This window comes from Cornus florida, unplaced genomic scaffold (assembly GCF_030987335.1).
Source record: "Cornus florida cultivar Cherokee Brave unplaced genomic scaffold, ASM3098733v1 CherokeeBrave_3.0.0_Hap2_Chr09, whole genome shotgun sequence".
Lineage (NCBI taxonomy): Eukaryota > Viridiplantae > Streptophyta > Magnoliopsida > Cornales > Cornaceae > Cornus > Cornus florida.
This window is the reverse complement of record NW_026775579.1, coordinates 89093383-89237561: the sequence shown is the minus strand read 5'-3', so window position 1 is coordinate 89237561 and position 144179 is coordinate 89093383. Positions and strand designations below refer to the sequence as shown.

Genomic DNA, 144179 nt, shown 5'->3' with positions numbered 1-144179 from the left:
CGAGAGTGCAAACTGTGACTTTACCTCTAAAACAGTCGATCGTGGCATTAAAAGAAGCTAACCAATCCATCCCGAGAATGACATCAAAACTAGTCATCTCTAGGAGGATAATGTCAAATACGAAGGTCCGCCCGGCTATCATAATGGAACAATCCCGCACAACTCGGCTCAAAGACACTGAAACCCAACTGGCATATCAATATACAACGCCTGATCCATGAAACTAACCTCTAACCCCGATGCATGTGCAAATGATGATAAAATGAAGGAATGAGATGTACCAGAGTCAAACAAAACACGGGCCCAAGAACCAAACACTGGATATATACCTCGGAGAACTGACAATCTAGGAGACACATCAGTCGGTGCAAGTATAAAGACACGTCCCTGCAGTACCTGTGCCTGAGAACTACCGATCTGAACACTAGACTACTGTACCGATACAGTAGGAGTATCCCTCTTAGCTAGTCGTGAACCCTGAGAAGACATGGCAGGTTATGGTGGTGGCGGTGGTCTGAAACCTAACTGAACTGTAGTCGACTGTAACGGCCTTTGCCGTAACCCTCTGCCACTAGTGATGCCTGCTCTCTGACTCGAACAGTCTCTAATCAAATGGCCCTGCTGGCCACACCCATAACAAGCCCTCAGAGCTGAAGAAACTAAAGACGATCTCATAGGACAATTGGACTTGTAATGTCCAGGCTGCTAACACTGAAAGCAAATAACTCTAATCCTATCAGACAGCGCTGGCATAGAAGTGGTAGGAGTGGATCGTGCAAACTGCTACCCCTGGAATTAGGATGAACCACCCCTATTCCTTTTCCTTGAAGGTCCCTCTAAAAATGGTCCTACATTCCTCTTTTGCTTCCACTGCTCCCTTCTTGCATCTTTATCCTTGGCCTCCACCTCTAGCATCAATGCTCTTTCCACTGCCTTAGAATAAACCTTGATGCCCTGTGCTATTAACAACGGCCTCATCTTGTAGTCAAGTCCAGAGATAAACTTTCGAACCTTATCAACTTTATCTTTCACCATCTCTAGAGCAAAACAGGAAAGAGAAGTGAACTTGTTCTCATACTCCGTTACCAATATGTTACCTTGGATGAGACCAATAAACTGATCATTTAACTCCCATCTCTTGGAGGCAGGGAAATACTTCTCATAGAACAGCTCCTTGAACCTATCCCAACTCATCTCTTCAATCTTATACTGATTTGTGATCGACTTCCACCAAAACTTGGCATCATTTGAAAACTTGTAAGTGGCTAGGATGATTTTCAAGTGATCATCCGTCATATCTATAGAAGTCAATTGAGTTTCAACTTGATCCATGTAGTCATCCGCTACCATAGGATCTGCACCACCCTCGAACATTACCAGCATCAGCTGAGAAAACCCTTTTATAATCTTAAGACGTTTCTGTGCTGGCGTCTCTTCAACTTGGGCTACAGGTTGTGGTACTAGTTGAGGTACCAACTGCGGTTGTGAATCAATTGTAGCCCACAAGGCTTTCTGCAACAAACAATTCAATGCAAGTTCCGTCGAACTTTCACCCTCTTCAACGGGTGCTTCCACATTATCTCTCCTTATAGGAATAACTCTCGGGGCAATAAGATCCCTAAAAAGTGTGTCCTTATCAACTGGCTCCGCTGGGTTAGAGCTGGAACTTTTGCCAACATCACCCCTTGTTAGCCTAAGGCCAACTTCTCTTGGTTCCTCACACCGTGACATCGTACTAAAAAAAATGAGAAAACACTTCAATGACATGACACAATGGTCCACTGTGGATGACTCAACATGAAATGATGCTGCACTAATACTTAGCATGCAAAACTATGCAATAACACCTTAGCATAGACATGTAAGCACATAAACAAATAATCAGTTAAACATGTTTCTTCAAATAATAAAACACATAGCAATTAATCACATAAGCAATGCAAGCAACTTCCCATGCAACCCCATGCAGGCCTCTACTCGTCGTCCTAATGGTTTTCAAACCATCGCTCTGATACAAACTTTGTAACGACCCGAACCCGTGGGTCCGGACCGTTACCCGGGTCCTTATCCTGACCCGAGGTCACCTAGGTCACACCGTCAATTTCTTGAGTCCTTAACCATCACACAAGGCAATCCAAGGTTCAAAATGTCCCAAGTCCCAAGCTTAGAAGAAGATCCAAACATACAGGTTAAAGAGAGGCTATCAGCTGGCTGGTAGCCCATGGTCGGCCGGCTGACAAGGCAAGACCGGTCAACCGACAAGGTAAGATCGGTCGGCCGAAACAGTGAGGAAAAATGTGTGCTCTCGGGACTTTCACTGTAGGCGCTTCGGTCGGCTGACGATTAGGGTTCGGTCAGCCGAACCTGGGGTTTCGGTCGGCTGATGGTGAGGATCAGCCGGCCGAAACATGTCTCTGGGCCCTGTACCTCATTAGAATGATCACTGAATGTGTCCACTACCCCTTTAGCTCAAACCAAACCTGTCTTGTAATCCCTTCCCGAATTCACGACATCAATATATACTAATACACAGTTAAAGGACCTCAATAACAGATTAAAATATGATTATCCTTCCCATTCATTAACAAGTGTTTACATGTTATCGAATTTACATCCATAAATCATCAAGTATCTTAGTTATATTACATAACCAGGATTTACCAAAATAATGATACTTTTCAAAAACATGGGGCTTTACCAAAAAAAAAAAAAAAAAAATTAATAATAATGGGAAATATACAAAAGTTACAAAATAACTCCTAGTCATCCTCATGCTTGTAGAAGGTCGGCGTCCACTACTTTTTTTCCGAGTCCTGAAAAATGTTAAATAATGAGGTAAGCAAATTGCTCAATAGGTGGTGCCTAAGACACACCTCTTGAAGCCCCATGAATTCAAACAAAGAATAGGACAATAAGATTTGGGGATATACCATGCCGAGGAAAAATACAATTTATATTTCCAAATTCAAAACAAATGAATGTTGTGCCATGAATGCAATGTAATGCATGTCACTCTCCATTTTCAGGAAAATCCATCACTTTCACAAACTGTTAATATAACCCGCCCTTTGGTGACACCGCAGCGACAAGAGAGAAGGATTGGCTACTGTCCCTGACCTTTGGTACCCCCGCAGTGTCATTTTGGGCCCAGATAGCTCAACCACGTTAGAGCAATCTCCCTAGTTCCCTTTAGGCTATATTAACACACCGGCCCTTTGGTGACTCCGCGGCGACTGGGTTTTCTCAAAAACCATTTATCCAAAATTCTCCCCAAAATTTCCCTTTTGTCATTTCAAACTACATTAATCCCACTTCATGCCCAATACTAGTGCATGGATGCATTATGCCATGTCCGAGTTCATCATTCCATAACTAACTCAAACTTAATTAATATAGCATGACTCACAAAGATTTTCAAGTAAAACTACAACATGCTTCCACACAATTGAGATCTCGCATGATAGATATATGAAAATCAACATTTAAGCATGCTCTTCACATGGATCAATTAATACACATAACTACACATCAACATATATACAACAACCAAGTAATTTGCTAGATTTAACACAATTTAGTCATGCTAGACAACAATTCATAAAGGATAACTCACAAAAGAACAAGTTTGCATGGATTAGGAACCCCTACCTCAAAAGCAATGAAAAGCCCCAAATTTTTCTCAAACCCTAGAATTAGAGATCCTCCAAATGATGGCCAAAAAGAGATTGGCTCCGATCAATTCGAAGCCCTCGATGCGCTCTTTAATTTGCCGCAAACGACACTTGAAAATACTAAGAGATGAAGGAGAGATCTTGGATTGAAGATTGAACTCAAAAGAAAAAGAAAAAATCATGAAAGAGAGTGTACCAGCGGGAGAGAGATAGAGAGTTGGGAAATGATATCAAAAAAATGATCTCTAACCTCTTTTCATGATAATGGTGGGTCCCACCTTTTCTTTTTATTTTACCTTTTTCTTTAAACTTTTATTTTACACCACATAAATATACATATACACCACTATACAAATTTCACATACGGCACAACAAATAGAATGCATGGAGTGCAAATGGACCCAATCAAAATACCTGTATGCAACAGTCCCGGTAGCGGGTCCCACACGGGACTGTCCAGCCCGAAAAACTGAAAAATGCATAAATGATCACCCTTGCATTTCAAAGAGTCCTGAACTCAATGAAATGCCCCAAACCGCTCTCAGACACAACTGGCACACCTCGTAGTGTCCGGTACGGAAAATGGTAAAAGACATAAATGCCCCTGCAACGGCAAGATTCCCGAAAAATAAAAAATGCCGAAAATTAGAAGCATCACAGCTTTGACTTTGATAAATCTATAATCTAACTGTTAATTTCATAGTTTTGTATGAAATATTGAATCTAGAAAATTTTTGTGGGAGCTAATTACTAGATCTTGCTTGCTGGGGCAGGAATTGTGATTTTTAATTGTTCTTCTTTCTTTCTGGTCTCGCTATGTGTGCATGTGGGTATTCAGCAAGGGAATTATAAAGTTTACTCTTTCATGTTTCATTTGGATCTCAGCTTCATTCCTCGCCCGCCTTTTTCTCTGAGTATGGTGCTAAAGTTATTCAAGAGTAAAAGCTTCAACAGGGGCAACTACTTAATATACCTTTTTTCCCTTTAAATTTCTTAACATTTTTTTAGGATTGCTTAGCAGAGCTATTGTTTTAGATATAAAAAAGGAAGAAAAGAATGTCTACATGCCAGAAAGCTTAAGCAGTACCTCCAATTATGGTTTCAGTTCAATTTTTATTAAAATTCCAATCTCTGTTAATTTGATTTTCAGTTAAGCTTGCTTCATTGGTTGATGTGTGAGCTCCTCAGAGATGGAAACACAGAGATGAAGAGAGAGAGAGGGATGGGAAGATTAGAATGGGGGCGCGATTTAGGTATTGAGAGAAAAAGAGAGAAGAGAGTAAAAAACGGGTTTAACTCGGACAAAATGGGCATTGCCCATGTTTTATTATTATTTTTATTTTGGACACCTGTCGTCATGTCATTGGGCCACGTCAGCGCGGAGGATGAACCTCGTCCTCCGCCCGCAGGATGCAAGCATTGTTCTAAATTACAACAATACTCACTAGTAGTTAGTTATATTATTGTAGCACACCATAGTTTAAAACTACAGTAAGGACACGTGCGAATCTATCATTGGGATAATTACGTAAACATGGATCTTTGAAGGATTTTTTTTACATAGTCAATATTTTTCAGTCATGGATTTTGATAAATAATTGAGGTGGACATGCAATTCTTAATATTTTCATGTACCACTCTTTTGCATAAATGTACCACTTCACTCTTGTGCACGTATGTATTATTTTTGTGCAAACCAAGTCTATCAAAATGCCTACACAATAAGTGTTCATTTGTATACAAACGTGATACCTCTGTTCATAAGTGATACCTCTATGCACAAGAGTGATAGTACTTGTATGAATAAAAATTGTATATCTATACACGAAAATAATACTTATATGCACAAAAATAGTAGCTAAATTTTGACAAATGAACAGGGTTTTCCTTTGTCAACTAGCAAAATCCCTTATATTATTGTAGCACACCAATAATTTAAAGCCAAAAAAGGACACGTATAAAATAAATAATTATTTATATTATTGTGGCACACCAGTAGTTTGAAGAAAATTCCTCCGCACTGGTGTGTGTGTGTGTGTGAAGCCAACTATTGGTCATTTGGAGACAAATCTCTCAAGAGGCTATTAAGAATTCTTTTTAATCTTAAATTAATGTGATTATCACTGATCCATCATATATCATCTCAATGCTTACCTAAAAAAACATTATATGATAATTTTTTTATTATTATTAAATTATGACAGTACACAGTAGTAGTTAGTTATAAATTCATCAACTTCAAGCCATCTTCTCCATAGAACAAAAAATGAATATCACAAGTACTAAAGAATCCACTGAAACTGCAATGTGTTACCGAGCTGAAGGCTATTGATGATACGAAGGCCAGTGTCAAATGACTAGTAGATGCTGGAATGGTGCATAAAGCAACGTGGTGGATTTGTCGTCTCCTACAAACTATAGCAATTCTGGTTGTTTATTAATCATGAATTTGAGATTTTTTTTTTAGTGGTTGGGTGGGGATTCTTGTTATGGTTTGAGGTTTAGAAGATCAGTTTGTGGAAGTGACCCTTTTGACCATCTTTACATAAATTTCTGCTGTTCAATAATTGGATTGTCTTATTTTTTTGGGATAATAACTATAGCTTATGTAACAGAGCCGAAATTTCGACAAAAATAAAAAATAAAATAAAGGGTCACAGAGAGCCAAAACTTATGTACAATGATTGTAAAAATGTCTGGGCCTTGTGGTCGATAGTATTTGTTTTTATCTTTTAAAATGGATTCCAGACAAAGTTGGTGTGTGAGTGAAGGGTGTGTTTTTTATTAAGGATGAAAATTTATCTAACTCCTATAATTTTGTATAAATTTAAATTAGTCCTTTAAAAATAAAATAAAAATAGAGATTAGTCTTATTTTTACATATTTTTGTTAAACAATATTACCGTTGAGAGATTTTTAAAAAATTCCAAAACTAATCCTAAATTGTTTCCGGACAAACTACCCTAGCGACTGCTATTAGAACGGATCAGAACCCTTCCTCTATTTTTTTATCTCTTTTAAATTATTTATTTGTCCTCCACGGTTGTTTATCAACCAGCAAACAATTATATATTTGGTGATTGTTTTTTCAATTAATTATGTAACTTTAGAATAGACAACATTATATAAACCATTTTTTTTTTTTCGCTAATTAACATTATATAAACTTGGTTTTTCTTCTCACGACTAAGTTCATAAGTATATAATTGATTACGTTTCAAATACTACATAATTGATTGATGCAATATTATCAATATTTTGTTAAACAATATTATCAAAGATTGTGAAGGAGAAATAAAAACACTGTTATGTGTTGTTGATTTGGATTTTGTGTGGAACAAATGTTTCAATTTATTTAACTTTCTTTCTTTTCTTTTTTTAAACTGAGAAGTTATTCCATTAATTTATTGAAATCTGAGAACAATATTCATAAAATAAACTTTTCATGGGAGGTTTCAATGTTTTTTTTTCTCACAATTATAAAGTTTTTAAATTGCCATAAAAGTTTTCATTAGTCAAAAGGTAAGTAACTAGGATAATTTAAGCAAGTGCATACTTTTGAAATTTTATAAATAAAAAAAAAAAAAATTATTCATTAACGGTTGTTTAGTGTTCTGATTGTTGGACTAACAAAAAGGTCTAAAAAAAAATCAGTTTCTAATATTTTTTTAAAAAAATAGATTAATGTCAAAATCTATATAAAATTATGGAACTTAAAGTTAAAAAAGCCCCAAAAAAAAAAAAAAATTTGTAAAAGTAAAAATAGTTTCATGCTTCAATATTTCAAGTCTCTTCCCACCCAATAAGTTGATAAAATCTTTAGATGCTTAGCAGAGGAAAGCGAAAAGATCAAATATTGGATTCTGACTCACAATCGAAACAGTAGCTAAATACTTTTGACATTTGGATCTAAATTTTGATAAAATAGCAAAAACATGGCACATCATAGTGTTTTTATTCTTTTTGGTAAACCAAGGCCTTATGGTTGAGTAGCACGGAGTGTATCTTTTATCACTTTAGATGAAAAGTGGGTGTGAGAGTAATGTGTGTAAATTTTTTACTAATAAATAATAATAATAATAATTTCTTTTTAATAACTAAGAGTCCTTAAGTCGCGGGAGTGAGAACAAATTCGAGAGCGTGAGAACAACAGAATTAAATCATAAATAGTGAGAATTTGAACGCGCTGCATGCGCAAAGAATAAGAGCGAGAACGCACTAGCAACATTTATTGAGAAGGTTTGTGTGACTTAGATATGCTGTAAGACTTTTATTTTATTTTTATTTTTTTTTGGAAAAAAAAGACTGCCCTTGTATAATTAACAAAATAGTTGGAGAAAGTTCATCATGTTGGAGTGGTAAATTTATATTATTTTATTTATTTTTCTCTTTTGTTGTTTTAAAATGAATTCATTTAATTACATAACACTTTGAAGGGTAATAAGGTCTTTTTGATGTGATGAGTAAATGATGATCTTAAATGATGTAATACAGTCTTTTTAGGTAACTCTGGGACTTCCAATCATTTCTCTAAATTAAAGTAAACAAAACTTATTCAACTTCAACAACTAATCCACAATTATTATCTCCTACCCTGAACAAAAAGTGGATATCACAGGTACCAGAGAGTCAAGTGAAGCTGCTGCAATGGATTATGACAGAGCAAAAGAGGTGAAGGCTTTCGATGATACAAAAGCCGGTGTCAAAGGACTAGTAGATGCCGGAACCATGAATATCCCTGGAATATTCATTCGATCACCTGAAGAGATTGCTCAAGACTTGAGTTGCTTGACCATCCCTCTTCAAGTTCCAGTCATAGATCTAAGTGGCACAGAAAAAGATGATCGTCGACGCAGAAAAATTGTGGATGAAATTCGGATTGCATCAGAGAAGTGGGGCTTTTTTCGAGTGGTTAATCATGGGATACCCTTAAGTGTGCTGAGTGAAATGATGAATGGGGTTCGGGCTTTTCATGAACAACCTTCTGAGGTGAAGCAAGAATTTTATTCGGGTGATCGAATGAAAAAAGTGAGGTTGGTAACCAATTCTGAGCTGTATCTTTCAAGATCTGTTAATTGGAGGGACACCATGAACATTTCTCTACTGTTTTCTGATCATCTTCACCCTGATGAACTGCCTTTGGCTTGCAGGTACTTAATTTGTTTTTCTCTATATATCTCTAATTCTTCAATCTTGATTTCTCATGTTGTTGACTTAATTTAGTGGGTGATTTTCTGCCGTTTGGATCCACCAAAATCCTATTAATAAACAATAAATTATTACCATAAATATAAATTTGTACCAAGTTAGTGCAAGTAACTAATCTCCACATGAAAGTAATGAAAAAAAAATGCCAGGAACTCGTGGTACCGTGTTCCTGTCATACAGTATTTGACTATGTTACTATTTTCAGATTTAAATGTGATAAAATGCATCATAGATTTTTATTCGATGATAATCAAAATCGACTATATAATTAGACATAAGTAAGCAGGGAACAGAACAGGGAAAAAGAAAAAAAATAAACACAAATAACAAATTTCAATCACATTCATTTTCTTATTCTACAGAGATTCGACGATTGAGTACATCAAGGATGTTTCAGAGTTGGGAGATACCATCTTCGAATTATTATCAGAGGCTCTCGGCCTCAAACCGAACCATCTAAGAGACATGGAATGTTCCAAAGGGCGTGGTTTTTCTTGCCACTACTATCCAGCATGCCCAGAGCCAGACCTAACTCTGGGAACTAACAAGCACTCTGATCCTACATTCATCACCATTCTTCTCCAAGACCAAACTGGAGGACTTCAAGTCGTGCATGATAACCGTTGGGTTGATGTTCAACCCATTGTTGGAAGTTTGGTAGTTAACATCGGGGACACTCTCCAGGTTCGTTAAAGGAATAATTATTATTAGAGTAATGCAAATGAAATCTTAATTTGATTTACCGAAAGTTAATGAAATCCTAATTTGGCACAACAGATTATATCAAACAACAAATTTAAAAGTGCGGTGCACAGAGTGCGGGCCAACAGCGACAGACCAAGAATTTCCGTGGCATGTTTTTTCACAGCCTTTGCTGCTTCCTCAAAGTTGTATGGACCAATTGAAGAGATAGCATCAGAAGAAAGTCCCCCAGTCTATAGAGAATTTCTAGTAAGTGAATATATTAGCAATTATTATAACTGCAGGGCACTTAATACGTCTGGCCTTGATCATTTTAAGCTTTGAAGCTGCGAATACCACAGGACTGAATTCCCACAAGTCATACACTGTACCAGATAAATAAAACTGTGGAGCACTTCTATGTGTGTGTCAGCAGTGTGTGTATTTGTTTCCCACAAACTATTACAAATTCTGTTGTTTATAGAACAGCTACAATATCTAAGAATTCTTAAATAATACCAGTTCTAGTAAGGATTTAATAATTTGAGATTTATTTATTATTATTTGGTTGGGTGGGTGGGTGGGTGGGTGGGTGCCTAAGGATTTGAAATGATTTAGTAGCTATATGCTTTGACTTATTATTTAGGACAGATCAGAGTAAACATACCAAGAACACCCTCATGGCAGGCCCCATATTTCTCAAAATCAGAGGATGCATGTTGAAAATTAACCCTTCTTGATTTATAATTCTGAGAACAATTTCTATATTTAAAGAACTGAAAATAAAAAATTATACAAAAAAAATATTATTTAGTTAAGTCTTTTGAAAAATATTTGTTTTCAGAAAATTGTCTTTTATAGTTATGTAAAAATAATTTTTTATTCTCTTAATTTTTTAAAACTATTTTCAGAATTACAAACTAAATTTATTAACCTGAATTTCCAATCAAAAGGAAGACAAGGAATGTCATGCAATTGGGAAACTTGTAGGTTGTGAGTAGCAATTGTCCATCCAAGCCTGTGAGCCTTCCCAAGGTAACATTAGTTTTTCCAAACACAACCTTTAGCTTCGAAATATATATATATATATTATAACTGTTCATAAAATAATTTATTCACGAATTAAATATTCACCATTATAATTAAATATAGAAATATAAACTGTTCTTTTAACAACTCAATAAGATTTGACCAGTAATACTTCCGTCATGCATATTAGTTTAATTCACCATTATAATTAAATATAGAAATATAAACTGTTCTTTTAACAACTCAATAAGATTTGACCAGTAATACTTCAATCGTGCATATAGAAGTCAATATTTTAATAGTTCATTACTCCTCTGGATCTACAATACGTTTTCAAAGCTATTTTCGCCCTCTCTCGCTGCACCGGAATTTTCTATTATTTGTATTTTTTATGCACAAAATTTAATAATTCTAAAAGTGCCCCCCAATGCACTTCTAAAAATTTCACACAAGCCTTTAAAAAAAATTCAGAATTGAAAAATGCTCTTCATTTTCTAACTCGTTAGCCCAACAAGAATTTCAAAAATTTAGAAAAGACCCATATTATTGTAACGGTTGTCCCCTCATAACTAAATTTGTCGCACTGCCACTGCTCTTTCGTTGATAAAAAATGACGAAAGGAGTAAGATGATGAACACTATCAAACACCCACTTTTGCGGGTTTATCATTATTATTTTATACTATTGGAGAAAGTTCATTATCATGTGCAGAGGAAGTTTTATATTGTATTGTTGATTTTTCATTTCTTTTGTTGTTTCAATATGAATTCATTTGATCAACCCATTTGGTCAACAGTGGTGGATAGAGGGAAGGAGTAGGTGGGGAGAGAGGGGGGTGGTCGGTGGTGTTTGGAGAGAGAGAGAGAGTGTGTGTGAGATAAGATGAGGGTATATTTGTTCTTGTAAACGAGTTTTTTTTCTAATTTTGTTGCACTTTGAAGGGTAATAAAGTTATTTCAATGTGTTAAAGGATAGTTTAGTCAATATGATGGATCTAACAAAAATTTTGAGGGAAGAGGATACTATTATCATTGTGTGACATTAGGTCACACATGAAAGTTCTTTTCCCAGCTTTGGAGGGCGTTCTTTTCTCTCTCTCTCTCTCATGAGAGTTCTCAGTTTTGCTGAGTCCTCTGTCTGATCAGAGTTCGATCTTTTCTGTTTTTGTTGTTGTTGGTCTTGATCTGCTGTGGGTTAGTGATGCTTGTTCTTGGTTTCTCACGTTTCCAGTTTCGTTTTGCTTGTGAGGTTTTCTTCTTATGGTCATGGTGGCTTTTTCTTGGGGTCTTGTTGCTTCGATTCATCTTTTATGAGTGGTTCGGTGTCCGGCGGCGCTGGCTGCTGTTTGGTTCATCTTCTGTTGGCTGTCGTTTTCTCATCGGTATTTGTCATCGGAGTGCTTGGTTCCGTTCCAGGTGGTGTTTCCTGTTGGTTTGCCTCGGGACCCGGTGGGTCTTGTCTGGTTGGGTCGGGTTGGGCTCGACCCTAGCCGGTCATTTTCATGTGGGGTTGCCATCACGTGGGTTTGAGACTGGATTGTCAGGTGGGTTGGCTGTCTCCACATTGCCTTTGTGATTTTGGTTTATTTTCTTACCACGTGTTCTTTTTTTCTTCCATCTGTTCTTTCCTCTGTCCAAGGATTCACATGGGTCTCTGTCCCGGTTTGTTTCAAAGTGTGGCTTCAATTTCTACGCGTTTATGTGTCAGTATACTTCTTTGCCTTATCATTTATCTTTGTGGCTGGGATCTGTTTCTTGCTTCCACGAGTTGATTACCTTCTTTAGATTTCTAGGATATTCTATTTGCAGGTTATATCTGTTGGGTTATCTCTGTTTCTTTTTAGGGTTCATGGTTTTTTACTTCAAGTGTCCGCGTCACTTTTGGGTGTTTTTCCATGTTCTTGTTTTATCCTATGTTTGTCTTGGTCTGATGGCTACTTCTTTGATTGCTCAAATGAATGGGTTGAATCTTACAAGTGTAAAGCAATTGCCTGTCCAACTCTCGGTTGAGGATACCGCTTAAGGGGTCTTGCTGTGTTGCAATAGCCTGTTTGGCAAAGTCTGGGCAACCAAAACTATTACACTTGCTGGTGCTAAGTATACGTTTGGGCGCTTGTTTCAGAAGTTGTGGCCGAAGGAGTGTCAATCTAATGCTTTGTCTTCCCATATGGTTGTTTATAAAATTGCAAGGAATTTGTTTCAACTTGTCATTCCAGATAGTTCGGTTCATCTCCGGATCTTAAATGGTTGCCCCTGGTTATTTGATGGCCATTTGTTGGTTCTTAAAGAGTGGGAGGATAGTCTTCTCCTTTTTGACAAGGCTTTTCAACTTTCTCCCTTTTGGATTCAGTTTTGTGATGTCCTGCTAATTATCTCTTTGAAATGGTTGGGCGGCGCATCGCTGACTCTTTTGGCCACTGTTTGAAGGTCGAGTTGCGTGACAAAGAGGTGATGGAGCATAAGGAGACGTTGTTGGTTGCTAGTCGCGTTCTATGTTTTAAAGTGGAGTTGGATATTTTTAAACCGCTTCGTCGGAGTGTACGGTTGTTGGGTCCTATGAATACGGAGTTTTGGATTTCAGTTCGCTATGAAAAACTCCCATCCCTGTGTTATGCTTGTGGTCTTATGGGATACCTTTGGCAGAATTGTTCAGTAGGCACCTCTCGACCCCAGGTGGCTTTGATGGAGTATGGTCCATGGTTAGGGGTAGAGGGGTACTTGGGGAAGGATCTGTGGAATCCTGGTAGTGATCTTGCTCTTTCGTTGCCTGTCAGTTCTGGTAAGCATTGGCTTTATGTGGAGGGGGATGATGCTGATGCGGCTGTGGGAGACCTTAATATGACTGCGTCTCGAGGCCTGGTTCTCTCTGCTACTGTTCAAAATAATAGAGTTCATTCCAATGTGGGGGTGGCGGTTTGTGGACGGGGCTGGTGATGTTCTAGGTGTTTGTTCCCCGTCTCCAGTTCCGGGTTCACTGTTGGTCGAATAATGATAATGCTTCTAGCTCCCCAACTTAGAGTTTTGTTGCTTCTGTCCAAGTGGAGGATCCTGTTCAATGTGTGCCGTCAGTTTCTCCTGAGCACAGGCGAGTGTTGCCTTTATCCCGTTGGGACCAACTCTCTAAAAGTGGTCGCAAAGGTAAAGGGCAGGCGGTGTCTCACCAACGTTGTTCCTCAGCTTCGTCGGATTCATCTCAAAGCCAGGAGTCCATTCCTGCCTGACCCGGTCGTAAGCGTCGCAATAATCTTCCTATTGTGCCGGGCTCCTCTGTGCTTGCTGGAAAGAAACCTAAGGTTTCGGTGGCTTCAATGACAGCTGGTTTAGTAACAAATCAGTTTTCTTTTGATGCTGCAGGTAATATTCCACTTGGTGTGCCGACTGGCGATTCCGTTGCCTCGGAATCATCTCCATCGTAGTCTTTTGCTAGACAACTGGCTCTTTTGGTTGGTGATGTCCACCCTCAGGTTGACACGTCACACTGATCTGTTTTCAGTGGGGTCTTTCTTTTGTGCTTTTGTTAGGTTTTGTGCTTGTGCTAAGTTGTGTTTGTGTATTTCTCTGTTTCTGTACTTATAGATGCCGTTTGGCTTACTTTTGCCAGGAAAGAAAGAATAAAAAATAAATAAATAAATAAAAATAAATAAATAAATAAACCAACATTAGGTCAAACATCATATTTTAACTTTTAATTCTTATAGTTTTTTCACTTATATTAAAAAGGGTTAAATGCCAAAAAAAAAAAAAAAAATCCTGAATTATTGGGGTTTTGCAATAAACCCCCCTGAACTACAAAAAAAAAAACCCATAAACTATTATTTTGTTGCAATTAGACCCATCAGATCACCGGAAAAGGCAAAAGACAATTTCGCCCTTACTATTAAACGACGCAGTTTCAAACTTATATATAGTAGTGTTCAATTACTCCTTGAGAGCAAGAAATTATATACTCACTTTAATTATAATCTTAGGATTTAATCCTACGGCAATTAGTTAACTAACTTTTATTTTCTTTATTTTAAAAAGCTTACTATTTCTTTCCATACTATTAAATATTATTAAAGGGAAATGACATAACTAGACAAGTTATTAAAGGAAACAAGAATAAAATAATTTGGTTACTTTTTGCTTGAGTTTCTTTGTCTAGTAAAAAAACCCTTCTCCATCACTACCAATTGTTTATTCAACAAATATGCAAGCAGCAACCAAAACCAAATAAAATTAATTAAAAGAGATATATAAAATGGCCATTAAATAAAGATTGTTTGAGAAGTATTGATTATAATCAAAACTCAAATTTCAAGATTGATAAAATATTTTGAATTTGTTCAGCAACTAATTTAGAATTAGGAGACTACTATTGGCTTCATAAATTTTTTAGAAAGTCTTACAAAACAACTCTTAATATATTATTATATATCTATCTAAATGTTCTCAATCTTTTTTTTTTTTTGGTAAATTAAATTTTCAAAGTGTTGATCCTATAAAAGCATGCCAAAATATATGTAATATCATTGCAAATCCTAAGTTTTTTCAAGGTCCTTATAGTATTCTAATGGAGAATTATGTTCTCTATTTATTTAAAATCATTTAGTATATGTTTTTATAATTTATTAATAGAATTGATAAAGTGTGGAAAGAAACTAAAATGATGACTTGTAATTTTAGATTAATTTTACCCCGTCTCAATGGCTACTTGCTAATTTTGCAAAAAATAACAAAATTATTTTATTTTTGTTTCCTTTAATAAATTGTTTAGTTCTGTCATTTCCCTTTAATGATATTTAATGAATGATGATATTTAATGAATGAAAAGAAAGAGTATGTTTCTTAAAATAAAGAAAAATAAAAAATAATTAACTAATTGCTGTACGATTAGATTGCGTGAGTATATGGACACTACTGTGTGTGTATATATATATATATATATATTATCATATATGTCTATGCAAACCCAGGGAAAGTACTGCTGCCACGGGACGGTGATGAGGATCGATCGGCGACGAAGGAACGGCGGTGGGCTCAGCTGGTTCGAATGATGGTGGCCCGTTATGGAGTGACGGTAGAGAAAAGAGTCCGACGAGGAACGGTGGTGGAGAGATGGGCTAACTTGCGGCGGCTCAGACATACATATATATATATACAAGGTATATATCTGAAATCTATTGGGAGAAATTCGTGTATGGAGGTGATGGTGATGTTGTGGCGGCAGCGGCGGGGATTGAAGTCTGTGATACCCCTCGGATCCAAGACACGGGTTGATCAGGCCCAGGCCCAAACCCGAGGGATATTAAACAATTAATATGTAACCGAACACAGAATACAAGATAAAATAAGAAATAAAAATAATAAGCTGAAAGAATGCTAATTGAAAATCCTTAAAATAATATAATTATTGAAATCTGTTAAATCCAAACTCCATAGGTTTACAACTTGGGAATCCATCCGTTGGACCCCTTATTAAAGATTCTCAAACCGAAACTGAAATAATAGAAATAAAGTCTAAAGCTAACATAAAGAAGATTCCTACATAGTCAAATTTATATAACCATGGAAGAAACACACAATTAAAATAACCAATTAAATAAAATAACATGCAATTAAACAATTAAATAAAGGATTAAACAATTGAATAAATGCCAGGACTATCCTTTTAAAATTAGGGGTATTACATTCTTCCCCCCTAACAAAAGGAATTCCGTTCTCGGAATTCGCTCTTACCTTCTTCCAATATTTCAGGAAACTGCGAGCGAATGACATTCTCCCATTCCCAAGTGGATTCAGCCTCGTTGTGATTACTCCACTGCACATGAACTAAAGGGATAACCTTGTTACAAAGGATTTGATCCCAACGGTTGACAATACGACATGGTGGCTCTAAATAAGTTGCATCTGGCTGCAACTCAATCTCCCCAACATCGATATGCTGATACTGATCCTCATCTCGTAAAATTTTTTCGCAACATAGAAACATAAAACACGTTGTGAACGCGATCCCAGTTATCCAGAAGTGCCAACCGATAAGCCACAGCTCTAACTCGATCCGTAATCATGAATGGACTGACAAACCGCGGTAACAACTTCCCGTTCTTCCCAAAGCGCATGACACCTTTCATAGGTGACACTTTGAGTAAAACCTGATCTCCAACCCTAAACTCCAATACCCGAGTACGACGATCAGTATAACTCTTCTACCGACTGTGGGCAGTACACATGCGATCTCTAATAAGAGCAATCTTTTCAGAGGTATCCTTGATGAACTCAGGACCCAAGAATCGATTCTCTCCAACCTCCATCCAACAAATAAGTGACCGACACAGTCGACCGTACAATGCCTCAAATGGTGCCATTCCAATAGTTTTCTGAAAACTATTATTGTACGGAAACTCCACAAGTGGCAAGTAATCCTCCTAGTGGCCCTTGGAATCAAGAACACATGATCGAAACATATCCTCCATAATTTAATTCACCCTCTCAGTCTGCCCGTCAGTTTAAGGATGATATGCAGTGCTAAGGTGCAATTCCGTACCCAAAGCCTGCTGAAAACTCTTCCAAAAGCCAGACACAAAGCTTGAATCCCTGTCCGATATAATAGATAATGGAATGTCGTGCAACTTCACAATCTCTGAGATGTAAAGCCTTGCCAACTGCTCCGAAGTGAAATCAGTGCAAATAGGCAAGAAATGAGCTGACTTGGTCAACCTATCCACAATGACCCATATGGAATTATGCCCCTAGAAAGAATTTGGCATTTCTTCCACAAAATCTATAGATATGCTCTCCCATTTTCACTCCGGAATTGGTAGTGGCTGTAAAGCTCCTAGCGGCCTTTGATGATCAATCTTAACCATCTGACAAGTACTATATCGTGAGACAAAAAGAGCAATGTCCCTCTTCATACCTGCCCACCAAAACTGCCACTTCATATCCTGATACATCTTATCGCCTCTTGGATGAACAAAGAACTCAGAGTGGTGAGTCTCAGTCATCACATCATTCCTCAAATCATCAGCAGAATGTACCACTAACCGTCCCTTGTACCTCAAACCTCCATCAGTCCTAACATAATAGAATGGAACCTCCCCAGAAGCTACCTCTACAACTTTGTCAATACACTGTTGATCGGTGAGTTGTGCTTGTAAAACCTTGCGAATGATGGAAGGTGTAACTACCATGCAAACCATAAAAGCATCCGACAACTTATCTACATTCTTCAAAGCATTCCACTCAGTAGTGAATAGAGCAGAAAGACTACCAACAGGTCGGCAACTGAGTGCATTCGCCACCACATTCGCTTTCCTGAGATGATACTGTATAAAAAAGTAATAGTCTTTCACAAACTCCAACCATCTGCACTGTCTCATATTTAGCTCCCGCTGAGTGAACAAGTACTGCAGACTCTTGTGATCACTAAATAATCTGAAGGATTCACCCAACAGATAATGCCTCTAAATACGTAAGGCAAAAACCACTGCTGCCAACTCTAAATCATGTGTTGGATAATTAAGCTCATGAGGCTTAAGCTTCTGAAATCCATAAGAAATCGGTCGCTCCTACTGTATCAAAACACATCTAAGACCCTGCAACGAAGCATCCGTGTAAACAAGATATTCGATCCCACTCTGAGGAATTGCCAGAACCGGTGCAGAAGTCAACTTCCTTTTGAGCTCATCAAAAGCTCGCTGACAGTGCTCACACTACAACAAACGGGGTCTTTTGAGACCAAATTATTTGCGACCAAACTGAAAAAGTCGCAAATACTATGTTATTTGCGACCAAAATGAGTTAGTCGCAAAAGTTAACATATTAGCGACTAAGGTAAATTTTGATCGCAATTAATAAGCACATTAGCGACCAAAATAAATTATGGTAGCAAAATGAATGATTTTTGACGACCAAACTTTCTGGTTGCAAAATGATCAAAGTTTGGTCGCAATTGGTCAGCGTATTAACGACTAAAATAAATTATGGTCGCGAAAGAATTGATCTTTTACGACCAAATTTTATGGTTGCAAAATGAATAAAGTTTGGTCGCAATTGGTGAAAGTATTAACGACCAAAATAAATTATGGTCGCGAAAGGATTGTTCTTTTACGACCAAATTTTATGGTTGGAAAATGATCAAAGTTTGGTCGCAATTGGTCAAAGTATTAATGACCAAAATAAATTATGGTCATGAAAGGATTAGTCTTTTACGACAAAATTTTATGGTTGGAAAATGATCAAAGTTTGGTCGCAATTGGTCAAAGTATTAACAACCAAAATAAATTATGGTCGCGAAAGGATTGGTCTTTTACGACCAAATTTTATGGTTGGAAAATGATCAAAGTTTGGTCGCAATTGGACAAGGTATTAATGACCAAAATAACTTATGGTCGCAAAAGGACAAATTTTGTTAAAAATACAAGATGAATTCTAATTTTTTTGTAAAATAATATGTCGACTAATTAATAACTCGGCAAAAATGTCATTAAATGCAAGATAGATAAATTAGTCATTTATTATTTCGAGTTTAATTAATTTGTAAAAATGTCAATATAAGAAAAATATAAAAAAAAGTATGAATATATAATTACTAAGTGTTTTATTAATTATCAATGTAAAATGACCTGTACCTTAAATTTTTTAATAAATAACTATTGTTAGTTAATAAAAGTATAAAAATATATATTATGGAGTATATTTTTAAGAGAATTGACTAAGATTTAAATATTAAAAATTTTAAAAGCGATATCAACATCGCAAACACTATTATTTTATTTTCTTTAAATATATTATTGTATAATTATATTTTATTTTATTAAAAAATTCATTTAAGAATTGTGATAGAGTTTTATAAAAAATAAAATAGTTAATTTGTGGTAGATTTTATAGAAATTATTTTATTTTTATATCAATTAAAAAATATTTTTTACATTAATAATTATTGTCGAATTAGATTTTCTTTTATTAAAAAACTCATAATAAATAGATAAATAGGTAATTTGTGTTAGAGTTTTATAGAAATTCTTTAAAAAAACTCTTTTTATATCAATTAATAATTATTTTTAATCATTCTTGTCTAATTAGATTTCCTTTTATTAAAAAAAAAACTTATAATAAATAGATAAATAGTTAATTTATATTAATTAATAAATATTTTTTATATTAATAAATAAATACTGAAACACCGAAACTCTTTATACTTTTAATAATTTTTATATTTTATTTATATGTATTATTATATATATTATATATATTCTTTAAATATATCTTTCTCTAATGTGATAGAGTTTTATAGAAAATAAAATAGGTAATTTGTGTTAGAATTTTATAGAAATTACCAACAAGCCAGTGACCTAGCGATATTAGGCCCCTATTTCTCAAAGAGAGGTCAGGATTCGAGCCTTAGCGGAGGCATGTGTGTGTGAGTACCCAACTAGGAAAAAAAAAAAAAAGAAAAAAAAAAGAAGAGTTTTATAAAAATTATTTTATTTTCTTTAAATATATCCTTGTCTAATTAGATTTTCTTTTATTAAATAACTCATAATAAATAGATAAATACACGATATATGTGATAAAGTTTTAAAGAAAATAAAATAGGTAATTTGTGGAAGAGTTTTATAGAAATTATTTTATTTTCTTTAAATATAATCATAATAAATAAATAAATACATGTTATATGTGATTGAGTTTTATAGAAAATAAAATAGCTGATTTGTGGAAGAATTTTATAGAAATTATTTTATTTTCTTTAAATATACTATTGTCTAACTAGATTTTATTTTATTAAAAAAGTCATCATAAATAGATATTGTGATATAGTTTTATAGAAAATAAAGTAGCTAATTTGTTGTATATTTTATAAAAATTATTTTATTATATTATTAAAATTTAAAGAGTTTCAGTATTTCAGTATTTCATTATTTATTAATTAATATAAAAAATATTTTTTAATTAATATAAATTACCTATTTATCTATTTATTATGAGTTTTTTAATAAAAGAAAATCTAATTATACAAGAATTATTAATATAAAAAAATAGAAAAGAATTTTTTAATATAAAAAATATTTATTAAATGATATAAAAAGAGTTTTTTAAAATAATTTTTATAAAATTCTAACACAAATTATATATTTATCTATTTATTATGAGTTTTTTTTATCAAAGAAAAGCTAATTAGACACGAATTATTAATATAAAAAATAAAGTAATTTCTCTACAATTATTAAAGTTTTATTAATTATTAAGTGCTTTGTTAATTCTCGATCTAAATTGACCTGTACCTTAAGTATTTTAATAAATAATTATTGTTATTTAATAAAAATATAAAAATATATATTATGGAGTATATTTTTAAGAGAATTGGCTAAGGTTTAAATATTGAAAATTTTAAGAGCGATATCAACATCGCAAACACTATATTTCTCTATTCTCAGCTATATTCTTCAAAAACTCTTATTACAACCTTCAACTTCTTCTTTATTTAGGGTAAGCCGATATCTCATTTTTGTTTGCAATTTCAGCGATATCTTATTTCTTAATTTATCTTGTCCTCAGCCACAATGATATCTCTTCTCTTAAAAAATGTATTATATATTTAAAAGAATTGACTAATTAAGTAATAGAGTTTATGTTACATACAACTTTTTGTTATTTATATATAAATAAATATAGATTCTTGTTTATTATTATTTTTTTAAGTACAAAAATTCTACGTACATTTAATAATAGTGTATATATATAGAGAGATATAAAAATATTTAACAGAATTGGTAAGAGGAATATTTATCCTTATATATAAATTTTTTTAATGAAATATAGAATTTTTTTTTGCAAGAGGAGTTAATGTTTAACACAACTCGTGAGCGTAATGGTCAAATGTTCAAATCTATGAAAAATAAATAAATAAATAAATTTGTATATATATATATCTTTTTTGACTTATTTTAAAAATAATATTTTTAATACCCCTTTATTAAGTTAAAATAAATACAATAGAATATCTACATGAACACGACCCCTCTACACTAAGGATTTGGATCCTCTAACTTAAATATTCTCTAAATTATCTTAAATTAAATTTGTTACAGATTGACACATAACATTTAAAATCTATTTACTTACGTCAACTAATTTAAAGAAAGTTTGAAAACTGCACCGTTTTGAGATAAGAAAAATTTATCAAATAAGGTGCAATCATGAAGCGACACGTGACTTTATCAAAGGAAGCCATTTGGTATAAGTAATTACATAGGAACACGTGTCAGCAAAAGAGGGTAGCAGTTACTGTTGGGAATATTTTAATAAAAACATAATTAAATTATATTAATTATGGTTTAATGAGATTTTATTCCACTAATTAAATTATACTTATAGTGTATATTATTTCAATTATAATTTATCTATTGATTAATTCTTGTTATGTCACCACAAGAAATATAGGCATTAGGAGTAATTATAAAAAAAAAAATTATTATTTTATTTTACAAATAGATGAATATTTTTTTATTAAATTAAGAAACAAATCTATTTAAATGAGAAAATTAGTTTTTTAATAAACATTTTGCAAGATATTCTTCATATTTTGTCCCAAAAACCAAAAAAAATTAAAATTCGGTCTTAATTAATTTATTAAATAAATAAAAAAAATATTATTTTATAAATAGATGAATATTTTTTATTAAATTAAGAAACAATTCTATTTATATGAGGAAATTAGTTTTTTAATAAACACTTTGCAAGGGGAGACCGACACCACCATCTTTGACAAAAATTAAATAAAAAATAATTTAAATTTGAGAGGTATCTCATTAACTTTGTCTGGTTAAAATTATCGCATGACAATTAATTAATATTGAAGTAGGTCTTAAAATAAAAGAAGATAATTTTGAAATGATAAATATAAAAAAATACAAATACAAATTTGCTATTTGCTATTTTATTTTATAAATAGATGAATTATTATTTTTATTAAATTAAGAAACAAATCTATTTTAGAACTTAAATGAAAAAAAAAAAAAAAAATTCAGATTTATTAGTACTATTGAAAAAATAAAACTTATTTTTACATTTATTTTAAAAATATTTACCACAAATCATTTTGTCATGTTAGTTTCTTGTACCGCTAAAATTTTCAGAATATTTTGAAATTTCGCGGTAAACATTTCTTATACCGCTAAAATTTTCAGCGCTACAAACAAAATTAAAACAGCCCCGTCACATGCTTCCCAAGCCCAACTCCGTACAATCAATATAAGCCACAAAGTTCTATCTTATCTCTACCATTATATTTTTTCTCAACCATTTTTTTTGAGTAACCAACCCTAGCCGCAGCTCCATTCTTCCATCATTTTCTTCATTCCAACGTGAATATGTTACTGGTCGAGTCGTAGTCACAACCCACAGCAATCCAAACCACACCCACGAGAACCTGAACAATCTGGACCCAAAAACTCATTTTCTTCAGTGGAGAAGATGTGTTTATTCGGTACCCAAAGCCCCAATTCGCGATCTGGGTTGAAACCCAAAACTTAGTGATCTCCTTCGGCCATTTTGTCGGTGTTATCGATTTCCGGCGTTGGCCGCGGAAAGACCACAAAACCAGTGGATTCGGTGGATTTCGGCGAGGATGTGAAGGAAAATGATGGAAGAATGGAGCCCGGCCAAGTCAGACTCTCTCTCACCCTCTCTCTCCACTGTGTTTGATTATCATTTTTTCTTTTAATGTCCTATTTGTATATGCTCTAATTTCTGAATATTTTTTAAAAAAAATTCAATTATTTATTCTTTTTGTTGAAAATATTGGCCTTTGGATAAATTTTTTGTTAATGACATAGCTTAAACTTTCTCTTCTTGTTCTTAGAGACTGAAACATTCATTTTTGGACCAAGGGCTGATTGAACAATTATTTTTTTGATGCCCATGTCCTAACCCGTGTTCGTCTAAACTGAGGATTAAATAAGCATATATAGTTGGTCATATATTTGAATTAATTTCATAGCTTTAATGTTTTTCCTAGCATTAACAGTCATACGGGTTTTTGACTTTGTTCTATTATGGATTAACCTCCATTTGGAGAGGGAAATATGTTTTTTTTTGGATCCCCCCACCCCGGTTAAATATGATTAAGAAATATGTTTGGTTATTGATTAATAAAAACTGATAAATAGTGTAGAAATTTCAAGCACTAAACTAGACAGTAGATAGTCACATGAACTAGATTTGTCAAAGAGTAGTATTGGACCAGATCATACTTTCTTGTTATGGGACAATAGTTTTTTTGTTTGCGTGTCCTGTCTTGGATTTACTGTCCACTATGATTGTATTGACAAATTGGAATCAATAACGCTGTAATTTTTATTCAATGTAGGACAGGGAGGGAGCCAGAAAATTTATTCAGGAGGGGCACAATAATGTAATATTGTACACTATTTAGTCCTAACTATTTTTCATGAATTCTGAATTTACATGAACTGCTATTATTTTTCAAATGCAATTAGACATGCGTTTTACTGATCTCATGTTAGAATATTTTGGGTCTGACATTGAATTTTTTATTTGAAGTTTAATTTATCTGAACTCCTTTGGGATATAAAAAAATGTGCAATAATTTTTGATTGAGAAGTCGGTATTTTTCTATAGATTTGGGAAAATTTTCATTTTTTCAACAATTTGAAAAAGGTTTCATCATTAAAAAATGTTGTGACATATGAGAGCATTTCCTTACTTAACCAGGCAGGATATGGACTTCACCATGAAATCTATTTATTAAGGAAAGAGAGAAAACTATTGGGATCCTTGCATGATACATGTATATATATGCTATAATGTGTCCTTGTACATATTTCAATCAGCTTTTCAATTCTAATGATTCTTACTTGACACTCAAAAATCTTTGGTTTGACAAAGAATAAATTTGACATATTAGGGAAATTAATTCCAACTTCAGCATTCCTCTATTGCATTTTTAAGTAGTCTTTAATTTTATTTCTGTACTCATTTTTGTTTTACTCTCCTACATGGGTTGAGTACTTGTGTTTTGAACAGCTTCAAGGAAGGATACTCTACTAATTTTATTTGGAAATTTCTTTTCTTTGTGCATTGTGTCATATCCATTTAATGGACATTTCAAGACAGCATGGAAATGAAATGATTGAATTTACCACAAACATCATGTATCCTCGCATATTTGTCAAGGGTAAAAGAATCATAGCAAGATGAACTCCCCCCAAAACACACACACGCGCACACAAAAAGAATGAATAGTTAAAACTCAAAAAGTAGAAGCAACAACATAGTGTTTATATGTTTAATTTTGCAGATGACCGTATCTTTTTCATCAAATTTGTAACTATCTATGCTGAATGCTTGAGAAGAATAATGGGTATTCTTTTCAGAAAGTACAATAAACATATGTAATAGATTTGTTATCAGTATTGTATGACTAATTGCTTCTTCTTTTCTGAAATTCTCTGCTTAAATAATTACTTCTTTTTTGTCTTACTAATTTATGATTTTTTTTTTTCTTTTTTGCTGCTTTTGAATGTTTATGTCATGGAAGGTGTTAGTATACTTTTTTGTCTCTTAGGGCCAATTAATGGTTTGTTTCTTAGTTTTATCTCAATCGATCTCGATTGGCTGTATTGCCATCATAAAAATGAGTTCGTCACAATCTGATTTAGATTACAAGACTATATCCTTTGTTTTTTAGTTGATGTATGATGTATCTGGTAACGAGGATTTAATGGAGAACAACATTTTTTAGGAAAGGGGAGACCTGTATTGGGTTTCCCACAAGATTAAGAATTGCTCTAGGGTCTGCAGAAGGACTAGCACATTTGCATGAGGACTGTAAGTTTTTTTCATGCATCTCTATCTCTCATAACTAGAAGAAATTCTTTTGCTAGTTACATTGGAAACATTCCATGTTTTAAATTGAAATAATTTTTTCTTCCATGTTATATGTTGCTTGGTATTTTAGCTTTGATGGTGATATAAATTGCTAGGATAATCAATTTTCAGCTAATTAAATATCCTTCAAATTCTCATAGCTAATTATATAATTTCAGAATTCATGTAAATTCAGAGTTCATGTATAATATCCATACATATAAGTTAATGTTTATGAGTGTATATATATAGAGAGAGAGAGTTATATTTTTGGAATTAAACTAATTATAGATATAGAATATAAGGATTATGGAAACGTTTTAAGAGGGAAAAAAGAAACATATATGGAATATTATAAGTAAAAGAGAAAATTCAGGAGGGGCACTTTCTATATTTTTATGAAAGTATATATATTTTAATAAAAGTATATATAAAATATAAGAGGGGGAGAAAGTCCAGGGGGGCACGTGCCCCTCCTGGCCTTAATTCCCTCCGTCCCTGATGTAGGATGATTAGAGTGATATCATCTTTTGATTCTTGATGATAAATTATCTTTCAACTTTTTTTTTTTTCCGTACTTGTTTGTATTTCTGATGGCTTCAAGGAACCTCAATTATAATGCTTATTCTCATATATATGATGACAAATTGAAAGTGGAAGAACCACAAACTTCTTTGTTTATACAAATATTGTCATGTATGCACTTTACTTGGAAATTTTTATTTTATTTTTTGTATTTTAGTCTATTTATTATCATGTATTGAAAGTTAAGGGAAGACATGTTTTCAATAAATTTGGTTGTTTGCTAAAACCATGTTCAAATTATGACACTGCCAGTTGCATTGGCACCTTCATTTCGTCTCCAAATGTGAAGTTGTGTTTGGGTGAACTTTAGTAAGAACCATAACAAAAATATATGCATTTATTAAACAAAAATCTAGTTTTTTCAAAGCTCCTGGGCCAAGCACCATAAAACATAGTCTTCTGCAAATTACAAAAAGTATATTTAATCAATCAAATATACAAATTTATAAGTCCTTCAGCCTCTTGCCTAGTTAGACTTCTCATTGAGTATGTAATTATATGGAATAGTTTTTGTTGGCATTTCTTATTAGATATTCCATGCCAATCAATATCTTCTGTATGCCTCCTCACTAAATGACCATGGGTTAACGCTTTAGTTCTGACGTTAAATTATCATGCATCATTTTTAGAAGTGATACTAAATAATCATGAATGCCTTTTGCATGTCTCAAGAGTGGAGAGGAAAAATGTAATATTTGGCTATTAGTTCTATTGTGATAAAGAAATATGTTTTTTTTTTTTTTTTTTTTTCAGTCTTGGATTTATTCTACACTATGATTGTATTGACAGATTGGAAGTCAATAAAGCGTAGTTTTATTCAATGTATAACGACTAAAGTGTTGCCATCTTTATTGGAGTAGAATTTCTTGCTAAGTAACTAAATACGCCTCTAGCATGGGTTTTTAATTGTAACAAGTTAATCATTTGTTTAATTATTTTATTTTTATAATTACTGGATACACCTCTATACATGTTTGACGAATACTGCATTGTACTAAATTGTAATGTGTTAAGAGCAAATATACATGATATAAATGTAAAGTACTATTGTAATTGTATAGTCATTGTTTTTTTGTTTTGACTATTCAATTTCACTTAATTTTTAGACTAAATAAAGTGATTCAAAAATGGGTTTAACCATCTCCTATTAGACAATAGATTATTGTTAAATTATTTTTTGCTGGTACAAGTTGAATTTAAACAATCTTTATTCATAGTTTTTGAAGTTCACACTATATTTGAAATGTTTATACTTTTGGTTTGAATGCTGGTATAAAGATTACTATGATTATGCTAAATCAAAAGGGCTTGATATAGGTAGATCAGTTTTTGACGTTTTTACAAAATCAATAAAGGTTACATTTTTACCAAAAGTTCTATGAATCAATATTTGACATAACCATTTTTTATATTTCTTGTTTTTCTTGACAGGCAATCTATATCATACGCAAAATGTTATCATAAAGACAAATTGCAACTAATAAATGAGATGCTGTGAAGAAAATTATTGTTATAGAGAGTCTACAAACACTTAAAGTAAGACTGAGTATGGAAAGTCGAAAAGAAAGAAAAGAAAGAATGTTAAGGATTTGAAGCAATATGAGTAAACTACACAAATGTATAAAACCATCACGGACAAGCTTGACATAGCTTAATACCCTGAACAAAGCGATATCTTTAGTAATTATCTTTAGTAATTTGTTCATATTTTGTTTTCTTATGGATATGTTAGTTTTTTTTATAATTTATTAGTTGGTTATTAATGGACAAGCCATTGATAGATGTAATGGAAATGTCATGCATAGATGTATTTAATAATTTTTCTTTTTTTATAGACAAACCATACGGATATATATATATAATGTGTAATGAATGTATTTTATTTGAAATAATTAATTGAATTATTTTTTAAGTTTTTACAATATGTGATTAATGGTATTTAATTATTAGTGTATTTTAAATTAAAAAAATTGAAAATGATAGATTTATTAATTATATTGCTGGTTTAAAATTGTTTTTTTTTTTTTTAACAAAAGAATTGGATATTTGAGACCAAATTTTATGGCCATAAAAGGATTATCTATTTGTGACCAAATGTTATGGTCGTAAAAGAATAACTTATTTGCGACTAAATTTAATGGTCACAAAAGGGCGGTTTATTTGCGACCAAAAATAAGAGTCGCAAAAGGGTAGCTTATGTGTGACCAAAAATAAGAGTCGCAAAATGGGTAGTTCATCTGCGACAAAAAAAAAAGGGTCGCAAAAGGGGTAGCTCATCTGCGACCAAAAACAAGGGTCGCAAAAAGGGTAGCTCATTTGCGACCAAAAACAAGGGTCGCAAAAAGGGTAACCCATTTGCGACCAAAAACAAGGGTCGCAAAAGGGTTCCTCATCTGCGACCAAAAATAATGGTCGCAAAAAGGGATATAATCTGCGACCAAACATGGTGGTCGCAAAAGAGTTCACTATTTGTGACCATATAATTTGGTTGTTAAAATGCATTTTGGTTGATAATGAATTGGTCGCAAACAAGGGCTTATTAGCGACCAATTCATTTTTTGGTCGCTAAAAACCATCCGCGTCGCAGGTATAGTCGACCACGGGGCGACCAAAACGTTTTGGTCGTTAAAGGCTATTTGTGACCAATTTTTGACCTTTTGCGACCAAAAATTTGGTCGCAAAAAGCCCAATTTGTTGTAATGTCATCCCACATGAACTGTACACCCTTCTTGGTCAAATAAGTGAGTGGTCCTGTTATCTTGGAGAACCCCCGGATGAACCAACGATAATATCCTGCCAAACCGAAAAAACTCCGAATCTCGGTAGGTGAAGTAAGCTTTCTCCACTCTACCACAGCTGAAACCTTGGCTGAATCAACCGCTATCCCCCCTTCTGACACCACGTGACCCAGAAACTTCACTTCCTGCTGCCAAAATTCACACTTCTCAAACTTGGCATACAACTAGTGCTCATGAAGCGTCTGCAACACTATCTGTAGATGCCTAGCATGATCGTCCTCCGATCGAAAATAGATCAAGATGTCATCAATAAAGACAATAACAAACTGATCCAAATAAGCCCGGAAGACTCTGTTCATTAAGTCCATGAACACTGCTGGTGCGTTAGTCGTCCCAAACGGCATAACACGAAACTCATAAGAACCATATCTCGTGAGAAATGCTGTCTTAGGAACATCCTACTCTCTAACCCTCAGTTGATGATACCCAAAACGCAGATCAATCTTGGAGAAGTATGTGACTCCTCTTAACTGATCAACCAAGTCATCAATCCTGGGCAAATGATACTTGTTACGAATCGTAACCTTGTTCAACTTCCTGTAATCTATACACAAGCGGAACGAATCATCCTTCTTCTTCACAAATAATACTGGTGCTCCCCAGGGTGAAGTACTCCTGCGAATGAAATCCTGGCTGAGTAGCTGCTGAATCTGATCTCTCAGCTCGCGCACCTCCACCGGTGCCATTTTATAAGGTGCCCTAGCAATAGGCGTAGTGTCCGGAGTTAAGTCTATCACAAAATCAATCTCGCGACTAGGTGGCAACCTTGGAATTTCCTGAAATACATCCGGGAAATCCTGTACAATCTGTATGTTATCCAATGATACAGTAGTCCCCTCCTCCGTTTCCTCTTTCACATGGAACAAATAGGTGCTAGTGACTCCGCTAGAACGCGGCATAGCGACAACATACATATCCTGATCAGGTATGGTAAACACAATAGACCTATCATAACAATTAACTTGGGCATGGTAGTAAGACAACCAATTCATCCCAAGTATCACATCATAAGTGTGCATGTCCAGGACCAATAGGTTGGCTAGAAATCTGAGTCTGCCAATATCTAGTGTCACAGGCCCATCACTCTCATGTATAATAGCTGTATCGCCCAATGGTGTAGAAATACCCTAAGGTCTAGTGCATACCCTCGTCCTCATCCCAGATAAAACAATAAAAATCCTAGCTACAAATGAGTGTATAGCACCCGTATAAAATAAAACACGTTTATGAAAACCATGTATAGGAAACTTACCCTCAACAACCTAAGGTGCCTGCTTATCTTGTGGCTTAGGGTTATACACCCTGCCATAATGTAACTGCTGCAGTGCTTATCCCTGAGACTGCGGCGAAGCTGGTAACGCCGAATAAGTTTGTCCCTGAATCCGAGGAACCTGTGGAGCTGGTAGAGGCACTGGCGCCCTCTGCCCCTGCTGCACATGCTGTCCCTGCCCGTCTCTGTCCCTGTCCCTGCCCGTCTCTGTCCCTGTCCCTGTCTAACTGTAGGACACTGCCTGGAAGTGTGACCATACTCTCCACAAGTATAGCAACTACCCTGGAAAGAACCAAATGGCCTCCTTTGTCGGTTAGCCTGTGGCTGACCCTGTCCTGCCTGCGGTCCCCCATTCTGTTGACGCTGAATAGGTGTCACATCCTTGGGAGCATCTGAACAACCCTTGTGCTTTTTCCAAGGCTGCTATCCCTGGAATCTGCCCTTGTCGTTCTGTCGGTGTCCGTTCCCATTCCCTTTCTCAGCTGACTGATTAGCAGAGTCTCTGTCACCCTGCTTCTCACCCTTAGCCTGTCTGATATCCACAGTCAACTGATACTGCTTTAGCGCGGCGTCTACCACTTGAGCATAGGTAGTATAGGTTGGACTACCTGTAATAGCTCTCTTGATAGACCACATCAGTCCTTTGACGAAACTGTTACGCTTCTTCTCCTCTGTATCCACCTCCTCTAGTGCAAAGAGAGACAAACGTGTAAACTGCTGCTCATACTCTGCCATTGTCATGTTTTCCTGTTGCAGATTGAGAAACTCAGTCTTCATGGCTACCCTGACTGCAGAAGGAAAATACTTTTCTTCAAAGCGTGCACTGAAATCATCATAAGTTAAGCTATCCTTTCTTTTATGGTGGTAACTGACTCCCACCACTGCAGTGCATCCCCCACTAGCTTAAATGTAGCAAGCATCTGCTTCTGAACCTCCATGCACTGAACTAAGCGAAGATGTCGCTCGATATCCTGTTTCCACTGGTGAGCTGCTCTCGCATCGGTGGAGCCTGTGAACTTAGGTGGGCTCCCCTTTGTGAAAGAACTCCTAGCCTTCTCCCAAGTATCAACCTGAACAATCGGTGTTGGTAACGGTGCCGGCTGTACTTGAGGCTGATTTCGAAGAGCAGTCGTTACCCCTGCTTCTATAACCTGAGCAATAAAGTCATCGAGGTGAGGAGGAAACTCTGGATCTCCTCCCTGATCCCGAATCTGCTGAACTTCCTCCTGCTCCTCATAGAACTGACCTTCATCCTCCTAACGCTGCCTACGGGCCGCTTCCCTTCGTTGCCGACTGTTCCGTCTGGTTCTTGCGTTAGCCATTCTGTCAACACAAAAAGACAGACATCAGCACGACTAAACCGAACCGTAAAGATTACAAAGAATCCTAAACTTAAGCTCTAAACAATGGAGAACGTTACGCGGAAGTCTTATACGATAGAATCCTAGAGACACTTGAACCTGGAGAGCTCTGATACTAATTGTGATACCCCTCGGATCCGAGACACGGGTTGATCAGGCTCAGGCCCAAACCCGATGGATATTAAACAATTAATATGTAACCGAATACAGAATACAAGATAAAATAAGAAATAAAAATAATAAGCTGAAAGAATGCTAATTGAAAATCTTTAAAAAAATATAATTATTGAAATCTGTTAAATCCAAACTCCATAGGTTTACAACTTGGGAATCCATCCATTGGACCCCTTATCAAAGATTCTCAAACCGAAACTGAAATAATAGAAATAAAGTCTAAAGCTAACATAAAGAAGATTCCTACATAGTCAAATTTATATAACCATGGAAGAAACACACAATTAAAATAACCAATTAAATAAAATAATACACAATTAAACAATTAAATAAATGTCAGGACTATCCTTTTAAAATTAGGGGTATTACAAAGTCGGAGGAGGAGATTGATCTAGTGGTAGTGGTGTTATGGCGGCAACATACGGATGGGGTCATGTGACCATGCTCTCGATTCGGGTTCACTAAAATAAGCAATTGGGTCTCAATCTGAACCATTAAATTTGATAGTGAGTGTAAAGATGAAAATGGGTGTGTACGTCGCCAGCGAAAGCAAGAAAAAACCATCAAGATGCAGGTATAGTTTTTGGGTTCAAAGAAATTCCTCCTTAAAGAACTCAAATTCATCAGCCCATTCTCTTCTCTCTCTATATAAGTATGTATATCCAGTTTTCTCTTCTTTTAGCTTTTTGTACGTTAAATTTTGTCTTTAAATTGTTTGACATTAATCCAACAATAGAACTAGTTATATTGGAAGAGAACATATCTAATTTAACTTCTGTATCTGGTACTTAACCTCAACCAAATAAAACTCAACCAGTTCTTAAGAAGAAGAGAAACCTTCCTGGCACTCTCAAATCCTTATCCAAATTCCAATTTTTGGTTTTCTTAATTATTTATCAAATTTCTTGTTTGGGTTTTAGTTTTTTCTTAGTGAAGAAGAGAAACTTTCCTGGCACTCTCAAATCCTTGTCTAAATTCCAAATTTTAATTTAATTTGATGGGTTTCTTAATTATTATCAAATTTCTGATTTGGGTTTTAATTTTTTCTAGGTTTTGACTTTGGAGTCAAATCTAGAGGCAAAATGATAGCTTTGTCACACAAGACTCTGATGGCAACCAACAGATTCATATGTGAGATTTGAAATAAAGAGTTTCAGAGAAATCAAAATCTACAGCTACACTGAAGAGGCCATATACACACAAATAGAAGGAGGGAGAGAGAAAGGTTTAGGTCTGCAATTTTTTTTTCTTGTAAAAAATGTGCGAAGAAGATGAACAGTGGTTCCAAGGATTATATTTGTGTCTATAACAGAAGGATAATGGCGTGATTGGGTGTAGCAGTGAGAAGAGAGTGTCTTTGTACTTAGGTGTCAAAATAAGGGGCAATATGGTATTTTCATGTTTATAAGGTTATTATGGTCTTTAAATTAAATATTATGGGTTTAACAGCGAGTTTTAACATGTGCCGTTAGGGGTGCACAAAAGAACCGGAACCGTAGAATCGAAACCGAAACTGAAACCGTGAGAACCGGAACTGTTTTTTCCGGTTCTCACGGTTCCGGTTCTGAATTTAGGAACCGTTGACATACGGTTCCGGTCCCGGTCCCGGTCCCGGTTCCGGTCCGTGGGAATCGGTAAGAACCGGAACCGTATATATATATATATATATATATATATATATATATATATATATGTATGTATATTATATTTAATTATATAAAGTAACTATACTAACTGAATAGGCTAAAGACGTAACCAAATAGTACTCTAAGTCTCTAAACACAGTAAACACTGATCAGGCAGCCACGTGGTCCTAAGCTAACCACAAAAGAAAAAGTGAAAAACCAACCTTGAAGTCAAATGTCTCTCGCCGGAGTTTTTGAAACTGAACTTGCAGGTGAAAGTGGGCTGTCGAATGCTACCATTGACCTGAAAAACTTGGGGACTACATTCGGGCTCGCCATTAAACTGAAACACAAATCTTAGATCGGGCTCTGCCCTCATATTCAAGTGCAATTGCGCTGGTGACCGATTCCGTTTATCGCCGACGAAAACATTACTTTTTCAGTTTTTGCCCTAAGCTTCATACTTGAGTCATAGCCTCCAGCCTCCTCTCATCACCTAAACCCTTGCCTTCTCTGAGTCCTCTCATCAGCCATCGCCGTCACCTCCTCTCATCGGCCCTCGCCCTCGCCATCACCGCCTCTTCAGATCTTCAGATTAAGTCTCATCTTAAGCTTCAGACTTCAGATCAAGCTTGATATATATGTTTTTTTATAAGTCTTTCTTGTACACCTAGATTAACTTTTGCGGCTAGCTACATATCACTGTTTGGTGTGTGTTTGTGTGTGTGTCTTCTTTTCAGATCTTCAGATCTTCATTAACAGTCGGTTCCATGGAACCGAACCGGTATTCACGGTTCGGTTCCGGTTCGGTTCCACCCTATACGGTTCCGGTTCCGGTTCCGTTTTTAAGGAATCGTTGTGAACGGTTCTGGTTCCAGTTCCGACCGGAACCGTGTGCACCCCTAGGTGCCGTTGCCAGATGGAGTCATCTGTAATAAAAATGTATAGTTGAGGGGGTTTTTGTAATTTTTGTAGTTCAGGGGGGTTTGTTGCTAATTAGCCAATAGTTTAGGGAGGTTTTTTGCATTTAACCCTATTTAAAATACAAAAAAGGACATGTGTCATTAGTTATATTATTGTAGCACACCATAGTTTAAAAATACAGAAAGGACATGTGCGAATCCATCATTATTGGATAATTACAAAAAACATGGATTTTTGGAGGCCTTTTTACAAAGTCAATATTTTTCTCAACTATGGATTTTGCTATATAACTGAGGTTGATATGGAAAAACATTGTTCATTTGTCCAAACAACTCTTATATTTTCATATACCACTCTTTTGCATAAAAGTACCACTCCATTCTTGTGCACGCATGTACCATTTTCGTGCAAACTAAGTCATCAAAATGTCTGGACAAAAAGTAATACATTTATGCACAAATATGGTACCTCTGTTCATAAGTGTGATACTTACCTACATAAAAGTGATACCTCTCTATGCACTAGAGTGATACTTCTGATCACAAGAGTGGTATTTCTATGTAAACAAGAAATATATCTATACATAAGAATAATACTAAATGTAAAAAAATCGGAGGGTGATTGTAAGCTGATGAGTGTATATTTAATACATATTTTATACCCAACTTTATAATTGTTAGTACTTTTATGTATTTTATTTTAATTAATAAATGATTTTTATGTCTTTTTAATTCTTTAGTAATTTTCACATCATTAAAGGCTATATCTGCCATTTTAAGCAAATACCAATTGAGAACATAAAGTATTTGAGTGCATTCAAGATCAAGTGTCAGAGTGCATTCAAGGGCTGAGATCGTTTATGGAGATTTTAGAGAATTTATGAGTGTATTTACCAAGAAAAGAAATCTTCTGACAATTATTTTTAAAAAATAAAATCTCTATATTCAAATATGGAAATTATTTTGATAGAAAATCTTGGACCAACTTAGTGTGAAGCCTGTCATTTTTGTGTCTAATAGAGATCTTATGATTCGCACTCTAATAGGACCAAATCGAGATTGAATTTGCTGCATTTATGGAAAGAAAATTTTGACAGATTTGATTATCCGCCAAATTTATTCTTCCTTCCTTTGAAAAAAACTCTTGAGAGACTATTATATATAGAAGAGATGACATCAGAGTTAAGGGAGTCGAGACAGAAGAAAAGAGGAAGGAGCTCCGTCGGACAGAGAGCTACACACTAGAAAAAATATTTTAATAAAGTTATAAGTTCAATAATTTATTTGATAATATAGTATTAAGAAATACTAATAATAATAATATAGTTTTAAGAAATATTGAAATTCAATAAAAGGAAATCTAATTACATAAAGAAATATATAATATTAAAAAAATTGAAATACTGAAATTCAATAAAAAGAAATATAATTAGATAAGGAAATATATAATACTAAAAAAATCTCATTTATTTAATTTAATAAAAAATAATTAGAGAAGGAAATATCAATAACAATAATAATATAGTAGTATGAAATATGAATGGAATTTGACTTAGAGAAGGAAATATATAATATTGAAAATTTTATTCAATACTATTGAAGTAGGACATAATACTACTATTAATAATAATATAGTTGTATGAAATCAAATTAGAGAATGAAATATATAATATTAAATAATAAAAAATTTGAAATTCAATCAAAGAAAATCTAATTAGAGAATGAAATATATAGATATAGACAAATCTAATTAAAGAAGGAAAGATATAAAATTGAAAAATTAAAGTACTGAAATTTAATAAAAGGGAATTTATACAAAATCATTTTTATATTTAGTTTTTTTATAATTTATTCTCAATTTTTATAATTTTATTTATTTCAATAAATAATAATCCTTTTTTTTTTGTGCTTTATATTTTTTAATTTTACTGTTAACTCACTTGTATTGCACATGTGTTTTACTAATATACTTTGTCCCAAGAGTCTTATGGCTCAATGGTATTCTCTCTGCCTTTTAAATAGTTCCAGTGTGAGTGGGATGTGTGTTTCTTGCTTGGAGATGATAAAAAAATAAAAAATAATAAAAATAAAAAATAATAATTATAAAAGTAAATATATTTGGTTTCTCTCCCACCCAATTATGTTGATAAAATCTTATATGCTTAGAGCATCTTCAGCAATATGTTAAAATATTCTTTTGTGTAAAATATACACGGCCACATATGATGTGTAATTTTTTTTTTTTTTTTTATCTCCAACAGTCTGTTAAGATATACTGACACATCACCAATGTGTAAAATTGTTATGTATTTTATACAACCTTTTTATAAAGCCACATTAACATATTTCCTTTCTCCTCCTTCTTTCTCATTCTATTAAAAAATCAACCCTATATTAAGTAGGTTTGTAAAAATTATGTGAGATCTTGACACGACACATGGTTGGTTGTTATTGGGAGATATATTTTTACACAAAAGGTATAAAATAACCGTTGGAGCTAAAATTAAATAATCTAAAATTTTTGCGTAAATTCATCATGACATATCAGATTTACACCAAAAAAATAGATATACACAACCGTTGAAGATGCTCCTAGTTAGGGGTGTACAAAAGAACCGGAACCGTGGAATCGGAACCGGAACCATGAGAACCGGAACCCTTTTTCAAGGTTCTCACAGTTCCAGTTCCGAATTTAGGAACCGTGTACATACGGTTCCGGTTTTGATTCCAGCTCGTTGGAACCGGTAAGAACCAGAACCATATATATATATATATATATATAATATGTATTATTTATTTAATTTTATAATAACAAAGAAGTAAAGATAAGGTTAGCTGGACCTTATGGCTTAGACAATAGACACGTAAAAAATATTTTGCCCTAAATCAGTAAATATCTTATTCTCTCAATCTCTCATCTATACAGACGAAGTGACGATTGACGAACCCCAAGCTAACCCTCGCCTCCGAAGTATGACCTCTTAGGCTCTCATCACCTTCGCCTGAGTCGCCTCCTCTCATCTCCTCAGTCCTCATCGCCCTCGCCTGAGTGACTGAGTCGCCTCCTCTCAAGTCTCATCTGAAGCTTTCTCGTCGATTCAGTCCTCATTGTCCTCTCCATCTCAGATTTTATCATTAATCGTATTCGATCTCAAATTACTCGGTAAGTCCTTGTTCGATCTGTCACTCCCATCTCAGATTTCTCATCACTCATTCATCCTCACTCCCATCTTAGATTTCTGAGTTAAATGAATCCTCCAAACTTCTCAGACAGCGACACGGTCACACGGCTTCTCCGATCTACACCCACGCACCATCTCAGTCAGCGACATAACTTCTCCAGCTTCATCATCTTCCTCGGTCAAGTCTGTGAAGGTAATTTTTCTTTATTTATTTTTTTTTTCTGGTAAATAACATAAAGTTATTTGGTTGTTATTTTTAAAAAATATATATATTTTATGAAAGTTCAGCTAAAACATTATTTTTATAGTTGGTTGTAAACAAATTTTTTTTTTTTTTTTTTTTTTTTTTTTTTTTTTTTTTTTTTTTCTGAATTCTTGAGAGTTAGATTTTAGAAAAGTAAACCATATGGATATTAAATTTTTCTGACACTTAAATTTTGGGATCATCCAATACATTTCTAATCAAACTTTTGCTTTATTTTTACCTTCTGCAGATGTTAGCAGTGTCTCTGTTAAGTGACTCCTCCAGTGACCATACTCATGATGATCCTCAACCCATTGGCACTTCTTCTAAAAAGGTCAAAAAAATCCTAAAAAAAAACTTCAGGAATCTTCTTTGTGGCAACGCTTTACTAAAGAATTTGATAAAAATGGGAATCCAGATGGTGTTTGATGCAAGTATTGTGAGGCAAAATTTAAGTGGGTGAGTAAGAATAGGACTAGTGCTTTAAAAAAGCATATTAATAAAGGTTGTCCCAAATACAACAAAGACAAGAAACAAAAGATTTTGTCATTTTATTCGAGGACACATAAAGATAGCAGTAGCCTTGGTGTTTGGAACTTTGACCAAGAAAAATGTAGGCTAGCTCTTGTTAAAATGATAATTATAGATGAGTTGCCTTTCAAATTTATAGAACATGAAGGTTTTCATTACTTTTGTAGCGTATTGCAACCTAATTTCAAAATTGTGTCACGCACTACCGTGGCAAGGGATTGTCTTGCATTGTATCTCAATGAGAAATAGAATTTGAAAAATTTGTTGTTGAAGCCAAACCAAAGGATTTGCAGCACTACAGATGCATGGACCTCACTGCAAAACCTATCTTATATGTGCATTACAGCTCACTTTATTGACTGTGATTGGAATTTGCATAAAAGAATAATAAAATTTTGTACATTTTCTAGTCACAAAGGTGAGGCGATTGGTCAAGCCGTGGAAGAATGTTTGATGGGATGGGGTATTGAGAAGTTAGGTACTATTACCGTTGATAATGCAAGTTCAAATGATGTTGCTGTTGGATATTTGAAGCACACAATTTCTAAGAATAATGAAACTTTCATGTAAGGTGGTGAGTTTTTTCATATTAGATGTTATGCTCATATTCTTAATTTAATTGTGAAAGATAGGTTAAATGAACTAAAAGGTTCAATAGTTTGAATTCATGGGGCTGTAAAATATGTTAGGAGTTCTCCATAAAGATAACAATGTTTTAAAACATGTGTAGAGAAGAAGAATATAACAAGTAAAAGTTTTTTGTGCCTAGATGTTACAACTAGGTGGAACTCCACATATCTAATGCTAGAGGCTGCAATCAAATTCCAAAAAACATTTGAAAGGCTAGGATATGTGTAATACCCTTAATTTTAAAAGGATAGTCTCGGTATTTATTTATTTGTTTTAATTGTATTTTTAATTATTTAATTGATTATTTGACTAATTGCTTATGTGTTTAATTGAATTAGGTATTACTTGATTATTTGATTATGTGTCTATGTATTATTTGTATTTATCTATGTGTTAATTGTTTAGTTAGATTATGTACTTAAATGGTGTTTTGATTAATTGTAAATTAAATATTTTCTTTTCTTTTATTATTATTATTATTATTATTTTTTATGGTTATGGTTAGTAATAATGGGCCAACCAATTGAGTCTCATGAACTACTTGGATATGAGGTTGGATGTGTATGGATTATTATCCATGGATAGTTGTGCATGTATATATATAGATATATATTATATACATATATAAAAGGGAAAGTAATTTATTAATTACTTTTATGGTAACTTGGGTAGTAATATTTAATCTGATGTATATGTTTTATATTTAAATAATAAAAATATACATAAATTTGATACGTGTTATGTTTTAAGTTACTTTATAAAATTATGGTAACTTAAATATTATTGGATAATCCATTAATAAATAATGGAATGTGTATAATTTATTTATTTAATAAAGATATACATAAATTATATACGTAACATATTTTACTTACCTTTTTTAATATTTTAATATATATATTTTTTTAAGTTGACTTGGATTGGTAAAAAAGGTTAGGGTTATTTTATTTAACCTATAAATATATAGTTATAGGTTGTAAAAGGGGGTTAGAAATATTCACGTGATATATTCTAGAGAGAGAGAGAGAGAGTTAGAGAAGGCAGGAGGAAAAAAACCCTGTAGAGAGAAGATCAAGGAAGAAGAAGTTTAACTTTTGATCCGAAAGTTTAAGACAAGTTCTTCTTCTATCTCTTTCCATTTGATTTTTGTTTCTATACATGCTTAGAAAATTTCAGGATTTATTAAACACATAAATTTAAATAATTATGCATGTTTAATTGGATTAGAACATTGGTTTTATGAAATTGGTTAATATCTGTTCTTGTGTTATGAATTGATAAATACATGATTTTGATTTGATTTCCGGTGTGAATTTTTATATGTTTAAATTATGTATTTTTCATATCTGTGGAATGATGGAACGTAGAAACATACCTAGGATTCCTGAACATTAAATAGGAACTAGGTTTGAGTTTAAATAAATTTAAATAGACTCAATCATAATGATACTTGCTATTTGAATGTTTTAAACAAACGAATGGATTTAATCTTTTAAAATGTTTTAGCAATTGAGATTAAATGTGTATGATGAATTGGATATGGAGAATGCTTATTTGATGGTACAATAAAATATCATCATATATAAGATTCAGTTTTTGTATGACATATGATATAAAAAGCTTAAATAAATAATAAATCATTCCTATTTTGTGATAACTTGATATCATATTATCATAGTTATTTCTGAATTGTTTGATGTATTTCCTTAATCGTTACATTAATTGTTAGATTGTGTGATTTAATGCACCGGTATGGGACGGTGGCATTCTAGGGACAGATTAACTTATCAGTTAAGTCCTACCTATTTTATATAAGGGAATGGATTAACTAAAATGTTAGGTCCTACTTATATTCAAGTCAGGTCAGCTTAACAAGTTGAATGACTTATGGAGGATTAATTTATTATATAAGGGAATGAATTAACTAAAATGTTAAATCCTACTTATATTTAAGTCAGGTCAGCTGAACAAGTTGAATGACTTATGGATGATTAATTTATACTGGATAGGATGGTTATTAAATTATATATATATAAGTATGATGCCATGATATGAACTTGATTCTCAGGATCGGTGGTTAGGGCTCGTCTTTTGCCAGGGATGTGTAGCTAGATATAGTGTAGTTGTGTACCCTGGTAGGACTAGGTACTCATGCCCACTATAGGTGCGTTTTGCATGTTGCTTACTATTCAGATTGAGACAACCCTATAATCTAGTGAGGTTCCTTTAGTGTGTGTATATATATATATATATACGGATTACTATTTACTGTTTGGATTGACTAGGATGTATATGTGTATCAGATCTCTGCTTGGATTGTAGTAGAGTAGAACTTATTTGTGGGCCTGACTCGCCATTATTTTTCAGGTGTTCGTCATGAGTAGAGGTTGTTCGTGCTGAGCGGGGATCAGTTTATTTCATTCTTCCAATGCTACATAGGAGTTCCTTTATGATTCAGTTTCCTGATTTAGGCAGTTATTGCTGTCATTTATTTAGTTTGGATTTTCTAGGGGTCCACACAGTATGGATTCCCGAGTTGTATTTTGGAGGATCAGTTGTATCAGAAGAGTTTATTAATTAATGGAAATATATTATGAGGTTTATTATTATATTATCATTTTAGTTTCTTATCAGCATTTTATTTATTTTTATTTATTCTTTTTGTACTCTGTGTTCGTTTATTGCCGATTTGTTTTGATATCCTCGGGAATTCAGGCGTGGGCTTGACCAACCCGCATTCAGAAATCCGGAGGTATCACAGTTGGTATCAGAGCACTCCAGGTTCAAGTGTCCTTAAGAGTGTCTTTCGTTATGTGACTTCCGCGTTGCGTCTCTTAAAACTTAGAGCCCGTATTATGATTCGTTGTACTCTATTTACGGTTTGTTAGGAGGAGTTTATATCAATTATATTCTGTAGTCATAGAATGGTTGGCACTAGGAAAATGATGGATTCAAGACGAAAGCGATAAAGACCCAAAGGAGTAAAGGGGTACGTTATCGATTTCGTTGCCAAAAGGCAGAGTTAGGGATCGATGATTTAGGTTCGTTTGGCGTTACTTTAAAAGTATAAGCCAAGGAAGGATTTAGGTGTACGTGATAGGTCACCGCATATCGGGGCCAACACGGCTTCAGTTGATCTTAAAAAGGAGACAAGCGAGGAGTAGGAGTCGAAGAGGATCCTAATGGAGGAGATTTATGTGTATCCAATAGAGAAGGTACTAAATCTTGAAGATAGATGATCGCGCGAGGTGATTTGAATTGCTAGTAGTATAGCGAATGTTATTAGTAGAATTGGGGTTAATCAAACTACAAATAATTAAACTTTCTTATCGTTTCTAAAATAAGTATATAAGAAATATTGTTCAGGAGTTTGGGGATCTGATGTGTTCTTATCAGAATGAAATACATAATTTTTAAATCACATACAAGAGAGTATTGGTATTATGCTGTGACGTTCTAATTCGCTTTAAAAAGCCAAGTTAGACAGTTTACATTCCGCATATAAGAAGGATGAGGGTTAAGCCCTTGGTATTTGCTTAGGCAAACATTTGTGTTTTTAAGCTATGTTTTAAAAGATATGTTTCGAGATTGGATGATTATTTACAAAACTATAAAAGGAAATTTTGAAACAATCTAGTAAGGTTGATTTCAAAGGAGACTTTATTTTCTAGAAAGAACGATGTCCTAAGTAGGAGTATATTTTGTTTTATTGTGTTTATCATACGTGTTTTATTTATTTTTATTTTTTTATTTTTTTTTGTTTATTACTCGGGATTTGGTATGTGGTTTAGTTGGGGACATAAGTTTGTGATCAGCCAATTATTGTTTTAATAACATGGTGTAATAGCGCTATTTAAGCTAGATTTGTGAGCATACGGTCGTAGGATTTGGTAGATACACATAAATCTAGCCAATCTATTGGACCTGGACATGTGTCATTATGGTGTGTTTTGGGATGGGATAATTAAACCATTACTGCGAGTTAAACAATCTAGAACGATTAGTTTGATATACTTTACGTTAGGTATGGATTCGTATCATATTACAACGCTATGATATTGGTGATTGTTAATGTTTCGGTATGCGTGATGCAGTGGTAAATAAAGATTACTGTAACGCCATGATGATATATCAGAGGTGCTGGATTTACTGAACATCTTCTTGAAAATTTCAGAAGTTGTTACCAAGTCGGAAGGAGGATTTAGTACTGGATTACGTACTTATTGGAATGACACTGAGTGAGGATAGGAGACTGAATAAATATTCATCAGTAAATTCTTAATCAATAATTTATTCAAGAGGGTGTGTCATTAGGAAGAATTTGCCGTTGTTGCACATGGAGGAGGAAATTAAGTTTCTTCATTTCCATAAATAATATAGAATTATTTTTTTGGTCACAATTTGCAACAATTAGCTGTTGCTAGGAAATTGATAACTTATGTAGAGGATGGAAAGATTTCATATTCTTTTGAAGTTGGATAAAGAAGTCGGATTGTCATTAACTTGTCTTAAAGAGGCAGTGTGTGTCAAAGACAAGATGGTGAGACCAAACACCTATATAAAGATGAGATACATGGTATGTATGAAAATGTCGTAGTTTGTTGACTTTTGTTGAGTTAAAGTCATAGTTGACTATTGATAAATGGAATTACCGATTGATTTTCAATATCGACAAGTTTATCACGGATCAGTGGTAAATAGATTTAGTTACAGAATTCTCTTTTGAAGATGCTCCAATTTAAACGTTGGGTACAGACGAAAGCTGATGGTACCAGACTAACGGTACTTTCTATATACAAATTGGATGGAGGATGCATGAACTGAGTTTCACAACTTTTAGTTCTTCATCCTGGTGGAAACATGATACTTCATGATAGGCAGGAGAAAGGACATAGTGATTTCTCTCCAAGTCTAATATTTATTAGATAGTAGAAATGGACCATCAAAGATCACTAGATCCTTTGCAGCCATTTCCTATACTAAAGTGGAAATGAGAGAGCATTTTACAGATTTAGTTGCGGGATTTCTGATTTTACACGAAGGTCAGGATTCTGGATGGGATATTGGTTGACTGATACATTAGGTCAACTTGATTCTTGTCTATTTCGAACTGGTAAGACTTCAGTTCATAGGAATAAAATGGATCACGAGACGGTTTAGATAGATTACAGTGGTGATTCACACTTTATATCAAGTTCCGTCTGGTGGAAGTAATGATGTAAATGGATGCTCTCAACAAACGATAGAATATTTAAATCTTTCGGTTAGTTGTTGAGTTATCAGATGCATTTATAGCAAGTGTAATAATAACACTTGTTATTACTACGGTAGTTGAGAAGGTCAACTTTGAATATTGGAGCTGACCTTGGAGACGGTGTTACCTTATTCAGATGGAGTTTAAGGTACTCGAGGAGGATTTAATAGTTTCCATAAATAGTGATATGACGGTTGGGCGACTGAGCTGGAAAGTTTATAATTTTTCTTGGTGTGCTCAGATGGTTAGAAGGTACATCATGACATCAAATGTCGGTTTTGGTAAACAGATACGGATAAGGATACATATATAATTGCCCTAAGTGTAAAACCTATTACAAAGGTGGAAAGTTGATCATCGGATATTATAGGAATCTTTAGCCACTTCCTATAACAAATATGGAAGTTGAATTAAATAGGAGTGACGATCGGTCGGAATGATCGACATTGATTTGGAATTTCAATTTTCTATATGGAATCCGAGTGGTGGATTGAGAAAGATCGCTTGAAGACATTAATTTGAGTGATACTTATTTTAGAACTTCATAGTAGTTCTATAGTTCAGTGATAGTGGTATTATAGCATGTGGATGTCCATATTAGTGGATGCAAAATGCTATTTTGAAGGAGCTTTATGAAGATTTTGGAGCAGCAGCTCTACTTCATATCTATAGACGGAAAAATTAATTGAGAGATTAAATTAGACCATAAAGGATATGTTTGAGGCGTATATCCTAGATTTTCATGGACAGTTGGAAGTGTTTACTTCACTTGTCAGAATTTTGTCTGTGATATTGTTGGCACAAGGAGGTTAGTGTGACAACTTTGGAGGTTTTGTATCTTTCACCTCTCATTTGTTGGTTAGAAATGAAAGTAAGGGTTGTACAATTAGACCTCGACTTCATTTAAAAATATGTCGGAAAGAGATACTTCCCCTTGTATTGAACTGGGCGCGGTTGGGAGGCGACAATGGGATGTTGTAAGTAGTTGAACTCGTATACTAGAGTTTTTCTATTAGGGAGTAGTTTGCTCGTTCTGTTTTCCATATAGGAAGAAAGGTGATTTTTGGAGAAAGATCAATTTTACTTATTACATTGACTTTTAGAGGATTGTGTTTCGCAATTGAGGCAGTCGCCTCTGAATTGGCGTTACCAAATTATTAGCGCTAGGTGTATAGGAATTTGTGCGTATATTCTATGCCACTTGGAGGTATGTAGATCATTCCCTTGTCGACATGGGACGATTACGTTGTTATTTGATACAACCTACGCATCGTATGATTATTATGTTTCTTAAAATATAGGAACCCTGTATACCACTTGGTATATTGGAGTTAAGTGGAGCCCTCATAGTGAGGTTGTGTCTACTTGGGAATAGGAGGATGTTTTTTGGCTCACAGTTTCCAAGCATAATGTAAAAAGTAAGGGCGAATTCCGATGACGGAATTCCTTTTGTTAGGAGGGAAGAATGTAATACCCCTAATTTTAAAAGGATAGTCTCGGTATTTATTTATTTGTTTTAATTGTATTTTTAATTATTTAATTGATTATTTGACTAATTGCTTATGTGTTTAATTGAATTAGGTATTACTTGATTATTTGATTATGTCTCTATGTATTATTTGTATTTATCTATGCGTTAATTGTTTAATTAGATTATGTGCGTAAATGGTGTTTTGATTAATGGTAAATTAAATATTTTCTTTTCTTTTATTATTTTATTTTATTTTTCTTTTATGGTTATGGTTAGTAATAATGAGCCAACCAATTGAATCCCCTGGACTACTTGGATATAAGGTTGGATGTGTATGGATTATTACCTATGGATAGTTGTGCATGTATATATATAGATATATATTATATACATATATAAAAGAGAAAGTAATTTATTAATTACTTTTATGGTAACTTGGGTAGTAATATTTAATCTGATGTATATGTTTTATATTTAAATAATAAAAATATACATAAATTTGATACGTGTTATGTTTTAAGTTACTTTATAATATTATGGTAACTTAAGTATTATTGGATAATCCATTAATAAATAATGGAATGTGTATAATTTATTTATTTAATAAAGATATACATAAATTATATACGTAACATATTTTACTTACCTTTTTAATATTTTAATATTTATTTTTTTTAAGTTGACTTGGATTTGGAAAAGGGTTAGGGTTATTTTATTTAGCCTATAAATAAATAGCTATAGGTTATAAAAGGGGGTTGGAAATATTCACGTGATATATTCTAGAGAGAGAGAGTTAGAAAGGGAAGGAGGAAAAAAACCTTGTAGAGAGAAGATCAAGGAAAAAGAAGTTTAACTTTCGATCCGAAAGTTTAAGGCAAGTTCTTCTTCTATCTCTTTCCATTTGATTCGTATTTCTATACATGCCTAGGAAATTTCAGGATTTATTAAACACATAAAATTAAATAATTATGCATGTTTAATTGGATTAGAACATAGGTTTTATGAAATTGGTTCATATCTGTTCTTGTATTATGAATTGATAAATACATGATTTTGATTTGATTTCCGGTGTGAATTTTTATATGTTTAAATTATGTATTTTTCATATCTGTGGAATGATGGAACGTAGAAACATACCTAGGATTTCTGAACATTAAATAGGAACTAGGTTTGGGTTTAAATAAATTTAAATAGACTCAATCACAATGATGCTTGCTATTTGAATGTTTTAAACAAACGAATGGATTTAATCTTTTAAAATGTTTTAGCAATTGAGATTAAATGTGTAGGATGAATTGGATATGGAGAATACTTATTTGACGGTATAATAAAATATCATCATATATAAGATTCAGTTTTTGTATGACATATGATATAGGAAGCTTAAATAAATAATAAATCATTCCTATTTTGTGATAACTTGATATCATATTATCATAGTTATTTTTGGATTGTTTGATGTATTTTCTTAATCGTTACATCAATTGTTAGATTGTGTGGTTTAATGCACCGGTATGGGACGGTGGCATTCTAGGGACGGATTAACTTATCAGTTAAGTCCTACCTATTTTATATAAGGAAATGAATTAACTAAAATGTTAAGTCCTACTTATATTCAAGTCAGGTCAGCTGAACAAGTTGAATGACTTATGGAGGATTAATTTATTATATAAGGGAATGGATTAACTAAAATGTTAAGTCCTACTTATATTTAAGTTAGGTCAGTTGAACAAGTTGAATGACTTATGGAGGATTAATTTATATTGGATAGGATGGTTGCTAAATTATATATATATAAGTATGGTGCCATGATATGAACTTGAGTTTCAGGATCAGTGGTTAGGGCGCGTATATCGCCAGGGATCTGTAGCTAGATATAGTGTAGTTGTGTACCTTGGTAGGTCTAGGTACTCATGCCCACTATAGGTGCGTTTTGCATGTTGCCTATTATTCAGGTTGAGACAACCTTATAGTCTAGTGAGGTTCCTTTAGTGTGTATACATATATATATATATACGGATTATTAGTTACTGTTTGGATTGCCTAGGACGTATACGTGTATCGGATCTCTGTTTGGACTGTAGTAGAGTAGAAGTTGTTTGTGGGCTTGACCCACCATTATTTTTCAGGTGTTCGTCAGGAGTAGAGGTTATTCGTGCTGAGCGGGGATCAGTCTATTTCATTCTTCCGATGCTATATAGGAGTTCCTTTATGATTCAGTTTCCTGATTTAGGCAGTTATTACTGTCATTTGTTTAGTTTGGATTTTCTAGGGGTCCATACAGTATGGATTCCCGAGTTGTATTTTGGAGGATCAGTTATATCAGAAGAGTTTATTAATTAATGGAAATATATTATGAGGTTTATTATTAGATTATCATTTTATTTTCTTGTCAGCATTTTATTTATTCTTCTTTATTCTTTTTGTACTCTTTGTTCGTTTATTGCCGATTTGTTCTGATATCCTCGGGTATTCGGGCGTGGGCCTGGCCAATCCGCATTCAGAAATCCGGGGGTATCACAATATGAAAATCAATTCAAATTAGAACTTTCTAGTAATGATAAAATTCCTACGCCTAAGGATTGGGATGATGCTCGTTTTTTTACTCAAATCTTGCAAAAGTTCTATGATGCCACAGTTCGTTTGTCTGGTTCATTGTATGTCACTTCTAATATGTTTTTCTTTGAAATTTATGGCATTAAAACTAGCTTGGTAGAATGGTCCAAAAGTTTGGATCCTTGTATATGTGAAATGGCAAGAAAAATGAAGATTAACTTTGATAAGTATTGGGGAAACATCGAGAAGTTGAATGTATTGGTATTCGTTGCAAATTTATTATACCCTCGTTGTAAATTGAAGTATTTGAGGTTTTGTTTATCCAAAATTCATGATCTAACTAAGGTAAATGTGCTGATGAGAAGGATTGTAGATACCCTGAATCGTCTTTTTGCTGAGTTTGAAAGGTTGAGTTAGTTGGTTCATCTTTATCTCAAATTGTAAATTTTGAGACTATGGAGATTGACCAATACAAACCAGGTGATGTGGTCTCACTATCAATGTTTGAAAAACATTTGGAACAAGAAGAAAATGTTAAAGGCAAAACTGAAGTGGACAAATATTTGAAGGAATCTTGTGAAAAGAATAGTTCAAACTTTGATATTTTGAATTGGTGGAAGGTGAATAGTGTGAAGTTACCAGTTCTTTCTCAAGTTACAAGGGTTGTTTTAGCCATTCCCGTCTCTACTGTTGCTTCCGAGTCCGCATCTAGTACGGGAGGTCCTGTTCTTGATCAATTTCGTAGTTTTCTTAGTCCCAAATTTGTGGAATGCTTAATTTGTGGACAAGATTGGTTGCGTTCTTCACCGGTCCCAATTCAAGTGGAAGAAACTATGGCTAAAATTGAAGCAATTGAATCTGGTATAATTCATTTTATATAAAATTTAGTTTTAAGTTTTTGCTTTTATTGAAATTATTATGAAAGTTGTGTAACTTATGTTATTTTGGTTTTTGTAGATGTGGCTTTTGTAGATGTGGCTACTGGAAGTTTGAACTTTTGAAGTTAGAAGCCAGCTCTCAGTAGCAGGCCAGCATTCAGCAGTATAATGTTTTTTTTTTTTTCAGTTTATGCAGAAGTGCACTAATAATCTATTTCTGTAATTCAGTATTTTATTTTAGTAATTTAGTATTTAGAATTTCAAACTATCAATTTTTGATTTTGAAAGGTTATTCAGATATCAGTATGGGATGTAATATTATATAATTAAGACTATCAGACTTAAGTAGTTAAGTATCATTTTTATTTTCTGTATTTGTATTTATTTATATTTATATTTTTGATATTGTATTTTGTTAAGTAATGGAAGTTCTGAAACACTATTGAGTTACAAGTTACAACTTACAACATTTCAGTGTTAAATTCAGGGAACATTTCAGTGTTACAACTTACAACACTGCAAAAAGGAAAAAAATCAAACAGTTAACGGTTCTCATGGAACCGAACGGTTCGGTTCCGGTTCTGGTTCCATACTTCACAGTTCCGGTTCCGGTTCCGGTTCTGTTTTTACGGAACCGTCGTGAATGGTTCTGATTCTGGTTCCGGTTCCAGCCGGAACCGTGTGCACCCCTACTCCTAGCAAGAGGAAAGCAAAAAGATCAATCTTAGATTCCGACTCAACCAAAGCAGTAGCTAAATACTTTTGACATTTTGATCTAAATTTTGATAAAATAGCAAAAATATGGCACACCATAATGTTATATATATATATATATATATATATATATATATATATATATATATTTTGTGTAAGTCACTTTCTTTTTTAAAAAAAATAGAAAAGAAAAAAAAAAGTCACCCATCTATAATTAACAAAATAGTTGGAGAAAGTTGATCATCATGATGGAGAGGTAATTTTATATTATTTTGTTGATTTTTCTTTTTTGTTGTTTTAATATGAATTCATTTAATTTCATAACACTTTGAATATGGTTGCAAATGAGCCGAGCCGTTCGCGAGTGGTTCGGGCTCGACTCGAGCTCGTTTATTAAATAAGTGAACCGAGTTCGAGTTGAATTATGATGCTCGATTTATAAACGAGCCGTGTCTGAACATCAGTATACTCGACTTATTTGTTCATGAACCATTCATGAACTGGGCCCAATAATGCGTTCACGAACATACTCGATTATAATATATATATATATACACACACACATATATATATACACACATACCCAATTATAATGTATATAAAAGTTGGGGTCAGATTGTAATTGTATGTAGCACATTTATATGTAGATATATATTTATGTTGGGGTCATATTGTAATTATATATAGAGTTTGTGGTTATTATGCAAATAGGCCTTTCTTGTCTTTATCTATAAACCTTTTTATGTTTAGGGTTGATGGAATTTGCGCCTCCATCTCAATCTGTTCTCTCTCACCATCATTGACCATTTGATCCCCAACCACCAACGATCCCCAACCATCAACGAAGAATGACAGTTTTAGAGATTCGCCGAGATCTCACTCCCTCATCTACCCTCTCTTTTACCTCTAGCATCCCTTCCATCTACCAGTGGTGGCTTCACTGCCTTCGTCCATCACCACTCAACCCTCCTCTCTCCTCTTCTCTCTCTCCTTATATATATATATACAAACACACACACCAACCTCCACCGGTGCCACCATAGGCCCTCTCTTTTCCGGCCGTTCTATCTCCCGCCATTTGCTCCCTCTCTCGCCGTCTCTGTCTTTTTCGGTGACCAAGGCAATTCCTTGCTAGTCGTCATCGTTGTGCCGATTTTTGGCACTGAGAGTTACGCTATGGGTCTTGCAGATTCTCTCCCGACATGTTTCTTGGTCCGATTACAGTTGGGGTCAATGTGTATCGTCGCTCACGAGCTATCAAGCTCCCAGCTCGAAACTCACCAAACATAGCCAAGTCGATCTCAAACTAAATTTTCTAGGCTCAACTTGAGCTCAAGCCAAGCTCGAGCACACCATTACCTAACCGAGCCGAGCTCGAGTACACTATTACTCGACTCGTTAACGGCCCCAACTTTGAAGGGTAATAAAGTCTTCTTCATGTGTTGAAAAAGGCATTTTAGTCCACACATTCAATTTTTACTGCTGTAAATTGAAAAGATATTTTTATCCATGCAACGTTTTTTAAAACTTACCATCCCGTGTATAATTAGGTTGAACTCGTGAGTCAGCAAAAAATTTCAACCTCCTCTTTTACATTTAAAAATTCAAAAACAGACATGACTTTAACGTGGGATTCTCTATCAATGTATGAAAAACAGACATGATATCAATGTGGGATTGTTATCTCCTCCACAGATTAAAAAGTGGATATCACAGAGTCAACTGAACCTGCTGCAATGGATTATGACAGAGTAAAAGAGGTGAAGGCTTTCGATGACACAAAAGCTGGTGTCAAAGGACTAGTAGATGCCGGAACCATGAATATCCCTAGAATATTCATTCGACCACCTGAAGAGATTGCTCAAGACTTGAATTGCTTGACCATCCCTCTTCAAGTTCCAGTTATAGATCTAAGTTACATAGAAAAAGATAATCATCGACGCAAAGGTATTGTGGATGAAATTCGGATTGCATCGGAGAAGTGGGGCTTTTTTCAAGTGGTTAATCATGGGATACCCTCAAGTGTGCTGAGTAAAATGATGAATGGTGTTCGGGCTTTTCATGAACAACCTTCTGAGGTGAAGCAACAATTTTATTCACGTGATCGAATGAAAAAAGTGAGGTTGGTAAGCAATTCTGATCTGTATCTTTCAAGATCTGCTAATTGGAGGGATACCATGAGCATTTCTCTGCTGCTTTCTGATCATCTTCACCCTGATGAACTGCCTTTGGCTTGCAGGTACTTTGTTTATCTCTCTGCCTCTAATTCTTCAATCTTAATTTCTCATGTGGTTGACTTAATTTAGTCAAACTGGTACATGGGTGATTTTCTGCTGCCAAGTATATATAGTTTGGATCACTGATCCACCAAAATCTTATTAATAAATAACTAATTAATGATTTCCAAAAATATAAATTTGTATCAAATTAGCGCCAGTAACTAATCACCACATGAAAGTACTGAAAAAGAAACTCATATAAGCAGAAGAAGATGCCAGGAACCCGTGGTACCGTGTTCCTAGTCATACAGTATTTGACTATGTTACTATTTTCAGATTTAAATGTCATAAAATGATGCATCAATAGATTTTTATTCGCTGATAATCAAATTCGACTAGACACTAGACATAATAAGTAAGCAGGGAACGGAACACAAATAACAAACTTCAATCACATTCATTTTCTTATTCTACAGAGATTCGACGATTGAGTACATCAAGGGTGTTTCAGAGTTGGGAGATACCATCTTCGAGTTACTATCAGAGGCTCTCGGCCTCAAACCGAACCATCTAAGAGACATGGAATGTTCTAAAGGGCGTGGTTTTGCTTGCCACTACTATCCAGCATGCCCAGAGCCAGACCTAACTCTGGGAACTAGCAAGCACTCTGATCCTGCGTTCCTCACCATTCTTCTCCAAGACCAAATTGGAGGGCTCCAAGTCTTGCATGAAAATCAATGGGTTGATGTTCAACCCATTGTAGGAAGTTTGGTAGTTAACATCGGGGACCTTCTCCAGGTTCGTTAAAGGAATAATTATTATTACAGTAATGCTAATGGAAATCTTAATTTGATTTACCGAAAGTTAATGAAGTCTTAATTTTGCACAACAGATTATATCAAACAACAAATTTGAAAGTGTGGAGCACAGAGTGCTGGCCAACCGCATCGGACCAAGAATTTCCGTGGCATGTTTTTTCAGAGCCTTTGCTGCTTCCTCAAAGTTGTATGGACCAATTGAAGAGATGATATCAGAAGAAATTCCCCCAGTCTATAGAGAATTTCTAGTAAGTGAATATATTACCAATTTTCACTCCAAGCCAATTGATACGTCTGGCCTTGATCATTTTAAGCTATGAAGCTGCCAATACCGCAGGACTGAATTCCCACAAGTCATACACTGTACTAGATAAATAAAACTTGTGGACCACATCTATGTGTGTGTATTTGTTTCCCACAAATTATTGCAAATTCTGTTGTTTATAGAACAGCTAAAATATCTCAGTATTCTTAAATCATACCAGTTGTGGTAAGGATTTTATAATTTGAGACTTTATTTATTTATTTATTTATTATTTGGGTGGGTGGGTGTGGTAAGGATTTGAAATGATTACAGGCATGGAAATAGTTTTCTATTCTCACAAAACTGAAAGCATAGAACTATAAAAAAAAAAAAAAAAAAAACTTTGTTTGATTCAGTTTTTTGAAAATTTCAGTTATAAAAATGTTTGTTTTCAGATAATAGTCTTTTAAAGTAAGCATAGTTTTTCCAAACACAACCTTTAGCTTCAAAATATATATATTAGACCTGTTCACGAAATAATTTATCCACGAATTAAATATTCACCATTATAATTAAATATAGAAACATAAACTGTCATTTAACAACCCAATAAGATCTGACCGATAACACTTGAGTTGTGCATACATTTTCTTGTACCATAAGAGAAAGTCGATATTTTAATAGTTCATTACTCCTCTAGATCTACAATATCCAAACCCTTCTTGCAGGGCTGGCCCTGAGATTGAAAAAATCTCGAGAGGCCCTAGGTGAACTTTAATGTGAGGCCATTTATACATAAAGTTTCACACGCACAAAAATAAATGCCTATTTTTTGAATCCTTAAGAAAATTTTCAAGTTTAGCATCTCTTGGAGGACCTCTTTCAACTAATAAATCTCTCATTTTTTTATCAATATTTTTCCAATTTCCTGGATCATTAATGTTCAAATGAAGATTAACATTCTCATTCATATATTCTTCATTTACCAAATCTTCAAGTTCATTCTTATTTTCTTCATTTTGATTCTCATTCCTATCTTCATTCATTAAATCTCCATGTTCATTAAGATTTTCTTCATTCCTATGTTCTTCGTTCACTAAATCTTCAACTAAACTCTCTGTTTGTATATTGTTCCTAAAAAGCTTATGAATAGCGTCTTTTTGAGATCGAATCAATTTTTCTTCTCTCTCTTTTTATTTTTTCATGCTTAGATTCAAATTTTCTTGTAGACATAAATGACAAAAAAAAAAAAAAAAAAAAAAAAAATAGAAGTTATAGAATTAAAATATATATATATATATATATATATATATATATATATATATATATATTTGTTTTGCTGAAATAAAATGTAGTTGACCTCAAAATGCAATGCAATGAATATGACATTACAATACCTTTTACTGTAATCAGCCCCTTCACACTAACACTCAAATCAGGCTCCTCCAAGTTGCTAAAAGCACAAAATTCTACAAAAAATGAAAATTTTGTTGTTTATATATTAATAAATTTTAATACTTTATATTGTACTTTGTATCATATACTGAGGATACCAAAAATAACTTGGCCCGGGTACGATCCAGATGGCTAAAGAGCGGGTCGGGTGTAACGACCCAAACCGGGGGTCCGGATCGCTAACCGGGTCCTTAATCAAACCCGAAGACACACTAAGGATAAAATGGTCATTTTACAATATGAGAGGATAATCCATCCTTAAACTAGTCAAATAAGGTTTAAAACAATCATTCTTAATCATTCCATGACACTCAGTGAGGTTCTATGGTCATCAGTTATGATTTCTCAAAAATACCCTTACCCGGTTCAAGGGAAAATTTGACATTGTCCCACTAAAATGACCATAACTCTCAACATGAATGGAATTTGAGGATGAAGTTGATCTAATTGGAAAGCTTACTAAAAATCCTTGAAAATAGACTCAAGAATGAACCTATTTGGGTTCGAAACGAAGAAGTTATGACCGTCCGAAGTCAACCGTTCCAAGCTGACAACTGAAGAAGGCAAAATAATGCACTGGGGGACTTGAACCGGTTTAGTGGGGCTGAACCAATTCAAGATGGGCAGTGTGCCCATTCTCGAACCAAAGATCCCCCCTTGAACTGGTTTAAGATGTCCAGAACCTCAAAAATGCCCCAAACAGCCTAAAATTGTGATATTGTGCACTTAGGTACTCATTTGGTCCCTTGGTAACCTTACGCAAAGCCCAAACCCGACCCAAATCTTTCATATAATGATAAAACTAACACGCTTGGGTAGTTAGAAAATCAAATAAGGCCATACATAAGTCCGATACATCATTAAAAATGAACAAGAACGTCATACATAAAAAATACAGCCTTACATGGATATTGAAATCATAGTGAAACCATAAATTACAAATGGATGGTCTCAAGACCATTTCCAACCATGTGAAACACACAAAATGATCCCTAACACTATTTACAACAAAAAGGGGTAAAATACATATCAAGCACAAAAGAGTCTAAGTCTGTCAACCTGACTAAACTAGTGGTGGATTGTCGTTCGTCACTTCTTTGTCGTGCCCTGTTAATAATATGGGGTGAGCAAAATTGCTCAGTAGGTGGTGCCTAAAACATACCACTTGAGATCCCGTGAATCCACATAATGAATAGAAAATAAAGAAGCGGGATCATGCCATACCGGGGTAAACATAGCAACAAAATCGACAGTCCAAGTCATAATTAAATTATGCCATGCAATGAGATGCAATGTCACTCCCCATTTTCTAAAACCATTTCTGTCCTCATTCCTAAAATGTTAATGCAACCCGTCCCATGGCAGCTCCATGGCGGCACGAGAGAAGGATTAGCTAACTATCCCTTACCACAAGGCAAGCTCCAGGGCGTCAATTGGGGCCCAGTTAACTCAACCACGTTAGGGTAGTCTTCCTAGTTCTCTCTAGGTCACATTAACACCACTGACCCATAGGCAATCTCCTAGGTGACCGGGTTTTCGCAAACTTTCCATCAAAATCTTTCCCAAAATATTTTCTTTTGTTTCTTTCAAAAATAATTTTCCATTTCCTTCCCAATGCCCATGCATTAATGCATCATTCCATTTCATGCTATGATAATACTCTTTGTCATACATTTAATTCAAGTTTAAATCACTTAGCATACTTACAAGAATTTCCAAGAATTTACAACATGCTTTCATTCAACAAGAATTTAGCATAACAAACATATGAACATGAAATTAAAGTCAAATAAGCATGTTATATCATGTAAAGTTAATTAAACACATAGCCACATATTTGATTACAACAATTTAATCATTTTAGAGGAAATTTAACATAACTTAGCATGCTAGACCACAAATCAAGAAGAGAAATTCACAAAGGAGTAAGAAATTTAGTGAATTAGGAACCCCTACCTCAATGGATTAAGCCAAACCCTAAACTTTGAAATCCTTCAAAACCCTAGCAATATAGGCCTCAATTTGAAGCTCATACTAAGCTCTCCAACCTTCCTTCTTCCTCTCCTTCAAAATCCCTCTTTAAACTCTCCAAATCAATGCATTTTTCTTTAGAAGACATAAATGTGTGCTTGTGTATGAATATAGAGAGAGAGATAGAGAAAAAGAAAATGGTGCCCGAAATGAGAAGGAGAAAGGGATAAAGTGGTGGTCTTGCATCTTCCATGGCTAAGGTTGTGCCAAATGTCAACTTTTGGTTGATTTCTAATTCAAGCCAAGTTACTATAATGCCCCTCCTTTTTCAATGAAATACCATTCTTACCCCACAAATAGCTACCTCTAATATATAGATACAGATGTATACATATATGCGAGAAAAGTCCATTATATCCCTTTCTTAAAATGACAAAATCGGGAGAAGTTCCAGAGTCTGGAAATCGTCTCGACTTCTGAAAAATTCTAGAAATAATACTGTCACTTCTAATTGACTTAAAATAATTAAAAATATACTTCTAAAACCCTTGGCTCAAAAAAATGACCAAAATGCCCCTCGGGCCCGCGTGGCATGCAAAACGAAGAAAGACGAAAATACCCTCGAGAAAATTAGAAAATTCCAGAAATTGAAAAACATTACATCGGGCAAGAGCAATCGTTCTGGACTAAGTCTTCACTAGTCAAGCCCAGGACTGGGAAATCATGTTGGAAGCCTGATTTTAGATAAAAGGAATTAAGCCCATAATTAAGAAGAGCCCAGAAGAACAGCCCAGTGCAGGGAGTTAGTTAGGAAGCTTCTAGAAGATCTGTAACAGTCTATAAATAGATTGAAAATAAAGGGAAAAGGGGTTAAAAAATCTTTGAAGTGTAGAATTACTCTTTCTAAATTGAGAGGGAAAATTTCTGTATCTTCAATGACGCCGTTCGTGGGAATCAATGAAGATTGATTCACGTTCGATCAAGATTGATTCGATCAAAACTAATTCGTGAAGAAGAAGCTTGATCTCTGGAAGCTGGATTCAGGTCGGCGAGATTATGTTATGTCTTGCGGGGACCTGGTTCTAGTTAATCTTTGGAGGTTGGAATCGGATCTAAAAAATCTCGATCTATTTATCGAGATTAGAGTTGACGAGTTCACGGCAAGCATAGAATTAACATATTGTAGATCAGATTCGGTGGAAAGAGATTGGAATTCAGCTAGTTTGAAGCCAGATCTAGTGTGTTTGCATTAGCAGCGGTCAGACCTGATTAGGAATTTACGGTTGATGAATTTGCTCCAATCAAGAACGATGATAGGAGGTGAGAGTTCTAATCTACTGGAGAATGGCCAGTAGACGAAGCTTGATGAGTTGATGAGTATGATCAAAGCTTTGAAAAGAGAGATTGCAATATTGTGAGCTGGAATAGAGCATCGGGAAGCTCCGGCAATTCCACGCCCACCTGAAGTAGAAGAGCGAGTTATGCAACCCGATGAGGCTCACCAAGAAAAGTAGGAAGGTAACGATCGAGTGGATCCTTACCGCGAGGAAATCAGGCCAGGCAATTTACCACCAAATGCTTGTCACGTGGAGGATTGAGAAAGATCTATTCATCTGGATCCGCATCGTGAGCGGATTAGGCAAGAGGAAGCCATGGCATTCGATCCATATCAATAAAGGCTGAGGCGAGAAGAAGCTATGGAGTATGGTCGCAACAAGGCTACACCGTTATAGCAAAAGGAGTTAACAGAGGAATAATCTTATGATCCTCCATATCGACCATCAATAGCCACATACATATATAAAGGTCCGGACAAGGGGTCTGTTGAACAGAAGACGTTTTTAAGTATCCAAGGGAGAATAAAGCCCTTCGTTCGTCAGCAAGAATGGCTGCTTCACCATTTACTGATGAGATCCTGAACACCCTAAATTCGAGGAAGTTTTCCATGTCAGTTTTCATTCTGTTTGATGGAACGAGTGACCCGATCGATCACATTTACCACATTCAGTTGAAAATGGCTCTAAATACGGAGAATGATCCTTTGATGTGTAAGTGTTTTCTTATAAGTTTGACAGGGCCAGTGCTCAATTGGTACAAGAATTTGGCCAATGGCTCAATCGCTAGCTTCCAAGACTTGTGTGACAAGTTCATAAGCCAATATTATAGGAATAAGCGCCAAGCTAAAAATGTCTCAAGCCTATGTATAATGAAGCAGCACGAAGAGGAGCGACTTCAAGCTTTCCTCACCAGGTTCAACCTCGTCAAGAGCATGGTAATGGAATATCATCCATCCACGGCGGTTCAAGCATTCAAGCTAGCAATGAACTGAGGGGCAACGTTCCACACAAGTCTGGTGGTAAATACGCCAAAGACCATGGATGAGCTGAATGAGAGAGCTGACGGTTTCGTGCATTTGGAAGAAGAAGAAGCAGTTAATGTAAGGAAAATGACAATTATATCAACAGAGGAGAAGTTCAAAACCAAGGTTCGACAAAAACAAGCTTTGCCACAGCGTTAGACCTCTTGGAAGGCAGACAAGAGGAGTTGGTTACTCCACTTAAAGTCACTCTCGCAAAGCTATATCAGGAGAACAAAGATAAGTTTTGCTCTCCCTTACCAAGTAGACAACCTCTCGAACATAGAGATTAATTTAAACATTGTGCTTTCCATAGTGATTTTGGTCATTAGACTAACGAATACAGAAACTTAAGAAGGCAAGGGGATAGTTCGCAGGATATATTTAAGGGCCGGTGGTGGAGCAGAACCGACCGGTAGAACAGGTGAAGAGGGATCAAAAGCTGAGCTACCATAGCGCACAGCCTGTTCGGATAATAAATGTAATTCACGACCAACCTGAGCCGACTGAGGAGTCAGAAGAACTACTCCGAACGCGCCTCCGCCAAGCATAGATGAAGAAAATGATTGGCAACGTAAATGTTCTACACCAGTAGAGCACATCAGTTCAGATAAAATTTGCCAGAATGGATCTGCTGCGTGTACAGGTCCCGCATAAAGATCCTCTAGTAGTCAGTTTAACAGTGGCAGAATGCTTGGTGCGAAGAGTTCTGATTGATCCAGGGAGCAATGCGAATGTCATGCTAAGAATAATGTTTGACCGGCTTGAGATCAAGACAGAAAAGCTCAAACCCATCGGAAATCCATTGTTTCGATGGGAAACGAGTAGAGTCCATTGGTATGGTAAAATTGCCAGTGCAAGCTGCTGAAAGAAATTTGATAGAGAGCTTTGTGGTTATTGAGATACATTCGTCTTACAATTTCTTGATGGGAAGAGGATGGATCCACAGGGTCTAGAGAGACCCATCAACTCTGTATCAGATGATGAGATGCTTGACCCCGGATGGGAGCAAGGTGATTGACATCCATATGGATCAGGTCGCAACCAAGGAATGCTACTCCGTGACAATGAAAGCTGCTAATAAGGGCAAAGCTCCAGCCCGATCTGACAATTCGAGATAGCAATTACAGGGACCTCCCTCTAAAGTGATAGGGGGGAGGATGAGCCTTTGGTCCTTACCGAAGAACCCCTCATTGATGTACAGATAGATCCTCATAAGCCAGACAGAACAACAAGGGTAGGGTTAGGGCTTGCAGAGGGGGAGAAACAACAGTTAATTGATTTCCTATCTCAGAACGCAGATGTGTTTGCTTGGAAGCATTCAGACATGCCAGGAATCAGTCCTTCCGTATCTTGTCATTCCCTCAATGTAGACCCGAAAGAAGGTTCGACCCAAAGCATAATCAAATCATAGCTGATGAGATTGACCGATTACTAGATGCAGGGTTCATCAGAAAAGTTCAGTACCTGGTTTGGCTCTCAAATGTAGTCGTTGTGCAGAAAAGAATGGGAAATGGAGAATATGTATTGACTTCACCAATTTGAACAAAGCATGCCCGAATGATAGCTTCTCGTTGCCAAAGATTGATCAAATGGTGGATGCCACTACTGGATACGAATGATTAACCTTCCTGAATGCTTACTCAGGTTACAACCAAATCCCTATGGACCCAAATGATGAAGAGAAAACTTCTTTTGTCACCGAACGAGGAATCTACTGCTACAAAGTCATGTTATTCGGACTAAAAAATGATGGAGCTACTTATCAAAGGTTGGTCAGCAAGATTTTCAAAAATCAAATGGGGAAGACTATAGAGGCCTATATTGATGACATGGTGGTAAAGAGTGAGAAGAAGGACAATCACCTGGAACACTTGCAAGATGTATTCGGGGTGTTGAGGAGGTATGAAATAAAGCTTAATCCAACCAAGTGCTCGTTCGGCGTGAGTTCTGGGCAGTTCTAGGGACACGTGGTCAATAACTAAGGAATTGAAGTTAGCCCAGCCTAAGCAGAAGCTTTGTTAAAAAATGCAGAACCAAGAATAGTCAAAGAAGTGCAAGCACTCACAGGTCGGAAAGCCGCACTGAGTCGATTCATTTCTAAGTTGTCAGATTGCTGTAAACTGTTTTTCGATACAATAAGAGGCCATGGAAGGCAGGCCTGGGGGGACAAGCAACCACAGGCACTGACCAGCTTTAAAGAATATATGCGAAACCCTCCAATCTTATCTACCCCCGAGCTAGGTGAAAAACTATTTATGTACCTTGGTGTGTCCAGCATCGCAACGAGTGTCGCTCTGGTGCGCTGTGAAGAAAGTAATTAAGTAGTTCCTAGTGTTCTATATTAGCAAAACAATGGCCGAGCCAGAGAGAAGGTATTCAAAAGCAGAACGACTGATCCTATCATTGGTAAATGCAAAAAGGAAACTCAGGCACTACTTTGAATCCCATCCTATAGTCGTTCTGACCGCCCTTCCTATAAGGATGATCCTGCATAAGCCAGATCTGTCAGGAAGAATAACAAAATGGGCCATAGAGTTGAGCTCATTTGACATAACATACGAACCCAGAACGGTCATCAAAGGACAAGTGGTGGCTGATTTCCTGCTGGAATGTGATATAGAAGACATAGAAGAAGATCTTGGAGGTATTTCATAGAAGTTCTTTGTGAATGGATCTTCAAATCAAATGGGGGCGGGAATTGGGATCAAACAGCAAATGCCAGAGGGTACCACGCAAAGTCAAGCGATCAGACTTGAGTTCAGCACAACCAATAATGAGGCTGAATATGAAGCATTGCTGGTTGAACTAAAGCTAGCTAAATAATTGAAGGTCAAAAGTCTAATTGCTTTTAGTGATTAACAGCTGATCATTTGGCAGGTGACTAGGGAATATGGAACAAAAGACGAGACAATAGAGGCATACTGCTCTGTCATTCTGTGCGAAGTAAAAGACTTTGATTAGATCAAATTCATCCAATTACCGAGGGAATACAATGAAGATGCTGATCAATTGGCTTGTAGTGCATCAAGTTCTGGAGAAACATTGGCTAGGGTTATACCAGTCGATGTGTTATGTCAGCCATCCATCTTTGATGAACCGTCCGGTTCAGAACTTCGGCAAGTTAATGTCATACCATACGAGTCGAGCTGGATTGACCCAATCATGACCTTCATACGAGATGGTGTGTTGCCCGAGTGGAACGAAGAGGCAAGGAAAATCATATCAAATGCTGCAAAGTATGCTACTGTGCACAATCAGTTGTAAAGACGGTCTTTCTCGGGTCTGTACTTGAAATGTGTTACCCTCACAGAAGCTTGACAGATCTTGCGAACTATCCATGAGGGTGTGTGTGACAATCATTGAGGAAGAAGATCTCTAGCGCATAAAGTGATGACACAAAGATATTTTTGGCCGAATATGTCGCGAGATGCTGAAGAATTCTCTAGAAGATGCGATAAATGCCAAAGGTTCGGACCATTAATTCACCAACCACCTGAATACTTGCACGTAATGGCCAAACCATGACCTTTCATGCAATGGCGGATGGATGTGGTTGGCCCTATGCCGACCGCGAGGTCATAGAACAAATACGTTCTACTAGTGACAGATTACTTTACCAAATGGGTGGAAGCAGAGCCATATCCTAGTGTGACCCAAACTCAAGTAAGATGCTTCATCTGGAGTAATATTATTTGTCACTTTGGTGTGCCAAGGTCAATTATTATGGACAATGGGACTAATGTCGACAGCAAGCAAGTGAGGGAGTTGTTAGAAGAATATGGAACCAATCAAAAGTTGGCAGAAGTCAGCCATCCGCAGGCAAATGGTCAAGCTGAGATCACGAACAGAATATTCTTTACTTGTATCAAAAAGAAGCTTGAAGATAAAAAAGGGAACTGGTTGGATGAGCTTCCGAACGTCTTGTGGGCTTATAGAACAACCCCGAGACGATCGACCGGGGAAAGCCCATTTGCTATAGCGTATGGCACCAAGACAGTAATATCGGTCGAGCACTTGGTTCTAACTGTTCAAAGTCTAGCGTGGAATCAAGAGCAAAACGATAACATGTTGAAGTTTAACCTTGATCTGCTGGAAGAGAAAAGAGATGCAACGGCAATAAGGCTCGCATCTTATCAGCAAACACTCGTGAATAGCCACAACAAAAGGGTGAAGCATAGAGATTTTGCACCTGGTGATCTGGTTCTGAAAAAGAAGGTAGGGATTATCAAAAAGATGATGTCACTAAGTGGCAGAAGCCATAGGAAAAGGGGCATATATGTTAAAGACTATGGCTGGAAGATTGGTCAATAAATCGTGGAATGCCACGTCTCTGAAAAGGTACTACCAGTAAAAGATTGAATTACATTTTAAGTAATATTCATTTAGAGTTACGCTCTTACAAATGTATAGACTTTACAAGGGTATATAAAAGGAATTCAGTTGGTTTCAAAAATTGAATTGAGCAAAGAACATTTTTCTTTAAATAAAAAGTAGCAAGTGGCATTCTAGCCGAGCGTCAAACACTTAGCCAAGTAAGTGGCAAATGGCATGAAGAGCCAAATGCCAAACATTTGCACTGAAATAAAAAGTGGCAAGTGGCATTCTAGCCGAACGCCAAACACTTAGCTAAGTAAGTGGCAAATGGCACGAAGAGCCGAACGCCAAACACTTGTGCACAAATACAAAATGGCAAGTGGCATTCTAGCTGAGCGCCAAGTACTTAGCCAAGTAAGTGGCAAATGGCACCAAGAGCCGAACGCCAAATACTTGCACCAAATAAATGTCAAGTGGCAAGTGGCATTCTAGCTGAGCGCCAGGCACTTAGTTAAGTAAGTGGCAAATGGCACTAAGAGCCGAACGCCAAACACTTGCGCAGAAATAAAAAGTGGTAAGTGGCATTCTAGTCGAGCGCCAAGCACTTAGCCAAGTAAGTGGCAAATGGCACTAAGAGCCGAACGCCGAACGCCAAACACTTATGCAGAAATAAAAAGTGGCAAGTGGCATTCTGGCCGAGCGCCAAGCACTTAGCCAAGTAAGTGGCAAATGGCACTAAGAGCCGAACGCCAAACACTTGCGTAGAAATAAAAAATGGCAAGTGGCATTCTAGCCTAGCGCCAAGCACTTAGCTAAGTAAGTAGCAAATGGTACTAAAAGCCGAACACCAAACACTTGCGCAGAAACGAAAAGTGGCAAGTGACATTCTAGCCAAACGCCAAGCACTTAGCTAAGTAAGTGGCAAATGGCACCACGAAAAATCAAATTATCAACTCGTTCAAGTACAGGTTGAAATATAGAGACTTAGCAAAACAGAATTGTCATTTCATTCATCACAAAATAGTTTCTGAAGTATATGAATTGACATTGAAATAAAAGGGAAAATAACTACAAAAGTGGCAGAACGCTAGTCTGCAGTTCCCTCTCTTATGCCAGATCCATTGCCTACCCCATCATCACTAGCTGGGTCACTGTTTCCCTCACCATCATTGGCTGTTTCATCGCTTCTGGAGGGAGAGTCGAGATGAATGACCTCATCAGTTGGCTGAGCTCTGTCAGTGGCAGTACAAGACTGAATTTTCACAAATCATGCTCTGTGATGGATAAAGCAACTTGATGGATTTGTCGTCTCCTACAAACTATTGCAATTCTGGTTGTTTATTAATCATGGATTTGAGTTTTTTTTTTAGTGGCTTGGTGGGGATTCTTGTTATGGTTGGAGGTTTAGAAGATTAGTTTGTAGAAGTGACCCTTTTGACTATCTTTACCTAAATTTCTGCCTCCTTCCTTGTTCAATAATCGGCTTGTCTTATTGTTTTGGGATAATAACTATAGCTTATGTAACAGAGCCAAAATTTCGACAAAAAAAAAAATAAAATAAAGGGTCACAGAGAGCCAAAGTTTGTGTACAATGATTGTAAAAATGTCAACATAATATGTAAAGGTAACCAAGAAAGCCAAAGTTTATGTACAATGATGGTAAAAAATGTCAACATAATATGTAAAGGTAACCCAAGAGAGCCAAAGTTTATGTTCAATGATGGTAAAAAATGTCAACATAATATGTAAAAGTAACCAAGGACTTTGTAGTTCATAGTATTTTTTCTATTTTTTAAATTGGATGGTGAAGATTGGAGATAAAATTTGTGTGTGAATGGAGCGTGTATTTTTTACCAATGACAAAAAATTACCTAACACCTATAATTTTGTATAAATTTAAATTAGTCCTTTTTTAAAAAAACATTAGAGATTAGTCTTACTTTAAGATATTTTTGTTAAACAATATTTACCGTTTGAGAGATTTTTAAAAAGATTCCAAAACTAATCCTAAATTGTTTCCGGCCAAACTACCCTAGCGACTGCTATTAGAACGGATCAGAACCCTTCCTCTATTTTTTTCTCTCTCTTTTAAATTATTTATTTAACCTCCACGGTTGTTTATCAAACAACAAACAATTGTTAGTTTTTTACTTTATACACTAATTATATATTTGGTGATTGTTTTTTCAATTAATTATGTGGCTTTAGAGTAAACAACATAAACTTGGTTTTTCTTCTCACGACTAAGTTCATAGGTATATAATTGATTATGTTTCAAATATATATAATAAAAATAAAATAAAAAAATGTACATGATTGATTGATGCAATATTATCAATATTTTGTTAAACAATATTATCAAAGATTGTGAAGGAGAATCAAAAACATTGTTATGTGTTGTTGATTTGAATTTTGTGTGGAACAAATGTTTCAATTTATTTAATTTTCTTTCTTTCTTTTTTAACTGAAAAAGTTATTTCATTAATTTATTAAAATCTGAGAACAATATTCATAAAATAAACTTTCCATGGGAGGTTTCCATGTTTTTTTCTCACAATTATAAAGTTTTTATATTGCCATAAAAGTTTTCATTAGTCAAAAGGTAAGTAACTAGGATAATTTAAATAATATTATCAAAGATTGTGAAGGAGAAACAAAAACATTGTTATGTGTTGTTGATTTGAATTTTGTGTGGAATAAATGTTTCAATTTATTTAATTTTCTTTCTTTTTTTTTTTTAACTGAGAAAGTTATTTCATTAATTTATTAAAATCTGAGAACAATATTCATAAAATAAACTTTCCATGGGAGGTTTCCATGTTTTTTTCTCACAATTATAAAGTTTTTATATTGCCATAAAAGTTTTCTTTAGTCAAAAGGTAAGATAATTTAAGCAAATAGATACTTTTGAAAAATAAAAATAAAAAAATAAAAATCATTAACTGTTGTTTAGTGTTTGGAATATGCTTTAATATTTCAAGTCTCTCCTCCCACCCAACAAGTTGATAAAATCTTTAGATGCTTAGCAGAGGAGAGCGAAAAGATCAAATATTGGATTCTGACTCACAACTGAAACAGTAGCTAAACATTTTTGACATTTGGATCTAAATTTTGATAAAATAGCAAAAACATGGCACATCATAGTGTTTTTATTCTTTTTGGTAAACCAAGGACCTCATGATTGAGTAGTATTTATTTTATTTATTAAAGTAGATAAAGAAGATTAGAGTCTTAAAGAAGCAAAATGAGTGTGAGAGTGGTCTTGTGAACTTTTTACCAATGAAGAATAATAATAATAATAATAATTCTTTTTTAGTAGGTAACAATGAAGCCCAAGAAAAACCCAAAACAATTACAGCCCAATGCAGCTAGCACTTAGCCCAAGAGAATCGGCCCAGCAGAGAATCGGCCCCCAACAGGTAAGCTTCAACCCTTCCAACAGAAGAACGATGAGCAGATATACCCTTGGATAACTGCCGGTGTAGCAGATTAAGATGGGTATGAACAATCCGGTGTAATCTGTGGTGGATGGTGAGCGATCACCCACGCTGTCTAGTCTGGCGGCTGAGGTGGTGGACAAGAGCGAGAAGGATTGAATGTCCACTCATTGGCGAGGGCAGCAGCGAGAGAGTCCTTGCCCCTTGGATGATGATCTGAGCTATGGAGTTAGCAACGAGATGTAGGATTGCCTGTTGCGACGAAGGTGAGTTCCTTGTTCCTTTCGCTCCAAATAGTGTATATGAATACTGTGAGAGCAAGCTTGCAGAGACGGATTGTAGGGCAATTGTTGATCCAATGATGACTTGCCCAGTGTCCAAATTGGGGTCAATTGATGATTCCGGAGTAAAATTTTTTATGAATCTCCATAAAATAGTTGAAGAAAAGCTTATCATCATGTTGGAGAGGTAATTTTATACTATCATTTTATTGATTTTTTTTATTATATATATTTAATTTCATAACACTTTGAAGGGTAATAATGTCTTTTTAATGTGATGGGTAAATGATGACATTACCGTAAAGTCGTTAAATATGACTAATACCCTAAATTATAACAAAACTTATTCAACTTCAACAGCTAATCCACGATTGTTGTCTCCTCCACAGGACAAAAAAAGTGGATATCACAGGTACCAGAGAGTCAACTGAAGCTGCTGCAATGGATTATGACAGAGCAAAAGAGGTGAAGGCTTTCGATGATACAAAAGCCGGTGTCAAAGGACTAGTAGATGCCGGAGCCATGAATATCCCTAGAATATTCATTCGACCACCTGAAGAGATTGCTCAAGACTTGAATTGCTTGACCATCCCTCTTCAAGTTCCAGTTATAGATCTAAGTTACATAGAAAAAGATGATCATCGACGCAAAGGCATTGTGGATGAAATTCGGATTGCATCAGAGAAGTGGGGCTTTTTTCAAGTGGTTAATCATGGGATACCCTTAAGTGTGCTGAGTGAAATGATGAATGGTGTTCGGGCGTTTCATGAACAACCTTCTGAGGTGAAGAAGGAATTTTATACGCGTGATCGATCGAAAAAAGTGAGGTTGGAATGCAATTACGATCTGTATCGTTCAACAACTGCTAATTGGAGGGACACCATGAGCATTTCTCTACTGCTTTCCGATCATCTTGACCCTCATGAACTGCCTTTGGCTTGCAGGTACTTTGTTTATCTCCATCTCTGATTCTTCAATCTTGATTTTTCATGTTGTTGACTTAATTTAGCCAAGTATATATAGTTTGGATCACTGATCCACCAAAATCCTATTAATAAATACATAATTACCAAAAATATAAATGTGTATCAAATTAGTACCACCAACTAATCTCGACATGAGGGGAAAAAAAAGTAGCATAAGCAAAAGAAGATGCCGGGAATTTCTTGGACGGCGTTCCTAGTCGTACAATTGCTATTTTCAGATATAAATTTGTTATTCCATATTAATTAAATTTATACTAGACATAAGTATGCAGAGAACAAAACGGATAAATGCTAGGAAAAAAGAAAATTAGGAGGGATAATCATATAAAAAATAAAGACAATAACAAACTTCAATCACATTCATTTTCTATTCTACAGAGATTCGACGATTGAGTTCATCAAGGATGTTTCAGAGTTGGGAGATACCATCTTCGAGTTATTATCAGAGGCTCTCGGCCTCAAACCGAACCATCTAAGAGACATGGGATGTTCTAAAGGGTGTGGTTTTGCTTGCCATTACTATCCAGCATGCCCAGAGCCAGACCTAACTCTGGGAGCTAGCAAGCACTCTGATCCTACATTCATCACCATTCTTCTCCAAGACCAAATTGGAGGGCTTCAAGTCTTGCATGATAACCATTGGGTTGATGTTCAACCCATTGTTGGAAGTTTGGTAGTTAACATCGGGGACACTCTCCAGGTTCGTTAAAGGAACAATTATTATTAGAGTAATGCTAATGGAAATCTGAATATGATTTACCCAAAGCTAATGAAATCTTAATTTGGCACAACCAGATTATATCAAACGACAAATTTAGAAGTGTGGAACACAGAGTGCTGGCCAACCGCGTTGGACCAAGAATTTCCGTGGCATGTTTTTTGACAGCCGCTGCTGCTTCTACAAAGGTGTATGGACCAATTGAAGAGCTGATATCAGAAGAAAGTCCCCCACTGTATAGAGAATTTACAGTAAGTGAATATATAAGCAATTTTCGCTCCAGGGCACTTGATACGCCTGGCCTTGATCATTTTAAGCTATGAAGCTGCGAATTCCCACAAGTCATACACTGTACTATATAAATAAAACGTGTGGAGCACTTCTATATGTGTGTATTTGTTTCCCACAAACTATTGCAAATTCTGGCTGTTTATAGAACAGCTAAAATATAAGTATTCTTAAATAATACCAGTTCTGGTAAGGATTTGAAAAGATTCAGTAGCTACATGTTTTGAGATATATATATATATATATATATATATATTTTAGTGGTTGGGTGGGGATTCTTGTTATGGTTTGAGGTTTAGAAGATCAGTTTGTGGAAGTGACCCTTTTGACCATCTTTACCTGAATTTCTGCTTCCTCCCTTGTTCAATAATTATTTGCTTGTCTTATTTTTTGGGGATAATAACTATATCTTATGCAACACAGCCAAAATTTCCACAATAATAAAATAAAATAAAATAAAGGGTCACAGAGAGCCAAAGCTTATGTACAATGATTGTAAAAATGTCAACATAATATGTAAAAGTAACCAAGGCCTTGTGGTTCGATACTATTTTTTTTATTTTTTAAAATGGATGGTGAGGGATTGATTTGTCTGGTGTGTGAGTGAAGCGTGTGTTATTTAACTCCTATAATTTTGTATAAGTTTAAATTAAATTTTTTTTTAATGATTATTGCACAAAATAGTTACAATGAATTCCTAGACTTACTTTTTTAATTGATCAATTATGCAACAAATAAATAATTGGAGATGTAAGAGACTTAAAAGAGTATGCAACTTTATCTAAATTGGGAAGTAGATTTTCTTTCTAACTTCTATTCCAAAGCATAAGATCAGTGTACAAAGGTTACGCTATTTCATTTAGAAAAATCACACTATTTTATTTAGAAAATAAAGGCTTAATTAATATGTTCACACTATTTTATTTTATTTTGTCTTCACATGTAAACTGTTGTATATGTTTTAGAGCACCTTCAATATTTGTGAATATTTTTTTACCCAACATGTGTGTGTGTGTATATATATATATATTTGTGTAAATCTAATGTGTAATAATAGATTTACACAAATAAATTTAGACTATTTATTTTTAGTTCTGTTCTATATTTTTTGTGTAAAAACATATCTCTCAATAACAACCCTCCAATGTATATCTGGACCCCACATAAGTTTTACAAACCTATTTAACATAGGGTTGATTCATTAATAGAATAAGAAAGACGGAAGAAAAATAGAAACTGTCATTTTAACCCAATAATATCTCACCATACGTGGGGAGGGGGGTTCGGGCAGTGGTTTTGGAGGGAGAGAGAGGACGGTATATTTGTTCTTTGTAAACAAGTTTCTTTTGTACTTTCATAGCACACTTTGATGGGTAATAAAATCATTTCAATGTGTCATAGCATAATTTAGTCAATAAACTCATTTTTTATAATGGATCTAACGAAAATTTGGAGGGGAGAGGATAATATTATCACTCCAATGTTAGGTGAGTATAACTAATTAGGTCAAACATCATATTTTAACTTTTAAATCTTATAGTTTTTCACTTATATTTGTCATTTCATAAAAAATGATGTGGATATGAAAGAACATTATTCATTTGTCCAAACGACTTTTAATATTTTCATGTACCACTCTTTTGCATAAGGGTACTACTTCATTCTTGTGCACGCATATACCATTTTTGTGCAAACCAAGTCATCAAAATATATGAACAAAAGTGGTACTTTTGTGCATAAACGTGGTACCTCTATTCATAAGTGTGATTCTTACCTATATAAAAGTAGTAACTTTGTGCACAAAAACTTGATAATGTAATTTTTAATTTAACATTAAATAGTAAGATTAAATTTGTCATTTCATAATCCGGTTAACGGATTGGATACGTATTTTGGGAGTAATGTAATCACGTTTTAAAAGTATAAGAATTTTCTAAAACAAGTTAGGGTTTTATGAGCAAAATTTAAATGTAATGGGGGTTTTATGAAATGCTTCAGTAGCTACATGCTTTGACATTTGAATTTAAATTTTTGTAATATAGCAAAAATATGGCACACCACTGCTTGTTAGACGCTTTTTCCTAAAACTACACGTATGATGGACTTATTATTTACGACAGATCAGATCGCAGTAAACGTACAATGAACACCCTCATGGCAAGCCATATATTTCATGGAATTGGATATGGAGGTTTGTTTAACACAAAAGGTGGACATGTAATTGATCATGACTGGCATCCAGAGGCTTGTTTAACACAAAAGGTGGACATGTAATTGCCTCCCCATAATATTCCCTACCATTGAAGATAATTAATGGATACATGAAGCTGAAATGAGAGCTTGTGGTGAGTGATGATGGCAGGGAGAGGAATGTTCGACTAAACACTTTAAAAGGGAGAGAAACTCTTATCTTATTGATTATTACAAAAAATAAATAAATAAATCAAAAATCAAAAATCAAAAAAAATAAACAAATAAACAAAAAAAAAAAATTCTATCTTATTGATTATTGTATAAGAATCCTCTTTGTTATATAAACAGTTGCCAAAAAACCGATTCGGGCATCGTAACACTACTTTTATTAAAAGAAGAGAAGGCAGAGAGTACAGTTGCTGACCTGAGCAAGTTGAAACGCTGAAGATGCTTTGGTTGTTGGCAAGTTCCTTCTTTTGCTAGCCCCATATGGCCCTGTACAATTCTGGTGGAATTCCCACTTGATACTACTGTACCTGTATCATTTAGTATAACATTTAGCAGGCAAACAGATGAAATTCTTTCTAATTCTTGGTCATTCACTCTGCTACAAGAATATTAATTTACTTAAAGTAATCAAACACATCCTTAAAGAGTTGAAACCAGTTGATTTGGTCACGTATTTTCAGTATCACCTGTCACATTTGATGACATAAAAGCAATATAAGCAATATGGCAAAAGAATATTTGCAATGCCTTCTAAACATTAAAAGAGTTTACTTTGCCAATTACATTCTCAAATTGATTCGCATAAAGCACTTAGGTTCTTTGATGGTACACCTCTATTCGATTGGATTTAACAAAATTGATTCATCATCACAAAATTAGAAGAAGAAAATTAATCAAGGATATAGGTACGTAAGAATATCCGGATTTTCAGAATCTAACAAGAATAACAATGTAATCAAGAGTGGAGTCACAGAAAGATCAATAAATAAATGATTCCCCTTGGATTTGCTAATGTCATTCATGCACAAGGAAAGGGAAAGGCATAATATGATGATCAAATATGATTCGATTAAACAGTAAAATGGTTTTATGGGCGCCCTACACGTATGGCCTTCTTCTTTGGCTCTGATATCACTTTAACCACCATCTTCTCTAAAGATTCGGGATGTAACTTATTTATATCTGCTCTGAAGATTTCTAGTAATTGTCCCTAGTTAAGTTCTGATCAGGTTTGGGGAATATTGGATTTAAGAGTTAATGTACTGAATGTGAATCAGAGAATATCAATTTGCTTTCTTCATTTTCTATCGTGACATCAAGTTGAGGAAGTGTCAGATTATGGCAAGAATTGAATCAAGAACAAGATGCCAACATCAAGCACTGAGAATGGCAACTAACTTTCTATAATCTTCTATATAATATACAGATGCATTCAATGACCATTCATGTTGTGTTGGAAAAGAAAAGAACAGAGGAAGCTTATGGCAGCAGCAGAGGCATTGACACTTATAGGGACCTACAGGAGGTTTAAGCCACACCTCCTCATGGTTTTGGCTCAGATGGGCTATACTTTCTTATATTTCATCACAGAAGCTTCCTTTAATCATGGGATGAACCCTCATGTATACATTACTTATCGACATATTGTCGCTGGCTTAGTGATGCTACCATTTGCCTATTTTCTTGAAAGGTAAGCCAGATTTATTTGAGTGAACACAAAAAATTCAAGTATTTTCATCAAAATGTGTATCTATTTCTTGTAGATTCCGTTAGTTTGTTCACAACTATATGCTACAATACTTGTAATTTATTACTTAAGCTACTAGTTGTAGTTATTGATCTTTCATTTTCTTTTTCCTGCAGAAAAATAAGGCCTAATTTGACATTAGCTCTGTTTCTGGAGATTTTTGTTCTCTCTCTTTTGGGGTAAGATCAACTACACGTTACGCGTAAATTATTCTGGAGGAATACATATATTAACAAAAAGAATTTCAATGATTACAGGGTAGGTTTGACTCTAAATATGTACTTTGCAAGCTTGAGATACACCTCTCCAACCTTTCTTGCATCAATGGTCAACACCATAGCATCCCTAACTTTTGTAATGGCAGTAGTACTCAGGTTAGCATCCCACTAATCTCTTAGAACTACTGATCTGTACAAAACTAAGCTACGATTAATCGTACCATTTATCTAAAAGAAGTAAGTTCATGCAGATTGGAGGTTGTTGATCCTGGAAACCCTCGTGGGATAGCCAAAATTCTAGGAACTTTGGTTTCCTTGGCTGGCGTGACGATCATGACTTTGTACAAGGGACCCCTCATGAAAAACTTATGGCATCCTCTAATCCATATTCAAGGAAATGCAGTAAACCATGAGAACTGGTTGAAGGGTTCGATTCTTACAGTAGCAAGCTGCATAACATGGTCTATATGGTACATAATGCAGGTTTTTAACCCAAACTATACTCATTCTTACTTAAACTGGAGTTACTTGGTAAAGCGTGAATCACTTGTCAAACTATATAAAAAATTAAATTAGTATGAATGTTAACAAGTGAATCAAATCTGCAGGAGATGATGTTTACTATAGAAGAATTAAAACAGTTTTTCATTAACAGTTAAGAAGTTCATGAAAATTGCAGGCATTTACATTGAAAAGATATCCAGCACAATTGTCACTGACCACATGGATGAACTTTGTTGGAGCTGCACAATCAGCTGCGTTCACAGTGATTGTAGCACATGAAAAAGCCTCTTGGACCATTGGTTTCAACATTGACTTGTGGTCTACTATATATGCTGTGAGTATATAGGAACTGAAAATCTAACTTTTGTCCACATTTAAGTATCAGATTTTCTCACAGTTGATCACTGGTTGTCTATATGACAGGGTGTTGTGGTCTCTGGCTTAATAATCTTCATTCAACTATGGTGCACAGAACAAAAAGGACCAGTTTTTGTAACAATGTTCAATCCCCTTTCCACAATATTAGTGGCAGTTCTAGCATACTTTGTTCTGGGCGAAAAACTTTATATGGGCAGGTAAATTAATTAATAAATACATAAATACATATATAGAGAAATATGAACATACAACTTTGAAGTGATTGTATGATCTGAACATTGGCTCTTATGTGCAGTATACTAGGAGGAGCTATTGTCATTTTCGGTCTATATTTGTTGTTATGGGGCAAAGAAAGTGATGGAAAAGAACTGAAGCCAAAAGAGCAATTTTATGAAGAGCATAAAGACCCTAAAACACAGGTATAGAGAGGATTTGGAAGAAGAACCATAAGGAAGTTATAATCATTTCCTTCACCAGCAGATGAGGAGGTCACTGCCAAGACATTTCTGATCAATAAAACAAGAAGAAGACACGAGTAAGAAAGACACTGAATGAACTGAAGTTCATTTTTCGGCCTTTGATGTTGCTGAGTACTTATCTTGGTACCATTTTTCATATATAAATGGATCAGCTGCATCAAGTTCAGACTCCAATTGTGAACAAATAGACTTTGAATATTTTTCATTGAAAAAAGTTTGTAAATCTCTCTGTATAAGGAGCATATGAAACTAGATGATCACATTACAAACATGCACAATATTCATATTACAAGTGTTCTTTTTACACTTGTTAATAATGAAGTGTTAAGGAATATTATATGCATAATTTTCAAATTACATGGTTACAATCTTAGATCTAGTTAAAACACTGTATAAGACCAAAACAAAATTATATTAAATAACCATATTCCTCATACTTTATAAAACCAAGTTACCTGTTCAAATCGTGATTCGTTCTGTAGTCGGTTGCTCGAACTCCCTACAAGGTATATGAAATTTGCTCAAAATTGCTTCTCACTCAAGCCGAACACGAGTTATGCTAGATCTAGTTAGTTAAAGGTTCGACTAAGATTGAGCAATCCACAACTCAGCTTGTTAACAACCCATCTGTCCAGAGGCACCACCAGTGTGTACTGCTTATAAGTTGGACCGTCTCCACATATCCATCATATTTGAGACCTATTATTAGTTATGGTGCTTCACCACCTCACTTTCCAAGTTAACCTCCAAAGTAAAATCATACCTAATATCTATCAAAAGGAAAACAAGAAAATAAAAATCATACAAGTCAATTCACTATCCAAAATATACATGCTGTTGCACATGGAATAGTTATCATTCTTAAGAAATTGATACAAGAGTTATAGAACTTAAAAGGTAAAAATATAGAGAATATTGCTGATTTGTACCTGCAAGAGTGCTTCACAAGCCCACATCTAGACGTCAAAGAGCGACATAAAAAGTTAAGTTTTCAGCTTCATAAACATGTCAAGACAAACTAATTCGATACATTCTCATAGTAAAATAGCTGCTAGAGAAGTAGATCACGAGCTAATGGAACCTTTATTAAAAGAGATCCAGAGCAGAAGTATACTGTAAATTTTAAACATTACAGAGCAATTTGACATCGGATGGGACAGAATTGGTCAGTAAAAAGATTTTAGCAGAAGAAACAAAATTTAAATGACATGAGCTTCGTTTTTGAGCTTGTCAATCAACTCATCCACAGAAGAAACAATGACACCTGCTTTTCTCTTGGGTGGTTCAGTGACTTGAACAACCTCAAAATCAGATTTGATTTGCACATTCAACTCCTGTGGAGTAAACTTCTTTATGACCTTTGATTTTGCTTTCATTATGTTGGGAAGTGTGGCATACCTTGGCTGGTTCAGCCTCAAATCAGTGCTGCATGAGAATGACAATAGAGCAAAGTTAATTAATCTCCAAAAAAGATAAATAAGTGATAGATGCATGGTGTACTCACTCGCACACACACAACAGAGGCACGCAGCTGGCGTGCCGTGTGCACAGACTAGCTTGTGAAATAAAACTATCTTAAATTTTCTTTATAAAAATTTATTCATCCACAAAAGGCCAGAAGTTATTCAAGGCATTTCATCAATAGGTCTTCTTTTTCTTCTTCTTTTCTTCCATTCTTTCTTCTTCTCATTTTTTTATTTTTTATTTTTCATCTTTCTTTCTTCATTCTTTCTTCTTTGACAACTACATTCATAGTTCAAATTTCCGTGGATATGATTATTGCAATCTTTCCAAGTAAAACAGATAGTTTAGTTATTTTTCATATGTTGGTCTTATAAACAGATGGCAGTCAAGATATATCATCATCATTCTTCCAGGATGCCTTTATCCCATATGGTGGGATGTCAGTCAAGTTATATGTAGCTTCAAAATATTGAATTCACTTAGCAATAAACAATCCAATTTGCTGGACTCTAATTGATAAGATAGGAAGAAGAAGAAAACTCAAAAGGTTCAAGTGTTTGTTTCAAAACGTTAAACCATGCATGATCTAGCATTGTAAAACAATTAAATAAATGGAAAACTATCACAAAGAATACGAGAAGATCAGAAAAATACGTTATTACTGCTGGTAAGTCTAGACACAAAGTCTCAAGGCCACCATCCACCTCTCTATCAACTGTAGCTACTTGTTTATCTTTGTCCAGCACAACCTAAAAGAAGAATTAGTAAGTCAAAAGGAATAGGGTGTGTGCGTTTATTGACAAGGTAAAAAAATATATATTTTAAAAGTCAAAGGAACAAGAGTTGAAAATATTAGAAGTTCTTGGGGGCGGGGGCGGGGCGGGGGTAAAAGGAAAAAGAAAAACAATAAGCACAACAAGAGAACAAAAGAAAGACCACCACTCATACAAAAAAATTCAAAACTTGTAAAACCTTTAGAATTCGAGGAGTAAAAAATAGAAGAAATTTTTTATTAGTCCACAAAAATATATGTTCAGTACCATCAAATTCATGGCCTGTTGTAAATTTTTTTTGATAAGTAATTCATGGCCTGTTGTAAATGGATAGATCAGAAGAAAACAGTGCCAAATCATTTAAAAGAAAAGATTATCATTGTACTAAAATGGCACACGAATCCTTAAGTTTTAACTTACATGACAAGGGGCAAAACAATCATACTCAAATAGTCCTCCATAGCGTTGATGGAATTATTTTTTAATAAAATTCCTGTTAAAATACACTTACAAGTAACAAAAAATATCAAAAATAGGCTCCTAAAGGGTGCAACCCCGGCACATGAGATGCACTCCAGAAAGGCCTATAATTCCTACAATATCAAAGGATCTAACTGCTAAAAAATATATATAAAATATTTCCTTCGCTTCTTAACAAACAAGGGAAAGTGTCATCTCCTGCTCTTTTATTCCACTCAACCAAACAAGAAAAGGGAATGACACTTTTCCTTCCCTAGAGATGTCTCATCCACTTTTCCATCCTTCATACCAAACGCAACAATAAGCTTATAGTTTCTTCGCACGAAAAAGATCTCCAATTCTCTTCTCCCTAAAGACACCATATCAAGCACAAAGGATTGTTCCAACCTTCCTCTTCCTCTTCCTCCTAATTGATATACTGCCACACAACTAAAAGATATATCTATCACAGTATGAAGGAAGGCCCTAGACACCCCAAATAATATCAATTAGAAGGACTGCATCTCTATAGCCACATGACAAAGAATCAGCAAGTGCTCCACCAAGTCCCCATCTTTTTGCACATAGAATACCAGTTAAAGAATTTTTCCTCATCTTCCACAGGTTATCAATAGTTAAAATAATTCCACACAATTTCCATTAGAAAAATATAAATATATATATAATAAAACAGTTGAGATTTGTACAGCCAGAGATGGTAGTATGAGAGAATAGTGCTTCATCTAGTACAGTAAACAAGTACTAGTAAAGATGGTATTATGAGAGAGTAGACTTCAACTAGCAACTTGGATTATAAAAATTTCTATGAGGAAGGATTTGCAGAAACACATCATAGATGTCATTAACATATGAATAGCATAATACCAATGAACTTTGTTTTGGAAGAAGAGAGACTATATCATTAATACATGTGCCCCCTAAGTACTACTAAGTCAATTAAGAAAAAACAGATGCATAAATTCAAGAAAGTCCTAAGGAGGAGAAAGAATTTCTGCAAGAAGAGACTAAATTGGTAATGCATAGCACAAACAAGAAAGAGCAGAAGGGGTACATATTTTGCAGAGAGCAATGGTGCCATTGAGGCAGAAGTATTCTCTAGTGATATTAAGGTAACAAATGGCCAAGAGCATGCAAGAAATACATACACGACTATTTATTAGCCACTGAGTTAAATAATTTATAGCGATGTATATCTTTTTAGTTTGAAAGTATGTCAATGTCTAAAATTGCAGAGTAATAGGGCAGAGCCTCACTGCATAACATATGTTAAAGGTACTATATGGTCTTATTAGACATCTCAATGGAAAAACAAAAGTTTCTGAATTAGTTTCTAGTAAATTAAGAATTAGAAACTTATTGAATTCAAAGCTGAAAGTAATAGATGAATTAGAACGTACTTTGAAAAACAAAAAAGGGCTGATATAAAAGGATTGAGATTAAATAATTGTACAAGGAAGGTATGAATAAATGTTCACAAGAATGTAGCTGGACTGGGCCATTATCCAAATTAACTTCATGGTTCAATTATGAAATTCAAACAAGTCCAAAGATGTCAAGTCAGTTCATAAAACTAAAGAATGGGGACAATCTTGAAATCAAGTGTCCTAAGAAGGAAAGTAATAACATAATAGGCTGCCAAGCACCCTGGTACTCAAGTGTAGAACTTGAACATATTATGTCTAGCAACACAAATAAATGAGGTTGAATAACTTAATCTAGTGTCAAAGAAAACAAAAGGTAAAATCATGATATTGAATCTAGTTGACAAGTAAACAAGGTCCTCTTGTTAATGAGAGAATGGAATTTTAAACATGAACTTGTCAATAATGTGGCTCACCTTGGAAGCAAAGGTCCCTTGTGGCCAATTGAGAAGCCCAGCCACCATTTGTCCTGTTTGATTGCAATCATCATCAATGGCCTAAATAAGAACCAGGGTATCAGAAAACAGTAATCAACCGCAATCTTTTAGAATTAAGGAGGTAAGAACAATCAATAACAAACCATAGTCAAAGGATCGAAATTTGGAAGTGACCCACTATCAGAATCCTCCTATTTGATTCGAATAAAATATTAGACCCTACCGCAACTATATAAATAAACAAACAATTAACAGTGCCAGTTCCATTTTCAGGTGCAATTTCCACAACCCTCATATTGTATAGTTCCAAAATTCACCATGAAAGTTCCCCCAAAGTTGAAAAACACAAAAACCCATAACAATTTGAAGACTCGATTCCACAGAATTTTACCCATTTCACAAAATACCCAATTCATACAATACATAAATACATGTGGGTATGAAGATGAATTCGGACCTGTTTGCCCAGAATAATGAGTCCAGGCTTCTCAATATCGACAAGTGCTTTGATCATCTTTGCAACCGAAAGCGGGTAAAGCATTTCCTGTGTCTCGACATGAATTGCTCGATCAGCCCCCATGGCGAGACCAGTCCGGAGAGTGTCGACGCACTGTGTGGGACCCATGCTGACGGCGATGACCTCCGACGCCAACCCAGCTTCTCTGACCCGAATAGCCTCTTCCAGAGCTATCTCGCAAAATGGGTTCATCGACATCTTCACGTTGTTAGTCTCAACGCCGGTCTGAGTGAATGGAATGTGCATGACATGAGTGGGGGCTTTTTGGATCAAAGATATTTATATAGAAAGTGCCGAGATTTGGTTACCTTATCGGGTTTGACTCTGATCTTCACAGCGTAGTCGATGACTCGCTTGATGGCCACCATTATCTTCATGCTTGTGTTTTTGGTTCTTGCACTGATACGATGGCGAGTGGACAATGGATAGACACAGCAAAAGAGCTAGTCCAGATGAGAGATTAATTTACACATTGAAAGATCTATTAATTAATATTTTTTTCTTTTACAATTTTTATTTTTATCTGGATAGTGCATTAATTTATAAATTGAGGGAAAAGACATTCTATTAGGCATTATTACTGTTATTCATTATTTATTAGTCTCTCCGTTCGATATTAGTAGTTTATTTTTCCTTTTTATATATCCTAAATTAATTGTTCTTTTTGAAAAGTCAAAACATATTTTTTTTATATTTTTATTATTGTCTTTTTTCTTTTTAAAAAATTTTAAACTTTATAATTATATATATTTAAATTAAAAAGAACAATTTAATAATTTAAAAAAAAGACAATACATTAATTGCATATTCCCTTAAAAACTCTAATTTCTAAATATGAACTTCTATTATGAAACAGAGAGGTAGTATTTCTTCTTGTAATTTTGGTAAGTAACACATTCATTCATTCAATATAGATTTGAATTTCGATTTTTTTAAAAAACTTAAGAAAAAATACCATTAAACTTCAATGTTTAGTAGGAATGAAATATTATTAGAGACTTCAATTTTATAATAAAAATATAAATTAAAAACAAATAAATGAAAACATCATTTATAGATTTTTTTTTTTGCTAAATATATATATACATATATAGATTTTTTTAAAAATATACACATATATGTAGACAATTGACATGTCGTTAAAATATTTCTAAACGATAAAAATCTTTATGCACATCTAAAAGTTTTAGGGTAAAGTAGAGTAACACCCCATGATGTTTGCCAAAAGAATACACAGATGAAACTTAGGCTATTCTGGAATAAAGACACTCCCTCAAGTTTGATACGTTTGCCAAAGACACCCCAATGGTAATAAATTGACATTTTTTCTCTTTAATTTTTATATTGACCATGAAATGACGTTTATATCCTCACAAACTCATCCCCCCCCCCTCCCCCCACACACACACACACATACTTTTGGAGGGTTATCACAAATAGTTCACCATCGCCGCCTGTATATATATATATATATATATATATATATATATATATATATATATATATATATACACAGGCGGCGATGGTGAACTATTTGTGATAACCCTCCAAAAGTAGAACAAGTGCCTTACTGATATCAATGAGAATTGAAAATAAAAATTAGGTAACCATATATGAAAATAAAAAATAGAAAAGAACATGCAGGCACTTGTTCTTTTCAACCTTTGGTGAACATATATGCATACACAGATGAGTTTCGCTGGAGATGATGGGTAAGCTTCTGGGTCGCGGCAACTGTTCATGCTTGGGGTCCGTCGGTCTGAACTGGGCTTCACCGGATTTGGGGCTCGCTGTATAGAATTGGGTTTTGTTGTTTGAAGCTTCGTCGGACTGATGGCTCCAATTTTGAGCACCGTCGTGTGTTAGATCAAGACCAGGCTCTAATTTTGAGTGTCATCTTGATGTCGTTGCCGGAGACAGAGAGAATCAACCGAGCAGCAAAAGCATTCACCGCCGACCTCATCGAACAACTATTGCCACCACCGCCGTTAAGCCCAACGCGTGACTTGTGTACTCCGGCGTTGAGTAAGCTCACCGAACTGGGTCTCTCTTTGCCGGTCCATTTTTGGTAGTTCGTTGTCGGAATCGCCATAATTAGGGCACCAATTGCGTGAGAATAGAGGACCCTTTTTGCCCAATCGGGGTCGCCGAAAAATTCTTCTAAAATCTCACCTGTTTCTTTGGTGGTGAAAGATTGAATTCATGTTTCTAAGGCTGTTGTTATCTCAAGTTCTTCATTATAAGCTTCGATTATCTCAAATCGGCATACGCTTTGTATTTGGGTCCTCTCTCAATGATGAAGCTCTCTGTTGTGAGTTGCAGAAGATTGGATTTTTGAAAATCGAAAAATTGTGGGAGGATCAGAGACTTGGGGTCAAGGGCGGTGATAAAATAATCTAGGGTTTTGTTTTGTACGTTGGTAGTTTGGTAGCAGAGTACCCATTGTTGTTGTCATTTTTTTTTTTCCAGAAGTTATTGTTGCTGCCATTTTTGTTGAATCTCAATGCTTACTCTGCATTGGGTCTCTCTTCGCTGGTCCATTTGTTGTTGAGGGTAATTTGGTCTTCAATTATTTTAATATTTTATAATTAAAATTAATATAATAGTGAAAGGTAATGTTGGCTTTTTACATGTTTTAAGGCTCTGTTTGGTTTGCAAATATCACCAGGGGTTTCATTGTCCCAAAATAAGTTAAGTTTCATCTGAATGTCCTTTTACCAAACCTCAAGGTGTTGCTGTACTTTATCCAAAGTTTTAAATGGTGCGCATTTTGGACTCGTCATCGTTAGTTTGAAAAAGGTTTGGCTTATTACTTAACTAATATTGATTTTTCAATTGTTTGGTTGTTTCTTGATGAAGAAAGAACTGTTTAATTTTGTTTGATAAAATTGAAACAAATATAAGAGCTCAGCTTTAAGTGTTAACTGTGAATTGATATTTTCATTTACCATTATTTCACTTTTAAGTTTAAATGATTGGTAAGGTCTTTTCCTTTAGGCTCTATATGTTTCGACGTTTTTTCAGGTAAAATATTTTTTATTTTTACTTTGTCGATATTTGGCAAAAGTGTACGTCAAAGTTGAGGTCGAGTCCATTGGACGGAAAATGTAAAATAACTTACCAAAAATTAATTAATAAGTTATTTTTGTTAAATTTTAATATTTTTTTTCTTCGTAAATTTTTTACGAAAACCAAACACCATAAAATAAAAAATATTTTCTGAAAAATATTTTACGTCCAAACAAATGGACCCTTAAAATTTCTCCTCAATTTTTATTGCAAATGATTTTTAAGTGATATGAGTGCTAAACTTGGTTATCAAATGAAAGTAATAAAATAATCACTTTTAAAAAAAATAATAATAATAAGGAGTTTAATTAAATTATTAACACCACCTTAGCATTTGCTTTTTTCTTTTTAGGTCACTATGGAAGAGTAGATGCACCAAATATGTAAACTACACTTCGCTGAGGTTTGAACAAATTATACACGAATAGACCTTTTAACATTTACTAAACATGTTCGTTGGTTGCCGAAAAGTGACTTAGAATATAAAAAATCAATAATTTTCTTATATCATAATAATACATTTTATATAAGAAAAGGGTTAAATTATCATTTTATAAACTTTAATTAATATGGTATCAGGAAAAAAAATGTTAGGAATCACTTAGTACACGCACCAAATCTCATGATGTATCAAAGTAATAAATATTAAATGATAAATTCGTATGTAATTTGCTAGTTAAGCATTTCCTTCATGTGAAAGAGATTAAGCATTATGCATATATCAGAGCAATGGTGTCTACCAAAACAAAAACTCCATCAAACTCATGCATTGTCTACATTTTCACCTTGGCTTACCCTACTTTTCTTTTTGGTTCTTTACCATTTAAATGAACTTAAAATCATTGTACAAAATCATGGGCCACGGGCATTTCCTCCTTGCATTTGGGGCCTTTGCAAGTCGTCCTATAATATTCATGGCCAATGGGTCTTTGGGCAAAAATCGTCTCCATGTCACCTCTCACCTCTCACTCGAGACGGTCCATGAGGATCCAATAGCTGTGATGAAGCCAACTCAGTCACTTTTGCCTTGTCACTGTTTATAAGCGCCACATCAGCACTGAAGTTTGAAACTTACTTTCTTTTACCATATACGAATATTGTATACAAAATTGATACTTTCATTTATCATATACGAATACTGTATACAAAATTGAAATACAAAATTAACTTATAAATACAAAATTAACTTATATGTGGGACCCACATATTTTTACTTTTCATCTTCTATTCTCTTCTCTTCTCATTTTTTTTCTTGTCTGTTTAAGTCTAAATCATTAAACATACACAAAACACATTCATATACACAAATATAGATTATATTTTTTGGGTTTGTGATTTTTTGGGGGAGATCTATTGAAGAAGGCAGAGACAAAGACGATTTTGATGATGGATTTTCTTCCCAGCCACTTAGCCTTCGTCGGAGAATAAAAATCGAAGGCAATTAGAAAGACAACTTCATGGACTTACCGGCGGGCATAGTACAGCGGTAGCTTTCTCCTCTTTCTTCTTCGTCGACATTAATGAAGAAAAAAAAAATTGAAGAGAAAAAGAAAAGAAAAGAGAGAAATTTTTGTTTTTTTGTATTTTTTTTTTTGGTTGAATTTTTGATACCAACTAATTGAGGCAAGATTTGGGGGAGTGAATGTTTTGAGGCCTCTTTTGTTTTGTAGATAGGATGATTACACAAAATTTATTTTTTTTGGAATGTAATTACACAAAATTTTAATTTGTCAAAAGATTGAGATATATACATATACGCAAAACAATTGATTTGAGCGAGACATAAGATTATTATGTGAGAAAGAGAGATAATGATGTATACTCACCATGAGAGATGATTATGGTTTGGTAATTAATAGATAATGATCTTGAATTTAAAAATGGGTGATCAAAATCTGGGAGATAATATGAGACAAAAAATTATTTCTTGAAAAATAGGTCTAAATAGCATATTATTATTTTTTCACTTTTTGCTACTTATTTAAAAGTTATCATTACCAAAGGAAATTTTGTATAAATGAATTATATATCTCAATCTTTTGAAAAATTAAAATTTTGTGTAATTACATTCCAAAAAAAAAAAAAAAGTTGTGCAATCATTCTATCTACAAAACAATATATTTAGAATCACAACAAATTTACCTATACATTATGCATCTTAAAACATATTTGAGATGCATAATGAATAGGTAAATTTAGAATTTTAGATTATAATAAATAAGAATCACAAGTTCTTACAATATGTATCATGTATGAATTGAATATTGTATCAGAATATTTTTATAACACATATTAAAAATATATTTCACAAAGTATTGTCTTCCCTTCGGTTGTTGATTAATAAAATTTTATTTTGAAAAAAATAAAAATAAAATAACTATTTTGCCAACAATGAAGTAAAATAGCAATGTTTAATCAAGATATGTATATGTAAGTATTCATTATGTGGACATCAATTTATAAAATAAGTGATACGTGTTACAAATAATTTGTGATGTTAGATATAATTTACGTTTAAAACATGTTACGCTTAAGTTGTGTAACATGTTTTCACTTTTGACAATGGGACAATCTTCCACTCATAAAAGAAAGTTAACGGATTTATTTTCTCCCATTCCTTTTTATATTATTGTTGTATTATAAAGTTCATAAATGACATATGCTACAATTAAATTGAGATGTATCATATAATTGATATTTGAAACATTATACTTTAAAGTTGTGATGTTTTCAAGATATGTTTAATACTACGTTTAAAGATGGGTGATCAAAATTTGGGAGGAAATGGATTTATTTTCTCGCATTCCTTTTTATATTATTGTTGTATTAAAAAGTTCATAAATCATATATATTATAATTAAGTTGACATGTATCATATAATTGATATTTGAAACATTATACTTTAAAGTTGTATGTGATGTTTTCAAGATATGTTTAATATTATGTTTAAATATGGGTGATCAAAATTTAGAAGGAAATATGAGATAAAAACTTATTTATTAAAAAATAGGTCTAAATAGCATGTTATTATTTTTTCACTTTTTGCTACTTATTTAAAAGTTGTCGTTACCAAATAAAATTTTATGTATATGCATTATACTACATATCTCAATCTTTTGACAAATTAAAATTTTGTGTAATTACATTAAAAAAAAAAAAAAAAAACAAATTTTGTGTGACCATTCTATCTACAAAATAAGGCCTCAAAACATTCACTCACCCAAATCTTGCCTCGTCAGTTAGAATCAATAATTCAACCCAAAAAAAAATACAAAAAAAGAAAATTTTCTCTCTTCTTTTCGTTTTTCCTTCAATTTTTTTTCTTCTTCATTAATGTCGACGAAGAAGGGAGAAGAGAAAGCTACCACCATCCTATGCCCGCCGGTAAGTCCTCCATGCCCGCAGATGAAGTTGCCTTTTTGATTGCCTTCGATTTTTATTCTCCGACAACGGCTAAGTGGTTGGAAAAAAAATTCATCATCAAAATCGTCTTTGTCTCTGCCTTCTTCAACAGATCTCCCCAAAAAATCACAAACCCAGAAAATATAATCTATATGTGTGTATATGAATGTGTTTTGTGTATGATATATAGCTCACAAGGTAAATACCTCTTTTTTACTAAAAAAGCCATATCACTCATTTACCTCTCCACGGACACCCTCCACTGAGAGGGTACCAGGAGACGAATTTTTTCCCTGGTTTTTTACTTGATCAATGTGGGGCCATTAAGGGGTAATGACATTTTGCTTTAAATTTTGTGACCCAATGGTTAACAACGGCCCAATGGTTAACAAATGATTAACAATAGCCAGTAGGCCCAAAACCAACCTAAATCAATATTGACAGACAAGTTGGTGATGTGATCTTTGCTCCAAAAAGGGGTTTGGTGATGTGATTACTTCAACAGGATTGGAACACTCTGTATCTCCTACTTCAAAAGGTGGATGCCAGTCCCCCCTCTACTTTTATTTGTCTCTCAATTCTTGTTAGTAGGTCTCTCTCTCTCTCTCTCTCTCTCTCTCTCTCTCTCGCATAAACAAAAGCCACAACCACTCTTATTCAATCATGAAAAGAAATTCAAACTATATGAAGAAGAGGTTGTTATAGGCAATAATGAGTATAATCATGGGTACAAGTCAATGAAAAACCAGCCTCTAATCTCAAACCTAGTTAGTTTCTTGACAAATAATGATATATCCTTCCAATTTTGCGCTTCTAATCCCGTCACCCCATTTGACATCCATTTGACATCCTCCAAATTAGAAGATACATCATTTTTCTTTTACAAATTAAATATATGTGAATGTTGACAAAAAAAAAAAATTACAAAGATAATCGTAATTGCTCTAAAAACTATTACGAGGCGCGCATCATTCAACAGTTTACAATTGTACATACATATTCTCAGTCTACATATCTTGAAAGACAAACTAATGTATATAGCCTCAAAATAATTCTAAAAACTCTATATTTAAGTATTACAAGAACTGGAAAAAAAATAATAATAATGAATTGAAAAGGGAAGAAGTCATAGTTTTATGGCTCCAATTGAGTTGGTAGAATTGAATTTCTTGATCCCCTTCCATATCCAAACGAAAAGAAAGATCTTCTGACTCTGGAACTGCAATCTTCACTAGAGCTCACCTCATTGTCATGCCTGTTTTGTTGAACAAACTCCTGGACTGCTAGATAAATCTGTCGATCAGCCGCCGAGTCCATCGAAAAAGACCTCCTTATGGGCTGGATTGCAAACTGCTCATCTTGCTCTCTATTGTCAATCCATTCATCACCCATACTCGAAACAAAATTAATTTTTTTCGCTTTCTTCTGCGCCATTTTCTGTTCCAACTTTACGGGGAAAGGACCAATTGGTATCGGACCTCTTGAACTAAATCTTTCTTGCATTCTAAGCAAAGATTGATCTGCATTGTCTTGCTCTCCCAATTCAATCACAACAAAATCTTCATCGCGGCCTATGAAGTCATCAGTATATGGATTCGGATCTTGAGGGAAAGAGTTCACAACAATAGCTTGATGGTCAAATGGAAATTGTGGCGGTGTTGTTGAAATGCTTGTCCTGCAAAGTGGGCAATTTGCATTGCTCTGAAGCCAAACATCTATACAATCAATGTGAAAAAAGTGACTACAATTTGGTATAATTCTAAGCTTCTCATCTACTTGGAAGTCATTCAAACAAACCGCACATTCGGTAGTTTGTTCTTTTTCACCGCTCTTGAATTGAAATATTGGGATCGACCGAATCACGGATTCATCAAGTCCTCTGTTTTCTGTGGCCGGAGAGTAGGCCATTAAAGGGTCTTCGCGAGGCCGATTTCGCGAGAACGAAAATCGTCTGAGAAGATCCAGACGCTGCCAATTGAGGCAGCACTTGATGACAAAGACGTAGTAGCTGACCAGCAAGAAAGCTGTGGCTAATATGCCTATAATGGCAATGGCTATGATTGGGAAACTTGTATTGTTTGGAGGATGCAGAGTCGAGTTTGGCGGTGGGGTTTTGATGGAAGAGAGAGCTTGTGAACCATGGATGTACAACAAGTGTTTGTTGATCAGGAGATCCATGAAAATGGTGTTTCAGAAGTTGTAGTCAGATGGGTTTTGCTTAGATCTTGAATTCACATGACATGTTCAGTAGAAAATGTTAAAGAGAGATGGGTAGAGAGAGAAGCAAACTCACATTGTATTAATGAAGAAAATGTTGGAAAGGGGGCACTGAAGACATGAAGTTCTTAGAGAGAGAGAGGGAGAGGAGAGAGAGATTTGGGTGAATTCAATGTGGGTACTATTGAGGGGGGACATGAAAAGGCATGGAAGTTAGAATTGAATGAGAAAATGTTGTGAAGCTTTTATTAAGGAGAGAAAGACTGTGGAAGTCTCTGAGCACAGGGTTAGGTGGTTGGTGAATATTTTCTCGCCGTCCAATAGTCGTTTGGTTGGCAAGAAAATTTTGAAGCTTTTTCTATTGATTATTGGAACCATATTTTAGTACAACACAGTAGGGTATGGGCCATTCTTTAATAGGATATTGTATGGAATGGACAGCTATCCACCGTAAATAATGACGTCTTTTAAGTTTTAATAAAAAGTCATGCTAACAAGTGTCCTTTGTACTGTTATAATGGATTACTTTATTGAATAAATTTGTTAGTTACAAGGTGGTAGAACTTAATGAATTTTTTTTTTTTTTCTTTTTAATTGATGTTTATATTTTACCCAAAAGATCCCTCAGGCTTCAAGTGTAATTGAAATTTATAATTCAAATTTTTTTAAATCCAATGCAAAATTATTAATTTATATGAACCTGAAATATTTGAAAGCCCTGATCCTCTATTTTTTAATCCAAAATTTCAGAGACTTTGGACTTTGAAATTGATAACTCCATGCTTGTATGCACATGCATGTTTGTCAAACAATGACTGATTAATGTATGCATCTAATTTACCAGTTGACCAGTTTGGAAGATTTTTACACCGAGCAATATACAAAATGTACAAAAACAAACTTCTTTACATACATGTCTATTTTCGAGACAGTGTCTAAATTGTTATACCTTTTTGTGATAGTACAAACTTACCTTACAAAAAATTTCGTTACTTTAGGACCGTTATAATTACGCTGCCATTCACCAGGGCTTCGGTCGTCGGTTCTTCTGTCATCAGGTCACCAACTTGTTTGAACTTTTGGCATTAGGCAGCTCTCATACATAATCTTACGGCTTTGCAAAAATTTGTATTTTTGGTAAACAGTCGTCCGAGCCATGTCACTGTGACCCGTTTTGTGATTATCTTGTGCCCCTATATATATATATATATATATATATATATATATATATATATTGGATTCAAAGCAAACTATAAAATGCATATTTCAAGTAAAAAAGGAAAAGAAATAATAATACATAATACTACCCATAAACTAAAACTAAAATGGCCATATAACACTTGTTTAAATAATTAAAACTCAAAGTTAATACAGTATTACGAATTGGGGGAGCATCTAGCATTCTTTTCATATTAATATAATGTGCTCCATTCGTCTTAAAATAAGTGTTATATATATATATATATATATATATATATATATATATTTTGTCTGTCTTAAAATATTTTCTTTTTCAAACAATATATTTCACACCTTTCTATATATATCAATGGAGTTTAAAATTTCAGACTGGAATATTCAAAATTTAAAAAGACAAATTAGTAAATTTTTAAAAAGACAATACATATTCCACATGTCTCCTTAAAAATTATTACTTTCCAACACTTAAATTAAGGGAGTATTAAATTGTCAACAACTAATAATGGTGTTTCATTGTAGTCCGAAAACATGAAGGACACCAACCAAATTTAAGAATCGAATGCTCAACAGTAGTTAGTTGTGTAGAGGGTACGATTCTTCTTCTAACTACTTTATACTAAAGTTGATGAAAACTTCACCACTTTTTCATGACATGATTGCATTGGAGCGGGTGAGAGTTAAACACGGGGTACTTCTCATGGTTTTGTTTGATTCAAATTTCAATTTTCTAGACTCTCGTATTTACATGTAAATTTTTATTTTTTATTAACAAATATTTACATGTAAATAGAGCTTTTTATTCTCAATGCTGAAATAGACATTTAATTAACCAAAAATTGTATTCAAATACTCAACCAAAATGTAATAATAATAAGAACAAGGCAAAGTGCAAGAAATTTCTTTTTATATATAATAAAAAATATATGCACAAAACGCACTTCTGACTCCTCTTTAGCATGAACATATAATCCCTCAATATTTAAAAAATATGTGCAAATTGTCCCCCTAATATCTATTTATAGTCAATTTTTACCAATTTTTTTTTTTTTAATATAAAATTCCCCACAAACCCTTTACATGTTTTTATTTATTTATTTTGTTTTACAGGCATTTTAGGTACTTTACTCTTCAAATCGTGAAAATGTCCTTCTTTGCTCAATTTTAAAAATGAAAAGGTTTTTTCTTCTTTTTTTTTTTTTTAATACCATGAAATTTTCTCACATTTTATATAAAAAATGTGATTTTTTGCACTTCAACCAAAAATAACTATATTCTCACATAGTTCACATAATATTTTGACAAATTGAAACAATTATATTAGGTATATATAATAAATTGGGGAAGAAAGTGAATGAATAACTAAAGCTTTTCATATGCAAATCCATTGTTAATCATCAAGCAGAGACCAAAAAGTCACATGCAACCCACCGTCAAATTGCTTAAAACTGGGGGTCCAAATTTCCAAATTTGAGGCAAGAAAAACTGAAATATTTAATCTTACATTCACATCACATTATGTCTATCCACCGTCACAATTTGAAATCTTTCACATATAGCCAAGGCAAAAAAAGCCGGTACATTATTTTTTTATAAGCAAATTAAGGAAGTACATTGAAAACGGGTCCCAAAATCAGAAGGCCATTGTCAACGACGAGCAGGTATCCCATCAAAATTATTGATGATCACACGAAAAGTCAAAAAACCGAGTGGAGAGAATCCTAAAAAAAAAAGTGAAGACTTTTTAGATTATATAGATTACAAGATAAATGGAGGTACCGACACAATTTGACAATTCCATACTATGCCTATTGACTCATTAGAGAAAGACAAGGCCACTTAGGTAGGAAATGAAGACGTCTTCTCTCCATAAAGTGTTGTCCCACACCACAGTCAAAAGTTTGACGCCACAGTCAAGGAAACTTCTAACATTTCTATATATAAGTATTTCATATCAACTTTATGCAAACTTTTGAATCACATCGACTTTAGTAAAGGATTAAATTACGTATATGTTCTCGATACATTGAACAAATTACAAGTATTGAACAAATTACAAGTCCGCCGACCTTTTAGTATTTTGATCTCTCTCACGATTTGGCATTGTATGCTTAATGACATCTTTTAGTATATTTTTTTTTTCTATAAATTTGTTGATCAAATTTTATAAAATAATAAATTTGTCATTCTCTTATATAAAATGTAATATAATAAACATTTTATTGTAATAAAAGGGTATTATTGACTTTTTACATTAAAAGTTATTTTTCGATTGTCGACGACCTTAGAAAGATCAAAGTAATAAACTTAGGTGTATCCGTTTATAATTTGTCCAAAATTGAAGAAAAATCGGTCTAATTTACTCTTTATTCAATAATATGAAAACAAATGCATGCCTACACTGCTTTATTTGGTCGAGGAACTCGAATTTCTTCCCGTGTAAAAAATTATGTACACTCATCCTGTATCGGTAGTATAATACTACATTATATCGCAATGCAATACTATGCAACAATGACGTAATGTAATTATTGTGTTAATGTTGTAACTTGTAAAAAGCACAAGAAAGACACAAGATAAAACGGACACAAGATCATGCTTAGTTCTTGTTTGAGTAAAGAAATTGCCTAATAACCGACCAGCAAAATCTCCTTCTATATATGATAGAGACTTTTCATACATTTTGTTATAATTTCGTATCAAGTGAGGATGTATTTGCACATGTCTGTTAAATTTGCACCAAACACTATACTTGGGAAAGAGCTCGTGTAAGCTTAATCCGAGGCCCTTGAAGAAGTTTTGCCATTTGAATATTTTTCTTCTAGTACAATTTATGGTTATTTAATTATGTCCAATTGTTTGACAAACTTTAAAAAAGTAAAAAACTTTCTTTGTTGGAATCTTTTACTCGGTCAAATCTGATTCAAATAACTTGCATGGTCTCCAAATTAATTGTCTGACAAGCAATCCATACTTAATTATGCTTTATCTTATACAGTACTAAACAATTTACTTGTATAGTTGATAGTAGATCAAACCAGTGCACATGGGAGGATGCAGTAGCTGCTGGAGGAGTTGCAGACGTCAGAGAGAAATATGTACATATATATATATATATATATATACACGTACCCATATTCAGTTGAACAACATTTAATATAGAAATATGTATACATGTATATATACATCAACTGTCGCTATAAATTTATTTATATACTGTAGGATATTTGCATGGATGTCTTGTGAATGTATCCAATCAAGCAACAGTTTACCGACTTTTAACGTATGTCTAGACTAGCCCACTGTGATGTTTTTTCATCACGTGGGTGCTTACGTTGTAGTCACGTGACTGCACGTCCCCACACAGGAGAGGTGTCAAGCTTGGGACGTCTATGAAGATTGAAAAATAGTAGTAGAGAAGAGGGGCCTGGAAGTTTTGCATTTGAAACCGTTGTCTTTCACTGTTGAGCGAAATTAAAGATACCTCTGCTAATATAGGCTAGGCCTGGAAGTTTTGCATTTGAAACCGTTGTCTTTCACTGTTGAGCGAAATTAAAGATACCTCTGCTAATATAGGCTAGGCTCTTACCGACTACTTAAAAAAATCTTAGGGTGTGTTTGAATGTGAAGAAGAAGAAGAAGAAGAAGATAGGGATTAATTGTGTTTGAGTGAGTTAAATAGAAAGTAAAGAGAGGATATGGAGAGATAGGGAAGGATACATCCCTCCGTATTCCTCATTTGTTATCTCTCTAAAATTGAGAAGATCTTTAAAAAAGACATAATGGTTTAGTGATATTTTAATAATATCAAAATTAACTTCCACAAATAAATATATAAATTTGTTATTTCATTCAAGTCTTAGTTATATAAAAAGGTAGGATAGTAATTTGGTTATTATTATTATTTATTTTTTTTTTTTTTCTCTCCTCTAATTTATCCAAATATAAATAAAAATTATTATTATCTTTTTCTTTTCTTTCTTTTCTAACTAATACTATTATTTATTTTCTTTTCTCTCTTGTGCATCCAAACGCATCCTTAATTGACTAATGTATAGGTACATACATCATCAACTGTGGCTATAAAATTATTTATTTAGGATATTTGCATGGATGTCTTGTGAATGCATCAATCAAGCAACAGTTTACCGACTGTTAACGTATGTCTAGCCCACTGTTGTGTTTTTTCATCACGTGGGTGATTACGTTGTTGTCACGTGACTGCACGTCCCCACACAGGAGAGGTGTCAAGCTTGGGAAGTCTGTGAAGATTGAAAAATAGTACAGAAGAGGGGCCTGGAAGTTTTGCATTTGAAACCGTATGTCTTTCACTGTTGGTATAGCGAAATTAAAGATACCTACGGTTATTATAGGCTGGGCGCGCTTTATCCACTACTACTCAAAAGCTACTGATGTATTATCTCGTTGCAGTTGGGTGACTAAGGACAGTGAGAGAAGTGGTAAAAGTGATTATTTTATTATTATTTTTTATTTTATTTTTTAATTTTATTTTTGGTAATTCCAGGAGGGGCAGCGTTAAAATTTTATAGATGTATTACTGAAAAATATAAAAAAATACTACTATTTAATGATAAAAATAAATAAATTCAGGGGGCCATTCTACTTCCTTTTTTAAGTCTATACCTGAGTTAGATCATCCAGTCTATCCGAATGATACAGTAGTTGTTAAAATTAAAAACATGTGTACCATAACCAAAAGAATGACACCCTAATTAAGCAAATGATATTCTAAAGTACTCCGAAGAAAAAAAAAAAAAAAAATCAAGGACCAATTGCCATAATTAATTTATAGTGGGGAAAATGTCACGTGTTTTCACGTGATTTGAAAACCGTCCTTGCAAAGTTTTATTTTTGTGTTCTTTTAGGCACTTTTTATATACGGTCAAATGTTGAAAAAAACTGGGGATCTGTAAAAGAAAAGTTATTTGATTGATTGTGTAATGTTTGCCGCTAATTATGGCTTAAATAATGTGGACAGTGAAAAAGCATATATTAAGAAGGTATCAAGGTGTGGAAAGTGGATAATAAACACCAAAATCATGTTGATGTTGTATGCTGTTGCTTATCACATTCTTACTTTTGCCCAACTCTATTAATTAAGGAATGCATTTACAACAAAATATCATTATTTTTAATTTTTTTTTTTGATAGTTCAGCTCTTAAGTTGAGTTTAAATCTTAACTTTGCTTTGGAGAAAACAATTTGTTATTTTTCTCTAAATTAATTGTTTCTTTCGTAACTTCTTCGACACACTCTTTTGCCCACGCCTTGGGCGTTATATCACTAAGCCAAAGATATCCGTTTAAAAAGTAGCATTTTAGCTTTTGTCGTACACTTGTTAAAAGAATTTTTTTTATCGACACTTTATAAAGGAGTAGGTTAATGACACGTTGATCAAAAGAGAAATACTAGTTATAATTGATGGTTAGAAATAGAGAGGGCCGCCAAAAATAACATTAATATAACCAACTCCTTGCCATGGCAACTCCTAAAGCAGGGGACCAAATGCTAGCCACTGCTACATATAACTGGGTTTGGGCCATGTTCAGCTACGGGCTTGTGTTGGTTTGATTACTGATGGTTTCATGACCGTTTTTTGGAGTCATCTAGCTTTATCACAATTGGTCTATGGTATTCTATCTTGGTCTTTAAAGCCTGAATAAATAGTGAAATGCTTCCTTGGATTCAGTTGAGTTGTATAGAAGCCCACATGGATCATGTTGAGCCCTCTAAAGACTCCTCTGCTAGCTATGGCCCAATTGTCTCATTGGGCCAATCAATTAGAAACGAAGCCTTATATCTCACAAATGCTATAATTGCCTGCTGAATTTCCTTTGCAGAGCAACTTTGATTCTTTTGAGTCTGGCTAATTATATGCTTGGGACAACTTCAAAGTTCAAAGAATAACCTAATGGAAAATACTCACTCCACAATTTAGAAGACTGAATCTCTTTGCGGCCACTTGCAGGAAAAAGAAGAAGAAGAAGAAGAAGAAGAAGAAGAAAATTACTTGGTGCATGGTATTCTAAAACACTTAACAGTACAATTGTATGTGTGTGTGTGTGTGTGTGTGTGTGTATATATATATATATGTTAGGGTACTGGTTTTTGTAGCTACCCAATAGATAGAGTCCAATACGGACTCTTGTCATCTTTTCAATAGGATGAAAACACTTTATGTGGTAATTATTAATTGTCGAGTAAAACCAATTGTCAAGTATATCATTATATATATATATATGTGTGTGTGTACGTGTGTGTGAATGGGACATCCAATGTGATCCAAAAGGAAAACGCTAAACACTTTGAATTGGAATTCAAATTTGTTTTTACTTGTAGAGATGAAAACGAAAGAGTCAGATAAACATCATGTTCTGTCCACATGATAGGAGTTTATTATTTACCCATGACTAGTCTTGTTTATTCATACTATTTTCTGCATCCAAAAAGAGACTATATTATTTAGGTTCAATATAATCCGCACATTTTGTTCTTTACAACAATTCTACTCCTATTTATTATTAATAATATTATTATTTGTTTGGCTCTACTTGGGTCAATAATACCGTATTGGTTGTTATCAGTTTGTGTTCAAGTGCTACAAGTTTGTAGGAGACATGTGAGACATGCTTTGTCTTCTTAAAAAATTATTAATTTACCTTTATATTCAAGTTTGAAAATTTAAACTTCAAAGATATATATGAATATATGTAAATATATTATTTGAAAAAAAAAAGTAGATAATTGTTTGAGAAGGACCAAAAAAGAAAGCATGATATTTTTTTTGAGACAGAAGGAGTACATATTAGCTTGTTGAATAATTATTATATACACATTATATATATATATATATATATATATATATATATATATATAATTCAATTAGGATTAAACTAATGCATGAGATGCCTTAATCCCCTCTAGTCCAGTAATCTCATATCAACCACGTAAGCAAATTAAGATGGTCTTACATCAATTAGAATCAAATTCTAGATTAATGGGACCTACTAAATTAATTGTCAGTTGTAGATCCTGGACCACCCTCTCCCTCTCCTAATATTCAAATGATAATATTTTTATGCATCATAATTACAAAAAAAAATGGTATAAGTGTAGTTATAATTATAAATAATCTCTGAAAAAATATGTTCTTCCAATTAAAACCCAAAAATAGAATCATTTTCAGCATAATTGATTCACACAAAATTGATGATGTAAGAAGGGGCGAACGCATGTGATGTTAGCACCAACTCTTTGTGCTTTATGTGCACACGCGTGACGTCCAATCTCCAACTAACTTTCTTAGTAATTTTTTTTTAAAAAAATCACACAGAAATTATAAAAACAAAACATAGTAGCATATATATATATATGGGCATAAAAATAAATAAAGGAATCTAAAGCCATCGCATTGACCATCCAGATACATTGGATTAAACCTTTGGGTCACAATTCGAAGGTTCTTAACCACGTGTGAATAATTCCCGCCCACAAGAAATTCCACGTGGCATTGTATGGACCATCCTTTTCGCCAGACTTAGTTGCTTTTCTTTATTTAATTGAGATAAGAACTTATTAAGGTGCTTTATTTCCACCCATATAAATGTCACACTTCATTGGCCTACTTTGTAGCATATATGAAACCATGGATGAAGAATCAAACAGAGAAACAAGGGAGGTGGGAGAAGTTAAATATAGAGGTGTTCGGAAGAGGCCATGGGGAAAGTTTGCGGCGGAGATTCGCGACTCGGCTAGGCACGGTGCCCGCGTGTGGCTGGGAACATTTAACACGGCGGAGGAAGCTGCCCGGGCCTATGACCGGGCTGCTTATTCCATGAGGGGTCACTTAGCCATCCTCAACTTTCCTGAAGAATACAATTTGCCTAGTAGTGGTGCCTCTTCTTCTTCGTCTTCAATGCCCGGGAATGCGGAGGGAAGAGGAAGAAGTACTGAGCATGGAAAACAAGTGTTCGAATTCGAGTACTTGGATGATAAGTTGCTGGAGGAACTTCTTGATGATGGTGAGAAGAAGAGCAACAAAGACTGAAGTTTCTGCTAATCTGAAGTCTTCAAAGCTTAATGTCAACATAACTACATAAATTTTCTTATCTTCTCTCTCTCACATCCTTTTAGACTTTTCATTTTACTCTAAAAAAGAATTTGCTTTATGCTTATATTTTGTAAAGATAAGAGAATGCTTTTTTTTTTTTTTTTGGTATCTAAGTGACATGAGAATGTTTTTCCTTTCAAGCTACACCTAAGGAGGAAGAGGATTCCCCCCTCTTTGTAGGGATCCTGTTATGCATTCGGTGCACCGAACGGCAACCGTGGGCAGCTCAAAGTTGGGCTCTAATTCTTTTGAAGTTCAAAGAGTTTGTCTATGTTATTGGGCCATTAGCTAAGTTGATATGATTTCTCCTTTTTAGAGGTTGAGAATTCGAATTTTACTATAGACACGTAAGTAGTGATGTATACTTTTGCTTTAATTTTTGAAAAAAATATTTATAAACAGTCGCTCAACTATCTATTTTTGTTTTGCAACAAAAATGTGGTCGAAAATTGACCAAGTTATTATGAAGACCAAGATATGAGAGTTGTGTCACTTAATACATGTCTGTGTAATTGAAATATAAGCATTTATGTACGGAAGTTTGATTTGTGGAAGGTTTTCAAATTGTGGTTTAGATGATGAGTGGATGTCATCACTCCATACAAAAATTGAAAGGGACTGTTTATTTTAACTTTTGTCAGGTATATAACTGACAATAAACAACAGGATAATACCTTGGCCCATGATTATTGGAGAGAGGTTGACTATATATATATATATATATATAGAGAGAGAGAGAGAGAGAGGAGGGGGGGTATTGCTTGGATATGGCCTAACCAAAAGGGGGGTGGGGGGGGATGAGGAATGCCTGCTGTCGGGAAAAAAAAAAATGCCTGCTGTCGAACTAACCAGCCTGTATAAGTTGCACTAATGTGCATGGCAATGGCTGCTCTAAATTCTAATATGAAAATCAACCAAAGCTTTAAGGATGGCCCCACCTTGTTGTACTCCTTAATTCCAGCCAGTCAATAAGCTGCACTAGCGTGCATGGCAATGGCTGCTCTAAATTCTAATATGAAAATCAGAAGCTTTAAGGATGGCCCAACCTTGGACCACAGAGTACTGAAGAGTCAAACAGAAAAACAGACACTTATTTTGTATGTATTTGGAAATATTATCATCAAAGTCATTGAATTCAATCGGTCATGTATCAAATTCAACGTCACTTACCACTTCTTCTTCATCTTTGTTATTTTATTTTATTTATTTTATGTGGTCTCAAATCAAGTGTGACATTTAAATTAAAAATGAGTCTTACATGATGACGTACATATTATATTACAATACAATACTGAACTGTAATCAACGGGTCAATAACCTAACGGTATCAGTCTCTTACTTTTTAAATGAAGGTCCGAGGCTCAAGTCTCATAAAAGAAATATACTATACACATTATGTAGAACAGAGAAAATTGACCATCAATACCTATATTATATTGAATAAATGGTGTCTGCGCTTTGTAAAAGAAAGAAGAAGGTTAACAATTGAAAAAGGTAATCTCACCTTAAGAGGTTTCAAAAATAAAACATACAACTTCTACCTTTCAAGATGAGAAGCATAAACTCATTTATTATTGAAAGTTTGTACAATCGGATCAAACACATATCATTTGAACTATATCTCTAATGGGATTGCAACAAGCTCGACTGAATCATAAAGCTCCTTTTGGATTCCTTCGAGTAAATGTAATGATTCCTCTTCAAACTCAACTTCGATGATATAGACTTTTCAATTACATTCTTCTATTAGTTAGAAAGAGTGATTTACACACCTTAAAAGAACACAAGGAAGTATATTTGAGGATGAAACAAGAGGATTTTTTGTTATTGCATTTTACAACTCTAAATTTATATTTTTTTGCATTTATGTCCATAAAATTTGAAATTGCCACCATTGAAATTATAAAAAAAAATTCATCTATATAAATTTGATATAAATGTCTAAATCCGTCCCTGGTTATACTCTCTCCTATTTCCTCATTAGGAGAAAACACACAATAGCCTAATACACACTGTAGAATTATAATTATTATTTTAAAATTAAAAATATTATATGCTTTTAGATATACTGATATTGACTAAAAGATATAAAGATGCGACGAATGATCCAATTTTTTTACCTTTCAAAAAAAAAAAAAAAAAAAAAGGTCATTATCAAATTATTGTCCTTCTTATGCTAGTTGTTGAAAGAGAAAGGTTACTTAAAAATATAATTTTGAGATTATATTTGTATAAAGTGATTACTCTTAAATTCGGTTTCACTTTCTTACACTAAAGTTGACCTTAAATTGCATCATGGAATGGTGCACAACGAAAAAATTCCTACAAAGTCTTAATTAATTTACTCCAATTCATATTCTAGTGCGCATAGATGACTAGATACACATATTCCTCTGTAGATGATATACAAAATCCTCTGCTTGGAGGGATTTTATACATTTAATTAGTTACTGTCCTTCAAATATTATTATTAATAATTATTATTCTGTAAACAACTTGCACAAATATTTAGACTTACTTGACCGTTCAGCAGTAAAAAAAAGCACACGTTTTTTCCCCCCTTTTGAAGAGGTGAAGGAGGTATCATCCAAGCCAATAGGTTGGTGGTTAAAATATTAAAAAGTTAATATATATATATATATATATATATATATATATTAATGTGTACAACATCTTGAAACAACTTTTAATCAAGTATCTTTTTGGTCTGATATGGCATCAAAGGATGATCTTAACCTTTATTCTTGTCCTTAGATTCTTGATTAGTTCTGTAGAACGAATATTGATCTTACCTGATAAATAATTGCTTTTAATGTGATGCCCTTTAGTCCTTCCGTAATCTCCTCAATTGATTTTCCATTATTGATACCACCGCATCATGCTAACCACAAATTCTTATATAATTTCAAACTATTAAAAGTGTAACTAAAATGTTTATGTCATTACGAGTCTCTTATGGTTGTAGTTTCATGACATTTCAGTTGTCTAAAGTGAAATTTCAATAGTTTAAATTTTATTGGGAACAAAAAATGAGTGTTTGAATTATTTGTCAGAATTAAAATACATATATATATACACACACATTATTGCATCTTACTAACGAAAAATTCTTCTAAAATTTCAAACTATTGAAAGTATAACTTAAATGTGTACGTTGTGTAACGACCCACTCCACCATATGGTATGATATTGTCCGCTTTGGGCCTGAACTCGCACGGTTTTGTTCTTGGGCTTTATCCCAAAAGGCCTCATACCAATTGGAGGTGACACACTTACATATAAGCACTCACCTTTCCTCTACCCAGGCGATGTGGGACTGTGCACCCGTAACTCGCCAGTGTGGTAGCCTGACAGTGTCTCTCGCACCCACCCACGGCACACCCGCCCGCAAGGTCATCACAATCCACCCCCCTTGGAGGCCCGACGTCCCCGTCGGCACACTTCCGGCTGGGTCAGGCTCTGATACCATTTGTAACGACCCACTCCACCATATGGTATGATATTGTCCGCTTTGGGCCTGAACCCGCACGGTTTTGTTCTTGGGCTTTACCCCAAAAGGCCTCATACCAATTGGAGGTGACACACTTACATATAAGCACTCACCTTTCCTCTACCCAGGCGATGTGGGACGGTGCACCCGTAGCTCGCCAGTGTGGTAGCCTGACAGTGTCTCTCGCACCCGCCCACGGCACACCCGCCCACAAGGTCATCACAATAATGTAATACCCCGATATTTTAAAAAGGATTTATTAATTAAATTAATTTATATTATATTATTATTATTATTACTTTTAAGTGATTTGTTTTATTTAATTAGGTGCTTGATAGTTGTGATTTGTTTTATTTAATTAAGTGCGTAGGTAAATTGTATTGTTTTAATTAAATTATATTTTGTAATTTTATTTGTTAAATTTATATGGTGTTTGATTTGTGGAATGCTAGTTAGTGAAGTGTTTATTTGATTTGCGTGATTTTATGTTGGTGTAACTTTATTGTTAATTATTTTAGGTATTTAAGTTATTTGGATTGGGATTAAAGGAAGTTGGACCAACGGATGTGGTATTGGGCTTGAAGGAAGCCTTGTTGGGTTAATTGGTAAAGGCCCGTGGTTGGGAGGATATTTAACAATTATCTTTGCATAATTATACCTATATAATTACATGTGTATATTAATTCATTATTAAATCATGTGTAGGGGCATATATGTCAATATAATTATATATTGATATATATAGGTATATATAATTTATTTAACTAATGGTTATATATGGAAGGTAATATATATATACTTATATTAAAATATATGTATGTATATATATTATTTAAAAGATAAATATTATTTATTTTATATGATAATCCTAATGGGAAAAGGATTTAGGTTTTTGGATGTGTATAAATAGACATATAAGACTTTAGGGTTAGGAGTTTTTCCACGTTAGAAAAATACGAGAATTAGAGAGAGAAGAAGAAGGGCTAACGAGGAGGAGGCCGGATCAAAGAACGTAAGAGGAGACCGGATCTGGAAAAGAAAAGGCGAGTTCTTCTCTACTTCTCCTCTTAGAACTCATAAACTTATCACCTTGATTATTGAAATAATAATTGTATTGTATTGAATTAAATTATTAATCGAATTAGATGAGCATGTTTATTTTTTTGAAATTTTTTTTTATAGATTTAAACATGTGAATATATGTATGAATTGTTCGGATAGTTTAAATATTGTATGTGAGGGAAGGTTAATTAAATTTTATTTCTGAAATTTTCTTATAGTTTGTTTTAACTTTATGTAGCGTGATTAATTAAATTAAATGGACCAAAATATAATTACATATATTTAGTTATGGCCAAAATTAATAAATTAAGCTTGTGGATTTTTCCTAGAATTTTCTGGACTGATTTGATATTTTTTTAGAAAAATTTGGATATTTAGAATTATATATATATAATTATATATGTGCAAATTAATTATATATATATATACTGTATATGTTTACGCACTGGTGGTAGTTTAGAAGGGCGATATTCCAGTGTGGTGCGGCCTATGCTAAAAGTATGTGCATGTGAATCTGGGGCATTGAATTTTGAAATACATAATAGATTGATTCAGTGCATTAGGTTGTATAATATGTTGATGGCTACGCTGATCTAGACCGTTGGATGAGGTGGATGATGGTGGATTGATTCGCTGCAGCGCACCAGCAGGGACGCGGTACAACTAACCAGTAGGAGCGCGCCGCGTCAGCAAGAGGAATAGCCAGCGTGCGTGGCAGCGCGTGCGCGCGCGTGGCAGCGCGTGTGAGCGTGCGCTCACTCTCTAGCGCGTGTGAGGGCGCGTGTGAGCGCGTGTGTGCGTGGAAAGATGTGTGGAATCGCGTGCAAGGTGCTTCGGAGAGTGTAGAGGCGCGTGGTAAGGTATTTGGTGTCTCGCAAAGGTCCGGTAAAGTCCGGAGAGGTTCTAGAATAAGTCTCGAGGTGTTCTAGTTTTTCTAAAGGCTGTAGAGTGTTGCTAAGATATGTGGTAGCCTTTAGCGTGTGTAACAGAATAAATTAATGATTATTATAGAAGGAAATGAATATATATATATATATATATATATATATATATATATATATATATATTTATTTATTTATTAAGTTATTTATCTATAATCGTACATGAGTATATGGTTTATTTAACTTGCGATTAGGATGGAAGGAAATAGTTATATATATATACATCTGTATATGTATATATAGTATGGAAGATATTATATACGTATATATTACATAATATATGTGTATATGGATATCATTTAAGATAATTATTATTATAAGTCTTATTTGGTGTATCTGAATATGTGAGTTATTAATTATTGACATGCTTATTATATGCATGAGATGTGTATGTGTGATTTAGCTTATTAGTTAAGTTTAAGGTTGGTACATGGTTGAATTGTAGGCATGGATGAGTTGCCAAAGGCTTAAATATATTGCCTTATTATTCGTATAGATAAAATACATACGTGGAAAGTATGGAAGAATTGCTAATTAAAAGTATAAATATATATACTTGAGGAGGCATGGTTGAGTTGCCAATATATAGATAAATATATTCATAATAGCATGGTTGAATTGCTATAGCAAAATTAAATTGCTATGTATGTTAGGTGATTAAATTCATCTATGTGTACGGTAGGTATAAGTTGGATTTAAGTTAGATATTCTTAAATTAGAATAATCTAGTGGTTACATATTAGTGTATTAATTGGTATATATTAATAAAATATTGTGGGTGGAGACATGAATGATTTGTGAAAGTTTAAATTTCTGAACATGTAATTTAAACCATCAAAAGTATTACTAGGTTTTGGATTTTAGTGGATTATTCATTTAAATGTAATTTATAGCTAAAATGTTAAATTACTGGTTAGGTTGGAATTAAGGTGAGTGGAGTTTATTTTATAGGAAACTTATAAATGATGGTTTTGGTCTAGGTCTGATTATTAATTAATCGTTGGTAAATGGATTTAACAATTTAATTGCACCTATTACTAGATAGGATTATTGTATTGTATAAAAGTATTTATATATATTTATAGCATGGTATATTAAAGTTTAAACTTTATTAGGGTTTGTTTTGATATAGATGATTTGTTTATTGGCTTTCAGAGGTTTGGTAGAGGGAACTTGTTCGTAGGGTTTAACCCGCGATTTATTTTTCAGGTTGTTAGAAGGTCAAGTCTCAAGGTTGAGGATCCGCAGCTGGAGGACTTATCCATTCTTTCTATTGATTTACAAGTAGGATATTATTATTGTTACAGTTGAGATTAGTATTTATTTGGTTGGATTTTGGTTAAGGGGTCCTTGAGTTACGGGATTCCCGAACTGTAACCATTTGGAAGTTATTAATGGATTTACTATTAATTAGATTTCTTCAGCGTTTTATTTTAGTCTTTATTTTATTTTGTAATCTGTGCTTGTTTAAATATTTTAATTGTTTTGATATTCCCTAATTTTGTGCGCGGACTTGATCAACCCGTGTTCCGAAATTGGTAGGTATCACACGTTGTCACCAATTGCTTTATGGTTGTAGTTGAATGACATCTCAACCTTCTAGAGTGAAATGTCAATAGTTCAAGTTTTAGTGAGTGTTTGAATTATTTGTCAGAACTTTGAGAAAAAAAAAAAAAAAAAAAAAAGAAGAAGAAAAGAATTATTTGTCCAAATTAATACCCATGAATATTAGTCAAACACCCTTTTATGAATTGTAAAAAGGTGCATGTATTACAATTATTCATCATGTTGACCTTAAAATTTGAGAATGATTTCATGTTACACTTGTTCCATTTGAAAACTCAATTCTAAATATAATTAAGAATGAATTAAGTAATTATTTAATCAAATGTGTTTAATAACATAATTAGAAGTACTTAAAATAGTATATTTTTTTAAGTAATGAAAGATTCATCTATCAATAATACACAATTTTAGAATTCAAACAAGTACTAAAGTTTTTTTTTTTTTTTTTTTTTTCAAATTCCAATTAGCATTTAAAATTTTTAGTGCTTAGAAGTATTCGTTCTTAATTTTTAATTTTATCAAAAAAACCAAACTAGAATTCCATTTTGTTCCTTTCTCACCACCCCATTTTTAATTGAAAAGACTCTTAAAAGTCCTTAAAAGTGCCACTCTCAATACCCCAACAAACCCACCTCCCCCCCCCCTTTCTTGTTTTTAGGTGTATCATTCTTGATATATTGGAATTATAATTGAAGTAAGAAACCATCCATTCAATTACAAGCCAAGGAGAATTCCATACATTTATTTTGAAGTAAATCATTGCCACCTCAAGATTCAACTTCTAAAAAGTGACATTATTAGTCCCGGCATCATTGACCTCGAATCAATGATGACTAATTAACATGTAAATAAATGTGTAAACTTTCTTCAATATTTTAACTTGCATGTCATAACTAGATATATACCGAAATCAATGGTCCCAGAATCATGTAACAATTTTTCTTTTAAAAGAGAGTGGTGGGCAGTTAGATCCACTACAATGCACTCAGCACAAATTTTTAGTTTTAAAACCATTATTTATTGAGTGAATTATATAAGATTGAAATGTGGAATGGTGGTAACAAGGTGAAATTGGCCTCGTGCGTGTGCGCGCGTGTGTTCTTTTTATCATGATAAGAAGCACACTTACGTCTACACATATTTTTTATTGAGTGTTTGAATTATTTGTCAAAATTAATATATACACACACACATTATTGCATCTTGCTAACCGCAAATTCTTCTAAAATTTCAAACTACTGAAAATATAACTTAAATGTGTATGTCATCACCAATTGCTTTATGGTTGTAGTACACTTGAATGACATCTCTATCTTCTAGCGTGAAACGTCAATGGTTCAAGTTTCTTTAAATACAAAAAAATGTGTGTTTGAATTAGTTCTCAGAATTAATACCCTTGAATGTTAGTCAAACTCCTTTTATGGATTGTACAGAGGTGCATGCATTACAATTATTCATCATGTTGACCATGAAATTTGAGAATGATTTCATGTTACACTTGTTCCGTTTGAAAACTCAATTCAAAATATAATTCAGAATGAATTAAGTAATTATTTAATCAAATGTGTTTAATAACACAATTTGAAGTTCTTAAAATAGTACATTTTTTTTAAAGTAATGAAAGATTCAGTTATCAATAATGCACACTTTTAGAATTCAACAAGTACTAAGGTTTTTTTTTTGAACAAAGTACAGAAAACCTCCCTTAACTTGTAATTTTTTTCAATAAATTCTCCTCGTCTAATTTTTTACCAAAGAATCTCCCTCAACTTATAACCCTTTCTAATAAATCCCTTTTGTCTATTTTTTTTTTTTATCAAAGAACCCCCTCAACTATCTAAGGGGGTAAAATAATTGATATTGGACCAAAATGTCCTTTTATTTAAATCTTAATTTGTTTGAACCTCAAAAATTCATATCTCACAAACCGTACATCCAAATATTACAAATAATATATGGATGGAAAACTTATAAAACAAGAATTTTAGAAATATAAGAATTGTTTAATAAAACTTCATAACCATAGAGAAATAGATAATTTAAAAATCTACTGCAATAATTTTATTTTATTTTATTTTTTATAAAATACTTGGATTATTTGTAAGAAAATTTTCAGAATTATTCATTTTCATATGGAGCATAACATATAAAAAAATTAGCCACAATAGAGACCGAATATTCATTTTTATATATTTTTAAATGGCGAGTCTATAAAAGAATGACAATACGTTGACGCAAAATATGATATCTCATAAAATCAATCTCTATTAGGGCTAAATTTTTTTATATATTCGGCTCCATATGTAAATGAATAATTCTGAAATTTTCTTGCATATATCTCGAGTATTTTATTTTTTAAAAATAAAATAAGATTGTTGGAGTAGATTTTTAGATTGCCTATTTCTCTCTAGTTATGAAAGTTTGTTGTACAAATCTTATATTTTTGGAATCATTATTTCGTAAGCTTTCTGTGCATATATTATTTATAATTTTCAAATGTACAATTTCATTTTGTTCCTTTCTCACCACCCCATTTTTGATTGAAAAGACTCTTAAAAGTCCTTAAAAGTGCACATATGACTTAAAAGTTCCATTCTCAATACTCCTCCCCACTGTTTTTTAGGTGTATCATTCTTGATATTTGAATTATAATTAAAGTAAGAAACCATCCATTCAATTACAAGCCAAGGAGAATTCCATACATTATTTTGAAGTAAATCATTCCCACCTCAAGATTCAACTTCTAAAAAGAGAAATTAGTTGGTCTCAACTCTATGATCATTAGTTAACATGTAACTAAATGCATAAATTTTCTTCAATATCTCAACTTTGGTATCAACTAGATATAGACCGGAATCAATGATCCAGAATTATGTAAAAAAAAATTCTTTTAAAAGAGAGTAATGGGCAGTTTAGATCCCCTGCAGTGCACTCAACACAAATTTCAAATTTTTAGTTTTAATACCATTATTTATTGAGTGAATTATATAAGATTGAAACGTGGAATGGTGGTAAAGGTGAAATTGGCGTAGCATACAAAAGGACACTCACTCACATACACATTTTGACCACACCAGGCTCAAATCCTTAACCCCCTCTTTAAACATGGAGAGGTTATAACATTGAGGCTAGATACTGGTTTGATGCACGGAACAATACTTAAGAGAGAACTCCAACAACTGAAATTCAAATGAGACTCATATTTGATTTGCGGAAAGAATGTAGACATGTATAATTTTCCTTTGCAATATTTATCATTCTTTCTGAGAACAAAAAGCAAAGAAAACGAAAAACATCAAGTCTGGATCAGTCAGGCATTTGTTATTTCTTCTCCTCTTCTGATTCATCAAGAAGCTCCTCCAACACCTTGTCATCCAGATACTCAAGCTCAATGACATGCCTTCGATCTTGTCCTATTGATGAACCTCCCCTCTCAAAACTCTCACTAGGAACACCAGAAGAAGATGATGAAGACAAAGACATTGACAATGGTGCACATGGACTGTTTCCGAGCTTAGAATAATATTCATTTGGAAAATTCAAGATTGCGAGGTGTCCCCTCAGGTTAAATGCAGCTCGATCATAAGCTCTCGCCGCGTCCTCCGCCGTCTCAAAGGTTCCCAACCACAGCCGGGCACCTTGCCGAGACGGGTCTCGAATCTCTGCTGCAAACTTCCCCCACGGCCGCCTTCGGACTCCCCGGAATCGGACTTCTTCTCTTTCCTTCACCTGCTTGTCCTTCCCCTTTCCCCTCTGAGAAGACCCTTCCATGTTTTATTACAACGTTCTTTCGGTTCTCAAATTTGGTGGCATATGAGTGGATACATTGTACATAGGTTCATAGCTGATTTTATAAACGTGGAATATTATGGTTGCAAGTTGTACAATCATTCATATATATATATATATATATATAATATAAACATTAAACATATATATTTTTAGAAATTAAATGTGTTTCTTGGAAGTTTCTCTCTGATAATAGTATCAAAATTCGATTGTTGTTCGACACAATCTATGAATTCAAAGTGTTAACCTCTTTTTACTGCTAATTAAGCTTTTTCTTTTTCATGTAGTGATTGGATTCCAACTTTTCTTGCACACAGATTTAGATTTTGTCGGGTAAAAAAATAGTTAAGTTCATCTTGTTTGAGATATATTCGTAATAAATATTATGCTAATGATATCTATCTTTGCGTTCTTATTGATACCCAAATCACACAGAGAACTACTTTATTATTTCAGTGAGGAGTTATTGAACAAAGTTGTTAGTGAAAACAAATTTAAAATTTCAAGTCTGAGTTTTGACTTGGGCTCAATTTGACCATCTTTCTAAAAAGGAAACAAATTTTTTTTTGTACTCCGTAATATTTTATTTTACAAGTGCGATCCTTTACCTTGTGAGATCCCAATCATATCAGAGACTACAAAAGCAGATACATTATTTTATTTAATTAATTTATTTTTTTCCTTTACGCCAAGAAAGAATTATATTGATGAAAAAAAGAGCCTAGCTCTTTAGATAAGGTCAAGGTTTATTTTTCATTGAGAGCCATAGCAGCCAACTGATGAGCAACACTATTGACTCCCATAATGCATTATTTTTATTGATAACTCAACGACTGAGGATAAAAAATAAAAATACATTGTTGAAAAACAATTGTAATATTTAAGCAATTTGACCAGTGATTGATATTTTAATTGAAAATTGCTCATAATTTCATTCAATTAACATTTTGGATAATTTCTTCTATTTTGATTATTATTAAGCTAACATTTTAGAAAATATTTAGATATGTTATATAAATAAAGAAAATTTTAGTTGAGGCCAACATAATGTAAAACTTTTACCAAAAATTTAGTAAGGCACTTATCCAAAAATCAAAAATAAAAAATTAGCAAGGCATTATTATAATTTTAGCAAAATTTTAGGTACATAATATAAATAAAGAGAATGTCAGTGCAGGTTGTTGTCACCACTTACATATACATAGTTCTGTCCCTAAATATGACAAATTATTTGTCAAAGGTTTTTTATTTTTTTATTTTTTTTTGACGTGGGAACCCTCGCAACTATCCTCCCCGACCTCACACTGCAAGGAGCATTTTAAGTCAAGAACTTATAGAATTGGAGAATCGAACTCACACCCAAGTACTAAATATGATTGTCTAGCATTTAGAGGCTCCCCTCCCACCAACTCTGCTGGCACCCTGGTGCATTATTTGTCAAAATTGTTAGAGTAGAATGGTGCTAATAAATTATCTAAACCTAAGTTACAATGAGTTACGAGGAGCGGGTATGAGAGCTGAAGTATAAAAAGCAAAATTTGGTCAAAACAGAAGTGCCTCCAGAGCATGTACTACTGAATATATGTGTGTCTGCATAAATTATATTCAATATTTGTACATATATTAAGCACCATTATATACTTGTAAAATAATAAAATTGTAATTTCATTAGTAAGAGGACAATGTGTTTGAGTTATATTAATCCAATTTCCTCTATGTTAGGCGACAAAGAATATTAATAATATTTAAAATACAAAAACTATAATATATTTTTAACTTTTAAATAAATACAACTTAAGAAATCTACATACTTAATATATAGATTTTGGTAAAGTACAGAAAACCCGCCCAGCTCGACTTGTAGTCTTTTCTAATAAAATCCCTTTGTCTAATTTTTTACCAAATAACTCCCTTCAAATATTTGAGGAGAGTAAAAGAGTGAATACTTGGACCAAAATATCCTTTTATTTAAATTCTAATTTTTTCGAACTTCAAAATTTAATATTTCACAAACCCTATATTCAAAAATTATAAATAATATATACACGGAAAGCTTATGAAATAAGGATTCTAGAATTGAAATATTTATGCAATAAACCTCCATAACCAGAGACAAATAGACAATCTAAAAATCTGCTCCAGCGATCTTATTTTATTTTTTTAAAATAAAATACTCGTGATATTTGTAAGAAAATTTCTAGACTTATTCATATGCATATGGAGCATAACAAATAAAAAAATTTGCCCTAATAAAGATCGATTTCATGAGATATCATATTTTACTTTTTTTTTTTATAGAATCACCGTTTAAAAAAAAAAAAAAAAATCAAAATGAATATTCGATCTTTGTTGAGGCTAATTTTTTTTATATGTTATGCTTTATATGCAAATGAATAATTCTAAAAATTTTCTTTCAAATAACCTGAGTATTTTAAAAAAAAATAAAATAAAATAAGACTACTGCAGGAGATTTTTAGATTGCCTATTTCTCCTTGGATATAACGTTTTGTTAAACAAATCTTATATTTCTAGAATCCTTGTTTTGTAAGCTTTCTGCGCATATGTTATTTGCAATATTTCGATATTCGGTTTGTGAGATGAATTTTTGAAGTTCGAAAGAATTAGAATTTAAATAAAAAAGTATTTTGGTCCAAGTATCAACTCTTTTACCTCTTTCAGATAGTTTAGGGGGATTTTTTGGTAAAAAAAATTAGACAAAAGGGGATTTATTAGAAAATAATAAAAGTCTAGAGGGATTTTATGTACTTTGCCTTATAAATTTTTAAAGAGACATTGTTTAAATGATAAATTGTTATGAATTTGAGAATTCACAAATTGAATTTGAGCAATGACAAAATTAAATTCTTGAATTTGAGAAGGGTTGGGTGATTCAAGTTTAAAAGAAAATAACCCTCTTTTATATCATAAAATTGCATTTCTTTTATAGTTAAATCTAGTACCATATCAAAATCTTCAAGCTTTAAATGTAAATTTAACGAGGAAAAAATCTACAAACATATTTTTTTCAAGTGAAATAGAAGCTTTTCTTGAAGAGTAGTGATACTCACACCGAACATTTGTAATGAATTGTCTAATCGAATAATTTTTAATTGGTTATTTATACCACATACAATTAAGTAGAGAGTTTTACTTTCTTATTTATTGTATATTTATCTATTCACAAATCAATATTATTATTCTTTTTATTTACAAAATGACTACAATAAACAAGAATTTAATATTATATTGTAGCATAATCATGACGGATAGGAAATTTTAAAGAGAGTTTTCTTATTATAAATTTCATGATGAATCAATCAATTTGGGGGTTGGTTAAAATAATAATAATAATAATTAATTTGGAAAATAACGTTGGGCCCAAAGAGAGAAAGAGGAAAAAGAAAAATTGGTAATGGTTTTTAAGGCATTTAAAAGTATTGTCAATCTAACTTAATAGGATTCTAAGCAGCTTTGGGCCTACAAAAGTTGTGGTTCAAAATGGTATGCCATGACGATGTTGACGACGAAGGTCAAAGGTTCGTTGTGGACCAGCACGTGAGTTTTACTTGACGTGACCCCATCCATCACGCCCAGTGTTTGAACCAATATTAAATGTGTTGCCGTCGTGATCGATGGCGTGTTTTTTTTATATTTTTTTTGAGTGTTACTTTAATTCAAATATAGCGAGAGCGGAAGCGAGGGTGATATCGAAAGTTTGTAAAAGTGATATAATTAAATTATAAATAGTGATAATTTAAATCAGAGCGCGAGTAAAGTGTAAAAGCGGAAATGCATTCGAAGCGTACGATCGACACCCATTGAAAAGAATTATGTTACTTAGATGTTATTGAGTCTTTTATGCAGATAAATTTTTGTCTCTGTTCCAAATAAATGTGGCAATTTGTATTGGTTAACACTATATTATTTTGAATTAAGGACAATATTATTTGGAACCATGCGTATAGTATACCGGGTTTATTCAAGTCTTAAGTACATAATACACATTTAAGAATACATAACACTTATGACTCGGATAAGCTCGATACATAATGCGTTTGGCGCACCCAATACTTATTCTTTAACTCCAACATTTTAAATTTGACTTTTATATAATTCAAAACGTGAATTGCAAAATGTCCCGAGGCTTATTTTCAACTTTCAAGATTGGGTTCTGTACTAGCACTAATTTAATTTTTATACAATTTGTAGATGCAAAGTGCATAAAAGAATCCTAGAACATAATTACCAGGAAAACCTTCTTCAAAAAATTGCCAACCACACTTCAATGTAAATCTTTCTGTTTTTTTTTTCAGAATAAATAATGGACCATTGATGGAAACCCTGTATCTGGTCTTTCATTATCTATGCATTATGAATATACAATGCACTTAGGGATATATAAATCAAAATCATATATTGGATGCCCACAGCAGCCCCGCCAACACCAAGTAATTCATTAAAAATGTATATTTTAATACTTCTCCATGGTCGATAAAATCTCAGAGACAAACGTGTATTGTGTATTCTGCAAGTAAAGGTCATATAGTAGTCTTGACTAATAATAAATTATCATGTCCTATTATTATTAAAGAAAATAGAGTCTTAATTTGACTGGGTGCTACATAGTCAGGGCCGGTCCTGAGTTGTTCAATATTTTCTAAAGCCCTAGGCAAATGTGAGATCCAAAATTTTGAGAGGCCCTAGTAATACAAATTTTTCAGCTCTAATAATACAATTTTTTTGACCTAAATTGGAGTCTCTAGGCGACTGCCTAGGTCACCTAGGCCCAGGGCAAGCCCTGTACATAGTATGTATCCTACGTACATTGTACAGTTTGTACTGGAGTATTAAGAAATTTTTTGAACATGGACATTGTTTAATTCCCCCCTCCAGGGCACTTTTTATGAACCAAGGGATCCAAATACTACTTCTATCTTATATTAGATGTTCCTTTTGGAAAGTAAAACTTTTAAAAGGAATATGTAATTATTATATTGTCCTATTTTAAAATTACTAAGTTATCCCTTCAAGCTTGAAAGAAAATATATATATAAAGAGAGTTAAAGGATTGTACAACAATAAATATATGACAAGAATAAGATAATAAGAAACTATGACAAGAATAAGATAATAAGAAACTTAAACAGACTTACAGAAAACTTTCTTTATTGAACTTCCAAACTAGTACAGAGAAATATTACAAGAGGAAGAAAAGAAAATTGAAAGATACATTGAAGAGAAACTTTGCCCTCTATTTATACATGAAATGGACTTGAAATTAACATTTTGAAGTCCGCATAGTGTATGGGAACGTGTGCTTGAATAATGCAGTCGGTCGGCCCACCACTAAGTGCTGTCTCCTTATCTGATGGAAAGTAGACATCTGATTAAGGAAATACTGTAGAATCAAAGACTTTTGGGAAAAGTCCTTTGTTTTGTTCTGTCGGCAGGATAAGAGAAATCTTTACTTTTTGGGTGAATTCATCTTTTCCTTCAAATGGCTGGTGAGAGAGTCCCAATAATCAGCTACTGTGGGTTCATCTTCAGAAATAAGATCTTCATTGGGATCTTGTGCATAACCAGCGAGACAGGAAAACTGATTACCATCTTGACTGGTCTGGCTAGAGACTGATATCATGGAGGCATCATCTCTTACTGTCGATGTGGAGGAATCAAAAGTTGTAACAAATTTATTCCTCATAAAATTCATGCATTTAACCATTAAATCTGCTTCGGTAATTAATGGTTGTTGCTTTCTGATCATATCTTTAACAAGTTCAAATGGGTTAAAGATTTCTGGTTCTGGAATAGTTAACTTTGGAACCTTATCCATGTATTCCAATGTTTTCTTTCTGATAAGATGGAGAAGGGCTTGAATAGGTTCTTGAGTCATGCCTGACCACCATAGGTAGTAAAAGATCCTCTGAAGGACTGGTAGCTTGTCAATGGTATAACCACATTGGAAATACCATTTCCAAATCCAAGGGATTCCAAATTCAGTAAAGAACAATAGGGTGGATTTCCCTACAGGAATATTATCCTGTCCCCTTAATTGAGGATGAAATTATTGCCATGGCAAATATAACTGCCTAATTGATTCTGGCAAAATATCCAGATCAGGGCCAAATATAGCCCACCAGGGTATAACCCAGTTTGGGAAATCAGCCTTAACTGATTGAGGGCATATCTTGAAGAACCAAGAATGCTTATGCTTCGGATTTTGATAAAAGAACGAATATGTCCATGCTGAGATATAATCCCAATAATTGTAACTATGACCATAGGATATTTTCCTTGGCAAATTAGGATTTAATCCCCAGTCACTAGGCCGTATAAGCCTTTTAAAGATAGCTTTACTATAAGTAAGAGGACTATCTTTAGAATTCGGAAATTGCTTCGTGTGGTTGATTTCCACAGAGGAAGTTTCAGTAAGAATGGCTTCATAGATATATCTATGGCGACCATCCGGTGCAGCATATTGTTGTGTCTGGAAATATCTGAATTTAACTTCCCAAGGATCTGGCATCCATTGCTCATCCTGAGAATCCAGTACCAATACTGTCTGAATGTACCTTTGATTAGGTATCCATGGAGTTTCTTGTTCAAGAACCTCTTTCATGGTTGGTTTCTGTTGTTTCTGTTGTGTACTGCTACTGCCTTTAGAAGGTGTGTTGAGTAGATCAGCAACATGATCCAAATATGGAAATTGATCATCATTTAGTGGTATAACCACTTTGGCCTTAGCCTTGTTTTTGCCACGAGCCTTTGCAGTATTACCCCGGCCCTGCCCATGGGGGGGCTGATTCATGAACCCTGCAAAAATTCACGAGTTAGAAAATCAGGTAAAGAATTAGAACTGCCTTTAATATATTCAATAGAAAAATCAAAAGCAGATAAATCAGCTTGCCAACCAGCAAATATCTGTTTGGAAACTAAATTCTTTACATCTTTTTCCAGTACTTGTTTAGCAGCACTACAATCAATTCGTAACAAGAATTTCTGATTGATTAAATCATCTTGGAATTTATAAATGCATTTAACCAAAGAAAGAATTTCTTTTTTGATGGTTGAATAATTTAATTGTGCATTTTTCCAAGTTCCTGAAGTGAAGCGAACAAGCTCCTCTGTTCCTGTATTTGGATTATTCTGTTTAAGAATACCACCATATCCAATATTGGATGCATCTGTTTCCACAATTTTGAACCATGAAGAATTGGCTAGAGCTAAGCAAGGAATTTGTTTTGCTCTGAGTTTAATCTTCTGGACTGCCTTGGTGTGTTCCAAAGTCCATGGGGAAGGAGATTTCCTTAACCTGGTGTACAAAATTGCTGTATCTTGTGTAAGATCTCTGTAGTGATTTCGAATATAATTCAAACTACCAAGAAATCTCTGAAGTTGAGTTTTATCTTTAATTTCATCTGGAAATTTAGAAGCAAACTCAATACTGCGATCAATAGATCTAATTTTTCCATTACAAATTTCATGACCAAGAAATCTGACCTTAGTTAAAAACATTTTTAGTTTAGGAGCTGAAACTACTAAACCGCTTCGGTAAATAACATCTTTGAAAATTTTCAAATGTTTATAATGTTGATCTATTGATTTTGAAAATATGAGAATATCATCAATATAAACAATAGAAAATTCAGTATAAGGATTAAATATGTCATTCAAAATATGTTGAAATTCTAAAAGGGCATTTTTTAATCCAAATGGCATTACTGTCCATTCATACTGTCCAAAAGATACACAAAAGGCTGTTTTGTATCTGTCCTCTTCTGCAATCTGTACCTGGTAATATCCAGACTTAAGATCAAATTTAGAAAATATTACAGCAGATTGTAATCTATTTAAAAGATCTTTGATGTTGGGAATTGGATATCGGATCCAACTCAAAGCAAGATTGAGTGGTCGATAATCAATAACCAATCGAGGAATTCCTCTTTCTTTTTCAGCATTTTTATTGACATAAAAAGCTCTGCAATTCCATGGGGAGTGGCTGTCAGTGACAAGCTTCTTTGCCATTAAAGAGCTGATTTCAGTTTTGCATAATTCCATATAGTCAGCTTTCATGTGGTTGGGACTAATTTTAGAAGGAATCATGAGATCGGTAAATCCTTTTTCATAGGGTAAAGAAACAATATGCTTCTTTCGGGCCCAAAAAGCATTAGGAATTTCACTACAGATTTCATTTAGAAAGTTTTGTCGTATTGACTCAATTTTCTGTTGCTCAGTGGGTTGTACCAATCTTTGAGTAATTGCTAAGGAGGATACCTCCTTTTGCAAATAATTCAGTTGCTTTTCCTTAAAGATAATGTTATCTTTAAGAGCATTGATATGCTTATTTATTGGTGGGGTCAAAAATTGAAAAGTAATTGACTGGCCATGTAAAATAGAGCATATTCCCTGAGAATCAATTTTCTCAATTGGCATGATCAAAGCTAAAAAGGGAGTGCCCAAAATAACTTGTTGTGCCATATTTCTGATGAGTAAGAAAGTAGATGGTAAACAAATACCTTCTTTACAGATGAAAACATGATTAAGTTTATACTTAATCTGCATCTTACCACCACTTGCATTGGTAAGACTTTGAGTGGTTTTCTCAAAATATTGAGTTGGAACCAATCCTTCCTGTATACAGTTCATATCTGCACCACTATCAACTAAGGCAATAGCATTAGTGATGGTGTACTCTTGATTAATTACCAAATTGATAGATATATACCATTTTTGGTAAGTAACTTGATTCAAGAGTTGAAGATAATTAGTGCTTTCGGATTGAGGAACTTCAATCTGGGATGATGAAGTTTCAGTTACAGATTTTGCTTTTAAAAGAGTAATTTCCAGTTCCATCTTAGTTTGACAAGACTTTAACTGACGAATTTCTTCTTTAAAAGATTAATCTCCATTATGAGATCAGGGAGATTAGTAGGACGAGAATTTTGTCCTTGGTGTTCTAATCTGCTTAGAACTTCTTTCATGCTGTAATAATTTTCTGCTCTCAGAAAATTTGGATTATCAGTATCCTCATTAGATCGTGCCAGAGCAGAACCTATTTCAAAGACTTTCATCTTGATTTGAGGATCCTGGATATGATCTATAAGATCCAATAAAGATTGTTGAGTCGAAGTTAAAACATTTAAGCTTAACCCATTCATTTCAACAATTGCTTTATAATAATCATCATGAGAGGGATTACAAGAACATTTAGGATTTCTATCTTCTGCTTCAGAGGAAGAAGAAGACTGTAATTCCATAACAACGTCCCCATAATCAGCTGATGACTCTGATTCAGAAGAACTAGTATTAAGTAACAATTTATTTAATTGAAGTCTTAGTTCATCTTCGATGTGAAGACTACTGAGTTTCTCCTTAGTTCTGCACTTGTTTGCATAATGGCCTATGCGTCCACATTTGAAACATTTAGCCTCAGCTTTGGGCTTTCCTTTACCCTTTGCTTTAGGAATATATTTCCTTTTAGGCTTAGTATACTGTCGAGAATTATCCTTTTCCTTTGAATAATTCTTTCTTTTGGAATACTTCCTTTTATAAGGCTTTTCAACCTTATTTATTTTCCTAGGTTTATGATAAGATAAGGGAGTCTGGTAGGCAAATTGATCACAAAATTCACCCACTTCCTTTCTACCAGTTAATCTTTGTGCTTTTAACTGGGATTGTAACTTCAGATCATTACAGAGAGCTAGACCTTCCTGGATTACAATATTGACTAATCCACCATAGGTATAGTTTCTGTAAGGGATAGAGATACCATTATTCATATCTCTAAGCTTTTTCCTGATTCTTTCAGCAAAGAAGGTTGGTAAACCATCCACAAACTTTGCTTTCCAGTGCTCATGATTTGCATCATTAAGCTGGAAAACCTTTGCCAAGAATACATCTTTATACCACCGGAAATGAGTTAAAGATGGACATCTTAAATTCTGTAGAAGTTCACGACTCCTTTCACTATTAGCGCCTTCTGGGCCAACAAAATGTTGGATAATAGTGGTGATGAGGGTGTTAACCGCATCTGGAGCAGGTCCTGGTTGTTGAGTTACTTCATCTTTAACTATTTTGGTAGCAGAAAAGATTTCAGCTTTCTGAATGTCAGTGAGAACATTATTCCACCATCCTTTAAGGATTCCTGTAAAACCAGGAACGACAAATTTAGCAATGGTTGGGTCAGTATTGTTGTTGATTTTACAGACTTGGCTATACATCAACATCTGATGAATAACCTCATAAATCTGATAATCAGATTTCCCATCTATGTTCCATTCATAAATGGTCTTACCATGAAAAGATCTCTGTGTATGAAAATAATCTTCTTCATACAAGATATCTTACGGTGTGGGTCTGGGATAATAATATCTACTCGGAGCAGATGCTGTATTGGAGTGGATATTCTTATCATAGACAATTCTGTTTAACTCAGGTATCTGAGTAAAATCAGTTTGAAAAACCTCAATATGAGGTAAGACATCAGAATCAGAACCTATTTCAGATTCATCATGAGATAAAGTCTGAATTTTAAGTCCTGGAATTTTCTGAGTAAGAAGAGTAAGAAATTCTTCATTCTTCTTAGGATGTGTAAGATTGAAGCCTTTAACTTCAATTGCAGGTTTGACCAATGCTTTGGATAAGGAAGCTTCTGGAGGAGAAGACTGAACAGTAATACACTTAGTATTAATTGTATTTAATACCGTGTCTATTCCTGTTTCAATTCTCCCAAGCTGAGACCCTATCGTTTGCATACAAACATTAGTATAATTGTTCTGCCTGTAAATATGAAGAATGTCTTTTTTAGTAGCATTACAGGACTGATCAATTATTTTAGGTTGGCTATAAGCCTTGGTTTCCACTTTTGCACCACTGTCAGGGTCAATTCTTTTCAGAATTAAATGTTCAGTGGGAGGATGGACAGAGTGATAAACCTTATCTTCATATGTAGTCCATGGTTTGAGAAAATCATCCAATATATTTATATTAACAAGAGAATGATTTGTCATAAAAAATCAAGAAACAAAAGGTATAACTATTTTGCGTTCTTATAGAAAGTCATAAAATTGAGTTTTAAAAAGCTGTAATTGATTTTGGTCAAAAGCTTTAAAATACCAATTTCTGAATTCTTTATATTGATCCTGTTGAAATTCAGTATTAATGGCAATTCTATCTGGGACAAAATCCATTAAAACTAATATTCATGAGGGTCATTTATGTCTGTAGGATCATCAAATTGATCCTTGACAGATTCATTTCCGATTCCCATTTCTGATGGAGTTGGGCTGAATTCAATTCCAAATTGGCGACGAGACATACCTATTGGTACTTTCTCGTAGACTCCTCTTGAAATTTGATTCTGAGATTGCTGTATTCCTTTCAGCTTGAGGTGATTGGAACCAACTACTTCAGGGAGATCTTCCTTTCTGTAATCCGACGATATCGAATGGCGAGAAGGAGGACAAGAAACATGATAAGGAAGATGACTTCCTTTAGATGATGTAGATCTGGGTAGATCTAATGATTTTCTGAAATTCAGAAAAACATCACCATCCTGGTCCTGAATAACACAGTCCAAGCTATGATTAGCAATGGGCTTGGCTGGTACTGCATTAGAAATTGTCCAATGTTCAGGAAATGTTATTTCACTCCAAGGAATCATCCTTTTTGTGGCAACATTTGATGTGAACATATTGGTATCCCATAACGCGGTTACTCCTTTAGAGTCTTTGCGTATGGCATTTGGACACAAAGTATCAAGTACTTTGTAATGGATGCGATAAATAACACTTATCACTTCCGATCCAGGTAAATAATCATACCCATAGGTCTGAACACGAAGACTAACTGCTTCATGGATATTTTTATCTGTTAAAGATAAATTCAGACTAGGATAGACATTAAAATAAACCGGTCCATGACATAGACTGGTTTCCAATGCACCCATCATAGAAGGGTGAAATTTCAGGCATCGAGCATCCCGAAGGGTTGCTTGAATACAAGCATCCATACCTAGCAAGGTTAAAGGTTTAAAAGCAATTTGAATTAAACCTATATGGATGTACTTATATTTGTGCATGTGCCTCTGAAGGTCACGGGAAGACAACAATCTAATTATTGTGTCTTGAGTGCTTAATTGCATAGTCTGTTCCATGGTTTTGACAGTCCATAGATCAGTGAGATTAAGCATTCCGATTTTGTAAATGCTCTTAGCACTTACTAGAGGAATAGTCCATCTGTTCAATTTATTTTAAACATTGGTCCATTCCACTAATTTAGTATTCTTTACCAGTTTTGAATCCTGGTTTTCCTGTATTCCTAAAGAGGAGGAAGATGGTTTTAACATGTCTGTTAAATATTGTTAATGCTTTAAGGTCTGCATAGTATAAATATTATAATATTATATAATGAATAGTAAGTTACTATTCTGTCGTCATTCTGCTTAAGAGAGATTCTATTACTCGTCTGTCAACGATTTACTGGAAACGATACCCTGTGTAGCAATTTAATGCAAAAAGCGGGCTAAACATTCCAACGCGACTTTTGGACGACCCATAATTGAATCTGGTTTAAACAGAAATTAGACAGAAAAGTAGTCGTATTATTCATTACATAAGTATGATAATAATCATGCACCAGTACCTAATAAGCATTAACAATAGAGAATTAAGCCATCATATGGCTGAGATAATCAAGTTTGAATTTTTTTTTAAATTTTAAGGATATTTTACAAAAAAGAAAAAGAAAAAGAAAGTGAAATGTATTATTTGAATTTTCAAGTGGACAAAGTCTTTTGGGACATCCCGAAAAGGATAGATAGGACAATAAAATTGAGAAGGAGGGAGTAGTTTTTTTATCCTCCTCCTTAAAATTGGACAAAATAGGTGTCAAGAGAGTGATTTATGGACCAAAAAATTTAAATTTGGGACCAAACAGGGTTCTAAATATGGATTCGGGACTTTCTCGAGAAGGTGGGCCAGAAAGCCCATTTATTTTTAAAGGTACGTGTAAATTTGAGCCAACTGGGCTTGCCCAAACGAACCAAGTTTGGGCTTTTTCTTGTTTGTCATGATAATTATAAAAAAGTGAGCAATATGTCACCTCCCGCACCATCTTCAAGTTTGGCTCAAATTGGAACAAACGATTAATCAAAATTGAACTGCTTCTCTCATAAAATAAATAAATAAAATGCCACCTTCTCAAATACACCTGATTTTATGTTAATTAATATAAAAATAAATAAATAAAAGTTGGAGAATTAAAATTGGATGACAAGGATTAACTTATGTGATAAACTAGGGTAAATTTTGATGACAAATGGGACCAAGATGTTCCGAATGTGCACCATCACCATCATTGTTTTTACAATGCATTGAACATTTACTAAACTCCGAGATTAATGATGCCAACAATATTATTTATATTTATTTAATGGGCAAATCATGATAATATATATATATATATATATATATATATAATGGGCAAATCATGTTTACTTGTCATTCTAGTATTAATTACAAATCATATATTCTTGTTCAACTGATTAGCAAGTTGTCATTGTCGTCAAATATGCTAAAAAGAATCATAGCCTTTCCAGGTGTTGGACAAGTGTATTCGGACATCGCATATATTATATATATACATTGAGCCTAACCATGAAAGTGAAAAAACAAAAAATGGTCCAATTTTCTAATGAGTACTGAAACATGTTCCTGGGGCATCTTTATAATGTGAATTGAGGCTGATCCAAGTCACCGTTACCCAAATGGCCTAACAACTGACTGCTTACTTCTTACTTAGTAACAAGTGTGCACCATGGTTTGACCACTTTTAGATATACTCCAATCCACAACTGGGAAATGTGTTTTAATTATCTCACTCTTCATCCTATATTTTTATATTTCTAACCCTAGTCCTATAAAGTGTGCAGATTCATGCACCCGTTACATCCCCAATATCAAACTTTATCTTTTGATCTCCCTATCTATATATTTGTGTGTATATATATTTATATACCATTGCCCTTTTTTCAGATATTCTTTCAATATAATCAATCTGGAAGAAATTATAAGTTTAAAGTTTAAACTATGTAACAGAATATTTTAGAGTATATTCCAACTTTAGTTGGACTTTTGAAAAGAAAAAGGTCAAAAAGAGTTTCTACCGAATTCATTGTTGTTTCATCTTGGGGCCATCTAAACCAAATTCGATTTCCCATACAACACTTTAGGCCCAAAAAGTTTAAGCACATTTTATGTCAAAAAAATATTCGTTCGGAAATTCACTCATACAAATAATTATTTTTATTTTTATGAAAACTTATGTCTCAAATCTCGACCTACCTTGATAAATTAAATTGTTTTCAATAATGCATAATGATAATACAAAAGAAACAATAGAATCTAGGGTGAATTGCAAAAAATTCCTTTAGACTATTAATTAGTTGCGAAAAATCCCCTTATAAATTTTGGCCCAAAAAAAAACTCCCCTCAACTATCCCATAGCTGTTTTTAATTGATATTCGTTTAAATGATTGTTTGAGGGAATTTTTCGAATGAAATTACCCCTTAATAGATTATTCTTCAGACAATTTATTATTATTTTTCTCTCTTTTGTACGTGAACCAACAAAGAACAATTCCCAAAAAAACAAATAATGGAAAGCCAATAAAATCATATTTAAGCTATGTAAAATTAATAAAATAAAATTGAGTACAATTGCACAGGAGATAGAAAATCTATCATGGCATTGGATTAGAAGATGGAAAAATTAAACAGCTCAAGAATTACTTCAGTGCACTTGATCTTTAACAGCCATTATAACAATTAATAATTTATCATGTTTCCTTAGTCCAAATTCTTTCTTTCCTAATTGAATCATACTACTGCAAGGTAAGTGAACTAAAATTGGCAATTAAAAAGAAAACATAATTTAATTTTTTTTTTCCAAATCTGATTTTTGTGTAAAAAAAAAAAATTCTTATAGTTGATGTACTAAGTTAAAGACCTAAAAATATGAACGCTTTTAATGTGAAAGGATATCATTGCTCTCTATTCAATTCACACAAGAATCTAATTATAAAGGAAATTTAAATCATTTAGTTTGAGATAAATGCATTTATCATCTCATCATATATTGTTTTGATTCTACTACCTAATACTTAAAAATTGTTTTGATTCCACCATCTACTACTCGAAAATTACATTCCATGTGGACGAAGGATAAGAGTTAATTTCTAGAAAGTTTACTCACTCTTATTATTAAGATGATATATATATCTTATTATTAAGATGGTAAGAGACCAAAGAAAACATAACATTTTTTACATGCAAATGATTTGTTCAATTACATGGATGAAATCATGACAAAAAAAACAAAAAACTAATAATAAAAGTAAATAAATAAAAATAAGTCATAAATTAAGTGAATATAATTAAGTATTCTTTGAGCCTCAACTATTGTTTATATATGTTATATCATGTTGTTCAAGCAGTGTTGAAAGATAAATTTTCAACAATTGGGTTTTTCGATCTGCTGTTAGCTTTATGTTTGAAGGAATGAGAAGATTTGCTTGACGTGGAACGAAAGAGAAAATAAATAAATAAATGGTCTGAAGAGATAATTTCATCCAAAAAATTCCCTCGGGCAACCACTTAAACGGATATCAGTTAAAAATACTCCCTTAGAATAATTGAGGAGAATTTTTTGTCAAAAATATTTATAAGGTAAGTTTTTCTGCCAGGGAATTTTATGCAATTCACCCTAAGAATCTATGTTATCTAAATCTAATGAATGTATTTTAAGTTTTTAACTTTCAGAGTAAAAGATACTTAAACAGAGGGAAAGAGATTCAGTAATTCCCTTGGTCATGAAAGACATGAATAAAGAACATATTCAAAAAAGAAAAGAAAATGTTGTTTACCTTTACGAAATGAAGTACATGTATTATTAAAAAATTAGAAATCACAAACATTTATTTAAAAGAATATATAAATAAACAAATGATACTTGAGTTGGCACTTGGGACTTCCAAAAAAGTTTCATAGATGCATGAATGTGCGCAAGTGTGTATAAATATATTCTTCTAAGAGATTTATTCTGAAAACATCATTCTTGATTCTCATTCGCGTTTCTAGAAGATTCAAAATCTTGGCATTTTGTCAACAATTTGAATCAAATTAAATTAGTATGACGATTATATAATCCTTTATTTTATGTCCAGCTAGAATCTACCATATATAGGGATTATTTTTAGCCTATAGTTGATCTCCTCCACGCCATATCTAGTGTGTGTGTGTGTATATATATATATATATATATATATATATATATAGGTCAAATTGCAATAAGGTTATCAAAAAGTTGCAAAATACTTATATATACCATTTTTATGACAATAAATACTCTTAGTTGGGTGCAATGGACAAGTGTAAATCAATTGTAGCATGTAAAATGGGCATGCATCATACCCTCAAATTCTCATTTCTAAAATCAACTGTAAAATGTAAAAAGGACTTGTGAGGATGTTTTTGTCAAAACAATTAACTCATGTGTCACTTGCGTTGCATTCGATTACTATAACATCCAAAATTTCAATTTCGGATACTTTGCAACTATTGGAAAATTGGAGTTTTTGTTTGCACAAAACTTAACAGAGGAGGGTATTTTGCAACTTTTTGATAGCAAATAGAGGTTAGCACAATTTGATATATGGTATATATACACTATTATCAAAATTACAAAGAATTTCAGTATACTAATTGATTTAATAATACTATAGTAGGAAATAATTTTAAAATTGAACTAGTATATAATATGGTGGAAGCTGCATTATATAACTATTGAGAAACTTTGTGAAACATTGTGGTTAAAATTTCTCTTACGTGATTTGGGTTATCTACTTGGGCAACCTATTCGACTATATTGTGACAATAAAACAGCATGCGATATTGCCCATAATCCAGTTCAACATAATCGTACGAAAGCATGTCAAAAATGACATATTCTTCATTAAGGAGAAGTTGGGTAGAAAAATTGTAGAGTTACCTAAAATTCAATTTGAAGATCAACTAGTTGACATTCTCACCAAAACAGTCTCAAATCAAGTGTTTTTAAAATTTTTAGACAAGCTATGCACCAACTTGAGAGAGAGTGTTGAGATTTTATTTCTTATAATACAGCTGTAGGATTGAATTATTTATTTCTTAATTTAAAATTAATTAATAGGTAATTAGTTACCTATTTTAACAAAATCCTATTCTTATATTATTTATCTAAATATCAAGAATAACACGGTGGTGTGTGTGGAGATTTAGAGTGATTGTGTGACAGAATTAGTGGAGTGGGCATTAACATTAAGACGCCAGGATGGAGAGAAAGTGATAGATGGTTGAGAGAAACGTGGGAAAATATCAGGAATGGACTATGTTCTCTGAATCTGTAAGCATCATAGCTTGCCTAACCGCTTAGCCACAATACAGTGACTCACTCACTCACTCCCCTTCCATTCTTGCTTCCAATATTTTATTTATTTCTTAGCGGCGGTGATGGTGGTGCTTATGTTAACCGCCAAGGAAAAAGACACTAAGAAAACGCAAGGAATCTTGGAGTTATATGGACCGTTTCACATTTTTCATGAAAATTATAGTAGTTTGGGCTAATCTTAAATGTCTTGTTTAATAAGAAGTTATTACATAGTTGATACTAAGATTAATCACAACAAACACTTTTTTTCATCGAGATTTTAAATTTCGTATTTCTTTTTTATGATTTTTGTTTTAGGTCAAACTAAATTCTAATCATGGTTCGTCATATTGTTCAATGCACGACCCTTTTTCAAGTTCGATACACAAACTTTGTTCGAATTCATTACACCGTGACTGTGACCGATACTGCGAACCATAATTTTAATTATGTTGATTTTTGGCAGGTTGATGATGTACTTAGTTTTGAATGGATTCATCACTTATGAAATATGTTTGATAATGATTTGAAGTTCCTAAGAAAGAGGAGAGGGGTTCAAGCACGACTAGACAATTATTTAATAACATAATAGATTTATCACTTTAAAAAAACATAAAATTTTAAGTGATGAATAGAAAATGCTGTACTTTTCATTTGATGTTAAAAGTAAAAAATATTAAAAAATATATTTATTTATAATTAATATTAAAAAAATTCAATACTTAACTTTTAGTGTTCAAAATCTTATGTACAATTTTTTTATCGCGATTCTTAAAGGTGATTACCTAGTAGTAGGTCCTTTTTGGCAGAATTTTACCTTCTCTGCAAGTTTCGTGGATTTTAAGGTTTTCAATTTCCTTCTTAATAAGATTCACTTTTTCGGAGGGTCTTATATACTGTGACAATCAAAAACATAGGACATGACGGTTTGAAAATTACTAGAACGGTTTGAAAATTACTAGATATGAGTTAGAAAAGAGAAAAAAGAAGCTCATTCATAGAAAAAGGTGGGAGAAGTTACTGGCCCTTTTAGCTTTTGATCATTAGGATTAGAGCTTAGTTAAGCATCCTTAGAATGTCCTCGTAATAAACTTCTCCTCGTTATATATATATATATAAGTGAAAAAATAGTTGAAAGCAAGTCCGGTAACAAAATTCTACAACCATTTTAAAGGAGAAAAAAACACAAAAGACAAAAGTTTATAAGTGTGACTACATAGTTTCATTTTTATTTTTGTTTTTATTATTTCATTGTCTTAAAATACTTGTTACAGTTTTTAAAATGAACAAATATTTTAAAACTGAATGAGTAGGATCTAAGTCACACAATCATTCTCAACAGATATTGTTCTTACGTTTCGAGCGCGTTCCTACTCTCACACTACGCACGAGCTCAAATTTTCACTGCTTATAACTTAATTATACAGTTTTCACGCTCCTGTTCTCGAATTCGCTATCGTTTCCGCATTATGTGACTTAGAATAAGATCATTATTTAGTGCTTTACTACTTACTCACTTACACCCTCCGTCCCAGTTTAAGTGTCGTACAGTTCCCAATAACGACACTTAAACTGGGACGAAGGGAGTATTTATTAGCGAAAGCTTGGGTCAGGGGTTTTTTCGAAAGGTGGGTTAGGGGGGTAACTAGGAAAAAATGAAGGTGGGTCAGGGATGTTCCTACCGTAAGTTTTACGGATAGATTTGGTTGGAGAGTTGAGTTTACAAAAATGGCTCATGTTAAGAGCATTCGTGTGATAATTTAATTTTTTTCAAATAACAACAACTATGTGCATGTAGTTTTTTTTTTAATTTAAAAAATAAAAAGATAAAGGAAGTATATATATATATATATATATATATATATATATATAAATTGAGAATAAATGGATGAAATAGGGAAACAATGGGATAGCCATCATGGTCCATTAAACTTTTCTCCATTAATTTTAAATCTATCATCATCAATTAAAAAAAAAAAACACACACACACACACACACACAAACAAAAGAAGCTACATGGAGCAAAATATTTAACTAATACTTTCCGGAAAAAAACAGAATATGTAAAATAAAAAATAAACTAATTTTTTGTATAGATGTTTGGTACAATATTCATTAAATGGTAGGTTATGATAATTTTTTTTCTTCATATTTTGTGTGAAAAATATCTAAAAATTTTAAATAAGGGGAGCAGAATTTAATAAAGTATTTTAGTATTAATGAAAATACAAGACAAACGATAACATATACAGCATATCAAAGAGACATTCCTTTATTTATGCATAGTTGAAGTTATAGTAAAATACAATAGGTTTCCTCCCGTTAAAAATTTTATTATTCAAATAATATCTTGTATAATCCCCCCACCCCCCATATTCCATGCCTATGCCATTATGTTAAAACAGTTTTTTTAATGATTAAATATTCTAAAGGGTAAATTTTATTGATTTATCATGTAAAATATTTATTCATCTTTTTTAAAATAGGTGTTCAATTGTAACTCACAAAAAATAGGTATCTATCTAGTCATAGTTCCTAAGATAAACACATATTTTGAAACGGAGGGAATAAATAATAGACGCCTCATTTGTTCTTTATTCCGAATAACACGATTTTCCTTTGTAGTTCTAGTAAGAGTAAAATTCATTGGTGTTGTCTACTATCATGCAAGAAATAAAAAATTTTAAGTTCAATTTTGTCCATTGAAAAAACATTTTTGTCCATATATTGAAATGGTAAAAGTCCAATGAGTATAATTATCATTTTATGTCTTTGGTAAATTAACAACACTAACAGTGAAGTCAGCGTTATTTTTAAAATTTTTAGAGAAGGTCTACTATTTTAAAGGGTGAATTAAATTATTCCGGTAAAATATTTTAATAATAGACATCTCCTGATAGTTCTAGTAAGAAATTAAATTTAAAAATCTCAATTAGCACGAATCATAGAGGAGCAACATTGTTGTTCCCCTGTAGGAGATATAGTAATGGCCTGGAAGTTTAGAGTCGATTAATTTAGCTTAGCAGTCTTCCAAGAATAAAGAAGAAAGATGCTACTTGTCTAGCTCTAAATTACAAAAATAAAAAATAAAATAAATAAATAAATAAATAAAATGAAATAAAATCTGATAATAATATATATATATTAATTTGTTTGTCTTATGTCATGAGAGATGCTAAGAAAAGTTAACTTACTAAAAATGGGACTTTCCTAGAAATTTCACTTGAAAATCTGGAATTTCAAAATCTATCAAGTGGGGGACTGATGATTGAATGAGATATCACTGTCAAAATATAATATCCACTTGTTTGGAGGACTTTCAATTTCAAATGCTTAACAGTATGTGTGTTGATTTTGAATATTTATGAGGGCCTGTATTTAGACACTTCAAACCAACTATTTTCAAGTATTAATAGGTTGGCGGGTTTAATTTCCGATAAGAATTTGATTAGATAAAAGTCATAATTGTGAGGTTACGTGAATCACACTACCTTAAATTTCTATAATCAGTAATTAATGTTGTCAATAGTTGCATGATGTTTGGTTTTTAGAAGGAGAGGTGAAGGATTTGAGATATATTTGTATGTATATAAATATTTACCTAACTATGTTTTATGGTTGGCAATCGCATTATCTATCTCAGTAACGGTCGCGATCAGACTCAAACAAATATTGGTGTAAATCGATTGAATCGAATGGTTCATAAATGTGAATAACAGTATCGGACTATTGAAAAAGGGTTACGAACCGAACGATACATCGCGTATTGACCGATGCGGCGAACCATGCTATATACTCCATTTTGAAGAAGAATTTATTGTAATAATTGTGTTAAAATAAAAAAAATAATTTGTAGTGTGATACAATTTATTTATATATTTTTTGGCATTATATAAGATTGTATGGCATGAGCAACCTATGGACCGACCTAATTGCCTTGTAAGGCATACGCAAGAATATTATATTGAAGCGTTAACCGCCCCCATTGTTTAGAAATATTGAAGAAATTAAAATAGTTTCAAGTCTTGCTGCATAGTGTCACGTGCTATGACTTTTCTAGAAACAATTTCAGGATTTATTACCAAATAATTTTAAACATTTTTAGTCAAAAATTTTCTTAGGTAAGATGTTCCTTCAAGGTTATCTCCTGTCTCTCCAATTTTAATATGGGACAAACAAAAATTGTAAAAAATAGAAAAAATTCATCTGAAATTTCCACTAGCAAGTAGAAGAAGAAAGGAAGCAAATTCATACATAATTGACCCATCGAAAACTTGTGTTAAAATAAATACTATAATGTTAAATATGAGAGAAAAGTTGTTCAAGAAGAAAAAATGAGATTGGAAAGTCTTAAGAAAAAAGAGTATCGTTTGAATATTCCGTATGATCTTGACATATCAAACTTTCATTTCTCGTGAAGAGAAAGTTGTAAATTGTGACAATAATCCAAATTTGAAATATTTCTACCAACACAACAGAATAAAAATTGAAAGTCTCGATCAATTTTGTTATCTATTATGACAATTGTTAAGATAAATACATATATTAAGATTTGACGAAACAATCACAAAAAAAACTTTAAAATTGACGGATAGACAAGTTTATATGTAAAAATGTAGTGAATCTATATCTTATAAAGCTCAAATGGTTACACAAACATTTGAGAAAAAAATAATAATAATAATACTAATGGTTTCACAAACACTTGAGTAAAAAAAACAAAAAAAAAAAATGGTTACACAAACATTTCACACCATCATCTCTTGCCAAGTGGATGCCAGGTGGACAAGGTCCCAGTGATGCTGAGACGTCAAAGAAATTGTCTGTCTGACCTGGTCGCCTATCAACATTTGACGCATGTGCCCAAATATCCTTGAAAATAATTATATATATTAAAAATAAGATAATGCCAAAACAAAGAAAATTTTGCCCATTCTTCTCTCTGTTTTCCATTTTTGCCCCCAGTATACTTTGATCTTTTCCATTAAATAATCCCTTCTATGTTTAATATCACATTCAAATCCTCCCTCTAAAACACTCCATTCTTTGGGTATTTAAAGGAGGCAGGCAGTGTCTAGACATTACATACTCACCCCCAGCAGGGACTAGTAGTACTAAAAACAGAGTCACATATTCTACCATACACAAAAACATTCAAACCAAAATGAATTCCTCTGCATTCCACTCCTCAAATTCTGATTTCTCATTGGAATCTTCTTTCGGGTCACCGGAATCTTTTTATTCCGATGACCAGAAATTCATCAATTCCCTTCCTTTCAATGAAAATGACTTTGAGGATATGCTTCTTTTCAATATACTAGCAGAGGCTGCCCAAACATCGTCAGAAACTATTTCGACCACGGATCGAATTAAGGAAGATCACGAGGTTTGCTCCAAAGCGGAAGAAAATCCCAAGAAGGAAAAATCATACAGAGGTGTTCGGAGGCGGCCTTGGGGGAAATTTGCAGCCGAAATAAGGGATTCCACTAGGAATGGGATAAGGGTGTGGCTGGGCACATTTGACAGTGCGGAAGCTGCTGCTTTGGCTTATGATCAAGCTGCCTTTTCGATGCGCGGTCCGGCTGCTATTCTTAATTTTCCGGCGGAGAGGGTTCGGGAATCGCTTCGCGACATGGAGGACACTTGGGAGACTGGTTGCTCACCTGTGGTGGCCCTAAAGAGAAAACACTCCATGAGGAAGAAGAGAATTACGAGCAAGAAAAGTTGTAAAGGGAGAGAGGTGAAGAGAGAGAATGTGGTGGTGTTGGAGGACTTGGGTGCAGATTACTTGGAACAACTTTTAAGTTCATGTGGAAGTGCCAATCCTTGGTGAATCAATGTCCAGCGCATTTTTTTTTTTTTTTTTTAATTTTTTTTTTCTTCTTCCTTTTTTTTTTATTTTTTATTTTCTTCTTGTGCCTTGTATTTTCTTTCCCTTCCCTTTTACTTTCATTTGTTAAATCTCTTTTCATGTATTTAAGATCAAAGGGATGTAACAAAGTTCTTGAAATTTGCAAAAATATTATGCTTCCTTGTTTCATTGCAAGTTAAATTGACGGTTAATTATTTTTATTTTTTAAAAGTTCAAGCAAAAATGTATACGAATTTAATCGAGGAGGGTTTATATCATATAACTGACAAAAAAGAAAATGAACTGTAAATTCTGTTATGATCTATATAAATAAAGATGGAACAGAAAGAACTAGGACAAAAAAAATAAACATGGACTAGAGATATTTATGTCTCTCTATATAAAACACAATAAGCACACGTCAGACAAAAAGTTAAAAACTGAAATAAGGAATCAAAGATTCAATTCTCGGTCCACGTAGAGATCCAAACACGAGAGATAGGAGATAGTGAAAGTTATATTAACAGCGATTAAAAAAATCTTCGACTACTTAAAAGATTACTACTGCTAATAGAATCTTGTACTATTTAAAGAAACTTATTTTATTTGAACAAATCATTAATTATTATTAAAGTGAAATGATTATAATAGACAAATCCATGATAAAAACAAAAAAAAAAAAAATTTGAAACAACCTTCCACGATTTGATATTTCCTTTTACAATTGATTAATCCTGAATTTGTTCATCTCTCTTAAGTATAAGATTTTAGCCAAATTATATATTTCTGTTTGGCCTGTTTATTGAGGCAAAGCTATCATGGCCTTTAATGGCAACCTGACTCTGTTTGAATATAAAAACTTAATTTGCAGCTAAAGAACTTTATAAAAATTAATGTACCATTCTTTTCATAATCAAAACTGAACACTTTTCTACATAAGGTTTGGAGGTACAAAAAATTGCCCTTAGTGATTCCAAAACAGTCCTTCGCGGTAATAGAATGCTAAGTAACAAAACCTTCTTCTTCTTCTTTATTATTTGCCCACAAACGGTAAAGCAAATATCAACTAATTCTATGAAGAAATTAGAAGAAAAAATTAGATTAATAAAAAAGAAAAGAAAAAGGTTCTCAGTTCCAATATTCCTGCACGTTTCATCTATCAAATTTTTTTGGTACTTTCTTTATTTTATAAATATGATATAGATGGACTCTTATATTTAAGAGAGACGAAGAAATTCACAGATTAATCAATTGTAGGAGATACTCACACTAAATCATGAAAGCTTGTTTGAAAGAAAATTAAGATAGGTTTTTCACATAATTATAAAAGACTATTATTTAAAAACATGTTTTTTTATAACTGAATTTCAGAAAACTGAATCAAAAGTTTTTTTTGTACAGTTTCCTGTTTTTTGTTTTTCAAAAACAGAAAACTATTTTCATAGTTACAAACCAAACAAAGTATTAGTTTTTTTTTTTCCTTTTATGAATTTATCTATTATAGACATTTTAAGTTAATAGTAATTTGGTTAATTCAAATAAAATAAGTTTCCTAAAAACAGTGTAAAGATTCTAGTAGCATAGGATTAGATCCTGCAATCAAAAGTAAGTATAGTTTTCCTGCTCACTAGGAAACAGTTGATCACCGCTATATATATTAAGTTGTTCCAAAATACCTGTCCAAGTTGAAAAATAAAAGAAAATAAAAAACATTTTTTCATAACTACCATTGAAACTTTCAAAAAAATTACAACTTTATTATGTATATATACAAACTTGAAATGATAATTTGGTAAATTTAAAAGAAGACAATGTATTAATGCATTCTCCCCTTAAAATGTTCTATTTTCCCAAAGGGCCAAATGGGACTACTAACATGGGACATAGGGGGTATTTGTTATTGATTTTAATGGGTTGCCACGGTGCATTTTATTTATTAATTTTTTATTATTATTATTATTTTTTTTTGCCTAGTTGATACTTACACACATATGCCTCCACTGACATTTGAATCCCTAATCTCTTTTTAAGAAATAGAAGTTTAGTACCGCTAGACCACTGACCTATTAATATTAGTATTATTACTTATATGATTGTGGTGCGGGATCTCATAGAATACTCATAAATTTATAATGCACCACCAAACATGTTGATCCTCTGTCCTACTTGCATGGACAATTATTGAAAAAAATTTCTTGAAGCATGAGGAGGCCCGATAGGACATGGGCCGGATATGACTTGCAAACGCGACATTTAGTCCATACAGGTGGGTCAGGCCCATAGAAAGGCACTGCCATATGGGCCGAACGCGCATAAGCCCATCAAAGAGGACCGGGACTCATGGAGGAACGGGCCTAGATCCAGCAGTCCATCGACATTTGTAAATCTCTATAAATAGGAGAAGTAAGGTAAAGAAAAAGGGAGATCTTTTTGGTTGAGATACAGGAATTCTAGAGAGAGAAAGGGGGAAGGAATTTCTTGTATCTTCAATTGGCGCCGTCTGTGGGAATACGCATGGAAGTTTGGTTGATCAATGAGGAATATCGCGTGGATTCAGACCAATTCGGTTGATCGAGACTCGATCTTTGGGAGTTGGATCCAGATCTGAGCGATTGTGACCTACTCTGGAGGAATTTCAGTTCCTGAAGCTTTGGCAGAAGTGGCTTCAGATCTACGCAACAACGAGTTGTTCGATTGTGGCAGGATCTGACGGATTTAGAATTCGGACAATTCAGATCTCGTCAACTGTGAGCATAATTCGGAGAATTCGAAACCAGATCTGAAAAATTCCCACTCACGAAGCTCGGATCTACTCGCGAACTTGAGATTAATGCCTTTACTCCGTTCAGGAATAATGATAGGTGAAAGCTCCAATCCGATGGAGGCGGTCCAGCAAACAAAGCTTGAGGAGTTGATGAACTTGATCGAAGCTCTCAAAAAAGAGAATGCAGAATTGAAAGCTGGAATGCAACATCAGCAAATGCCCGCGGTTTCGCGTCCACCTCCGGCCGGAGAAGGAGGTGTTCAATCTAATATCGCGCATCAAGGCAAGCAGGACGAGAACAGTCAGTCGGCTCTCCACCGTGATTTGCCGCCAAATGCTCGTCCAGTTGAGGATCACGAAGGATCGACTCACGTTGATCCGCGACATGAGCAGATCAGACAGAATGAAGCCATAACCTTAGATCCACATCGGGAAAGGTTCAACTGAGAGGAGGTGATGGAGGTTGATCGCCGCCAAGTTGCGTCGCCTTGGCAAAGAGAACTCTTAGAGGAACGGTCGTTCGATCCGTCCTACCGGCCTTCCATAGCTACAGTCACTCATCGCGGTTCGGAGAGCAGAACCGTCGCCCACAGAGCTATCACTGGGCGCCAAAGAGAGAATGAAGCGCTCCGATCCGCAGCTCGAACGGTTGATTCACCCTTCACTGACGAGATCCTGAATGCCCCTCATCCAAGGAAGTTTGCTATGCCAGCATTTATTCTGTTTGACGGAACAACCGATCCGATCGATCATGTGTACCATATCCAGTTGAAGATGGCCCTGAATACGGAAACGATGTTTTAATGTGCAAATGTTTCCCTACAAGCCTAGCTGGACCGGCGCTCAGCTGGTTCAAGAACTTACCTAAGAGCTCCATTGGTAGCTTCCGAGATCTGTGCGATCGGTTCATAAGTCAGTACTATGGGAACAAGCGTCCGCCAAAGGACATCTCAAGCCTATTCACAATGAGACAGCACAAAGATGAACGTCTCTAGGCTTTTCTCACCAGGTTTAATCTCACTAAAAGTATGGTGATCGAATGCCACCCTTCTACAGCGGTTCAAGCCTTCAAGTTAGCCATGACACGTGGCACTCCGTTCCATACCAGTCTGGTAGTGAACACGCGGACGACTATGGATGAACTCAATGAAAGAGCCGACGACTTTGTGCGCCTAGAAGAAGAGGAGGCAGCCAATGCTCGGACAGCGTCGCTCGTGTCGACCGAGGAGAAGTCCAAGGCAAAGATCAGGCAGAAGCAGGCTCAGCCGCAGCGTCAGACCTCCTGGAAGGCAGAAAAGAGGTCCAGGGAGAAAGAGCTGATCACTCCGCTGAAGGTCACCCTGGCGAGGCTGTATCAGGAGAACAAAGATAAGTTTCATCCACCACTGCCAATTAGGCAACCCCTCGAACAGAGGGATCAGACTAAACATTGTGCTTTCCATTCCGATTTCGGTCATCAAACTAATGAATACAGGAATTTGAGAAGGCAAGTGGAGATGTTGATAGCTAGAGGGGAGTTCGCGAGTTATGTTCAAGGCTCGGCAACAGAGCAGAATCGACCGATGGAACAAGTAAAAAAGAGCCATAAACAAAGCTCCCATAATTCACAACCAGTTCGCATAATCAATGCTATCCACGGTCGACCCGAGCCCAGCGAAGATTCAGATGAGCTGCTCCGAGCGCGCCTACGGCAAGCGCAGATGAAGAAAAGGGTCAGCAGTGTGAATACTCTACACCAGCAGATCGCATCCATACAGATAAAGTTCGACAGGACAGACCTGCAGCGTGTTCAAGTCCCCCATGAAGATCCGTTGGTAGTCAGTTTGACAGTGGCAGACTGCTTGGTGCGCAGAGTTCTGATCGATCCCGGGAGCAGTGCGAATGTCATGCCGAGGGACACATTTGATCGGCTCGAGATTAAACCAGAGAGGCTCAAGCCCACTGGAAATCCCTTGTTAGGGTTCGATGGCAAGAGGGTAGAGCCCGTCGGAATGGTGGAAGTAGAAGTTCAAGCTGCAGAACGAACTCTTATGGAAACTTTTATGGTTGTAGAGATTCACCCCTCGTACAATCTCCTGATGGGAAGAGGATGGATTCACAGAGTCCAAGGAGTACCCTCAACTTTGCATCAGGTCATGAGGTGCCTCGGACCTGATGGAAATAAAATAATAGATATTCGTGGGGATCAGGTTGCAGCCAAAGAGTGCTATTCCGTCACACTAAAGAATGCTGGGAAAGGGAAGGCGCCCGTCCGACCGGCAAGCCCCAGATAGCAATTACAGGAACCTCCACCCAAGCAGAACAGGGTGGAGGGGTCAGTTGACTTGACCGAGGAGCCCCTTCTGGATGTGCAGATCGATCAGTCCAGGCCAGAACGAACTACCAGAGTAGGAATAAGACTGACCATGGAAGAGCGGCAAGAGCTAGTTGACTTCTTGTCTCACAATGCCGATGTATTTGCATGGAGTCACCTAGACATGCCTGGAATTAATCCCTCCGTGTCCTGTCATTCTTTGAATGTCAATCCCAATTTCAAACCAGTAAAACAGAAGCAACGAAGATTTGCTCCAGAACGCAACCAAATCATAGCCGAGGAAGTTGATAGGCTGCTTGATGCGGGATTTATCAGAGAAGTACACTACCCCGATTGGTTGTCCAACGTCATTGTCGTGCAGAAGAAGAATGGGAAATGGCGAGTATGCATTGATTTCACCAATTTGAACAAAGCCTGTCCGAAGGATAGCTTCCCGCTGCCAAAGATTGATCAAATGGTGGATGCTACCACCGGGTATGAACGCTTAACCTTTCTGGACGCTTATTCAGGTTATAATCAGATCCCTATGGACCCGGCAGATGAAGAAAAAACTTCTTTTGTAACCGAGAGAGGGACATACTGCTACAAAGTTATGCCTTTCGGACTAAAGAACGCGGGAGCAACTTATCAAAGACTTGTTAGCAAAATTTTCAAGGATCAAATAGGAAAGATTGTGGAAGCCTATATTGATGATATGGTGGTAAAGAGTAGGAAGAAGAATGATCATCTGAAACATCTGCAAGATATATTTGATGTGCTGAGGCGATACGGTATGAGGCTCAATCCAACCAAGTGCTCGTTCGGTGTGAGTTCCGGTCAGTTTTTGGGGCACGTGGTCAACAGCAGAGGCATCGAAGTTAGCCCCGCTCAAGCAGAGGCTTTGATTAAGAATGCCGAGCCAAAGACGATCAGAGAGGTGCAAACCCTCACAGGACGAATAGCTGCATTAAGTCGATTCATTTCAAAATTGTCAGACCGTTGCAAGCCATTCTTTGACACGATTCGGAGTCATGGAAGACAGGTCTGGGGAGATGAGCAACGACAAGTATTGACCCATTTGAAGGAATATATGCAGAATCCACCAGTCCTGTCAGCCCCGGATCCAGAAGAAAAGTTATTTTTGTATCTTGGAGTATCTAGTGTTGCGACAAGTGCCGTTCTGATTCGTTGCAAGGAAGGCGTGCAACACCCGGTATTTTATGTCAGTAAAACATTGATCGAGGCAGAACGAAAATACTCGAAGGCCGAACGGGTGATACTTGCACTGGTAAACGCAAAAAGAAAGTTGAGGCATTATTTCGAATCCCACCCTATAGCTGTTCTAACAACTTTCCCAATCAGAATACTTATGCACAAGCCAGAACTCTCGGGCAGAATGACAAAGTGGGCCATAGAGTTAAGTTCATTTGACATAACATATGAGCCGAGAACAGCTGTCAAAGGACAAGCGGTAGCCGATTTTCTGCTAGAATGTGATTCTGAAGATACGGAAGAAGACCTCAGGTGCGGCTCTTGGAAACTTTATGTGGATGGCTCCTCTAACCAGATGGGGGCTGGCATTGGGGTTAAACTACAAACCCCAGAGGGTACTTCTTTGAGTCAAGCACTTAGACTTGAGTTCCGAGCCACCAATAACGAAGCGGAATACGAGGCGTTGCTGAATGGGTTAAAGTTGGCCAAAGAGCTACAGGTCAGAAGTTTGACTGTTTATAGTGACTCACAGTTGATTGTTCGGCAGGTAAATGGTGAGTACGCGACCAAGGATGACACGATGGGGGCATATCGTTCTGCCGTTCTGCATAAAGCCAAGGACTTTGCAAAGATTGAATTCATACAGTTACCGAGGGAACAGAATGCAGATGCGGACCGATTAGCATGTGCTTTGAGTTACGGTGAAACATTGGCGAGGGTGATTCCAGTAGGAATATTGACCCAGCCATCTATTTTCGAAGAACCCTTGGACTCTGACCCTTGGCAAGTCAACGTCATACCGTATGAACCGAGTTGGATTAACCCCATCATTACTTATATTCGAGATGGCGTTTTGCCTATGCAAAGGGATGAAGCTAGGAAACTCAAAAAGAATGCTGCAAAGTACGCCATCGTGCATAACCAGCTGTACAGAAGATCCTACTCTGGCCCATACTTGAAGTGTGTCACCCCCGCGGAGTCGCAGCAGGTATTGCGAGCTATTCATGAGGGTGTGTGTGGCAATCATTCTGGGGGAAGATCGTTAGCGCATAAAGCAATGACACAAGGGTATTTCTGGCCGAACATGTCAAGAGATGCGGAGGAGTTCTCTCGAAGGTGCGATAAATGCCAACGATATGGACCATTGATCCACCAACCACCTGAGGAATTGCACGTAATGGCCTCGCCATGGCCTTTCGCGCAATGGGGGATGGATGTGGTCGGTCCTCTGCCAACTGCAAGAGCTCAGAACAAGTATGTGTTACTGGCCACGGATTACTTCACTAAGTGGGTGGAAGCAGAACCATATCCTAGCGTGACTCAGACTCATGTGAGACGATTTATTTGGAACAATATTATCTGCCGTTTCGGTGTTCCAAGATCAATAGTCATGGATAATGGCACGAACCTCGACAGCAGGCAAGTAAGAGAGCTGCTGGAGGAGTATGGAATCAACCAGAAGTTGGCTGCAGTAAGTCATCCTCAGGCCAACGGACAAGCAGAAATCACAAACAGAACCATTTTTGCCTGTATTAAGAAGAAGCTGGAAGACCATAAAGGGAAGTGGTTGGATGAGCTCCCGAACGTCCTATGGGCTTACAGAACCACCCCAAGGAGGCCGACTGGGGAGAGCCCGTTTGCAATGGCATATGGTACCGAGGCAGTTATACCGGTTGAGCACTTGGTCCCCACTATCAGAAGCTTAGCATGGAGTCGAGATCAGAACGATAAGATGTTAAGATTGAACCTCGATATGATAGACGAAAGGAGGGACGCTGTAGCTATAAGGTTAGCATCATATCAGTAAGTATTGGCGAATAGTCACAACAAAAGAGTGAAACACAGGGACTTTGCCCCTGGCGATCTGGTTCTGAAAAGAAAGGTGGGGATAGTCAAAAAAATGATGCCACCCTGGGAAGGCCCATACAGAATTGCAGAAGTCATAGGCAAGGGAGCATATACGTTGGAAACCATGGCGGGAAGTGTAACACCCCCACATTTTCCACGCATAAGTTGATCAGGCTTATACACGAAAAACGAGGGATATCAAAAACAATTGGCAATATACAAGCATGGAATACAAAATGATGATAATAAAAGAATTTAGACCGGAAAGGAACACTAAATAATACAACATCCATCCATCCTTTATTTAATACAGTACTTCATTACAACTTGGAAATCCTACGTCAGGGATCCCTAAATATAACCCTGAGAGTTCAACGTCAAAAGTAAATAAAAACTGAAACTGAAATACTACATAAAACTTCTACCCTGCACTGGATCGTAGGAGTAGATGAGTTCGGATGATGGTCCCACACTGCTAACCTCAGCCTTGAAACGGATACTGACCGTATCCTGAAATAACAACAATGGTGGGTCAACCCCACGAGCAAGTCCTCTCTACTATGACCCAAATCAGAGAATCAAATAAATTAATCATTATGAATCGGATGAGTACTATATCTGTATACATCCTACGGGAACTATCCGATGTATAACATGACCTCAACCAGAATAGACGGTGATCACTTAGACTCACACTAGGTGGTCAAGTGTCGCCTTTCCCTACCCGGGAAATCAGCTATTATACATGGTGCACGGTACTGACAACACAGACTATAACGAACTACACAGTGATAACACCTCGCAAAGTACTGATGAATATACTGAAGATATAAATTAGGCAACACATGCCAACAATATTAATAAATATACCGAGAATGTCAATTTAGGCAACACATGCCAATAATATTAATAAATATACCGAGTATGTCAATTAGGCAACACATGCCAATAATATTAAACCACATACCCCGACAGCCACACATCTGTCTATCGCAACGAATGCATAAGGTATAAATGAGTCTAAACTTATTAGTCAGCTCACATGGTTCTATATGGCAACACATCCATATAATATAAATGCGACATAATAAACAGTCCATTTATTCCCTGAAATGCACACAGCATAATAATCATGGTTTATATATCAATTAACAGTATAAACATCCTATAAGATATCATGGATAATTTATCTGACTAAAACCATGGCCTTATTTCATTTAACAGTAATGTTTGATACCATTAAATACGATAATAACACTATTTATATTTAACAATGTCGTTAAATAAATCACATTAGTATCCGTACTGCGAACGAGCCAATAAATGCTGTAACGGGTGGTAAAATAATAATTTCGTGGCCCGTTAAACCCGTAATTACCAACACAGTACCTAAAAATCCAAGTTTAAGGTTCTGGAATTTACAAAACAGGCCCTAGGGGTATTCTGGTAATTTCCAGCAGCTGTAGGGACCCCACACGCGCCCTCACGCGCCTCCCAGAGCCTCCCCACGCGCAGCCAAGCTTTCCCCACTCTCCCACGCGCCTCCACGCGCGTCTGGCATCAGCCACGCGCCCGCACGCGCTTCCACGCGCGTCTGGAGAGTCTCACGCGCGCGCACGCGCTGCCACGCGCGCACTAAGGGTGCCTTGCTGACGCGGCGTCCTCCGGTTGGTTGGCTGCATCAGCTTTCCTGCATGTGCGCCACACCGGATCAATCCACCTGCATCTCCTCCATCCAACGTTCCCTGATCCGGGTGTACCGCGGTATCATGGACCGCGATGCACCGGATCAATCAGACTCCATTAATGGCCAGGATGCGCGCGTACACCCTCCTATGGTGCGCCGCGTCGCACCGGATCACTCCGGTCGTCTCCCCCACTGCCGGCGACCGGAAAACTCGCCGGAAGGTCGCCGGAAATTGCAGAAAATGCTCGGAAAAATCTAGAAAATTCTAGAAAAATCCCTAAAGTCTTATTTAATTATTTTTAGCCATTATTAATTTCATAGGACATTAGATAAATATATACCATCCTATAAAATTAAAATTCCATTAATTTAATAAAATAAAATTAATTATTTATTAACCTCCTAACCTTGGCTCTATGCATAAAAATAAGCTAAACAATTAATTTATTAATTCAAAGGGGAAAAGTAGATAATAACTTGCCTTTTTGGATTTAAAATAAATCCGCCGGTCTGCGCGTAGTCGGGTAAAATTGCCTACACCGGTCCAAGCTTCTTTCTCTTTCTCTTTTCCTTTCACTCTTATAAAATAGCTCTCTAGAATTTATACTTTGCTTCTAACTCCCTTTATTTTTTCTAAGGCAAGCTAGTTAATTTATACACAAAATATATAATATAAATATTACAAATATCTAATTTATAATAACTTCTCACCCATTTCTCATATTCCTACCTATATGGCTTTAAGACAATGCTATCTTTAATCAAGATATTTGATCCACCATTCTACCATAGTAAATGAAATTCTATCCTAGTATTTAATTTTTCATCATTACCTTGATTTAATACTAATATTATTATTACTAATATTATTATTAATAAAACTTTTATAATTATTATTATTATATTATTATTAATATTATTATTATTATTATTATTATTAAACTAATATAATTATTATTATTACAAAATAATACATTATATCATCATAATACTATATAACACAAATATAATACTTTACTTAACTAATAATGATTAATATAAGCATAACCAACAAATAAAATTATTAATAATAATACATGCATATTTAAATGAATACATTTACTATTTTATCATACACAATTAATTTACATGCACAATTAAATGAATTTAATAAAATAATGTAGTATGCATAAATAAATAAAATTAATTAACCTAACACAAAATTTATTTAAATACATTCTTTAAAATTACGGGGTATTACAGGAAGGTTGGTCAGCAAGCCCTGGAATGCCACGTCTCTGAAGAGGTACTACCAATAAAAGCTAAGTTTCGGCTTTATTGGATGTTGTTTGTTGTCAATCAAGTACGTATGAATGTGCAAATTACTGAAGTTTATAAAAATAACTTTCCTCTTCAATGGGTTGCTAAAAATAAAAAATAAAAAATAAAAATAATAAAAATAATAATTTTTTTTAAACAAGTGGCATTTTAGCCGAGCGCCAGGCACTTAATCAAGATAAGTGGCAGCTGGCACCATAAGCCGAACGCCAGACACTTGCTATAAAATGAAAAGCCAAGTGGCAAGTGGCATTCTAGCCGAGCGCCAGGCACCTGAGCAAGAAAAGTGGCAGCTGGCACCATAAGCCGAACGCCAGACACTTGCTATAAAATGAAAAGCCAAGTGGCAAGTGGCATTCTAGCCGAGCGCTAGGCACCTGAGCAAGAAAAGTGGCAGCTGGCACCATAAGCCGAACGCCAGACACTTGCTATAAAATGAAAAGCCAAGTGGCAAGTGGCATTCTAGCCGAGCGTCAGGCACCTGAGCAAGAAAAGTGGCAGCTGGCACCGCAAGCTGAACGCCAGACACTTGCTATAAAATGAAAAGCCAAGTGGCAAGTGGCATTCTAGCCGAGCGCCAGGCACTTAAGCAAGAAAAGTGGCAGTTGGCACCATAAGCCGAACGCCAGACACTTGCTATAAAATGAAAAGCCAAGTGGCAAATGGCATTCTAGCCGAGCGCCAGGCACCTGAGCAAGAAAAGTGGCAGCTGGCACCATAAGCCGAACGTCAGACACTTGCTATAAAATGAAAAGCCAAGTGGAAAGTGGCATTCTAGCCGAGCGCCAGACACCTGAGCAAGAAAAGTGGCAGCTGGCACCGCAAGCCGAACGCCAGACACTTGCTATAAAATGAAAAGCCAAGTGGCAAGTGGCATTCTAGCCGAGCGCCAGGCACTTAAGCAAGATAAGTGGCAGCTGGCACCACAAGCCAAACGCCAGACACTTGCTAAAAATTTAAAACCAAGTGGCAAGTGGCATTTTAGCCGAGCGCCAGGCACTTAAGCAAGATAAGTGGCAGCTGGCACGACAAGCCGAACGCCAGACACTTGCTAAAAATTTAAAGCCAAGTGGCAAGTGGCATTCTAGTCGAGCGCCAGGCACTTAAGCAAGATAAGTGGCAGCTGGCACCATAAGCCGAACGCCAGACACTTGCTATAAAATGAAAAGCCAAGTGGCAAGTGGCATTCTAGCCGAGCGCCAGGCACCTGAGCAAGAAAAGTGGCAGCTGGCACCGCAAGCCGAACGCCAAGCACTTGCCATAAACAAGCACACGACAAAGTTAATATAAAAGAAAAGAGAGAAAAGGTATATATGTATTGAAAATAGGTTGAACAGAGCGCAACACAAAGGAAAAAGGGAAAAAGAGTTCTGTCATTTCATTCATAATAAGCATTGAGTTTACAAAAAATGAAATATTCAAGTCACATTGTTACAAAAAAGTATGGAATCGAAGAGTCCGGAGGAGTCCTAGTTAGCTGCCTCAGTACCGACAGCATCCTGGTTGTGCCGACC

The 144179-nt window shown here is 34.4% G+C and overlaps 9 protein-coding genes across 9 annotated transcripts; 6 read left to right on the top strand and 3 right to left on the bottom strand.

Moving 5' to 3' along the window:
• The first annotated feature begins 8184 nt into the window (after positions 1-8184).
• On the top strand, positions 8185-10107 carry LOC132275009 (1-aminocyclopropane-1-carboxylate oxidase homolog 1-like). Its single transcript, XM_059776392.1, has 3 exons — positions 8185-8821; positions 9242-9563; positions 9657-10107. Exons 1-3 carry the CDS (start codon positions 8319-8321, stop codon positions 9903-9905), a joined length of 1074 nt encoding a protein of 357 aa, XP_059632375.1. The 5' UTR covers positions 8185-8318; the 3' UTR covers positions 9906-10107.
• Positions 10108-51292: 41185 nt separating this feature from the next.
• Positions 51293-53217, top strand: LOC132275008 (1-aminocyclopropane-1-carboxylate oxidase homolog 1-like). Its single transcript, XM_059776391.1, has 3 exons — positions 51293-51894; positions 52351-52672; positions 52767-53217. Exons 1-3 carry the CDS (start codon positions 51392-51394, stop codon positions 53010-53012), a joined length of 1071 nt encoding a protein of 356 aa, XP_059632374.1. The 5' UTR covers positions 51293-51391; the 3' UTR covers positions 53013-53217.
• A 13264-nt stretch (positions 53218-66481) lies between these two features.
• Positions 66482-69062, top strand: LOC132275007 (1-aminocyclopropane-1-carboxylate oxidase homolog 1-like). The gene is made up of 4 exons (XM_059776389.1): positions 66482-66940; positions 67143-67697; positions 68118-68439; positions 68535-69062. Exons 1-4 carry the CDS (start codon positions 66696-66698, stop codon positions 68778-68780), a joined length of 1368 nt encoding a protein of 455 aa, XP_059632372.1. The 5' UTR covers positions 66482-66695; the 3' UTR covers positions 68781-69062.
• A 3318-nt stretch (positions 69063-72380) lies between these two features.
• Positions 72381-74544, top strand: LOC132275005 (WAT1-related protein At5g07050-like). Its single transcript, XM_059776387.1, has 7 exons — positions 72381-72637; positions 72811-72873; positions 72952-73068; positions 73164-73395; positions 73592-73750; positions 73840-73991; positions 74090-74544. Exons 1-7 carry the CDS (start codon positions 72393-72395, stop codon positions 74217-74219), a joined length of 1098 nt encoding a protein of 365 aa, XP_059632370.1. The 5' UTR covers positions 72381-72392; the 3' UTR covers positions 74220-74544.
• Positions 74545-75337: 793 nt separating this feature from the next.
• On the bottom strand, positions 75338-79836 carry LOC132275006 (electron transfer flavoprotein subunit beta, mitochondrial). Its single transcript, XM_059776388.1, has 5 exons — positions 79674-79836; positions 79306-79590; positions 78828-78908; positions 76392-76486; positions 75338-75698 (listed from the first exon to the last, which is right to left on the bottom strand). Exons 1-5 carry the CDS (start codon positions 79740-79742, stop codon positions 75473-75475), a joined length of 756 nt encoding a protein of 251 aa, XP_059632371.1. The 5' UTR covers positions 79743-79836; the 3' UTR covers positions 75338-75472.
• Positions 79837-86691: 6855 nt separating this feature from the next.
• Positions 86692-88339, bottom strand: LOC132273457 (RING-H2 finger protein ATL16-like). The gene has a single exon (XM_059774419.1). It carries the CDS (start codon positions 88012-88014, stop codon positions 86971-86973), a length of 1044 nt encoding a protein of 347 aa, XP_059630402.1. The 5' UTR covers positions 88015-88339; the 3' UTR covers positions 86692-86970.
• An 8536-nt stretch (positions 88340-96875) lies between these two features.
• LOC132275003 (ethylene-responsive transcription factor ERF096-like) lies at positions 96876-97485 on the top strand. Its single transcript, XM_059776386.1, has one exon. It carries the CDS (start codon positions 96917-96919, stop codon positions 97316-97318), a length of 402 nt encoding a protein of 133 aa, XP_059632369.1. The 5' UTR covers positions 96876-96916; the 3' UTR covers positions 97319-97485.
• A 10090-nt stretch (positions 97486-107575) lies between these two features.
• Positions 107576-108222, bottom strand: LOC132275002 (ethylene-responsive transcription factor ERF098-like). The gene has a single exon (XM_059776385.1). It carries the CDS (start codon positions 108209-108211, stop codon positions 107762-107764), a length of 450 nt encoding a protein of 149 aa, XP_059632368.1. The 5' UTR covers positions 108212-108222; the 3' UTR covers positions 107576-107761.
• A 22524-nt stretch (positions 108223-130746) lies between these two features.
• On the top strand, positions 130747-131898 carry LOC132275001 (ethylene-response factor C3-like). Its single transcript, XM_059776384.1, has one exon. It carries the CDS (start codon positions 130858-130860, stop codon positions 131524-131526), a length of 669 nt encoding a protein of 222 aa, XP_059632367.1. The 5' UTR covers positions 130747-130857; the 3' UTR covers positions 131527-131898.
• Positions 131899-144179: the final 12281 nt, after the last annotated feature.

What these genes read in the sequence shown, in the direction of transcription:
- LOC132275009 (XM_059776392.1), top strand. Translation starts at nt 8,319, where the DNA reads ATGGATTATGACAGAGCAAAAGAGGTGAAGGCTTTCGATGATACAAAA. An exon ending in GAACTGCCTTTGGCTTGCAG is followed by an intron (nt 8,822 to 9,241) that starts GTACTTAATTTG and finishes CTTATTCTACAG; the next exon opens with AGATTCGACGATTGAGTACA. An exon ending in ACATCGGGGACACTCTCCAG is followed by an intron (nt 9,564 to 9,656) that starts GTTCGTTAAAGG and finishes TTGGCACAACAG; the next exon opens with ATTATATCAAACAACAAATT.
- LOC132275008 (XM_059776391.1), top strand. Translation starts at nt 51,392, where the DNA reads ATGGATTATGACAGAGTAAAAGAGGTGAAGGCTTTCGATGACACAAAA. An exon ending in GAACTGCCTTTGGCTTGCAG is followed by an intron (nt 51,895 to 52,350) that starts GTACTTTGTTTA and finishes CTTATTCTACAG; the next exon opens with AGATTCGACGATTGAGTACA. An exon ending in ACATCGGGGACCTTCTCCAG is followed by an intron (nt 52,673 to 52,766) that starts GTTCGTTAAAGG and finishes TTTGCACAACAG; the next exon opens with ATTATATCAAACAACAAATT.
- LOC132275007 (XM_059776389.1), top strand. Translation starts at nt 66,696, where the DNA reads ATGGAGTTAGCAACGAGATGTAGGATTGCCTGTTGCGACGAAGGTGAG. An exon ending in GAACTGCCTTTGGCTTGCAG is followed by an intron (nt 67,698 to 68,117) that starts GTACTTTGTTTA and finishes TCTATTCTACAG; the next exon opens with AGATTCGACGATTGAGTTCA. An exon ending in ACATCGGGGACACTCTCCAG is followed by an intron (nt 68,440 to 68,534) that starts GTTCGTTAAAGG and finishes TGGCACAACCAG; the next exon opens with ATTATATCAAACGACAAATT.
- LOC132275005 (XM_059776387.1), top strand. Translation starts at nt 72,393, where the DNA reads ATGTTGTGTTGGAAAAGAAAAGAACAGAGGAAGCTTATGGCAGCAGCA. An exon ending in TTTGTTCTCTCTCTTTTGGG is followed by an intron (nt 72,874 to 72,951) that starts GTAAGATCAACT and finishes CAATGATTACAG; the next exon opens with GGTAGGTTTGACTCTAAATA. An exon ending in TGTGGTCTACTATATATGCT is followed by an intron (nt 73,751 to 73,839) that starts GTGAGTATATAG and finishes TCTATATGACAG; the next exon opens with GGTGTTGTGGTCTCTGGCTT.
- LOC132275006 (XM_059776388.1), bottom strand. Translation starts at nt 79,742, where the DNA reads ATGAAGATAATGGTGGCCATCAAGCGAGTCATCGACTACGCTGTGAAG. An exon ending in TCAGAGTCAAACCCGATAAG is followed by an intron (nt 79,591 to 79,673) that starts GTAACCAAATCT and finishes CCATTCACTCAG; the next exon opens with ACCGGCGTTGAGACTAACAA. An exon ending in AAGGGACCTTTGCTTCCAAG is followed by an intron (nt 76,487 to 78,827) that starts GTGAGCCACATT and finishes TTCTTCTTTTAG; the next exon opens with GTTGTGCTGGACAAAGATAA.
- LOC132273457 (XM_059774419.1), bottom strand. Translation starts at nt 88,014, where the DNA reads ATGGATCTCCTGATCAACAAACACTTGTTGTACATCCATGGTTCACAA.
- LOC132275003 (XM_059776386.1), top strand. Translation starts at nt 96,917, where the DNA reads ATGGATGAAGAATCAAACAGAGAAACAAGGGAGGTGGGAGAAGTTAAA.
- LOC132275002 (XM_059776385.1), bottom strand. Translation starts at nt 108,211, where the DNA reads ATGGAAGGGTCTTCTCAGAGGGGAAAGGGGAAGGACAAGCAGGTGAAG.
- LOC132275001 (XM_059776384.1), top strand. Translation starts at nt 130,858, where the DNA reads ATGAATTCCTCTGCATTCCACTCCTCAAATTCTGATTTCTCATTGGAA.